At 45.4% G+C, this 126,004-nt stretch overlaps 1 protein-coding gene across 5 annotated transcripts; it reads right to left on the bottom strand.

The window, feature by feature from the left end:
• Positions 1 to 11,656: 11,656 nt before the first annotated feature.
• On the bottom strand, positions 11,657 to 115,539 carry NET1 (neuroepithelial cell transforming 1). 5 transcript variants are annotated; one of them, XM_058191840.1, is made up of 12 exons: positions 115,358 to 115,539; positions 74,234 to 74,300; positions 67,932 to 67,991; positions 30,870 to 30,977; positions 28,986 to 29,156; positions 26,467 to 26,529; positions 23,865 to 23,961; positions 21,909 to 21,985; positions 19,621 to 19,878; positions 18,475 to 18,645; positions 15,338 to 15,524; positions 11,657 to 13,937 (listed from the first exon to the last, which is right to left on the bottom strand). In XM_058191840.1, the coding sequence occupies exons 1-12, from the start codon at positions 115,522 to 115,524 to the stop codon at positions 13,543 to 13,545; spliced, it is 1,821 nt and encodes a 606-aa protein (XP_058047823.1). In that variant the 5' UTR covers positions 115,525 to 115,539; the 3' UTR covers positions 11,657 to 13,542. The 5 variants fall into 5 exon arrangements, with proteins under 5 accessions (XP_058047823.1, XP_058047825.1, XP_058047824.1 ...); XM_058191842.1 differs by lacking the exon at positions 115,358 to 115,539 and adding an exon at positions 75,078 to 75,148; XM_058191841.1 differs by lacking the exons at positions 74,234 to 74,300; positions 115,358 to 115,539 and adding an exon at positions 70,479 to 70,649.
• Between the last annotated feature and the right edge of the window lie 10,465 nt (positions 115,540 to 126,004).

Consider the following 126,004-nt stretch of genomic DNA (forward strand, 5'->3'; position numbering starts at 1 on the left):
CAAATATCCAGAGCAGGGGTGAAATGCTCCCGGTTTGGACCGGATCGCCCGATCCGGTAGTGATGGCGGCGGGTGGGTCGGAGAACCTGCACCGCCACAACCCCCACCCCAGCTGAGCCGTGGGATCATCAGAGGTTTTTTGGTTTGGTTTTTTTTTCTTTTAAAAGCATTTTTTCTACAACCTCCTCTGCTGAAGAGCTTGTAGAAAACATGCTCTTAAAGGGTTCTGATGATCAGGCAACTCAGCTGGGATTGCCAGAGGGAAAAAAAGCTTTTAAAAGGTTCTGACGATCGCCAGAACCTTTTAAAAACATTTTTTCTACAACCTCTTCGGCCGAATTTTTAATTTTTTTTTTAAAAAGTTGTCCACACTCACCCAGTCACATTAGCCCCCCCAACCAAGCCACGTCCACAGAGCTGGTAGTAACAAATTTTACATTTCACCCCTGCTCCAGATATATTACACGAGAAGAGTCCTCCACTCCTCTGCTCGCAATAAAATACCTGAATGTATCTTTTCTTTTATGTACACTGAGAGCGTATGCACCAAGACAAATTCCTTGTGTGTCCAATCACACTTGGCCAATTAAAAAAAAAATCTATTCTATTATGCCACCGGGCTCCAAATTTTGGGCTTAGACAATTTAGAACTAAGCAGACTTCAGTCTGATCTACGCATAGTACATAAAATTATCTAGCACAATGTCCTACTTGTCAATGACTACTTCAGCTTCAACCACAACAATACAGAAGCAAGTAATAGATACAACCCCTTCCAATGGTATAAAAATGCCTGCAAATGCCAGGAAAAGCAGAGACTACAGTACTTTGAGTAAAGCTTCCATTTTTGGCTCGTTTGCTAAATAAAGAGATGAGGAATCCGAGGGCCAGGCCACCTGGCGCCTATAGACGCGGCTTCCAGTCTGGTTCCCTAGAAGGAGCAAGGAGGATGAGGACAACACGCAATTCTCCGGGGGAGCAAAATTCCAGATCTTTTCTGGTAAAAAGGGTTGGGAATGTTTTGGGAACTGCCGAGGGGAGAGGCTCTTATCTGCCTGCCTCTCCTCTGAGTAAGATTTCCCAGGGTGTCCGAAATTCTCTACGGCCAAAATAGACACTTTGAGGCCATTGGGTTCAATTATTGCAGTTCCAAGCTATGATGGGGTTTATTTCCTTTCGGTTTAGCCCAGTGTTTCTCAATTTTGGCAAGTTTAAGACAGATGGACTTCAATTCCCAGAATTCCCTGTGCTGGCTGGGGAATTCTGGGAGTTGAAGTCCACCCATCTCAAAGCTTGCTGGTTGGGGAATTCTGGAAGTTGAAGTCCGCCCATCTTAAAGCTTGCTGGTTGGGGAATTCTGGGAGTTGAAGCCCACCCATCTCAAAGCTTGCTGGTTGGGGAATTCTGGGAGTTGAAGTCCATCCAATTTAAAGCATACTGGTTGGGGAATTCTGGGAGTTGAAGTCCGCCCATCTTAAAGCATGCTGGTTGGGGAATTCTGGAAGTTGAAGTCCGCCCATCTTAAAGCTTGCTGGTTGGGGAATTCTGGGAGTTGAAGTCCATCCAATTTAAAGCATACCGGTTGGGGAATTCTGGGAGTTGAAGTCCATCTAATTTAAAGGATATTGGTTGGGGAATTCTGGGAGTTGAAATCCACCCATCTTAAAGCATGCTGTCTGGGGAATTCTGGGAGCTGAAGTCCATGGCCAATTAGCAGGCCCATTGCCTCATTTCAGCATCTTTTTTGTATCATGGTAACCAGGATTCAGTATTCCAAATGTGGTCTTACCAAGGTCTTACAAAACGGTAAAGGCATCACCTCAACACTTCGTGTGACTTGGATCCTATCCCTCTGCTGATACAACCTAGGACAGCATCCGTCAAGGTCTACCTGTGTATCAAGACTCTTCTGGGGCCCCCAGAATTCCCTTTCATCTGCCATTTTGGAAAAGGAGCAATTGAGTGGCAAACAAGATCCTGAGCACTAACCACACCACCTCTCTACCTTCTAGAACAGGGGTCTCCAACCTTGGCAACTTTAAGCCTGGTGGGGTTCAACTCCCAGAATCCCCCAGCCAGCAAAGCTGGCTGGGGAATTCTGGGAGTTGAAGCCCACCAGGCTTAAAGTTGCCAAGGTTGGAGACCCCTGTTCTAGGAAAAGAGTGTTTTGTAACTTGCCAACTCCCCCCCACCGCCCTCAAAGGGTGGTATTTTGTAAACAGGGCAGCCCCCCCACATCTGGGGACCATTTCACGTGCTTTCCAAAGTCCAAAAGTTTCCATTGGCCTTAAAAAGTGCCTTTTCCAGAGAGCCGCAAAACTCGTGTGCAAAAATAAAATGTGTTTTGGTCACCAGGAAAGGTCCTTCGCTCTTAAAGATGACACTTCTTGGAAATTTGGGGAAAAAAAGGGGTTTGTGGTTTTCTGGTCTTTTGTGAGGGGGAGAGTAGCGGTGATGGAAATCTTATTAATTCTGGTTTTTTCACCTGAATTATTTTATTGAGTTTTCCTCTCTGGTTCTCGAGCAATTTCCTAAGCTCTGTAACAAATAAAAGTTACCCTCAGCTTATGGCCTCCGTTGAACCCGAAATCTCTATTGCTAAGTGAGGCAGTCGTTAAGTGAGATTTGCTCCATGTTACGACCTTTCTTGCCAAAGCTGTTACGTGAATCAATGCCGTTGTTAAGTTAGTCACACGGTTCTTAAGCGAATCTGATTTCCCCTTTGACTTTGTTTGTCAGAAGGTCGCAAAAGGGGAACTCCCGACGCCCGGGACACTGCAACCCGTCATAAATATGAATCAGTTGCAAAGTCTTACGGGACCGCCTGCTGCTACCGAATACCTCTCACCGACCTGTGCGCTCTCACAGGGAGGGACTCCTCGGGGTGCCGTCGGCCAGGCAGTGCCGGCTGGCGACACCCAGGGGAAGGGCCTTTTCTGTGGGGGCTCCCACCCTCTGGAACGAACTCCCCCCAGGACTCCGCCAACTTCCTGACCTTCGAACCTTTCGCCGCGAGCTTAAGACACATCTATTTATTTGCGCAGGACTGGACTAGATTTTAAATTCGAATTGGTTTTAATGGGGATTTTATTATTTATATTGTCATTTTTAATTATTCGGCCATTTGTAATAAGTTTTTTAATGGATGTTTTATGTTGTATTTATATGTATATTTTTATCTGGCTGTGAACCGCCCTGAGTCCTTAGGGAGATAGGGCGGTATAAAAATACGAAAAATAAATAAATAAATAAATAAGTGTCCGAATTTTAATCATGTGACCACGGGGATGTTGCAACAGTCATAAGGGTGAGAAACGGTCACAAGTACTTTTTTGAGTGCCCTTGTAACTTTGAAAGGCCCCTATATGATTTGTTGTAAATCGAGGACTACCTGTAATACAGTTACAGGAAGTTCTCGACTTACGTCAGGACACATAGTGGCCGGTCAAAGTCACAATGTACCTGGAGAAAAGGGGAGTTACGAGCTGCTTTTACAACTGGCTACAGCGTCCTGCAATTACACGACTGTGATTAATTAATTAATTAATTAATCCAATTTATTTATTGGATTTGCAACAGTTTATTTCCTTGAATTAGCAACACTTTTTGCCAAAAACAGTCACTCCTCATTTTCTGGCAAAACGGCACCCTTAATGAACCCAATGGTTCACTTAATGACCCCCTGCAAAAAAAAGGTCGTAAAAGTGTATCTGTTATAGGACCGGTCCATTTTAGGACTGTCATGATTTACAACCCCAATGGGCAAGCTCCATTACGGTTGTAACTTGAGGATTAACTGTATATCTGTTATTGAGAGGAATAGTCCGTGGTCTCTCCCGCTTCTTGATTTTGCCGCTTGGATGTCACGGCTGTGGCCGCCATCTTGACTTTTTTGACCTGTCTGACTGCCGTGAGGCGGGGAAGTATGATCGTTCCAAGATCAAAGATGGAAGCCAACGATTTTACATGTGTTTTTCAAACTTGGCAACTTTAAGACGAGTGGACTTCAACTCCCAGAATTCCCCAGCCGGCTGGGGAATTCTGGGAGTTGAAGTCCACTCGTCTTAAAGTTGCCAAGTTTGAAAAACATTGAAATAAGCTACAAACAAATAACTTCCCACTTAATAGCCGTATGGAATGCATCCCCGTCCAGATTTAAGCGAGTCAAAATAGCAACCAAACCCTCAATTTAAAGTTCATTAACAAATTAACAACAGTCACAAAGCAGGAATTTAAATAATCGGTGCAATTACAGATTGTTTATGCGACTGGCATCTGGAACATCACAAGCTGAGGGCTACACAACTGGAAGGTAAGGTTTGTAAACCATACCTCGCTGCTGACATGCAATTTATACATTAAATAAACGAATAAAGACGTGCCAGAAAATTAAATAACTATGTCATAAGATCGTGTCCGAGGCTGGTTTGTTAATTGATGCGTGTCAGAAGCCTCGCAATTCAAATAAGGCACACTATAGGGTATAAAATTTGAAATATAAAATACAAGATTAAAATATGTGCAAGTTAAAGAGGTCTTTGCCCAGAAATTAGTAAACATTAATTGCGTTCTGTCACGCTGCCATGAAGTCAGGACACAAGAAGCAAGTATACGTATGTGTTGTTGTCGGCTTGGCACCACAATCGCAAAGAGCACCGGATAGCCCCATTGGTTCAGAGTGTTTCTGGGTCTTGTTGAACCCGTGCACAATCTATTCAACGCCTATGGAGATTCTCAGTCATCCAGATTCACGGTTGTCCCAAAGATTGATTTTTTTTCCAAGAAGCAACTGGACTTTCTGGGTTTTTTTTTCTTTTGAAGACGTTTCGCTTCTCATCCGAGAAGCTTCCTCAGTTCTGACTGGATGGTGGGGAATGGAAGGATTGATACTCCTCGCGGACGGCTGGTCATTTGCATCCTTTTAGAGAGTCGTTGAGGCCACTTGGGAATTTATCTGTGTCATCTGAGGTGTGCAAATGGGTGTGGAGCCTTCTTGGAACTGCTGAAAGGACCGGGTTGTATACTGGAGATAGATGATGTATCCCCCCACACACACTCTTGAGGGAGGGTCGTTCAATTTTAACCTAGATAGCCTCTCTGACCCCTCTTTCAAACCAGCCGTCCTTTCTGTCCAAAATGTGGACTTTGCTGTCCTCCAAAGAGCGGCCTTTGTCTTTTAAATGCAGATGGAATGCTGAATCTTATCCTGATGGGTTTGTTCTCCTACATTGTGCCATGAGTTTGGGAAATGGCCGTTGTGCCTCGCCCGCCCTCCTCTCCTCAGCCGGGCCCCTCCCATCTCCTGCTATCTGAGCCAGAGTCTGATAATGAAGAGGAACGGCCTGGCATGCCTCCAGCCACCAGCCCTGGCACCATGCCCGGACAGAATTATTATTATTATTATTATTATTTTATTATTTATTCGATTTTTATACCGCCCTTCTCCCGAAGGACTCAGGGCGGTGTATAGCCAAGGTAAAACAAACAGTACAATATACAATTAAAATGCAGATTAAAAAACTTATTATATAGTTGGCCTAAAAACTTTAAAATATATAAAACTAAAAAACCCCTTAAAATTAATAATAGAAATTTAAAACCAATAAAATTTAAGCCAGCCCCGCGCGAATAAATAGATGTGTTTTCAATTCGCAGCGAAAGGTCCGAAGGTCAGGTATTTGGCGTAAACCCGGGGGAAGTTCGTTCCAGAGGGTGGGAGCCCCCACAGAGAAGGACCTTCCCCTGGGGGCCGCCAGCCGACATTGCTTGGCGGATGGCACCCTGAGAAGTCCCTCTCTGTGAGAGCGTACGGGTCGGTGGGAGGCATGAGGTAACAGCAGGCGGTCCCATAAGTACCCAGGCCCTAAGCCATGGAGCGCTTTAAAGGTAGTGACCAAAACCTTAAAGTGGACCCGAAAGGCCACAGGTAGCCAACAAACAGAATGAGCAAACAAACCTCCCTCCTACAGCATGTGAGCATGAAGCCAGCCACGTGCTAGAAGTGCCGGCAGCAGAGCAGGAGGACAGAAAGACACAGTGGACGGATCCCCGCTTCTAGAGAATGGAGAGGCGACGTCAGCAAAAGGGATGGGGAGGCAGGCCTGGATAAGTGCTGAGTCACGGAGCCACACCCCATGGCCTATATAAAGGATCTTCTTTTTGGCATTCCTTGAGTCAGGCAAAGTCTCATCTGGTTGCTGAAGTCACACCTTGGATTCCTGCCTGCCCTGAGAACTCTGACAGGAATTTGGCAAAGCTGCAGAGGCTTCGTGGCCACGCTGGATACAGACTTCCCAGACCCGGCCATCAGAGGAGGAGTGGGACACGACAATGGCTGTTTTGTTTCCCCAATGTGCAGATCTGCCCACGGCTCACTGCATTGTACTGCATCGGCCACGTTAGTCAAGTTTGTGACGAAAAAAACGAAACCAAGATTAACAAGAAAGTCCAGTTGCCTTTTGAACAAACACCTTTGGGACAACCACGACCTAGGTGACTGCACATTTCCGTAGAGTCGTAGATGTAGCTTTGCTGGCTGAGGAACTCTGGGAGTTGATGTCCACAAGTCTTAAAAGAGCCAAGTTTGCAGACCCCTGACCTCAAGGGTTCTCCCCAAGGTGCTTTTTCAAGAGGCAACTGGACTCTCTTGTTTTTTCTTTTGAAGAAGTTTCCCTTCTCATCCAAGAAGCTTTCTCGCAGGGGTGAAATGTAAAATAGGTTACTACCGATTCTGTGGGCGTAGCTTGGTGGTGGTGTGGTGATATGACTGGGTGGGCGTGGCCAACTTTTTTTTTTCCTTTACTTTGAAAAGCATTTTTTCTACAACCCCTTCAGCCGAAGTGGTTGTAAAAAATGCTTTTAAAAGCCTCGGATGATCAGGCAACTCCGCTGGGATCGCCAGAGGAGCCTTTTAAAAGCATTTTTTTTTACAATCTCTTCTCCGAACCACCCGCCGCCGTTGCTACCGGATCAGGCGATCCGGTCCGAACCAGGAGCACTTCACCCCTGCTTTCTCGATTCTGACCAGATGGTGGAGAATGGAAGGATTGATACTCCTTGCAGAAAACATTTAGTCATCTGCATCTTTTTTAGAGAGCCGTTCAGGCCACTTGGATGAAATATCTGCAGGAAAACAACCGAATTCAGATTTTCCCACTCGGCCAATTTCAACCCCAAGTTACGAATATTCTCCTTTACAGATTAGTTCTTGCATGGAAGGAGCTACGGACAAGATTGCTAAAAGTTGAAAAAGTCTAGAAACTGACCGCAAATTTCTCTCTGAGAAAGCTGCCCTGGTCCATAAGAATTTGGAGATACAGCTTTCTATTGAACATCTAGGCTAAGATTTATTTCTCCTGCCGGCAGAACCAAGTTTAGTCATGGTTTCACGAAAAGCAAAAATCTCTCGTTTTTGGCAGCAACCAAGCACCCTCACGTAGGGGTCCTTTCTCATTTTATGTTCTGTCTGACATGCAGTGTAGCAGCTGCAAACAGTTAAGTTTTGGACTGTTTCGATTTCATTTCTTTTTTCCCAACCAGACGGGTCTGCGCCAGATGTTTTCCAAATGCAACGTCACGCACAGCCAGGCACAGAAAACCAGACGTTGCTTTGAATGGCGTTTCTGAATCCGGCTCGGGTCGAAGAAAATAATTTTGCGCGGATTCGGCGAGCTTTTGATGAAAGGACGTTTGAAAACAGAACTCTGAGTTTCGACATCATCTTTAAAAGGAAAAAAAAAAGGATATGGAGCAGGGGTGAAATCCAGTAGGTTCTGGCAGGTTCTGGAGAACTGGTAGCGGAAATTTTGAGCAGTTCGGAGAACCGGTAGCAGAAATTTTGAGCAGTTCGGAGAACCGGCAAATACAATTTCTGGCTGGCCCCAGAGTGGGGTGGGAATAGAGATTTTGCAATATCCTTTCCCCAGGAGTGGGGAGGGAATGGAGATTTTGCGGTAAGTCCTGACGGCCCTTCCCCCTCACTTTCCAAGTCACTTTCTGGCAGGAGGCCTGGCTCGGGGGGTGCAGAAACAACACCTATTCACCTATTGGTTCGGCTCTGCACAACAGTCCCAGAATGACAAAATGGCTCTCATGTTCCTTCTTCTCACACTCTTTTCACATCCTGGAAGATGATCCAAAAATGGGATGAACTGAGATGAAAAAAGACTAGCAGGAAGTCTACTGAAGGCAGAGAAAGACTGCAATACACTTGGGCGTTAAAAAAAAAGGGGGGGATCGTTGACTATTGTGTTTCCCTGAAAATAAGACCTATTGTTGTGGTCCACCAGCAGCCTCAGCGATGAGGCTGAGGAAGAGCATGGGCCAGTCCTGGAGGCTGGGGAAGGGCCGGATGAGGGCTCTGCATTGGAGGCAGAGATGAAGCTAGGGCCATCGGGGAGTGAAGTGCGGACTCCAGACCCTGACAATAGTGAGGCAGAGGAACAGGAGGAGCCTGTTCCCAATGCACGCATGCAAAGAGCTGCCAGAAGGCACGAGTAGATCAAGCAAAGAGGACAATTCGGGAGTAGGGCCAAGAGATGATTGGCCCCTCCCAGAAGGCTTAAAAGACCAGCAACGGCTCTTGGGCTCTTTGTCGGAAAACAATGTTGATAGACTTGTTGCTTGTCTTGCTGCATTTATTTCCTGTCGGCGTCTTCTGCTTCTGAACTTTTGCCAAGAAAAGCCTTTGGCAGTTTGCCTAATTAGACCAAGGTTGGTGATAAGACTGAAGAATTGTGTTAGGAAGAATTTGCTTCGATTTAGTTTGGACTATGCTGAGAATGAGTTTAATTCTCAGCTGTTCTAATAAAGTCTGTTTGTTTTCGAACTGATTGCCTCTAATAATACCTAATTGGGCCTGGATCACCAAACACCTATCCCAAAAATAAGCCCTAACCTGATTTTACACATGCACCCAAAATAAACCCTACCCCCCTCCCAAAATAAGCCCTCGTTAGGTGCATAGTTAAAAATTAAGCTAGGGTGGGGATGGGGGGTATGTGGAACTGCCCTACTACTTATCTTCGGACAGTTGCAGCCAGGCCTCAATCCGGAGCTCTGTTATCAGCTGCAGAGGCCTTTCCTGAAGGCTTCTGGCAGCGAAACGGAGGTCGGGAGGGGGGTTTTGCAAAGTGGACCGCTGGTGGCCTCCTGCTGGGCAGGGCTGTTGGCGCTGCCACTCCCAGGTGTCACTGGAAGATATCAGTGGTGGGTTTCTACCAGTTCACCCCAGTTTGGGTGAATTGATGGGTTCTTGAGTGGCGCAGACTGCTAAAACAGTCTGTTATTAACAACAGCTGCCTGCAATTATTGCAGGTTCAAGTCCCACCAGGCCCAAGGTTGACTCAGCCTTCCATCCTTTATAAGGTAGGTAAAATGAGGACCCAGATTGTTGGGGGCAATAAGTTGACTTTGTATATAAATATACAAATAGGATGAAGACTATTGCTTAACATACTGTAAGCCACCCTGAGTCTTCGGAGAAGGGCGGGGTATAAATGTAAATAAATAAATAAATAAAATTGGTAGCGACGGCGGGAGGCTCCGCCCACCTGCCTGGATGTCATCACGGAAGCTCTGCGCATGCGCAGAAATGCCGTGTGCGAAGTGAGCTCACCGTTCTGAATCGGTAGTGAAGTTCAGTGAACCCCACTACTGGAAGCCATCCCCTGAAAATAAGACCCGTTGCCTTTTTCAGTGGCATAATAATGATAATAATAACGATAATGATAATAATAATAATGATGATGAAGATGTAAGACCGGGTCTTATTTTCAGGGAAACATGGTTAAAAGAGAATGTAAACAAACCTCACCCTTGAAAGTTCAAAAGGAAAAAAATAGAAAAAACGGACCGGATAAAAATCTAGTAATCTCAGCTCGAGATCCAGAAAGGGGATTGCACAACGCATTGAGCAATTGGGCTTAGCGGTTATTTGCCTAGATTTCTTATCAAGATGGACGTATAATAAAAGTTTTCCAGGAGGCTGATTGTCCGCGTGTTTGGATGACGCCACAGACTTAACCCTAAATCCGAGTTAATGAATCACAGCAACGTTTTATAGAACAGGGGTCTCCAACCTTGGTCCCTTTAAGACTTGTGGACTTCAACTCCCAGAGTCCCTCAGCCAGCAAAGCTGGCTGAGGAACTCTGGGAGTTGAAGTCCACAAGTCTTAAAGGGACCAAGGTTGGAGACCCGTTATAGAACATGCCCTACCTACCCAGAGAAATAAACCGTATCCTAATAAATGACCAGTTTTTTTTTTCTCATTTGCAAACTGCCCAGTCCTTTTTAATTCTGTGTCTTGTACAAATCCGTCCAGATTTCAGATCTGCCTTCTTCATTGATGGCCTTCAACCAACCAAAATCCATACTAAATCCATATTAACAGCAGCTGCCTGCAATTACTGCAGGTTCAAGTCCCACCAGGCCCAAGGTTGACTCAGCCTTCCATCCTTTATAAGGTAGGTAAAATGAGGACCCAGATTGTTGGGGGCAATAAGTTGACTTTGTATATAATATACAAATGGATGAAGACTATTGCTTAACACAGTGTAAGCCACCCTGAGTTTTCGGAGAAGGGCGGGATATAAATGCAAATTAAAAAAAAATACAGGTAATCCTCGACTTATGATTCGTTAAGCAGCTTTTCGAAGTTACGACGGCACTGAGGAAAAGGCACTTCAGAGCAGTCCTCGTACTTACGACCGTTGTAGCGTTCCTGACAGCCAAGGGATCAAAATTTGAGCTCTTGGCCACCGGCATGCATTGAAGCAGCATGGGACGTTCCTGGCCAGCTTCGGAGAAGCAAAATTTAATGGATTTGCTAAACGCCAGCATACAGGGAGCCCTTGACTTACGACCACAACTTTTTGTTGCAAAGTGAAACATTTGTTCGGTGAATTTGGGGCTTTTTGTGCCGTGTTTGTTAAGTGAATCCCTGCAGTTAAATTAGTCGTACGGTTGTTAAGTGAATCTAGCTTCCCCGTTGACTTTAAGTCAGGTCGCAAAAGAGGATCATGTGACCCCGGGATGCTGCGACCGTCATAAGTACGAGTCAGTTGCCAAACATCTGAATGGCGATCCCATGATTACGGGGGAAGCTGCCAAGGTCGTTCACCGTGAAAAACGGCCATAAGTCCATTTATTCAAGTGCCGTAACGTTGAACGGTCACTATGCGAGGTTTAATGTCGTTAAGTTGAGGACTACCTGTACCGACGTTAGGGAAAGCTGTACGGCTGCCCAATAAAACCTGAATAGAAGTGAGGGATCCACTTGGCTGCCTTTCCCACATTTATCTAGGAGGCTAAAAGCCACTTGAGCTTGTCGGTCAGAAAGGTCGGCAGTTCGAATCCCTAGTACAGGTCTCCGCGTGAGAAGGGGGTTGGGCTAGATGGCCTCCAAGGTCCCTTCCAACTCTTGGTACTGTTACTTAGCTGTGTTTTTGCTCCTCGAACCAAACGAATCCCCCCCCCGCCCCCAAAGGCTGGGCGCCAGGTGTGGACTCAGTGACCCTAAAAATTAAAACATGCGTCTCAGTGACCCAAAAAATTAAAACATGCGTCACTTTGAAGAGCTTTGGACCATCTCAGCCACAAAACAACAGCCCCTTCCTCCCACTCATTCCTCCGAATCAAGAGAGGCCCACGCGAGGATGGATGCAATATGAGCTTTTAATCGTTATTTTCCATTTCATGTTACTGTACAAGGAGACATTTACAGACCTTTGGTAATTCTATTTACATTTGCTCGCAGGGGCTTCACCCCCTTACCCTCAATGCTGGCCCAGAATTATTATATAAAAAGGAAAAAAAATAAAAAGCAGAAAACCCCACACTGTTGTTGAGTTTTTTTTTAAATTTCTTACTGGGCCAATTTTGGGGAGGTCGTTTTTTCCCCAAGTGGGCTGGTTTGAATAACTTGTGGTGGCTTTTTTATTTATTTTATTCATTCATTCTTTGGGCAGCTCTTATGTTTTTTTCCCCACCTGGAGGATCAATCCTCGGAGAGAGCTGCCGGTAAACCAACATCCGTATTTAGCCTTCCCCGTTCCCAACGCAGTAACAAACCCCTCGCTAACCCTCTTTGAACCGACTTACGACGCGCCTTTTTCTCTGCTTCCCGCAACCGCTGCAACTTTTGATGCCTTTCAAAAAGACCTTGTCCCCTGATCCCCATCTTCGGTAACCCCTTCTTTTCCTTCACTTTCTTCCAGCAGTTCCAATTGCTGGGGTCCACCTTCCCCCACTGCTACATTCCTAACCAATTTCACTCTCCTTCCTTTATTTAAGATAGCCAATTCCTGACCACCGGAGCTCCACTTTGGACACGGAAATTTTCTCTCCTCTGACCTGATTGGAAAAATGGGAACTGTTCCGCCCCCCCCATTCCCCGCCACTCCAATGTCTCAAGTTATCTATGGCTTGGTTTCAACCGATCTGAATTGGCTTTTCGGTTTGAATCACAAATAGTATATTTATACATATATATATATATATTTTCCAGCACTCATGCATCAAGAAATGGGGAGGAGGGGGGTGAAGAAAAGGGTCAGTTTTGAGAAAGAAACGACAAAGGAATCAAAGTACAAAAAAGGAAAGGGTCTACAAAAGTATTCAAATAGTATTTTAAAAAAAAACACAACAAAGATTAAATATGGGGCGTAGCAGTTCCCAGGAAGGAAAGCACACCACCAAGTGTAGAATTCCAGTCATTCAAATGGAAACGTGTTGAACCTGGGGGTCTTTTTGTGAGGAAGGGTCGAGCACCTTAGACCGTGTCAATCTAGAGCAGTGTTTCTCAACCGTGGTGACTTTAAGACGGGTGGACTTCAAGTCCCAGAATTCCCCAGCCAGGCTGGCTGGGGAATTGTGGGATTTGAAGTCCACCCGTCTTAAAAGTCACCACGGTTGAGAAACACTGTCCTAGAAGAGAAGTTGATAATCAGAGAATCAAAATCATTGAGAGCCACAAAACCTCTCCAAAATTCCAATGTTTTTTTCCCTCCAATGAATCGTTTTTCTTTTTTCTTTTTTTTTAGATGAGCCGATTTGTATTCGGAAGGCAATTTTAACACCTTTACGGTTCCTTAGGAGAGCGCTTTTCCTTCCCGATATTACAGTATTTACAGAAGGGATTGTGACCGCTGGAGTCTGCTGTTGCAATCCAGAAATCCGAGCTCTTCATTTCGACCCACCCATCCTTCCCCCCCTCCCCCTCCAAGGGATTAGACACCGGTTCAACAACGTTTGCGGGGGGGGGGGGGGGAACCAGTAGCTGCCTTTAAAAAAAAAAAGAAAGACAAAGAATGAAAGGAAGGGAAGGGAAGGAAAATAAAGGAGAACAAGGAAAGGAGAAGAGAGGGGAGAAAGGAAAAAAGGAAGGGAAGGGAAGGAAAGGAAAAGAAACCAAGACTCACAAGTAACACAAAAAGACCAACAAAGAGAGAAGGAGAGTCCCTTCACCATTCTCACATTACAGGAAAGAAAATGTACACTTTATTTATAAATTAAAGAGCGAGGAAGCCACTCGCTCCCGCTATTTAAACCAGAGTCTCTTTCCGTTTGATGCTGCTCTGACTTTTGTCCCTACTTCTCCTGAGCGCCGAATGCATCCGGTAGGTTTTGACGTTCTTCATCTCTCCCGCCACGTCGGCTTCGGAGCCGTTCTCGCCCAGCTCCATGCGGAAACTGCCCGAGGCGGAAGGCTGCCTCCTTTGGATCTTGGCGTTGGAGCCGAAGGGCTGGTTCTCTTCGCCTTCCTCGCTCAGCTCGGGCAGGTCCTTCGTCTCGAAGGGCAGAGGGCTCGGCTGGAAGGGCGCGATGGCCGCCTGGATGCAGTTGAACCACTGTTGCTTGTGGAAGATGTCGTTGGCCTGCAGCGTGTGAGACTGGCCCGAGGAGGAGTCCCGGAAACGGACGCGGAAAATGTTCTTGGCTGGAAAAGGAGGCAAGGAGAAGTCAAGGTTATGGAGATGCTCCATCATCCAGGTCAGGGGTGTCCCAGGGGGGGTTTCTCCCCACCCCCACCCACCCCCAGGCCCCAAAAGGCAACTGGGCTTTCTTGGGATGTTCTTGGAAAAGGTTTTGCTTCTCGTCCAAGGAGCTTCTTCCGTTCTGACCGAAGAAATTCTAGAATGGATGCTAGTTCCGGAAATGATTTCTAGAACCAAAGAAGCTTCTTGGGGGAGAAGCGGAACGTTCTGAAAGAAAAGCCGCCGCCACCCACCAAGAAATCCCAGTTTCAAAATGTTTCACTTCTCATCCAAGAAGTTTCTTCAGTTCTACCTGATGTTAGAGCAGGAGACCTTCTAGAACGGAGGTTAGAAGGGAAGCGGCTCTAGAACTGAAGAAACCCTAGAACTTAGAACTGAAGGGGCTCTAGAAATGAAGACATTCTAGAACTGATGTTAGAACTGAGGCCGCTCTAGAATGGAAGACATTCCAGAACTGACGTTAGAACTGACAGAGCTCTAGAACGGAAGAAACTCCAAAACTGATGTTAGAACTGATGGCGCTCTAGAACGGAAGACATTCTAAAACCGACGTTAGAACTGAAAAACCTTCTGGGATGTGAAACCAAGAGAACAAACACCAAGATGGTCCAGTTGGAAACTTTCAAGACAAGGTGAGAAGGATGTTCTGGTCAACTCTTGAAGGCTCCTAGTTGGGAATCTATGAGGGAGATGGGCTTTCAGGCATAGGAATCTAGATCAGGGGTCTCCAACCTTGGCAACTTTAAGCCTGGCGGACTTCAACTCCCAGAATGCTGGGAGTTGAAGTCCTCCAGGCTTAAAGTTGTCAAGGTTGGAGACCCCTGATCTAGAGGGTGGTTGGTCGGTCTGTCTGCTGCTTTCAGGGACCCAGGAAAGAATAATGTGCCAAGTAGAGGAAAAAGTGGGATCGGGATATCTGGGGAAACTCGGAGAGGGCCCAACTTCGTAAAGAACATTGCACGATTCAGAAGCTTCCTTCTTCAAAACAACCTCTTGATTAACGGCAGGCTAAAGAGGAAGGGGGTTGTTTTTCTTAGAATCACAGAGCTGGAAGGGACCTTGGAGATCATCTAGTCCAACCCCCTGCTCAAAAACAGTAGATCCTATTCCATTTCAGACAAATGGCTCTCCAATCTCTTTTTGAAAACCTCCAGCGATGGAGCATCCACAACTTCTGGAGGCCAGGAGTTCCAGTGGTTAATTGTTCGTACTTTTCTCCTTTAATTCTAGGTTGCTTCTCTCTCTGACAAGCTTCCATCCCGTCCTGCCCTCAGGTTGACCCCCCTCTTCTCTGGCCTAGCCCCTCCCCCATTTCCCCAAATACTAGAACCTTCCTACCAACCTTTATCCGAATTGCCGAATGCACCTCGGAACGACCCGCCCATTTTAACGTCTCCATCCTGCAAGTCTTCCAGCACCAGGTCTTGTACGGGGATCGGCTGCCGATACACTTGGTAAGAATGGCGCTCATTCCGCGTCACGGGCCGGCTGAGGACCAAGATTTCTTGGAAAAGGAAGATGTAAAGTTTCTGGAAAGAGGAAGGAGGAGGAGAGAGGAAGTTTTAAGCGAAATCCAGCCACCACGTATATTTCTATATCAACGGAAAGGTTTTGGAACAGTCTGCTGTCAGCCCTTTAAACAACAAACAAACAAACAAACAAACCATCTTTTAACCACATTAGGGCTGTCCAACCTTGGCAGCTGGTGGACTTCCAATTCCCAGAATTCTGCAGCCAGCATGCACACAGCCACGCTGCCAAAGGCAACGTATGGATTGGGAATTCTGGGAGTTGAAATCCAAAGCATGCTGGCTGGGGAATTCTGGGAGTTGAAGTCCACCCATCTTAAAAGCATTGCTGGCTGAGGGATTCTGGGAGTTGAAGTCCACCCATCTTAAAAGCATTGCTGGCTGAGGGATTCTGGGAGTTGAAGTCTACCCATCTTAAAAGCATTGCTGGCTGAGGGATTCTGGGAGTTGAAGTCCACCCATCTTAAAAGCATTGCTGGCTGGGGAATTCTGGGAGTTGAAATCCAAAGCATGCTGGCTGGGGAATTCTGGGAGTTGAAGTCCACCCATCTTAAAAGCATGCCAAGCTGAGGAATTCTGGATGTTAGACGTTATAATCCTGGATGTTCGAATTCTGGAGTTCAGAAGACATCTTAAAAATATTTGAGAAACATCGCTCTAGCTGGCCCGCAAAGCTAGATGTAGATGTAGATGTAGATTTTGTGCATAAGAGCACAAAAGTGCCTACCGTTCCTGTCCTATTGTTCCCTTCATTATATCAAATTGATATAGCTGGTGCATATTTTTTTACATATATATATATATATTTTCTTCAAGATATGTTGTTTTATCTATGACAATTGTTTGTGTATACTGTTGTGACAAAAAGAAATTAAAAAAATAAAAAATAAAATGTGACCCATGCGTTCTCCTACTAGCCTTCAGTTGCCAGTTCTTGCTAAACAATTTGTCTAAATAATTTTGTTATGATAAAGACCTAACGGAAAGATTAAAAAAAAAATCTATAATGGAAGAGATGAAAGTGACCGACGAGAACATGTAACCGTTTATAGCCGAGACAAAATATTTTTTAAAAATGACCCTCTGAACTTCATCTTCTATTTCTGCAAAGCAACCCTAAGTAAATATTGATGGAACAGTCCTTAATTTTCCTCCCACCTGACGCAGCAGGCCGGGAAGGTCACTTAATAAAATGTATTATGCCCCCCTCCCCAGGAATGTATCTCCTCCCCACCACTCTGCAAAATCCAAATGGTGAATTACATCTCAGCCATCTGGAAACTGGAGAGCTACCAGCTCTGCTCTCTGTCTCCCAGTGCAGGCTGGTGCCTTTAAATGGACTTCTTAAGATCCAACCTCAATTCCGACTCAAGTGGCGCCAACGCTGACACGGGGAGATAAGTGTTTTCTTGAGCTGTTATATAAGAGAAGAAATAAAAGGGCACCAGGCAGGAGGCACGGAATCCTTACTTTTGTTGGATTACAGATCATTGACAAGAAATTGAGGAAGAGAGACTAGCCCAGGGGTCTGCAAACTTGGCTCTTTTAAGACTAGTGGACTTCAACTCCCAGAATCCCTCAGCCAGCAAAGCTGGCTGAGGAACTCTGGGAGTTGAAGTCCACTAGTCTTAAAAGAACAAAGCTGGCTGAGGAATTCTGGGATTGAAGTCCACTAGTCTTAAAAGAACAAAGCTGGCTTAGGAATTCTGGGATTGAAGTCCACTAGTCTTCAAAGAGCAAAGCTGGCTGAGGAACTCTGGGATTGAAGTCCACAAGTCTTAAAAGAACAAAGCTGGCTGAGGAACTCTGGGAGTTGAAGTCCACTAGTCTTAAAAGAACAAAGCTGGCTGAGGAACTCTGGGATTGAAGTCCACAAGTCTTAAAAGAACAAAGCTGGCTGAGGAACTCTGGGAGTTGAAGTCCACAAGTCTTAAAAGAACAAAGCTGGCTGAGGAACTCTGGGAGTTGAAGTCCACTAGTCTTAAAAGAACAAAGCTGGCTGAGGAACTCTGGGAGTTGAAGTCCACAAGTCTTAAAAGAACAAAGCTGGCTGAGGAACTCTGGGAGTTGAAGTCCACTAGTCTTAAAAGAACAAAGCTGGCTGAGGAACTCTGGGAGTTGAAGTCCACTAGTCTTAAAAGAACAAAGCTGGCTGAGGAACTCTGGGAGTTGAAGTCCACAAGTCTTAAAAGAACAAAGCTGGCTGAGGAACTCTGGGAGTTGAAGTCCACAAGTCTTAAAAGAACAAAGCTGGCTGAGGAACTCTGGGAGTTGAAGTCCACTAGTCTTAAAAGAACAAAGCTGGCTGAGGAATTCTGGGATTGAAGTCCACCAGTCTTAAAAGAACAAAGCTGGCTGAGGAATTCTGGGATTGAAGTCCACAAGTCTTAAAAGAACAAAGCTGGCTGAGGAATTCTGGGATTGAAGTCCACAAGTCTTAAAAGAGAAAAGCTGGCTGAGGAACCCTGGGAGTTGAAGTCCACAAGTCTTAAAAGAGCCAAGTTTGCAGATCCCTGGACTGGCTGGCCTTGTTTTCCGGGCCCTTCCTCAAGAATTTATTCTGGGGTTTTTTAATCCCATCTTTATTACTAATATGTAATTCAGGGTAGTTATTGCTGATTGATCCAAGGTCGCCCAGCCAGCTTTCATACCTAAGGTTAGAACTAGAACTCAGCATCTCCTGGCGATTAGCTCAAAGGCACCCAGCTGGCTTTCATGCCTAAAATGGGACTAGAACTCACCATCACCTGGTGATTGGCCCAAAGTCACCCAGCTTCTTTCATGCCTAAGGGAGAACTAGAACTCACCATCACCTGGTGATTGGCCCAAAGTCATCCTGCTGGTTTTTATGCCTGAAGTGGGACTAGAACTCACTGTCTCCTAGTTTCTAGGCCACCCTCTTAGGCACTCTTAGCTCCCAGGAGTCTGCAGTTCCCCCATTTCGACTTACATGCCCGTTTTTGTTCTTCAGCTCCCCGTGGCAAAGCAAAACTTTGCTGGCTTCAATCCTCGGATCCCGCTGCTTCTCATCCAGGTATTCCAGCTTATCGATGTAGTATTGGCATTCCGACTCTCCTTTCTTCAGGTTGATGTCCGAGAGGACCCCTTGGATGAGGCCGATCTAGGAGGAAAGCATCCGTCGATAAGGATGGGGGAGATGCAGGAAAGGAAGCGCTGCCGGACTAAACACTGAACGCTAGCACTGATGACGTTACCTAGTTTGGTAGTGAAATGTCTACAAGAGAATAACCAAGCGCAAGGGGCAAATCAAGGACCCCCCAGTCCTCTTCCTCCTCTCCTTCCTTCTTCCTCCTTTTCTTCCTCTTTCTCCACTCCACAAACCCCCCTCCCTTCTAGCACTGATGATGTTCCCTAGTTGGGTCATGAAACGTCTGCAAGAAGACAACCAAGCTCAGAAGAGCATCGTAGACCCCACAGTTCTCCACCTCCTCTCTTTCAAACCCCACTCCCTACTACTGGTGGCACTGATGATGTTCCCTAGTTGGGTCATGAAATGTCTGCAAGAAAACCACCAAGCTGTGAAGAGCACCAAGGAGTCCAGAATCCCCTCTCCTCCTCTCCTTCCTTCTTCCTCCCCTTCATTCCTTTCTCCTTTTCTTCCTCCTCCTCTCCACAAACCCCAATCCCTTCTAGCACTGAGGGTGTTCCCTAGTGGGGTCATGAAACGCCTGCAAGAAAACCACCAAGCTGTAAAGAGCACCAAGGAGCCCACAGTCCCCCACTCCTCCTCTCCCTTCCTTCTTAAACATAACATCAGAGTTGGAAGGGACCTTGGAGGCCTTCTAGTCCAACCCCCTGCCCAGGCAGGAAACCCTACACCATCTCAGTCAGATGGTTATCCAACATTTTCTTAAAAATTTCCAGTGTTGGAGCATTCACAACTTCTTCCTCCCCTTCATTCCTTCTCCTTTTCTTCCTCCTCCTCTCCACAAACCCCACCCCCTTCCAGCACTGAGGGTGTTCCCTAGTGGGGTCATGAAACGCCTGCAAGAAAACCCCCAAGCTCAGAGAGCACCCAGGACCCCACTTTCCCCCTGTATCTGAAACCCAGAGGGAGCAAAACGTAGCCCCTTACTGCTTCTTCCAGACTCTGGACATCGGGGTGATCGTTGGGCGTGTGCCGGAGGATCTCCTTCAAAAGGAGCGGGTACTTGACCAGGCGACTGCGAGGAATATCCAGGAAGCTCCAGAGGTCCAGCTTGCGGCTGAAAGGGGACTCCAGGCACCGCTGCAGGAAGTCCTGGACTCGCGCGTCCTGCTTCTTCTGGTCCAGGAGGGCTTTGGCCGCCAGCTGGTTGCTGCAGTAGGCCTTGTAGGCATTAAGCCCGGGCAGCTGGGGAGGAAGAGAAGGCCACGCTTGTCAGCAGGGCAGGCTTGGCTGCAGAGGTGGGGACGCTGGCTCTTTCCGTCACTGGGCGCCTTGCAGATGGAAACTGAGCGGCTGCCCAAATTTAGACGGGAGAGGAGGGGAAGAGGAAGGAGGAAAAGGGGGAAGGAGGAGGAGAAAAAGAGGAAGAGAAAAAGTGGAAGAGGGAGGAGGAGGAGGAAGAATACAATAGAATAGAATAGAATAGAATAGAATAGAATAGAATAGAATAGAATGAGTGGAGTGGAGTGGAGTGGAGTAGAATAGAATATATGGAATGGAGTGGAGTGGAGTGGAGTGGAGTGGAGTAGAGTAGAGTAGAGTAGAATAGAATAGAATAGAATAGAATAGAATAGAATAGAATAGAATAGAATAGAATAGAATGGGTGGGTGGGTGGAGTGGGTGGGTGGAGTGGGTGGAGTGGAGTGGAGTAGAGAGTAGAATAGAATAGGTGGAATGAAGATAGAATAGAATAGAATAGAATAGAATAGAATAGAATAGAATGGGTGGGTGGAGTGGAGTGGAGTGGAGTGGGTGGAGTGGAGTGGAGTGGAGAGGAGTGGAGTAGGGTAGGGTAGGGTAGGGTAGAGTAGAGTAGAGTAGAGTAGAGTAGAGTAGGGTAGAGTAGGGTAGAGTAGAGTAGAGTAGAGTAGAATAGCAGAGTTGGAAGGGACCTTGAAGGTCTTCTAATCCAACCGCCTGCTTAGGCAGGAAACCCTACACCACTTCAGACAAAGGGTTATCCAACATCATCTTAAAAATTTCCAGGAAGTAGAAGCAGAAAGAAGAAGAAGAAAAGGAGGAGGAGGGGGAGGAGGAGGAACAGGGAGGGGGAGGGGGAGCTACTTAATGAACAGGGTGAGGTCAGGGATTTAACTATTCTGCATTTATTTATTTTTTACCAACAGGAATAGGGCCGGGAAAGGGAGACCCAGCTGGAAGACACATTCTGTGGTGTGGACTGCAGTCTGGATTCCCAGGAGGGAGGGGCCGCATTCCAGAGGACCGAGAGATGGCAAAAGTTATTTTATACGCGGCCCGGGACAGTTCCTCTTCACTCAGTGTCGTCCAGGCGAGCCGAAAGGGTTCGACACGCCTGGTTCAGATAGCTTGGCTGGGAGGAAGAGAGTTCCTTCCTAGTTCTCAAGAGTATTATGCTTAATGATGCAAGTACTTTGCCTTAGTTTGGCAAGATTCTGTCTATCGGCGAGAAACAAATAAAGGAAGCTGCCCAGAAGTGATTTAGGGCAGGGGTCTCCAACCTCTGGGAGTTGAAGTCCACAAGTCTTAAAGTTGCCAAGGTTGGAGACCCCTGATTTAGGGTGTCTTTCTCGGTTCTGGGACCCTAAAAGATCAGCAGCCATCAAGAGGAAAATCTGCAAGGGTTGGAGAGTGGGTGGGTTACTGTTTTTTATTCCTTTATATTATACAGGTAGTCCTCGACTTACAACTTTTCGTTTAGGGACCGTTCAGAGTTACAACGGCACTGAAAAAAAGTGGCTTAGGACCGTTTTTCACACTTATGATCCTCGTAGCATTCCCCACAGACACTTGAGAAATGACTCACAATTATGACGGTTGCAGTGTCCCGGGGTCAGGCGATCCCCTTTTGTGACCGTCTGACAAGCAAAGTCAATGGGATTCACTTGACAACCAGGTTACTCGTTTAAGAACCCGCAGTGATTCACTTAACAAATGTGAGAAAAGTTGAAAAACAGGGCGAAAGTCACTCAACGCATGTCTCGCTCAGCAACATAAATTGGGGGCTCAATTGCGGTCGTTAAGTCGAAGAATACCTGTATATATTTTTTTTAGCTGTAAGCCGCCCAGAGTCAACGAGGGTGAGCAGGCAGATAGGTCAAACTTCTTAATAAATGAATAACTAAACCGAGCGGAAAGCTCAGCGAGATCCGGAAAACGAATAAAGCTGCGAATAAAATAAGGACTGGCAGGCGATAAGCGGAGGGGAGGGGAGAGGTTGGGAGGATTCACTCACCCATTCTACAAGAATGGGTCCGATCTGCTCCACCGTCCCATCCGGCCGGGTCACCTGCCCGAGTTTTTCCAGGAAGTCTGTAAGGGAAAAGGAGAATTGGGAAAAAGACAAACACACAGGAAGAGATCCATCAAGCCCCCTCAGGAGGAATGGAACTTGTAAAATTTGAATGCAAGTATTAAGGACCCTCAAAACGACGCTATAGAGCCCTGCACACCAGAACAACTAGACACAAGAACAGTTTTTTCCCGAAGGCCATCACTCTGCTAAACAAATAATTCCCTCAACACTGTCAGACTATTTACTGAATCTGCACTACTATTAATCGTTTCATAGTTCCCATCACCCATCTCTTTCCACTTATGACTGTATGACTATAACTTGTTGCTGGCAATCCTTATGATTTATATTGATATATTGATCATCAATTGTGTTGTAAATGTTGTACCTTGATGAACGTATCTTTTCTTTTATGTACATTGAGAGCATATGCACCAAGACAAATTCCTTGTGTGTCCAATCACACTTGGCCAATAAAAAATTCTATTCTATTCTATTCTATTCTATTCTATTCTATTCTATTCTATTCTATATTCTATATATATGATTGCTTATTTGTGTCAAGGTTCCAGAAATACCTCTTCTGCGTAAAAGAGACTCAGAGGCATTTTTCCTTTTTCTCAGAGTCCTTTACTAGCATGAGGAGACTGGCACACGATGAGTGCAATTCCCAAAACTGAAGTTCCGGATTCGTTTCCCCAGTTATACAAACCCCAATAGTCCCACCCCCCTGACCCCTCTGACGATCACACGGTCCCACGTTCTTCCAGTTCATTCGAGTAACTTCTTGCCACTCTTCCTGCAGACGTGAACGCCATCCGACCTTGACCGCTCGAAGAATGTTACCATACCCCTCAACCCCCCCTCCTCCCCTCAAGATAAAAATGTGGCAGCGTCTGGAAACCTAAAGTTTAATATGGTTTCCAGGCCTGACAATTTGTACCCTATGACTATCATTAAGTGTTGTACCTTAGAATTCTTGATGAAGGTATCTTTTCTTTTATGTACACTGAGAGCAGATGCACCAAGACAAATTCCTTGTGTGTCCAATCACACTTGGCCAATAAAAAATTCTATTCTATTCTATTCTAAATACAGGCAAGTCCTTCGGGTATAACCGTCACAGAGCCTGCCCATTGCGGTCATTCAGTCATCACAACCGTAAAACGAGTCGAGCGTGTGGCCGACCCGATGTTATGTTTCTTGCAGTGCTCTTTTAAGAAAACGTGACGGCTGTTAAATGCAAACGCAACGGACGCGTGAATCCACTGTTCGCTGTGGGAGCGGTTTGGTCACAAACCGGAAGCACAGGCGTCGTAAAATGCAATGACAGGTTAGCACCTCAACTTAACAACTGTTTATTGAACGGCCATTCGAAGTTACGGCTCTGAAAAAAAAGGCGAAGTGCCCCTTTTTCACACTTACGACCACTGCAGCAGTCCCGTGATTTACATTCGGATGTTAGACAACTTGGCTTGTATTTAGTGTTTTGGGATCACGGAATCCCCTTTTGTGACCTTCCGACTGGCAAAGTCAATGGGAAGCCAGATTCACTTAACAACCGCGTGGCTCACTTAATAACGGCACTGATTCAGTTAACAGATGTGCCGAGAAAAATTGATGGTTGGTTGCCAGGTTCAAAACCCCTCCCCACTCCTCCCGAGCTCTTGTAGGTAGCTTTTCCTTACAGGTATAGCTTTATCTATAAATATTCTGAGGTGTTTTTTTTTTGGTTTTTGTTTTATAAGAACATTTCAATGGAGCGTGAAACTATTTGTACAGGGATACATGTTCCTGGGTCCATTTTTTCTTTCTGAGTCACACCCTGGGTGGGTCTGGCCTCCAGCCATTTGGGAGGTTGAAGAAATCCTGACTCTGCTAGGAAGGCGTTTTTACCTTCGTGCAAGGGGATGTAGGAATCCAGGTCTCCAAAGATGTGGCTCAGTTCCTCTTCGGACATGATGGACAGCTTCAACATGGGGTCGTGGTAAGCCTGGAGATAAGAGAAGGAGAGACTTAGCCAACAAGTTGGATCTCCAGCCGGGAGAATTCTGATAAAAATGGTAGAGCCGTGCCAGCTTCAAGATCGGTGGACTTCAATTCCAAAAATTCCCCAGCCAGCATCGCATGTGTTTCACTTAGCAACAGAAATTTGGACTCAATAAATCGAGGATTCTCCGTATGACTTAATCCTCTGAATTCCTTCACAGCCACATCTGCTTTGGGGATAGAAGTATTCCCCACCAGTTTAGATCAAGGGTACCCAATCTTGGTAACTTTTAAGACTTGTGGATTTCAACCCCAAGAATTCCCCAGCCAGCTTTGGCTGGCTGGGGAATTCTGGGAGTTGAAGTCCACTCATCTTGAAGCTGCCGAAGTTGAGAAACACGGCTTTTGAAGAATCGCCCATCTTCAATAAGCTGAATCAAATCAAGTTTATTACAGTCAAAGGCCCAGAACAAAATTAAAACAATGAATACCCAGTTAAATATTCGAGAATAAAATAATACACAACAGATAAAACGGGTATTCAAATCACAATTTGGCATCCAGTCTGTCAGCTACGCATGGCCTAACTATACTTAATATAATTATCAATCCATAAAAGTTGAGGCCCGTAGTCATTAAATACTAACATGCAGAAACAATAATCATAATATTGTCAAAGGGTTCGCTATGTTAGTTGTGTGAAATAGCCTTGATGGATGAATTATATGTTTCCGACGAATCTGCGCCGCAACGCTGAATCGAAAGAAGGACCAAGTCATTACTATTATGCTGATTTCTGGAGAAACTTTTACGCGCAACAGGCGCTACAAAAGGAACACTAAAGTATTAAAGTGAAGCATTTGTGCCGCTTACAAAACCCTAGTAAGGCCACATCCGGAATACTGCAACCGATTTTGGTCACTGTAAACACTATAAAAAAGATGTGGAGACTTTGAAACAAGTACAGAGAAGAGCAACTAAGAAGATCAAAGGCTTGGAGACCAAAACATAGGAAGAACGGTTGCAGGATTTGGGTTTGGTCAGTCTAGAGAAAAGGACTAAGGGGGAGTCTTCCAGTGTTTGAGGGGCTGCCCCAAAGAAGAGGGGGTCAAGTTATTTTCCAAAGCCCCAGAAGGCAGGATAAAAAGCAGCGGATGGAAACTCATCAAGGACAGAAGCAACCTGGAATTAAGGAGGAACTCCCTGACAGTGAGGACAACTAACCAGGGGAACAGCTTGCCACTAGATGTTACGGTTGCTCCATCCTGGAGGTTTTTAAGAAGAGACTGGACAGTCCCTTGTCTGAGATGGTATAGGTTCTCCTGCTTGAGCAGGGGGTTGGACTAGAAGACCTCCAAGGTCCCTTCCAGCTCTATTCCTGTTCCATTCCATTCATAATCCTATTCTATTCAGAATCCTATCCTATCATATATTCCCTTCTCTTCTATATTGTTTTACTCTGTCTTCTCTTTCTTATTCTTATTCTATTCCAATTCCATTCTATTCTAAAAGAGGGGGTGGGGGGAAGACCCCCAAGGTTGACTCAGCCTTCCATCCTTTATAAGGTAGGTAAAATGAGGATCCAGATTGTTGGGGGCAATAAAAGTTGACTTTGTATATAATATACAAATGGATGAAGACTATTGCTTGACACAGTGTAAAGCCGCCCTGAGTCTTCGGAGAAGGGCGGGTTATAAATTCAAATTTTTAAAAAACCTCTTATCAGACTCCTATTGCTTGCTTTTTCCTGCTCCAATCCTGTTCTGAATTCTGCCAGGTGGAGGGTGTAAGGCTGGACTTTCCTTCAGCCCCCTGGACCCCGAAACAGAGACCCTGAGGGTCTCATCTGAATCTGCCAAGCCAACAGGGGCAAAACATTTTCCCTTGTGTCGTTCAGCCAGATTTCTTTTTAAGACCGTACAGATAGTCCGCGAGTTACAACTGTTCGGTTAGCAAGAGTTTTGAGGTTACAACCGCCCGGGGTAAAAAAAAACGCGACTTATGACTGGTTCTCACACTTACGGCTGTTAAGAATTCCCACGTGATCAAAAAAATCCAGGTGCTTGGCAACCGATGGTTGCCGCAACCCATACGGGACTTCTGACAAGGGGGGGGGGGAGCCGGATTCACTTAATGACCGTGTGATTTACTTAACAAATGCCGGGATTGGCTTTGCAATTAAAAAAAAAAAGCAGCAAAAATGAAATCGGATTTGCTTTAACAACTGCAGCAGGGAAAAAAAAAACGTAATAAAATCAGCTGTGAATCATTTCATCGCTCTGTTTAGCAGCAGAATTTCTGGTCTCCGTTGTGGTCGTAAGTCAAGGACTGCCTGTATACTCAACAGACTCTTCTTGTCCTGCTATTTGGAAGAGGAGGAGGAGGAGGAGGAAGGCCGGCCCGTAGGAAAAAAACACACCATTTTAATCGGAGGCTTGGGATCTCTTTGAAGAAACTGAGTCACCTGCAGGGCTATCAATCAAAGTCAACAGAGCAGGGAGAAGCCTACCTTTCTGGCGAGCTTCAAGTCTTCGATCAAATCCTGCTCGCCCCGAGAAAGCTCGTAGATCGCCTGCAAGCACAAGACAAAATGGAAAGGCCAGATTATAACAAGCGCCTTCGCCTCTGGAAGACTGAACCATCGGCGCGATTTGTTTACTTTGTGATTTGTCAGATTGCTAAACTGCTTTCTGACGAGGAACAAGAACCACAAATGGGGTTAAGAAACAGAATCACAAGAGCTGGAAGGGACCTTGGAGGTCTTCTAGTCCAGCCCCCTGCTCAGGCAGGAGACCCTATACCAGGGGTGTCCAAACTACGGCCCGCGGGCCAACTGCGGCCCGCGGGTCAGTTTTTATTGGCCCTCAGCAAATTCTAAAAGTATAATGAATATGGCCCTTTTGGGCCACCTCCCGGTGCTTGCCCAGTGGTTCGCTGCGAGGCTCGCGGCTCCTCCCCATGGGCGGGGAATAATGAAGGGAGGGGGCGGAGGAGGCGGCGAGCGGGAAAGAGGCTGCTGGCCGTTCCCGACCCCAGGAGTTGTACTCTCGCCTTCCCCGGGCCGCCTGGTGAGCTCCTCGTGCCTCCACCCCTTGGGCAGGGAATAACGAAGGGAGGGGGCGGAGGAGGCGGCGAGCGGGAAAGAGGCTGCTGGCCGTGCCCGACCCCAGGAGTTGTACTCTCGCCTTCCTCGGGCAGGGAATAACGAAGGGAGGGGGCGGAGGAGGCGGCGGCAAGCGCGAAAGAGGCTGCTGGCCGTGCCCGACCCCAGGAGTTGTACTCTCGCCTTCCTCGGGCAGGGAATAACGAAGGGAGGGGGCGGAGGAGGCGGCGGCAAGCGCGAAAGAGGCTGCTGGCCGTGCCCAGCCCAGCAGTTCTACCCTCGCCTTCCTCGGGCCGCCTGGTGAGGCTCCTCGCGCCTCCACCCCTTGGGCAGGGAATAACGAAGGGAGTTTCAAGTTCATACCAAATACAAAACAAAAGCCAAGATCAGGGGTGTCCAAACTTGGTCTCTTTAAGACTTATGGACTTCAGTTCCCAGAGTTCCTCAGCCAGCTTTGCTGGCTGAGGGACTCTGGGAGTTGAAGTCCACAAGTCTTAAGGGACCAAGTTTGACACCCCTGGCCAAGATGAATGAATATGAAACATTTTCCCCCCTTAAATGAAGATGATATCCACATATTGTTGCTTTTTAGTAGACTGACTGTATCCATCTGTATTGTAATGTCCCAGGTTTTCAGGCCGCATGCCTTTCTGAATAATTATATTTAAAAATATTACATTAAAATCAACATAACACAAACACACACGTACACAAACATAGAGATACACATGCACATATATATAACTCACACACATATAGTATACTTAAGCCTAAACTGTGCATAGGGACTACCCAGACGGCTGAAAAAAGTGATTTCTGACAGGTTCTCACACTTTTGACTGGTCCTCACACCTACAACTATCTTTACATTTTGCACCCTATCTTGTAACCGTGGTGAAGAGAAGCAGTTGTGAAATGAGTGATATGGTTGTTAAAAATGCTGCAATGGGCATAAATGTGAGGATGGTCATAAGTGTGAGGACTGGTCAAAAATTACTTTTTTTAGCCCTCTGAGTAGTTTCTATGCCCATAGCCACATCCACTCAGTCACATGAGCAGTTAGCCACGCCCACCAGTCACATGACCACCAAGCCACACCCCAAAATAAGCCACGCCCATTCCCCGGTGGCCCGGGCCTTTGCTTATTTTTCTGTATTTGGCCCTCACTCAAAAAAGTTTGGACACCCCTGCCCTATACCATTTCGGACAAACGGCTGTCCAATCTCTTCTTGAAAATCTCCGCTGACAACTTCTGGAGGCAGGCAGTGCCGGTGGTTAATTGTTCTGTCAAGAAATTTCTTCTTATTTCTTTCATATTTCTCTCCTTGGTTCCATGCACTGACTCTTATTCTGCCTTTGGGTGCTTTGGAGAATAGGTTGACCCTTTCTTCTTTGTGGCAGCCCCTCAAATATTACTTTTATGCCTAAGGCAGGACTAGAACTCACCATCTCCTGGGGATTGGCTCAAAGTCACCCAGCTGGCTTTCATGCCTAAGGCAGAAGTAGAACTCACCATCTCCTGGTGATTGGCTCAAAGTCACCCAGCTGGCTTTCGTATCTAATGTGGGACTAGAACTCACAACTCCTGGTTTCTAACCTGATTCCTTCACACTAGAGCAAACTGGCTCTCCGAATTACTTAGCAGCACAAAATTACTATCCTCTGCAGATGAGGACACGCTCATCAAGGCAGAGGATATGATGTCGTGCCTTGGGGGCGGGTGTGTGTGTGTGGGGGGAAAGAGGTGGAAGGATATGCAGAAATACCACCGCTTACTCACTGGAGCCTCCTTCTTAAGCCACCTTCTCATCCTCCAATAAAAATGGAGAAACTTCACTTTTTTCCCCCTTCATTTTCAGGATTTCATCTTCCTCAAAGTGTCGTCCGTGAACCAGAGGTCCCTGCTGCTCAGAGCCCAGCCTTACCTCTTGGCGTTTGATTTCCTTGGTGCTCAACGTCTCCTTCATCGTGATATCCAATGTCTCGGACCAGAGGACGCTGTTCCTTCTTTTCGGAGGGGTGGGGGCCGTTAGCCGGCTCCACGGCTTCTGACCACTCGCTGGGGATTTGTCGCCGCCACCGCGAAGGGAGAACGACTGGAGGGAACAAATGGGGAGGGAAGGGACAAAAAACGGTCCGTCAGCAGGGATGGGCCTTGAGAAATTGCGTTTGTTCTCAAGCTTTTGCGTTCTGGGCCACCCACAGAGGCGGTTCGGTTCCTGTCCAAATGGTCCCCGCCTGAGCAGGTTAAGGACAGACGGTATAGGACAGGTGGAAACATCAGCCATGTCCGATTCTCAGATGCCTTTGAAAAGACTGGCAGAGTTTTTCGAACCAAACATAATCCATCCAGGTGTACTGAATTGGATCCTGGTTCAAGAAACTGTGCAAGTAGTTCTCAACGTAGAACTGGACACTTTAGAGCAGGGATCTCCAACCTTGGTCCTTTTAAGACTTGTGGACTTCAACTCCCAGAGTTCCTCAGCCAGCAGCCCCTCCCTCCTGGGAGTCTAGAACAGGGGTCTCCAACCTTGGTCCCTTTAAGACTTGTGGACTTCAACTCCCAGAGTTCCTCAGCCAGCAGCCCCTCCCTCCTGGGAGTCTAGAACAGGGGTCTCCAACCTTGGTCCCTTTAAGACTTGTGGACTTCAACTCCCAGAGTTCCTCAGCCAGCTTTCCACAAGTCTTAAAAGAGCCAAGTTTGCAGACCCCTGCCCTAGAGAAAGCAGGCGGAACATTTTACACAAAAGGTTCCGCTGAGGACACATCCCCATGGTGGACAACCAAGTTTCAACCCCTGCTACAATATGTCCCAGGTGGCTTTCCAGTCTCCACGCCGGTGGCAACCAAATGCCCCACTTTCTCACTCTGGGCCTGGCCGAACGTGAAGTTGGCCTGGGCTTTTGATGCGTTGAGGCCTACAAAACGACGCAGCTGAAGGGGAAATGTCATTCTTCAACTCCCATCTAAGGTAAAGGTAAAGGTTCCCCTCGCACATACGTGCTAGTCGTTCCCGACTCTGGGGGGCGGTGCTCATCTCCGTCTCAAAGCCAAAGAGCCAGCACTGTCCGAAGACGTCTCCGTGGTCATGTGGTCGGCATGACTCAACGCCAAAGGTGCACGGAACACTGTTGCCTTCCCACCAAAGGTGGTCCCTATTTTTTCTACTTGCATTTTTTACCTGCTTTCGAAACTGCTAGGTTGACAGAAGCTGGGACAAGGAACAGGAGCTCACCCTGTTAGGCAGCCCTAGGGATTCGAACCGCTGAACTGCCGACCTTTCGATCGATTTTTACAGGAAGGTGGAAATTCCCGTTTGCTTCTCTGAAGCCCCCAACCCTATTCTTCTAAAACAGAAGCAAAAGCTTAAAAGGATGTCTTCCAAAGAGACTTGACGATATTCCGGAAATCTTTCCCAAAAATCTGGCCGTTCTCCCAGGTTTCGGAGCACAGGGCAGCCCGTGATGCTACAAAGCAGTTGTTTGTGGTGCACTTTGTTCCAACACATTGGGTGGTTGGGAGTTTTTTTTTGCATTGTTCTTCTATTTTAAGTGCAAGCCAGTAGAGTCGGACAGGCGGCTTCGAAGCCAATAAACAAACTCACATCCTCAACTTGGCTTCGTTCCTCCTCGCCTCTTAAAAAGATTCGCCAGGATTAGGAAGTATCCTGGCACGTTTGTCTCTGTGTGTGTGTGTCTGTGTGTCTGTGTGAGAGATTGGCAGCCAAGTCCTGCCTGGATCAGAAGATCCTTGAACACACACATACACACCATCCCTGTCTCAGGCCCATCCCCCGCCCATACACCTACCTGTATGGTCTGTCCGAAGCGACGCACTGCACCATTTCGTACAGGCGAAATCAGGTTTGCCAAGGAGGTGACCCGGGCCAGAGATCGGACACGTTTATTGCTAGGCTCCTGCAAAGAGATAAAAGGAGAGAACAAGTTGTACAACTGCTTTACTCAGGACTTAAAGAGCACTGGACGGACAGAGTCTTGCGGTGGGGTTGTGTGTGTACAACATCAAACATCATTGGTCATTATTTCAAGTCACCCTGCTCCAAAGCACAGGGGCCCCTTTGAAAGAAATTATATTATCCTTTCCTTTCCTCCCCTTTCCCTCCTTCCTATATATACACATATATACATACACACACAATTTAACTTGCCTCTCTTAGTTATGGGTGATTCATCACTGGAGGTTTTTAAGAAAAGACAGGACAGCCATCTTGGTAAAGTTATCTCCTGATTGAGCAAGGGGTTGGACTAGAACAGGGGTCTCCAACCTTGGCAACTTGAAGCCTGGCGGACTTCAACTTTGCTGGCTGGGAAATTCTGGGAGTTGAAGTCCGCCAGGCTTCAAGTTGCCAAGGTTGGAGACCCCTGGACTAGAAGACCTCCAAGGTCCCTTCCAAAACTCTGTTATTCTGTTATACACACAGCTACCATTCATGGCTCTATCTCTATCTGTCCACATCTCTCTCTCTCTCCCCCTCCCTCCTCTATACACCCACACAAGCACCCACACCCCATCCATCCATGTTTCTCTCTCTCTCTATCCACCTCTCTCTCTTTCTCGTCCATCTCTCTCTCTCTCTGCCTATGTTTAAGCAATGACCTTAGAAGCAAGCAACAAGCAAGGTTTCTCGCTCTGTTAGCCAGAATAACCACCTCCATAGGAGTCAGGAAGAACCAGGAGGATTTTAGCCTGCAGGTTTCCAACTGCTTTGTGACCCATGTTAAGTTTTCAAACTACCCTGCCCTTTAGGTAAATATTAGAAGCGTTGATAAAAATCCATCATCTGCGATATACTTTTAGGTACGCGGCAAATGGCTAAAACAAAACAGGTTGCAGGAAATAATTGAAAGTAAAGTCCATTAACTTGATGGAGATGGGAGAAACAGCAGAAAATATCTTTTTTCTCTCTTGGGAAAAAAACGCTCTGCGTAAAAAACTGAAAGAATACAGGCAATCCTTGACTTCGTTCGTTTAGCGACCATTCGAAGTTACAATGGCACTATAAAAAAGTGACTTATGACCTCTTTTCTGCGGTCACATGCTCAAACTTCAGATGTTTTAGCAACTGGCATGTACTTATGATGGTTGCCGTGTCTCCGGGTTCACACATGATCTCCTTTTGCGACCTGCCGACGAGCAACATCAAATGGGGAAGCTGGATTCACTTAAAAACCAGGTGACTAACTTAACAATGCAGCGATTCACTTAGCAACCATGGTGAGGAGAGTGAGAAAAAACAAACCCCTCACTGTCTTCGCTTAGCAACAGATATTTAGTGCCCGTAAGTCGAGGACTACTCGTAACGTGTCGGTCTCCCTTCGGTTTCCTATGCCAAACGCAGGTAAGAGATGGAAAGATAGGAAGCGGGTAAACCAAGTGGCACAACCAAAACTTAAAACGCACAAGAATTTAATAATCGGATTCCAAGCAAAGAAATGAACTTAAACGACCAATTATGTATTTGGAGGGAGAAGTTTTTTTTTTTTTCAAAAGGGAAAATAAGAGATAAGAGGCACCAAATAATACCTTAGCTCTGGATGAGTGGAAAACATGGTCAGGCTAGAACCAGGGTAAGCCACATCTCAACACCAGCTTTCTCCAACCGGTTGAAGAAGTCTGGAGAATGGCAGCCCAGAAAGTATCAGATCTCAGGGTAAGTGTTTTCTTTCTCCGTGCCCTTGAGAATAATCTGTTTTTTTCCTCCCTCCTTTTGATCTGGTTTTCCTTTTGATTAGATTTCCTGGTCCAGCTCCAAAACTGCCTTCTTCCCCATTTCGATTACAAAACCTTGCTAATCGACGGGTAACATTTGAGTTTCTGCTTGCACAGATGTGGAAAGGGAATAAGAGGCAGCCGGTCCCTGCCACCGAGTTCGCTTCGAGAACAACAGCCCCGAGAGGTAGGCCGGGGCTAAACGCACGCGTCTGGGCCAAGGTTAGCACGCGAACCTGGTTGGGAATAGACCCCGTCCTTGGTTCTCCTTCTTCTTGCTCTGTACAGGTAGTCCTCAACATACGACCATAATTAAGCCCGATATTTATGTTGCTTTGAATAGAATAGAATAGAATAGAATAGAATTTTTATTGGCCAAGTGTGATTGGACACACAAGGAATTTGTCTTGGTGCAGATGCTCTCAGTGTACATAAAAGAAAAGATACCTTCATCAAGGTACAACATTTACAACACAATTGATGATCTATATATCAATATAAATCATAACAGTTTAACACTAAACAAACTGTTGTAAGTCGGGGTCGCCCTGTAATCCTTCCCTGCGTTGACAAGACGGACCTCTGAGCAGCTTAAGGAATATTGTGTACTTTTGTGTTGCTCAGAGTGGGTGTGGGTTGCGTTAACTTTTATTTCCAGTGGGGGGGGGGGGGGGGGGAACTGCCGCTATCTTTGTCTGACTTCGTCACAAGACCAGGGGCGACACGAGAAAGAGCTCAAAAGAAGCCAAAACCTTCTTGAATCGACATGGGTTTTCCTCCTGGGCTACAAGCATTGTTGCCAATGCGGTTTGCAAACCATAGTTTACGACTGAGGATGTCGTAGGAAGGTGGCCAATTACAGGTTGTTCAATCAGGGGATGCTAAACAAAATCTCTTGGCTGAGCAGACTGGGCGAAACACCAGAGCGTGGTTGTGCTGTTGTCTGGTTTTCCTTCAAGGCCAAGCACGACCGAGTGGTCTCCCAAACTTTTTGACTTCGAGAAATCGCCCAAATTTCTCTCCTGCAAAGCTCAGAAGGGCCCATGTGGGATCGGATGTCACCCACGGTTCATGGTGGAGCATGGGTTTCCTTCCTTCCTTATTCCCTCTCTCCTTCCTTCCATCACTCCCTCCCTTCTCTCCCTCTCCTTGCTTTTTTCTCCCCTTCCTTCTCTCTCTCCCCTCTCTCCTTTCTTCCTTCTCTCTCTCCCTTGTTTCCTTTTCCCTCTTCTTCCGTCCTTCTCTCTCCTTCCTTCCCTTCTCTCCCTCTCCTTCTTTCCGTCTCTCCTTGCTTTCTTTTCCCTCTTCTTCCTTCTCTCTCTTCCCTTCCCTTCTTCTTTTTCTCCTCCCCTCTCTCCTTGCTTCCTTTTCCCTCTCCTTCCTTCCTTCCTCCCTCTTTCTTCCTTCTCTCTCTTCTTCCTTCCCTTCTCCTTCCTTCCTTTCTTCCTCCTCTCTCTCCTTCTTTGTCTCTCCCTCTCTCCTTCCTTCTCTCCCTCCCTTCCCCCTCTCCCTCCCTCAAAGGGGGTCTTTATTTTTTTAGTCTGGAGAAGCCCAGCCCATTAGGGACAATGGAAGTGGGATGAATAAACTGGGGGTCTTCAGAACTTTTCTTCTTCAGCACTTTTCGGGGAGGAGGGTGGGTGGGGAGCCCCGAATTTGCAGACAGGATGGTTTTTTCCACGCTTTCTAAATCCCTTGCAGGAAAAAGGAAGTGGACCAAAAGAGGAAAGTCCGGCTGAAAAAGGCTGAGCGATGCAAGAGTTCAAGACTCAGAAATTAGCGAACAAAGAACAGAGCCTTTTGCTGGGGGATCGAGATGCCGAAGAATATTAAGGAATGAGGTCATGCATTCCACTTAACTGGGGGGGGGGGGAAGAGAGAGAGGAGAGAGCCCCAACCAGGATCGATTCTTGTTGCTGGAAGATAAAGGAACCACAGGCGCCTACACCAAAGTAACATGCCTAAAAGAGCAAAGGGCCACCCGGATTTCTTTATAATTCTGTAATTCAGAACAGGGGCATCCAACTTTGGCAACTTTTAAGACCTGTGGACTTCAACTCCCAGAATTCCCCAGCCAAGCAGAATAAGGTTTTTTTTAAAAAAAATTCCTAACCAGGGTTGTCCAGTCTTGGCAAACCCTGATTTAGAATTTATTAAGTTTATTCTGTATCTTAGAGGGCTGAAAAATGCCCTTTCTATAGAGATAGGGGCTGGGGGGGGGGATTCAGATATTAAACCCCCATATCCCTAAAATTCAGTGTTTTTGTTTTTAACCTGCTCTTTCTTTATAGGTTGTTCTCAGCTACCTGTCTCACAAACTAGTCTTATAAGCACAAGAACCATACAGGTAGTCCTCGACTTACGACCATAATTGAGCCCAAGGTTAGAGTTGTAAGTGGTGCTGGTCAGTAAGTGGACCATGCCCGATTTTGCAATTTGGGGTGTGTGTGTTGATGGTCATTAAGTGAACCACCGCAACCGCTAAGCGAATCCATTGTCCACAATGGGTATTTTTTTGGCAGAAAACTGGAAGTCAATCTGTGTTTCTGGCCACAAAATGTCACAAGTCACCGTTGGATGCCCACGAGACACCGGAAACAGCTGTAAGTGTGAGGCAGTTGCCAGGTGCCTAAAATGTCATGTGACATGTGACGTAGGTGTGTGTGTGTGAGAGAGAGAGAACTTCAGATTTGGGTTCTAAACAGGCCCTAGAAAGTCCATATTAACGGTTGCTAAATGATGGTCGTAACTCAAGAACTACTGGTGTAAGTTCTGCAAATAAATAATATTCTTGTTTAATGGCAGAACTGGATGGAAGAGAAGATGATACCTAAGAGCTAGAATTTTTCAGAAACGGAAGATTCACATAGTCCTCGTTTAGTGAGGACTGTGTGAATAACAGTTCGTTTAGTGACCGTCTGAAGTTACAGCGGCACTGAACAAAGTGACTTATGGCCGTTTTTCACAATTACGACCATCGGAGCAACCCCGTGGTCACGTGATCAAAATTCAGACGCTCAGTCACTGGCTCATACTTATGACGGGTTGCAGCGTTCCAGGTCACGTGATCTCCTTTTGCGACCTTCTGACAAGCAATGTCAATGAGGAGTCAGAGTCACTTAATGACCGGGCCAAGAAAGGTCGCAAAACGGGGCAAACCTCACTCTCTCTGTGCCATTGAGAGAACTATAACCCAGCTGTCCATCACACCCAAGATAAGACGGCATCAAAACCACACAATGTCAATACCACAATGGACTATTGTAACTATTTTTTTTTATTTATTTTTTTACTTTGAAGAGATTTATTCAACATTTCCTGCTAGCAAAAAAAAAAAGAAAGAAAAAAAAGGTAAAAAGAAAAAGAACAGCAAACTTTTGGACTTTCGACAGCTATCGGCCCAACCATTTACACTTAAATTAGTTTTTTAAGTTAAGTTTCAGGCAAAAACAAGGAGGGAGGGAGGGAGATCTCTGTGAAATCTTTGCCAGTTTTTCAGTAAACCAACTTTCACTTTCCAATAAAGAAGAAAAAAACAGAACAATGGGGAAGGAGGGGGAAACCACACGGGAGGTTTCAAAATATATTTTTTCCCCAGAATTTCAGCGCTAGGGAGAGCACGCCCACCTCGCGTTCGAAAGAGGCTTGAAGCTGACACATTATGCGCGGAAACAAACAAAGGTTGAAAACACCTGACCATGACGTAAATAACAAACACGCCAACGAGCCAGAGGCAGAATTCGACGCTCGGCAACATACCTGGGAGCCAAACCTCAATCCCACAAGGGTTAGGCGAAGGCTGGCACAGACTGCACACTTTGAATTGATGCCAAGGTGTTTACTTGGCGTTACGACTAAAAAGTGTGCTTCGCCATGGGGTGTGTGTGTGTGGGGGGGGGTCCTTGGTGTTCTCTGAACTTGGTTTATTTTCTCGCAGACGTTTCATGACCCAACCCGGTAACATCATCAGTGCTAGAAGGCAGTGGGGTTTGTTCTCTGGTTACATACGAGCACCTTCTAGCACTGAGGATGTTCCCTAGTTGGGTCATGAAACGTTTGCAAGAAAACCACCAAGCTCAGAGAGCACCAAGGACCCCACAGTCATCGTCCTCCTCCTCCTCCTCCTCCCCCTCCTCCCTGCAAACCCCCCTCCCTTCTAGCACTGATTATGTTACCTAGTTGGGTCATGAAACGTCTTCAAGAAAACCACCAAGCTCAGAGAGCATCAAGGACCCCATGGTCGTCGTCGTCGTCCTCCTCCTCCTCGCAAACCCCCCTCCCTTCTAGCACTGATGATGTTACCAAGTTGGGTCATGAAACGTCTTCAAAAATACCCATCAAACTCAAGAGAGCACTCATCCTCCTCTACTCCTCCCAACAAACCTCACTCCCTTCTAGCACTGATGATGTTACCTAGTTGGGTCATGAAACGTCTGCAAGGAAACCGACCTCAGAGAGCAGCAAGGACCCCAGTCCCTTTCTTCCTCCTCCTCCTCCTTTCTCCCCTTCTTCCTCTTCCACTCTGCAAATCCCAACTCCCTTCTAGCACTGACAATGTTACCTAGTTGGGTCATGAAACGTCTTCAAGAAAAACACCAAACTCAAGAGAGTACCAAAGACCCCACAGTCCTCCTCCTCTCAAGAAAATCCACTGCCTTCTGGCACTGATGGTGTTACCTAGTTGGGTCATGAAACGTCTTCAAAAAAAGCCACCAAGCTCAAAGGACCCCTCAGTCCTCCTCCTCCTCTCAACAAACCCTCCTCCCTTCTAGCAGTGATGATGATGTTACCTAGTTGGGCCATTAAAGGTCTCCAAGAAAAGCCACCCAGCAAAAAGAGCACCAAGAACCCTGAGGTACAAATCTTCTCTTTTACCGGTAACCTGTCTAACTTGAGGATCAACTCTTGCCTGAAGCCCAGAAAGAAAGAAAAAACCCAGAACAAACAAAGGCAGAAACTTACTGAGAGAAATCCTGAGCTTTGTTTTCTCTTCATCAGCGTCCAAAAAAACACTGAGAGGGGAGCCCGGAGAAGTTCCACCTTTCTAAAGAAGAACCGTGAATCACAGGGAAACCAAAACGTCTCCGGAAAGGATGTCTCATGTCACAAGCTGTCATTGGTGTGAGATTTCTTTCTTTCTTTTTTTCTTTTTGACTCCGGCATTCTTATGACTATGACTTCAGATAATATCTCCGGGCGATGCATTTTGTGGGATTCAAATGATTACATCACATGTTGTTATCGGACCGGGGCACGTGAGCACACCCACAACTTCCAAAAAGGTTTTACCGTGTGTGTGTGATCATGAAATGGAGGCAAAAATATACTTCTATTTTTTTTGCGCATTTCTATTTTTCTACATTTTTAAAATTTGTACTTTCTTTTTTTTTTTAATGTTGTAAGCCACCCTGTGGTAAGAAGGGCGGCCAATAAATGTATTTAAATAATGGAATAAACAAATAAAAATGAGGCGGCTTTTTAGGGGTAGCTCTCATTCATTCATATAAATCAGGGGTCTCCAACCTTGTCAACTTTTAAGACTTGTGGACTTTAACTCCCAGAATCCCTCAGCCAGCAAAGCTGGCTGAGGAATTCTGGGAGTTGAAGTCCACAAGTCTTAAAGTTGACAAGGTTGGAGACCCCTGATATAAATAAACCAACTTACAAGAAATCAAAGCCATCAATGCCTGCATTTTTAAGTGAGAAGTACACTCTCTTCACATGAATTGGTTCATTTTGTGGAGGAAGTCCAAGAAACAAAGGGTTGTGGGTTTTTTTGCCTCCCTTCCATTTGATGATACACGACCGAGCAGAACAAAACCCACAACTTTAAAAAAAAAAAGTTTTAGAGGGGTCACATCATAAAGAGAAGACAAAAATAGATTTCTATTTTTGTCATATTTTATTTCATCTTCTTAAATATTGAAAGCCGCCTAGAGTTAGCCCGTGGTAAGATGGGCAGCCAATAAAAGGCACCTTAATTTTTTTTTATTAAAGGTGCCTTTTTGGAGCCTGTGAAAGGGACAGCTCTCATGCACCTGTATAAATAAACCAACTTAAAAGAAGTGAAGCCAGCACTGATTGAATTGACATAAGAAGCACCTGAATTGCATGAATTGGTTCCTTTGCAAAAGGGAAACCCAAGAAACAAAAATTCTCTCCCTCCCCCCAAACTCCTTCCATTTTAATTGCACGGAATGATACACGATGAGCAGAAACAGAGAAAGGGGAAAAAGTCAGACCCTCCACTGACTAAGCCTCACTTGCTTCAAAGTTCCTTAAACGGCAAACTAACCCTCACACCCTGGACATAAACTGTTTCAACTCCTACCCTCAAAACGACGCTATAGAGCACCGCACACCAGAACAACTAGACACAAGAACAGTTTTTCCCCGAAGGCCATCACTCTGCTAAACAAATAATTCCCTCAACACTGTCAAACTATTTACTGAATCTGCACTACTATTAATCTTCTCATCGTTCCCATCACCCATCTCTTTCCACTTATGACTGTAACTTTTTGTTGCTATCATTAAGGGTTAAATTGCAACCTATGACCATCATTTGTGTTGTAAATGTTGTGCCTTTGATGAAGGTATTTTTTTTTCTTTTTCTTTTATGTACACTGAGAGCATATGCACCAAAACAAATTTCTTGTGTGTCCAATCACACTTGGCCAATAAATTCTATTCTATTCTATTCTAAAAACAATGTAAGAAAATTGTCCTTTTCAGATACCCCCCCCCACCTTTTCCAATGCAGCTGCACCTAATAACACCTTTAAAAAAAAAAAAGTCCGTTTAGAAACTTTGAAAAAGAAAAAGTAAACGGAGAGAGGAGAGAAACCCAGGTGTTTTAAAAATTCTCCTTTTTAACCAGGGGAAAAAAAGGTTTAGCAAAAATCCCGCAATGCAACTTCCAGCCGCCCAGAGAATATAGAATATCGAAACTGGATTCTCAACTTTAAATGTCCGCTCATCGGGATACGTTCAAATGAAACTTCGTCGCGTGCAGGAGAGAAGGGGCGGCGCGGAAAATTCATAAAATATAAAATCAAATCAAAAACTCGTTCCGACAACCTTTTTTTTTTTTTGCACCCGCGTTCGCACGGCAGTCTGAAAGGCGGCCGGCTTTCCTCCCCGCGCCCGAAACTTCCCACGCGTCCGGCACAGCCCCGGGCGAGCTGAGTCAGCACCGACCAGCCGCTCTTAGAAGGCGGCGGCGGCAGAAGCCATGAGCCGCAACGGCAGACGGGCAACCAAGCGGGCTGGGACTGGAGAAGCATCGTGGGTGCAACCCCCGGGAAGCGGGCGAAGGGGGTCCCGGCCGCCCCGCTTTGCTAATAGGGCTCCCCCCGCGTTTACCTCCTGCTCGCGGAAGGTCTGGTTCTGCGCGTCGATCACCCGGATAGTCCGCTTAATGGGCAGCAGCCCCCCGGCGTCATCGTGCGCTACCATGTCCTCCGGCTGCCCTGCGCTGTCCTGTCCTCCACCCCAGCCCGCCTTAAATCCACCGGACGGAAAGGAAGGACGGCTACTGGTCCGAGCCCATGCCCGGCGCTTCCCGGCGGCCGGAGCCCGGCTGGCCAAACGGGAGCGGCATGACTTCGCCTTCTGGGATTCTCTCGCCGACTGAGCGCCGCCGCGCCGCGCCGCGCAATCCAAGCGGAGGGGGCGTGGCCACGAGGCGCGGGAGGGGGCGCGGCTTCGGAGGCCGGGCGGCCATTGGCTGTGGGGGGGAAAAGGGCTCCGCCCCCCCAGGCTCAGGTTGCCCGCGCACCTTGGCTGGGAGGGAGGGGGGAGGGAATGGAAACCGCGCTCTCGGCTGGAGTTGCAACCTGGCGCCCGCGCATCGGCCGCTTTGGCGTCCCCGGCAATCCGGCTCCTGGGTCCCGCAAGGGGCGGAGGAGAGCTTGTAAGCACCTGTATTGCAACTGTGGGGAACTGGCCTTTGCAAGACACGTGCTCGGTGGCTAAGACACTTGAGCTGGTCGATCAGAAAGGTCGGCAGTTCGCAGGTTCGAATCCCTAGGGCGGATCTCCCGTGTGAGCAATGGGTTGGACTGGATGACCTCCAAGGTCCCTTTCAACTCTGTTATACTGTTATTGACCTGCTCCTGCACTGATGGTTGTGACCTAGTTTGGAGCGTGGAACGTCTTGCAAGCAAAGAGCCAAACTCAAGACAGCATCAAGGACCCCCCAGTCGTCCTCTCCTTCCTTCCTTCTTCCTTCCTTCCTTCCTTCCTTCCTTCCTTCCCTCCTGTCCTCAAACCCCACTTCCTTCTGACAATGATTACGTTACCTAGTTGGGTCATGAGACGCCTGCAAGCAAACCACCAAGCTCAGAGAGCCCCCAAGGACCCCACAGTCGTCGTTGTCCTCCCCGCTCCGCCTCCTTTTCTCCACAACATCCCCTCCCTTTTAGCACTGATGATGTTACCTAGTTGGGTCATGAAACGTCTTCAACAAAACAAGCAAGCTCAGCCAACACCAAGCACCCCACAGGCATCGCAGCCCTCCTCTCCCCACACCCTTTTAAGCACTGATGGTGTTACCTAATTGGGGAATTAAACATCTGCAAGAAAACCACCGAGTGCACCAAAAGACCCCACAATCCTTTTCCTCCTCCTCTTCTCACAAACTCCCCCCATCTTCTAGCACTGATGACGTTACCTAGTTGGGTCATGAAACGTCTGAAAGAAAACCACCAAGCTCAGAGAGCATCAAGGAGCCCACAGTCCCTTTCTTTCTCCTTTCTCCTCTTCCTCCTCCTCTCTGCAAACCTAGCACTGATGACGTTACCTAGTTGGGTCCTGAAACGTCTGCAAGAAACCCACCCAGCTCAGAGAACACCAAGACCCCACAGTTCAACCCTGAGCTACAAATATTTTCCTGTATTGACCATCTGCTCCTAGACTGGTGTGTGTGTCCCTTCTCTGCAAGAACCCAGGGCAGTCGGTCCTACCGGGTTTCCTGGCGCTACTCAAGAACACAAGGATACGCAAACTGACTTGGCCACACAAACTGCTCTTGTAACTGGCCGAAGGAGGAGCCCCTTTAATCAGACTATGGGCTCTGAACCCCCTCTAGATGGGAGACAGACACCTGTGGACACACAAACACACACACACACACCCCGAGGGATTAACACACACGGCAGCAGGAGTTTCTCTATTTGAGGACTGTTTAGCAATGGACCCTGCGATTTGAAGCCTGGTGGCTATTTCTAATGAAAGTCTAGCAAAGGCCTGGAAGCGCTAGGCAACATCAAATAAACCGACTTCCCCCCTCCCCCAGATGTTCAACAGCTGGAGGAGCCTGGGTTTGCTTTGTAGAGAGGCAGGGAAGGTACACTACTGGCTCTTATTTAGACAAAACCAGCAAATATTCAAGAACCAGAGTGTTTTTTTTTCTCATTTCCACAAGGTTCCAGATGTTTGGAATCCTTATGGAATCCTGGCAATCCTTATGATTTATATTGATATATTGACCATCAATTGTGTTGTAAATGTTGTACCTTGATGAACGTATCTTTTCTTTTATGTACACTGAGAGCATCTGCACCAAGACAAATTCCTTGTGTGTCCAATCACACTTGGCCGATAAAAATTCTATTCTATGTTGGGGGCTACTCTGAAGCACACGTTGGGCTCATTAACTGGAAATTACTTGAATGTGGAATAGGTTTCTAATACCAAGAACTTTGTTTGGCCTTTTAGGGATTTCTCCATTTTCCAGGGAAAAGTTGGTGTGTGACACATGAGGGGATGGGGGAGGGAGTGTTGTGTGACTGACAATTTATGCTATGGCATGTCACAAAAATGCAGCCAATGAATCTTACTTGAGTAAGTTCTGGGGGAATGTATTTTTTTAATTTTTTTAAATTTTTTTGCATTTATATCCTGCCCTTCTCCGAAGACTAAGGGCGGCTTACACTATGTTAAGCAATAGTCTTCATCCATTTGTATATTATATACAAAGTCAACTTATTGCCCCCAACAATCTGGGTCCTCGTTTTACCTACCTTATAAAGGATGGAAGGCTGAGTCAACCTTGGGCCTGGTGGGGCTTGAACCTGCAGTAATTGCAAGCAGCTGTGTTAATAATAACAGACTGTCTTAGCAGTCTGAGCCACCAGAGGCCCTTCAATTCTATGAATATAGCTATAGAGCAGGGGACTCCAACCTTGATCCCTTTAAGACTTGCGGACTTCAACTCCCAGAGTCCCTCAGCCAGCAAAGCTGGCTGAGGAACTCTGGGAGTTGAAGTCCGCAAGTCTTAAAGGGACCAAGGTTGGAGACCCCTGCTATAGAGTTACCTTAGTTCTCAACTTGAACTATTCACTGAGTGACCAAGGTTGCAACAGCACTGAAAAAAAGTGACTTATGACTATTTTTTCCACACTTAACGACCGTTGCAGCATCCCTTTGGTCACATGATCAAAATTCAGGTGCTTGGCGACAGGTTTGTAATGTATGACGGTTGCCGGGGTCACGTGATCCCCCCTTGGAGACCTTCGGACAAGCAAAGTCAACGGGGGAAAGCAGGATTCGCTTAACAACCGTGGGACTAACGTAACAGCTGCCGTGATTCACTTAACCGCTGTGGCGGAAGGTCGTAAAACAGGGCAAAGCCTACTTAACCGCTGGCTTGCTCAGCAAACGCTGGGACTCGACTGCGGTCGTAGGTCGAGGACTGTCTGTGTTTGAGCCGCCAGCTGGGTTCACACGATTGACTCAGTGAAAATGTAATTGGCAGATTTATAGCCGAGGGTATTGTGCAAATCCAGCTCTCCAAAGAGTTGATAAGGACTAAGGTTGGCCCTTATCCAAAAATTAAGAAGAGCTCAGCCTTCTGGCAAGGCTGTGTTTGCACAACGTAATTTAATCCACTTCAATTTATGGATTCCTCCCCTCCCCCTCCCCCCCAGCACAGAGAGTTAACCTAAACTCTGCTTAGGTAAAAAAGATGCTGAGACTCTAGAAAGAGTGCAGAGAAGAGCAACAAAGATGATGAGGGGACTGGAGGCTAAGACATATGAAGAACGGTTGCAGGAACTGGGTATGTCTAGTTTAATGAAAAGAAGGACCAGGGGAGACATGATAGCAGTGTTCCAATATCTCAGGGGTTGCCACAAAGAAGAGGGAGTCAAACTATTCTCCAAAGCACCTGAGGGTAGAACAAGAAGCAATGGGTGGAAACTGATCAAGGAGAGAAGCAACTTAGAACTAAGGAGAAATTTCCTGACAGTTAGAACAAATAATAAGTGGAACAACTTGCCTGCAGAAGTTGTAAATGCCCCAACACTGGAAATTTTTAAGAAAATGTTGGATAGCCATCTGTCTGAGATGGTGTAGGGTTTCCTGCCTGGGCAGGGGGTTGGACTAGAAGGCCTCCAAGGTCCCTTCCAACTCTGTTGTTATATTATTATATTATTATTATATAGGTTAGTTCAATTTAGTTAGTGCCATTTAAAGATAGCCAAACGGAAGGGTCAGATGTATAGACAGAACTAAATCATGAAAGCTTGCTGCTTTCAGATAACACAACAGTTGGCAAACAGGCACGGGAATGATTTGTAACAGGTGGGCTTCAAAAATTTTAGCAAGGGGTTCTCTGCCTGGTTGCTGGGTGGGCATGGCCTAGTCAGCCTCCTGCACCACGGGAGGTGTGTTTTTTTTTGCCCTCTCTGGAATAGAATAGAATAGAATAGAATAGAATAGAATAGAATAGAATAGAATAGAATAGAATAGAATAGAATTTATTGGCCAAGTGTGATTGGACACACAAGGAATTTGTCTTGGTGCATATGCTCTCAGTGTACATAAAAGAAAAGATACCTTCATCAAGGTACAACGTTTACAACACAATTGATGGTCAATATATGGAGGCTTTCCTTGAGTCTCTGGTAGGGCAAAAATGGCCTCCTCAGGCTCTGGAGGCCTGAAACGGCCCTGTTTCTGGCCTTCCCGAACTTGCGGGAGGCCTGTTTTTCACCCTCCTCGGGCTCCAGAGGCTTTCCTTGAGCCTCCAGGAGGGCGAAAACAGCTTCCCCAGGCTCTGGAGGCCCTCTTCCCGAACTTCCAGTAGGCCTGTTTTTCGCCCTACCTGAGCCTCCGCGCGCCCCCTCCACTTACCTGCATCCAAAACATCCTGCATGGAGATTCCTGGGGCAGGGGGGCAGCCAGGACTGGGATATGGGGGTTCTCAGAACTACACAGAATCTTAGCTAGAGGTTCTCCTGAATCCAAAGCCAAAACAAACCACCTACGGCTTCTAATCTTTGCGGCTTGCAAAAAGCGAGCCGGAAAGGAGACCACCAAGCAATGCTAACTTTGCAAGCTGTAGAGGTAGTCCTGAGCAGGCTTCGCTATCAAACTGCTGTTACCACGAGGAGGTTATGGATAGTTCTCACTCTATTTAGTGAGCGTTCGAAATTGCAACGGCACTGAAAAAGTGATTTATAACCAGTCCTCACACTTAAAACGACTGTCGAGCAAAATCATAAACTGGGTCCCAGCTCACTTAACAGCATGGAAATGTCGGGCTGTCTTCTTGTCGCAAGTCGAGGACTAGCTGTACGGTGACAATTCCAGGCCAAGGATTTCTGGCGCCCCGGTGCTTTAACCCTGAATTCAGCTCCGTTTCAGAGTCGGATATAAAAAAAAAAGTCTACACAGCCCTGTTAAAATGGCAGGTTTCTGAGATGTTAAAAAAAAACAAAACCTAGATAAGTCACTTCGGAATTTTCCCACTTTTAATATAAGCTGTAAGTGTGAAAAAACAGTCCTAAATTAAGTTTTTTCAGGGGCGCTGTAACTCTGAACCGTTACTAAACGAATGGCTGTAACTTGAGGAGTACTGATACCTGCACAAACCCTTTGCTTTTCCTGTTATCTCTCCATCAGGCCTAATGAGGAAGACCAGGTAATTCATCCGAGCAATCAAGGAAGTTGGATCTCCGTAAACTAACTTCCTCTTCCCTATTCCCACGTATTCAATTTTTCCCCCCTCCTTCCGCCAGCCTTATCAGCAGGGCTGCCCTATATTTAGAAGCAGCTCCATTAAGGAAACCAATGAATGAATGAATGAAAGGAACGGCTTTTAAGGAAGGTTATGGGTGGGTACAGGAAACACCCCCCACCTCCCAAGTTCAGATAGGTACTTAGTGGGGTTTCCCAAAACTGTCAGGCTTTCTTATGAAAATATAATCTGAGCGGCACTCAAGCTATAAAAACAAAGACGCACTAAATAAAAGTGTTCAGGATGCAACAGGAAAAAAGGAAAAAGAAAGAAACCCACGTCTAAGTATAAAAATGTAAATCTCCCTGAGTACCAAATCACCAGGAGACGGTGAGTTCTAGTCCCGCCTTAGGCATCAAAGCTGTCTGGATGTCTTTGGGCCAATCACCAGGAGACGGTGAGTTCTAGTCTCGTGCTTGGGAATCAAAACTGACTGGGTGATTTTGGGCCAAATTACCAGGGGATGGTGAGTTCTAGTCCTGGCTTAGGCATCAAATTTGTCTGGTTATCTTTGGGCCAATCACCAGATGTTGAGTTCTAGTCCTGCCTCAGGCACAAAAGCCAGCTAAGTGACTTTGGGCCAATCACCAGAAGATAGTGAGTTCTAGTCCCGCCTTAGGCATGGAAGCCAACTGGTTGACTTTGGGCCAAGCACCAGGAGACAGTGAGTTCTAGTCCCGCCTTAGGCATGAAAGCCAGCTGGCTGATTTTGAACCAATCACCAGGAGAATGTGAGTTCTAGTCCCACCTTAGGCATGAAAGCCCATTGGGTGACTTTGGCCCAATCACCAGGAGACGGTGAGTTCTAGTCCTGCCTTAGGCATGGAAGCCAACTGGGTGACTTTGGGCCAATCACCAGGAGACAGGGAAATCTAGTCCTGCTTTAGGCATAAAAGCCAGCTGGGTGATTTTGATCCCGTCCCTCTCTCTCTCAGCCCAATCTACCTCACAGGATTGTTGTTTATGGGGTAAACAGGAGGGGGAAGAAGTATTATGAACGTTCGCCACCTTGAGTGACTTATAATATGAAAAAGGCAGGATAAAAATCTAAGAAATAAAATTCTTAAGTAGGAAATATGAAGACAGATGTTCAGATCGCGCTTGGAGGTGGGGAGGCTGATCCTGGCTGCATCATTTTATCTGTAATATCTATACATCAAAATCCATAATTTTGCACCTTGAAAAAAATGGACAGTTCCGTTCTTCTGCAAGTACTTCTCTTGGTTTTTGTTTGTTTTTTGGGGGGGAATTTCCTATGGGTTTTGATCGTACCTCACACGATCAACTGGAGAGAGGGAGAAAAAAAGGAGGAAGGGAATTTAAAAAGTTTAGATAATAACTGCCAAGCAGTGCCCAAGGCCATGAAAACAATCCCGCAGGAAAGGAATATATAGCAGTGTGTCTGAGTGCTTTCGGTGAGCCTGGCCGGGCTGTTCTTCCCTTGATCTTTAAGAATTGACGTAAAAAAGTAAACATTTCGGCTTCAAGGCTTTGGGTTTGCCAAAATCCAGGAGGGAGGACAATTATTTGTTCTGCTTAGGTTCCCTTTTGAAGTTCTTTGCTTTTAACATTCTTCCCTATTACAGTCATGGCAAACCAAAGAGGACGAAACATTAATTTTTAAAAAAGAAAAAAAACCCCCAGCATCCTTGAGAAAAGATTGTTTTTTTTAATTGTATTATCATATTTTCTTTTTTTTAAAATTAATTTTCTCTTGTTTACATTTACCAGTGCTTAGTATTATTAGCATGTTCTATTAAGCAGTAATAAAGGTAAACAATAAAAAGTTAATAAAAGTTTCTTAAAAAAAGAAGAAGAAAAGAGAATACGATAATACATTTTTTTTCAAAAAAAAAAGAATCTTTTCTCAATTTTCAGTACAGGTCGTCCACGCCTTAGGATTGCAACGGAGCCCTCAAATTTCCATGGCTAAAAAGCGAGGCGGTGGTGAAGTGAGGTTGGCCCCGTTTAGCGACCGTCCTCGCCAAAGGGACGTTGGTTATCAGGCCCCAAAAGGGGATCACGTGACCTCATAAATGATTTACCTCATAAATGATTTACCTCATCAATTCAGGTAGTCCTCGACTTACAACAGTTCGTTTAGCGATGGGTTCAAAGTAACAATGGTACTGAAAAAATGTGACTTATGACGGTTTTGCAGTTATTGACCATTGGAGCACCCCTATGGCCGTGTGATTTACATTCAGAGGCTTGGCAACTGCCTCGTATTTATGACGGTCGCAGTGTCCCTGGGGGGTCACACGATCCCCTTTTGCGACCTTCTGACAAACCAAATCAACGGGGAAGCCAGATTCACTGAACAACCGTGTGACTGACTTAACAAGTGCAGGGATTCGTTTAACAACGGTGGCAAGAAAGGTGGTGAAATAAATCACTGAACAAATGTCTCGCTTAGCAACAGAAATGTTGGGCTCAATCGTGGCCGTTAAGTTGAGGACTACCTGTACAGTAGTCTTCCTCAGCAACCTGAAGACAGGTGGACTTCAGTTCCCAGAATTCCCCAGCCAGCCATAAGCATACATGAGAAATGAAACAAGGCATCTGAAATTAAAAGCTCTGAAAAGATGCTACCAGACAGCTCCTGATTTATTCATTTTTTCCTTTTATCTATTCAGCAGCTTTCTTTCATCATCCTGTCTTTGATTTGCTCTGCTGCTCTTCCACCCACAGAAACTTCCTTTTTAGGTTATCTCCTTTGTGGCCGGTAAACCGATAAGAGAGAACAACGCCAGCAAACATCTGGCTCCTGCAAATCGGGAATTAGTATCAAACTGCATTTTCTCCGTTACTCCTGACCTCCTTCCTCCTTGTTTTCATTGGAAAGAAGAGATTAAGAAGAGACTGGATAGCATTTGTCTGGAATGATGTATGGTCTCCTGCCTGAGTAGGGGGTTGGACTAGAAGACCTCCAAGGTCCCTTCCAACTCTTGTGATTCTGTTATTCAACCCTTCCAAATCTAGTCTTAATCTAGCAGCAAATTCTCCACCCCAGTGTGGGAAAATCACAGTTTCCCATGTTTGTTGCAAACAACCTTTCATGGTTTGCACACTACAAAATGGAGGATGGGAATATATCCCTTGCGTGGTAAGGAAGGAGTGAAGGACATGTGTAGCTCCAAGGTTTTCAACGGATCATAATTGGCTCCGATGAATGGAGTTCTGTCACTTTATGTATATCGGGAACATCCAACCTCGGCAACTTTAAGACTTATGGAGTTCAACTCCCAGAATTCAGAAGGAAGGAAGGAAGGAAGGAAGGAAGGAAGGAAGGAAGATCTGTAGTGGCACAGTGGTGAGACTGCAGTATTGCAGGCAAACTCTGTCCATTGCCAGCAGTTTGATCCTGACTGGCTCAAGGTAGGTAGGAAGGAAGGAAGGGGGAGGGGACGGGAAGGAAGGGGAGGGAGGGCGAAGGAAGGAAGGAAGGGGAGGGGTGAGAAGGGAAAGGAAGAGCCGTGGTGGCACAGTGGTTGGAATGCAGTATTGCAGGCTAACTCCACCCACTGCCAGGAGTTTGATCCTGACCGGGTCAAAGAAGGAAGGAAGGAAGGAAGGGCTGTAGTGGCACAGTGGTGAGACTGTAGTATTGCAGGCAAACTCTGCCCATTGCCAGCGGTTCGATCCTGGCTGGCTCAAGGTAAGTAGGTAGGTAGGTAGGAAGAAAGGAAGGAAGGGGGAGGAGGGGGAGGGGAGGGGAAGGAAGGGGAGGGGAAGGAAGGATGGGAGGTGAGGTGAGGGGAAGGATTCTCACAGTGGTGAGAATGCAGTATTGCAAGCTAACTCCACCCACTGCCAGCAGTTCGATCCTGATGGGCTCCAGGTTGACTCAGCCTTCCCATACTTCTGAGGTTGGTTAAACGAGGACCCAGATTGTTGGGGGCAAGAGGCTGACTCTGTAAACCGCTTAAGAGAGGGCTGGGAACCCCTGTGAAGCGCTATATAACTCTACGTGGTATTGCTAGTGCTATGTTCCCACTGCTGTGGGTTCCCAGAACCTGCCTTGGTCTGGTCCACCACAGCTTGTCTTGGGATTCTCAGCGCACATCTGCTAAAAATGTCGTCCATTTACGAGAATACGTTTTTTTTTGCTTTTTTGGGGGGACACGAATATAAATAGCTCTCGCAGGAATGTCGAAGCTAGATGGCATGCAGCAAGAAATGTGGCCAGACTAGTTCTAAGGGAACCAGTTCAATCTTAGTTGCAAAATTCAGACCAAGTGGTGGATTTTCTCCAAGTGTTATTATACCTGGTTATAATCTTCTTCAATTAGATGCGTGTTCGTCATGGGTATTAATAAGATGGCTTTGCACAAGCTACTAGGCAAAACCAGTTAAGGATTCCCCAAATCTGACTACAGAGAAAGGCAAATATTTTAAAGCAGGGGTCTCCAACCTTGGCAACTTTAAGCCTGGTGGACTTCAACTCCCAGAATCCCCCAGCCAGCTTTGCTGGCTGGGGAATTCTGGGAGTTGAAGTCCACCAGGCTTAAAGTTGCCAAGGTTGGAGACCCCCTGTTTTAAAGCATCTTTCCTGAGTCTATAATAGGACTCCCATTTTGGTCCTTACGTTGCTTTTTTGCAGGTTTCCCAAAAGTCCTTACCGGAGGAATTTTCCCATTTAAACAAAAACACCAGACTGTGGAAGAAACAGAACGATTGTAGTTTTTGCTCGCTAGCGTGTGCTATTTTTCAAATTTAGAGTGGGACTAAATTACAACAGGAACTTCTAAATGCACCTGGAAACAAATCCAAGGATTCGCTTAACAACTGTGAGAAGTCATCGAAGGGGACAAACATCACTTAACAAATGTTGCCCTTAGCAACATAAATTTTGGGCTCAGTGGTGGTCGTAACTCGAGGACTACCTGTAGAGCAGGGGTCCCCAACCTTTTGGACCTCAGGGACCACTAAATTCATAATTTTAAATCATGTGGACCACTAATACGATCTGCCTAATGATCGGCTGGGTGGGCATGGCTAGGTGGTCATGTGGCTGGGCGGGAGGGGCCATCTCAATGTCACTCACGTCGAGGGTTGCCTTGATGGCCTCTACTTGCCCCTCCCCTCCCAGCCACTCCTTGCCTGCTCACCCGGGCTCCTTAGGGCCCCAACAGGAAGCAGTTGTTGGAGCTAAGCAGCCACCACGAGAAAGAGTTGGCAAAATAGCTGGCTCAGTTCAAATTGGCTCTGACTGAGAAGGAGGCTCAACAGAAGCACCTCACTGAGGACTAGGAGCATAGGCTTTCCAAGCAGAGGGAAGACCTGCCAGAGTGCAAGGTCAGGTACTGGTTCCTGGAGGCTCAGCGGGCTGAGGTGGTCAGCCAGTTCCAGGCCATATGCAGCCCCTCCAGCTCTTTGCCATCAGCGGCACTTCCCTCTAACCTTCACCCAAAGCCCCAGCACACCAGGAGGCTGAAGCAGACCCTAAGTCGCAGTTTCTGCCCCCCTCCGACCCACACAAGAAGACCCCAAAGGGGGAGACTCTCCACGGCAACACAAACGTTCATTGCACGTATCCGTCCCAGGGACCGTAGTTTGAGGATCCCTGATTTAGTGCAATATAAAAAATGCAAATCATTTTTCTGTGAACCACCAAAATTTTCTCATGGACCACCAGTTGGTGACCACTGCTGTAGCGTAAAGCAAAACGAGGGAGAATCTATGGCCGGGTGGCACCGAACAAGGCAAAAGTGGGAGCGAAGGGGCAAACCTGACACTGATTTCCTTTAACACATGGAGGGATTTTTAAAATTCATTTACAGAAGGCAGCATTTCTTATTGTCTACTACCACTGGGTCAATGCACTAAACAATCCTTCTCCATCGCCCTCAACCAAAAAAATATTTGCAGACCCCTCGCATCCTGGACATAAACTGTTTCAACGCCTACCCTCAAAACGACGCTATAGAGCACTGCACATCAGAACAACTAGACACAAGAACAGTTTTTTCCCGAAGGCCATCACTCTGCTAAACAAATAATTCCCTCAACACTGTCAGACTATTTACTGAATCTGCACTACTATTAATCGTTTCATAGTTCCCATCACCAATCTCTTTCCACTTATGACTGTATGACTATAACTTGTTGCTGGCAATCCTTATGATTTATATTGATATATTGACCATCAATTGTGTTGTAAATGTCGTACCTTGATGAAGGTATCTTTTCTTTTATGTACACTGAGAGCCTATGCACCAAGACAAATTCCTTGTGTGTCCAATCACAATTGGCCAATAAAGTTCTATTCTATTCTATTCTACCAGCAGCCATCCAGCTGCTGCAGAACCAGCTGCAAAATGAATGAGGCCGGATCAGCCAGCAACTGCACCTGGCTTAGTGAATTTGCTAAAAGTTTCCTGTAGCCGCCTAACAATCTGTGAGCAATTTTTATGAAAACTTTGAACACAAGACGCTAAAACCTAATAGGAAGTAAATAATATAAAGTGAGGCAGAAAATAGAAAAGGAAAGAAATCAAAGCGAAGGGCGGGAGAGAAGAGAAGAGAAGAGAAGAGAAGAGAAGAGAAGAGAAGAGAAGAGAAGAGAAGGAGAGAGAGATGAAGAAGAATGGAAGGAAAGGAGAGGAAGAGGAGGAGGAGGAGAAGAGAAGGAGATAGATATGGAAGGAAGAAGAATGGAAGGAGAGAGGAGAGGAGAGGAGAGAGAAGGAGAGAGATGAAGAAGAAGGGAAGGAAAGGAGAGGAAGAGGAGGAGGAGGAGAAGAGAAGGAGATAGATATGGAAGGAAGAAGAATGGAAGGAGAGAGGAGAGGAGAGGAGAGAAGAGAAGGAGAGAGGAGAGGCGATGAAGACAAATAGAAAGGAAAAAAATGATATCCGATATTATTCTCAGAGCTTATAAATACTCATATATCTTAACTTCACTCTCTAATGTAACATATTGCTTTTCTTTCTATAATCCATCCTGTCTAATAATCCAAACTATAAATTACATGAAGATGGCTAACATCTGAAGGTAGATTTTTTAAAAACCGTTCACAGGCCTGGTGTATCAGGTTCTTTTTTTTTTCTTTTTTTTGCAATTTTTTTTTTAATTATTTTTCCATAATAATTCCCACAATTTGACCAGTGTACAATACAATCACTTATCCAACAATCAGTCCTATACTCAAATTATACTCAATCAGGACTGCTCGACTGCCACTCCCCCCTTTAATCCTTTCTTCCCTTCTCATCCCTCTTAAACTTCCCCCACCACCTTCTCCTCGCTTTCCTACTTCCCCTCCTCTTTCCCACTTCCCACTACCATCCTTTCTAACCCTCTATCTTCTCCTTCTTCTCCTCCTCCTATCCTTTCTTCTCCTCCTTCTTTCCTCCCTACCCACCTACCTCCCTACTTTCTTCCTTCTTTACTCCTCTTTCCTTACCCGTTCGCTGCGGGAGTGTTTGCCGAGCAGTCCCGACATTACACCATTCCAACTTGTTTAATTCTACCATTATTCCTGTTCAATGGCAACCAATCAATTTATAGTCTTCCCTTCCCGCCTCCTTCCCCGAGACTTCCCAGAACAGAATACAGGGTATTGTAACTAACAAACATAATCTAAAATATAACATAAAACATATTCCATTTCACACCATCACACTATCAATTCCCTTCTTTCTTAAACTAATACATAATAATTCCTAACTTCACTCAAAAACTAATTGATATTTTTTAATCTGATACTTATTTTGAATATAATCAATCCACTTCCTCCATTCCAAAATATATTTTTCTTGTGTACAGTCTTTCAAGTAGGCAGAAATTTTTGCCATTTCTGCTAAATTTGATACTTTACTAATCCATTCTCCAATTGTAGGTAAGTCTTCTTTCTTCCAATATTGTGCAATCAATAATCTTGCAGCAGTTATTAAATTCAGAATCAGTTTTGTCTCTATAACAGTGCAATCTGAGATTATTCCTAATAAAAAGAACTGTGGAACAAACTTGATCTTCTTTTTCAAAATGTTCTGCATAATCCACCATATTTTAATCCAAAAGGCTAACTTTTTTGCAAGTCCACCATATATGATAATAGGTAGCATCCTCACAATCACATCTCCAACATTTTGCTTTCACATTTGGATACATACATGACAGTTTTTTAGGATCTAAATGCCATCTATAAAACGTTTTATAAAAATTTTCTCTTAAATTTTGTGCTTGCGTGAATTTAACATTCCTCACCCAAATTTTTTCCCATGTTTCTAACATTATAGGTGTATCAGGTTCTTGAAGCAACAGAGACAATCAAATCCATTTTAAGTTTCCACGACACAAAATTCATCGTGAATCCTTTGCAAAAAGAATACTAGAGCCTTGATGAAAAGATGGCACATACTTTAAAGGGTTTGCCCGTAGATAAAAGCACTGATTTATTATCTGTGCTTCAAACTAAGAAAAAAAAAGGATATCCCTTACTACAGGTAGTAGTAATCACAATGGGGACTGACACGTCCGCTGCAAAGCGAGAAGCGAGTTGCACTAATTTGACGTGCTGTTTTGCAATGGCCGTCCAGTGAACTGCCAGTCATTAAGTGAAGCACACGGTCATTAAGCAGATCCGACTTCCCCGATTGACTTTGCTTGTTGGAAGGTGGCTAGGAAGGTTACGAATTGTGACCCTCGGATGCGGCAACCGTCGTAAATTCAGGCGCTTGGCAACCGGTATGTATTTACGGCGGTGGCAGCATCCCAAGGTCATGTGACCTGCCTTTTGGGACCATCTGGCAAAAGGGCAGGATTCACTTAGTGACCATCTTGCTTAGCAACGGAAACGCTGGTCGCAATTGCGATTGGAGTTTTAGGACTATCCTGTACCGCTTTTCATTTTTTTTATTCTTTGGTTTTTCTCTTCTTTTTTTCCTAGCTCCATCCAACCACAAATTTCTCATTCCTTCCCGCCTTCTCGACCCTTTTCCTCTTGTTTTTTCTGCGCTTCGGTGTTTTATTCATTTTCTCTAAATAACCAAACCACGGTGTACATTTTTCATGCCGGTTACTCCAAGTCTCAGCCCCACTCAGCTCTTTGTGTTACTACGTACGCTTCTGGAGGATCTACTCATTTCCTTTCTGGTGCTCCTGATGTGTACCCATCTTCCACTTCCCTATAACCGAGAAACCACAAGGACAATCTTTCCACTTCTCGCAACAAAAAATGCATTCTCAACCTAACCACATCCTTTCTACCGGTATTCGCACCTTAAAATTTCTTAAATCAATTGGCCCATCTTTAGTAAACATTCCGAAGAATGGGCGGTCCTTGACTTATGACCACAATACAGCCCAAAATTTATGTTGCATAGTGAGAAATTAGCAAAGTGACTTTTGCCCTATTTTAGGGCTTTTCTTGCCGCGTTTGTTAAGCGAATCGCTATAATTGTTAAGTTAATAACACGGTTGTTAAGTGAATCTGGCTTACTGGTTGACTTGGCTTGTCAGAAGGTCGCAAAAGGGGATCGATCGCCTGACCCCGGGACACTGCAACCGTCATATATATATCTGAACCGGTTGTGAAGCATCTGAGTTTTGATCATGTGACCGTGGAGATGCTACGATGGTCGTAAGTGTCATAAATGGCCATAAATCCCTTTTTTCAGTCCTGTTAACTTCGAACAGTCACTAAACAAACTGTTGTAAGTCAAGGACTATCTGTACACAAATTCATCTTGTTTTTTTCACCCTACTCAATCATTTTTCCCATTAGTCTTTAGTCTGGCATTAGACCTTAGTCTGGAAAATCTAGACAGCGTACTAAAAAGCAGAGACATCATCCTGCCAACAAAAGTGCATATAGTCAAGGAGATGGTGTTCCCAGTTGCAATGGATGGCTGTGAAAGTTGGACCATAAGGAAGGCTGAGCGCCAAAGAATGGAGGCCTTTGAACTCTGGTGCTGGAGAAGACTCCTGTGAGTCCCTTGGACTGCAAGGCGATCCAACCGGTCAGTTCTAGAGGAGATCAACCCTGACTGCTCTTTAGAAGGTCAGATCCTGAAGATGAAACTCAAATCCTTTGGCCACCTAATGAGAAGAAAGGACTCACTGGAGAAGAGCCGAATGCTGGGAACGATGGAGGGCAAAAGAAGAAGGGGACGGCAGAGAATGAGGTGGCTGGATGGAGTCACTGAAGAATAGAATAGAATAGAATTCTTTATTGGTCAAGTGTTATTGGACACACGAGGAATTTGTCTTGGTGCATATGCTCTCACTGTACATGAAAGAAAGAAGGAAGGAAGGAAGGAAGGAAGGAAGGAAGGAAGGAAGGAAGGAAGGAAGGAAGAAAGAAAGAAAGAAAGAAAGAAAGAAAGAAAGAAAGAAAGAAAGAAAGAAAGAAAGAAAGAAAGAAAGAAGAAACAATAGGCGGGAGCTTAAATGGACTCCAGAGCTGGGGTCTCCAACCTTGGTCACTTTAAGACTTGTGGACTTCAACTCTGGGAGTTGAAGTCCACAAGTCTTAAAGTGACCAGGGTTGGAGACCTCTGCTCCAGAGGATGGTAGAGGACAAGAAGGCCTGGAGAAACGTCCATGGGATCGCGACTTTGCAACTAACAGCAACTACCTTAGTCTGGGATATGTTAATTTTCAGACAAACACCCTTAACTTCCTGCAATATATCTTAACATTTACTGCAGATTGTTGGGTTCTCAGCCAACCCCTGCCTCCATACAAAAGCAACACAAACATTCATACCCCAGACATTATTACAAGCTTTTCTTATCCGTAACAAATGGCACCTCAAAAATGTACAGGTTGCCCTTGACTTACAACTGCGACAGTTTGAAAATTATAAAATAAAATAAAATATGACTTAACGGCCGAACATCATCTAGAAAGGTTACCAGACTGAGAAAGTTGCTTTTAGCTAATACCTTCCTTGTTTATGCTGTCTCAGCACTAATCCTGCTATCGTATATATATATAAATAAACATATAAGGGAATTCATTGTCAAGCTGTCAAGAGTGCATTCAACAAAAGGGTGGGTCTGGTGTGTGTTAGCAACCAAATTGTGGTGGCTTGTGTATCCAGTGACAGGTGGGGGCAGAGCACTGTGTAGCTTGGCAGGGCCGGGAGGATGCTGGGTGAGTAATTGTCAGGTACCTGGGCTCACCCAAACTTTCCTTTCTTGTCAGCCAAGCACAGGCTCTGAAAATACTTGATTCTAAAAAGAAGAATTTTGTGTCAAGAATGTCTGGTTTTTTTAAAAAAAGAAAATGTGTTTATATAGGTTAAAAATTAATCACTACCGACAGATAGCAGAGTTAGGATATATAATGGAGCCTCCCGTACAACTGTCGTAACTTGTGACGGTTGTAAATCAGATCAGCCCCCCCCCCCGCCAAACTTGATTTTAATTTTTTTTTGCAGTGGTCTTTAAGCCAATCAGTGGTCGTTAAGCAAACTCCTGGTTTGCTGTGGGCTGGTTTGGGCAAAACCCAGAAGTAAGTGATGGTTTTCGGCAAAGTTATCTTAGGACACAGCAACAGTCGTAAGTACAAGTCGGTTGCCAAGCATCTGAAATCTGATCACACAAGATCATGGGGTCATAACTGAAAAATGGTCATAAGTCACTGCTCTTCCTTTCCAGCTAGTGACCCCTTTTCAAAGCTTCCATGCGCTTCCAAGGCTGAACCCTGGTTCACACTACTGATGACAACCAACACTACTGTTGAAATAACAACTCTGTAGGTATTAGCTAATTTCCCTACTCAAAGAATGGTCAGCAGTTAAGTAGAAACAGAAAAGCCTCAAAATCCCCAGCAAATTCAGAAATCTTCAGAGTTTAGGGTGACACCAGCCACTGAGGTATCTCGAAAAAGCCATGACTGGATCCCTAAGACTTAAGGCAAAATTATTTCTCTCTTTCTCTCTCTCCATCCATCCAAATTATCCATTTATCTACTCAACCTATCTACTGATGTACCTACCTATCCCCATCCATCTGCTCTTTCTTTCTCTCTCTCTCACACACACATCCATCCAAACTATCCATTTATCTACTCAAGCAACCAACCTACCTATCCATCCATCCAGCATACCTATCTATCCATTTATGTATCCATCCATTCTATCCATCCTACCTATCCATTTTATAGCTAGCTGAATTATATATCCACCCATCCGCTCAACCTATCTATCCATCTGTCCCCTTAATCAACTATCGACTTGCCTATCTACCTATCTATTTAACCAGTATACCTACCTACCTGTCTATCCACCTTACCTATCCATCCATTTACCTATCATCTTCTACGGCCACCCATCTTGTAAAACGGAACTCCGAGTAGCTCACAACAGTCCCTGACACTCAGCCTTGACTCTACCCTCACCTGATCCCAATGCCTGGAGGAACAGCCAGCCCTAGAAAACTTTCTGGGAGGGTGGGATCTTCCAGATCCTAGTGAAAAAGGACAAGAGGGTTGAGAGTTGGAACATGCAACCATTGCAGCTTCTCTGCAGGGAGAAGAGACCCCCATGATAACCTGGTTTTCTGCCACATAGGGCTTTAAAGGTAATAAGTACCACCTTGAAGTGTGCCTGGAAGAAGCTGGGACCCTAGGGAGCTCATGCAGCAATAGTTTACCTGGGCAAACAGGTGAGGGGGCAGCCCTCGCAAGCTCTTACATTCTGGCCTAGTTAAGGCTTTAAATGGTCTTTAAGTAGTCTTGAGGACATGAAAAGGGACATTTTGGACCAAACATGGGATCTATATTGAATCTGCCTCTCCATTTAATCTAGCTTGGTGGCTGGGGAATTCTGGGAGTTGAAGTCCTCCAGGCTTAAAGTTGCCAAGGTTGGAGACCCCTGATCTCATCCATCTGAAGATATTCCCTCCATCTCAATTCCACTGAAAGCTAAAACTATGTACACCCCATAGACTGCAGCCAGATCTACGCTATCAACTAGAAAATAAGTGGCAGGGAGCTTGAGTTTACACATTTAATGAGGTTACACAAAGCGTTAATCTCCAGTTGAGCTGTTAGAAAGAAAGGAAGGAAGGAAGGAAGGAAGGAAGGAAGGAAGGAAGGAAGGAAGGAAGGAAGGAAGGAAGGAAGGAAGGAAGATAGGTAGGAAGGAAGGAAGGAAGGAAGGAAGGAGGGAAGGAAGGAAGGAAGAAAGAAAGAAAGAAAGAAAGAAAGAAAGAAAGAAAGAAAGAAAGAAAGAAAGAAAGAAAGAAAGAAAGAAAGAAAGAAAGAAAGAAAGAAAGAAAGAAAGAAAGAGGGAGGGCCGGGAGAAAACAGCTGCTAATTAGTCCCTTAAATTTCTAACAAAAACATCTGTGGAGAAGGCAGGACTTCAAAGACCCCCCAAAAGGCTAACGGGGTTAGGGCCAGCCATAGCTCCAGAGGAATTCCCCTCCACCGGCCACTTAATTGAGTAAGCCAGGGTTAAGTGAACTGGGAGAAAACACGCCACATGCAACCAATTTATTTCACAGTGGATCAGATCTGCTGGATAAAGAGAGAGGAAGGGAGAACACTAATAAAAGACATCATTCTTATTTCTCTTATTTTATGAGAGTTGATGAGCGGGCCGGTTTGATCTGGTTGGGAAGGCACTAGGCTAGATGGTGAGTTCTAGTTTCGCCATAGGATGAAAGTCAGCTGGCTGACTTTGGGCCAATCACCAGGAGATGGTGAGTTCTAGCTCCATCTTAGGCAGGAAAGCTGACCGGGTGACTTTGGACCAATCACTAGGAGAATGTGAGTTCTAGTTTTCCTTAGGAAAGCCAGCTGGGTGACTTTGGGCCAATCACCAGGAGACAGTGAGTTGTAGTTCCGCCACAGGATGAAAGCCAGTTCGGTGACTTTGGGCCAATCACTAGGAAAATGTGAGTTCTAGCTCCGCCTTAGAAAAGCAAGCTGGGTGACTTTGGATCAATCACTAGGAGAATATGAGTTCTAGTTTTACTTAAGAAAGTGAACCCGGTGACTTTGGGCCAATCACCAGGAGATGATGAGTTCTAGTTCCTCCATAGGATGAAAGCCAGTTGGGTGACTTTGGGCCAATCACTAGGAAAATGTGAATTCTAGTTCCGCTTTAGGAAAGCAACCTGGGTGACTAGGCCAAGTCACTAGGAGAGGGTGAACTCTGTGTTAGGCTTGGAAGCTGGCTGAGCGACTTTGAGCCAGCCCTACCCACCTCACAGGGTTGTTGTTATGGGGAAACTAAAAGAAGTAAGGAGCAATCTTCGCTGCCTTGAGTTGTTTATAAAAATAATAAAGGTGGGATTTAAAAGCATCTAAAATGAAAAATAAAATCCATAAATCCAGTTAGAGGGAAATGCAAATAGTTTTACCGGAGGACTGGCAGGACTTGAAATGCTACCAGTGAAGGCCTAACCTTCCCCCAACTTGACTTCTGAGTGCTAAAGAGTGGGTTTGCTCAGCTATTAAAGCTGTTCAGGGGGTTGGGACTGTTTTAATCTGATTTCCTTAAACACAAGTGTGGCATTTATCAGTAACTCTGTTTACACCGAGTTCCTGCTGTTCAAAGTACACATTATTTGATCTCCTTTACAGCCGGTACAGACTGCCCCAAGACACCGTAAATATGTTTATCTCAGTACATTTTTCTGGAGAGCTGTTTAAAAAAGTAATCTTCTGTGCAAACCCATTTTCGTGGACTTAAGCCCTCTTAAGTTAGGAAGAGAAATTAATTGCTGCTTTTTTCTTTCTTTTTGTAAGATGGTAGCTGTGCTAAAACTTTGACCTTGGCCCGGTCTCTCTCTCTCTCTCTCTCTCTCTAAGTGTTAATACCACTTTATAAGGCCTTGGTAAGGCCACACTTGGAATATTGCATCCAGTTTTGGTCGCCACGATGTAAAAAAGATGTTAAGGCTCTAGAAAGAGTGCAGAGAAGAGCAACAAAGATGATTAGGGGACTGGAGGCTAAAACATATGAAGAACCGTTGCAGGAACTCGGTATGTCTAGTTTAATGAAAAGAAGGACTAGGGGAGACATGATAGCAGTCTTCCAATATCTCAGGGGTTGCCACAAAGAAGAGGGAGTCAAACTATTCTCCAAAGCAGCTGAAGGCAGGACAAGAAGCAATAGTTGGAAACTAATCAAGGAGAGAAGCAACTTAGAACTAAGGAGAAATTTCCTGACACTTAGAACAATCAATAAGTGGAACGACTTGCCTGCAGAAGTTGTAAATGCTCCAACACTGGAAATTTTTTTTAAAATGTTGGATAACCATCTGACTGAAGTGGTGTAGGGTTTCCTGCATGGGCAGGGGGTTGGACTAGAAGGCCTCCAAGGTCCCTTCCAACTCTGATATTATTATTATTATTATTATTGCCCCACCTCACAGGGTTGTTTTGGGGAAAAGAGGAGGAGGAAGTGTGTTAGATATATTCACTGCCTTGAGTTATTTGTAATAAAAGTGGGATACTGGTAATCCTTGACTTACAACCATCCATTTAGTGACTGTTCAAAGTTACAATGGCACAGGAAAGAAAAAAGACGTACGACCGTTCTTCACACTTACGACCGTTGCGCCGTTCCCCTGGTGGATCAAAATTTGGAGGCTTGGCAACTGGTTCATATTTACGACGGCTGCGCTGTCCCCTTTCAGAAAAGCAACGTCAACAGGGAAGCCAGATTCGCTTAAGAACCGTGTTACTACCATAACAAAGGCAAGGATTCACTTAACAGCCGTGGCAAGAAAGGTCGTAAAAACGGACCAAAGCTCACTGGTCTCGCTTAGCAGTGGAAGCACGGGGCTGAATTGCGGTCGTAGGTCGAGGACCGCCTGTACAAATAAATAAAAATTTTTAAAAAAGGAGAAATGGCTTCAGGCAGCTGGGACAAGACAAAAAACAAAACAAAACACCAAAACCGAATCATTTGAAAAGGGCTCATTGGCGAAGTTGGGGCAGGCCCAGGAAAGGGCAGGTAAGGTGAGAGACAAGGTGTTGATTTAGGAGAGGTGGAGATGGGAATAAAGGTTTGGCGCGGAAAAGGGACATTTTAGGGAGTGCCACAGCAGCAGAGCTTGGAGACAGCCATGGCTTGAGAGAGGAAAAGGTTGCTTTGGCTGGCACTGATAAGCAGCATCAATTCGCCAAGACGGGTTATCTCCCCCGAGTGATCAATAAATAAATGAACCATGTCGTCTTCCGATCAAGGAGAATATTTGTAGCTCGGGGGTGAAATAAGGGGCTCTCTTGAGTTGGTGGATGTTTCATTACCCAAGTAGGTAACATCATCAGTGCTAGGAGGGAGTGGGATTTGCAGAGAGGAGGAGGAGGAAGAGGGGGAGAAGGACTGTGGGGTCCTTGATGCCCTCTGAGCTTGGTGGTTTTCTAGCACGTTTCACAACCCTACTAGGTAACATCATCAGTGCTAGAAGGGAGTGGGATTTGCGGAGAGGAGGAGGAGGAGGAGGAGGAGGAGGAGGAGGAGGAGGAGGAAGAGGGACTGTGGGGTCCTTGGTGCTCTCTGAGCTTGGTGGTTTTCTTGCAGACGTTTCGTGACCCAACTAGGTAACATCATCAGTGCTAGAAGGGAGTGGGGTTTGCAGAGAGGAAGAGGAGGAGGAGGAGGAGGAGGAAGAGGGACTGTGGGGTCCTTGATGCCCTCTGAGCTTGGTGGTTTTCTTGCAGATGTTTCATGACCCAACTAGGTAACATCATCAGGGCTCAAGGGAGTGGGTTTGTGGAGGGGAAAAGGGGGAGAGGAGGAGGAGGAGGAGGAGGAGGAGGAGGAGGAGGAGGACAACGACTATATGGTCCTTGATGCTCTGAGCTTGGCTACTTGCTTGCAGATGTTTCATGACCCAACTAGGGGACATCATCAAAGCTAGAAGGGAGTGGGGTTTGTGAGGAGGAGGAGTGTTGGGGTCCTTTGGTGCTCTCTGAACTTGGTGGTTTTCTTGCAGATGTTTCATGACCCAACTAGGTAACATCATCAGGGCTCAAGGGAGTGGGTTTGTGGAGGGGAAAAGGGGGAGAGGAGGAGGAGGAGGAGGAGGAGGAGGAGGAGGAGGAGGAGGAGGAGGAGGAGGAGGAGGAGGAGGACAACGACTATATGGTCCTTGATGCTCTGAGCTTGGCTACTTGCTTGCAGATGTTTCATGACCCAACTAGGGGACATCATCAAAGCTAGAAGGGAGTGGGGTTTGTGAGGAGGAGGAGTGTTGGGGTCCTTTGGTGCTCTCTGAACTTGGTGGTTTTCTTGCAGATGTTTCATGACCCAACTAGGTAACATCATCAGGGCTCAAGGGAGTGGGTTTGTGGAGGGGAAAAGGGGGAGAGGAGAAGGAGGTGGAGGAGATGGAGGAGGAGGAGGAGGAGGAGGACAATGACTATATGGTCCTTGATGCTCTGAGCTTGGCTACTTGCTTGCAGATGTTTCATGACCCAACTAGGGGACATCATCAAAGCTAGAAGGGAGTGGGGTTTGTGAGGAGGAGGAGTGTTGGGGTCCTTTGGTGCTCTCTGAACTTGGTGGTTTTCTTGCAGATGTTTCATGACCCAACTAGGTAACATCATCAGGGCTCAAGGGAGTGGGTTTGTGGAGGGGAAAAGGGGGAGAGGAGGAGGAGGAGGAGGAGGAGGAGGAGGAGGAGGAGGAGGAGGAGGAGGAGGAGGACAACGACTATATGGTCCTTGATGCTCTGAGCTTGGCTACTTGCTTGCAGATGTTTCATGACCCAACTAGGGGACATCATCAAAGCTAGAAGGAGTGGGGTTTGTGAGGAGGAGTGTTGGGGTCCTTTGGTGCTCTCTGAACTTGGTGGTTTTCTTGCAGATGTTTCATGACCCAACTAGGTAACATCATCAGGGCTCAAGGGAGTGGATTTGTGGAGGGGAAAAGGGGGAGAGGAGAAGGAGGTGGAGGAGATGGAGGAGGAGGAGGAGGAGGAGGAGGACAACGACTATATGGTCCTTGATGCTCTGAGCTTGGCTACTTGCTTGCAGATGTTTCATGACCCAACTAGGGGACATCATCAAAGCTAGAAGGGAGTGGGGTTTGTGAGGAGGAGGAGTGTTGGGGTCCTTTGGTGCTCTCTGAACTTGGTGGTTTTCTTGCAGATGTTTCATGACCCAACTAGGTAACATCATCAGGGCTCAAGGGAGTGGGTTTGTGGAGGGGAAAAGGGGGAGAGGAGGAGGAGGAGGAGGAGGAGGAGGAGGAGGAGGAGGAGGAGGAGGAGGAGGACAACGACTATATGGTCCTTGATGCTCTGAGCTTGGCTACTTGCTTGCAGATGTTTCATGACCCAACTAGGGGACATCATCAAAGCTAGAAGGGAGTGGGGTTTGTGAGGAGGAGGAGTGTTGGGGTCCTTTGGTGCTCTCTGAACTTGGTGGTTTTTTTGCAGATGTTTCATGACCCAACTAGGTAACATCATCAGGGCTCAAGGGAGTGGATTTGTGGAGGGGAAAAGGGGGAGAGGAGAAGGAGGTGGAGGAGATGGAGGAGGAGGACTATATGGTCCTTGATGCTCTGAGTTTGGCTGCTTGCTTGCAGACGTTTCATGACCCAACTAGGTAACATCATCATAGCTAGGGTTTGGGAGAGGAGGAGGAGGAAGAGGACAATAACAACAACAACAACCGGGTCCTTGGTGCTCTGTAAGCTTGGTTTTCTGCCAGACGTTTCGTGACCCAACTAGAGAACATCATCAGTGCTGGAAGAGAGTGGGGTTTGTGGAGAGGAGGAGGAGGAGGAGAACAACAACTGTGGGGCTTGGTTTTCTGGCAGACGTTTCATGAGCCAAACTAGGTAACATCCTCAGTGCTAGGAGAGAGGGGGGTTTTGCAGGGAAGGGGTAGAAGGAGGAGGACAACTACTCTGGAGTCCCTGGCACTGTCTGAGCTGGGTGGTTTTCTTGCAGGCATTTCATGAGCCAACTAGTTAACATCATCAGTGCTGGGGTGGGGGGCGGTTTGAGGAGGAGGATTGCCTGGGGCCCTTAGTACTCTCTGAGCTTATTTTCTTGCAGGCATTTTATGACCCAAACTACGTGGCGTCATGACTGCGAGTCAACGGGTAGATCAGAACTGCTGATGTTACCTAATTTGGGTAATGAAATGTCTGGAAGAAAACCACCGAGCTCAGAGAGCACCAAAATACCCCTCATTTATTCTTCAAAGGAGGGTAAAGATGATAGTGGAACGCATACAATTCCAGGAGAGAAGCACAATTATGCTCCCTCTCAAACCTCAAACTCTTCCTTCAGATTTTCACTTCCTGTGATCTGAAACCATCTTAACCCAAAATCCTAAGACCAGGAAAGCAGAAGGGAATTAAATTCCTAGGAAATTAAAAAAATTTTGAAAGCACGGATGAAATCGTCGGTGGCCAGATGATTCGATAAGAACTGGGAACCGACTTTCTAAGAAATAGACTGTGCTCTAAAACGACAGCAGCAGCAACAACAAACTTTTTAGGTTTTAGTCATACAATTTCCCAGTAGAACTGTGTCTCGTTTTCAGGGTTTATTTTCTTAGAAGGTCTTGAAAGAAGTAGAAGCAATATAATTTTTTTTTTTTTTTAAAAATGGAAGAACCCCAATCTTTTTCAAAGCCAGACAGAAGGCTGTCCCTGACCTAAATCCCTCTTAAGAACCAAGCGCTCAGTGGATTCAAAGCTCACAATATTTACTTTTTTTGAGTATCGCCAAAGATAGGCAGACTTACGTACAGGGAAAAAGACGAGGGCTCTGCACAGATAACAGAAGAACAGACTTGGAAGGGACCTTGGAGGTCTTCTAGTCCAACCCCCTGCTGAGGCAGGAAACCTTATATACCATTTCAGACAAATGGTTGTCCAATCTCTTCTTAAAAACCTGCAGTGTTGGGAGCAGCCACAACTTCTGGAGACAAGCTGTTAATTGTGCTCACTGTCAGAAAAAAAAATTCTCCTCCGTTCCAGGTTGCTTCTCTTCTTGATGAGCTTCCCTCCGTTGCTTCTTGTCCTGCCTTCGGGTGGTTTGGATAACAAGTTGACCCCCGTCACCCCTTCTTTGGGGCAGCCCCTCAAGTACTTGAATACTGCTATCATATTATCATATGATCTCTAGTCCTTCTCTTCATTAGACTAATCATACTGAATTCCCTTACTTGTTTTTTTTTCTTTAATTTATTTATTTTATTTATTCGTCTTATTTATTTTAGCAGCCATCACTCTGCTAAACAAATAATTCCATCAACACTGTCAAACTATTTACTGAATCTGCACTACTATTAATCTTTATTTATTTATTTATTTTATTTACATTTATATCCCCCCCTTCTCCGAAGACTCAGGGCGGCTTACAGTGTATAAGGCAATAGTCTCATTCTATTTGTATATTTACAAAGTCAACTTATTGCCCCCCCCCAACAATCTGGGTCCTCATTTTACCTACCTTATAAAGGATGGAAGGCTGAGTCAACCTTGGGCCGGGCTTGAACCTGCAGTAATTGCAGGCTGCTGTGTTCTAATAACAGGCTTCTTACAGCCTGAGCTACCACAGCCTATCTTCTCATAGTTCCCATCACCAATCTCTTTCCACTTATGACTGTATGACTATAATTTGTTGCTGGCAATCCTTATGATTTATATTGATATATTGACCATCAATTGTGTTGTAAATGTTGTACCTTGATGAACGTATCTTTTCTTTTATGTACACTGAGAGCAGATGCACCAAGACAAATTCCTTGTGTGTCCAATCACACTTGGCCAATAAAAATTCTATTCTATTCTATTCTATTCTATTAAATACAAGTAATACAAACAATATGAACATATACATACACATCTAAATATGAAAAAAAAAGAAAAGAAAAAATATACATATAATACAGTGCACCCCCACCCTGGAGCATATGAAGAACGGTTGCAGGAATTGGGTATATCTAGTCCAGGGGTCTGCAAACTTGACTCTTTTAAGACTTGTGGACTTCAACTGCCAGAGTTCCTCAGCCAGCTTTGCTGGCTGAGGTACTCTGGGAGTTGAAGTCCACAAGTCTTAAAAGAGCCAAGTTTGCAGACCCCTGGTCTAGTCTAGTCTAGTCTGGTGAAAAGAAGGACCAGGGAAGACACGATAGCATCTTCCAATATTTGAGGGGCTGCCAGAAAAGGAGAGGGGGTCAACCTATTCTCCAAAGCCCCAGAAGGCAGGAGAAGCAGCAATGGATGGAAACTAATCAAGGAGAGAAGCAGCCTAGAATTAAGGAGGAATTTCCTGACAGTTAGAACAATTAACCAGCGGAACAGCTTGCCACCAGATTAGAAAGGGGGGGGTGTCAACTAGTTATCCAAACCACACATGAGAAGAGCTGCCAGAAGGCAAGAGCAGCTCAAGCAAAGAGGACAACTCGGGAGTAGGGCCAAGAGATGATTGGCCCCTCCCATAAGGCTTAAAAGACCAGCAACGGCGTTTGGGCTCTTTGCTGGAAAGCAACATTGATAGCTTCGTCTTGTTGCATTTGTTTTATATCGGTGTCTTCTGAACTTTTGCCAAGAAAGGCCTTTGGCAGTTTGCCTAATTGGACCAAGGTTGGTGATAGGACTGAGGAATTTGTATGCGGAGGAATTTGCTTTAATTTAGTTGGACTATGCTGGGAATCAATTAATTGCTCTAATAAAGTTTGTTTGTTTTTACACTGACTGAGTTTCCTACTACCTACTGGGGCCTGGGTCTCAACAGGTTGCAGGAGGCCGTGGCAGCCGAAAACGGAGCTCGGGAGCCTGTTTTCGCTGGCAGAGCGCTCGGGCTGCCATAGGCGCCCCCATCAGGAGTGATGTCAAGCTGTCCAGGCCCCCACCCGTCCCCACAAGGTCAAACACAACCCTGATGCGGCCCTCAATGAAATCAAGGTCGAACCCCCTGGACCAGGCAGTCACTTCTCTGAAATGGTATAGGTTCTCCTGCTTGAGCAGGGGGCTGGACTAGAAGACCTCAAAGGCCCCTTCCCAGCTCTGTTCTTCTTATTCCAGTTCAGTTTGCATTCAGGTGTCGACTAGAGATTAAGGTGACAGATTAAAACAATCCTGGCTTTTCTCTTGTCAGGAGCAAGACGAAAACGAGCCCGCGAACCTCTTCCCACTTGGACTCAACGGGCAGTATATTCAGGGTAAAATATTTTAATTACCTTCAGATCGAAGCTACAAATACTGACTGCGTCATCGTCTTTCTCCCTCCGCTTCCTTTTCTGCAAGAAGAGGGAAAAAAAACAAAAAACAGCCGTTATGCAAGACGCTTCAATATCTACGGATGGGATCTGGTTTGCTACGTGTGCCACTTCGTCGTAAAGAGAAAAACCCAACCTCAAAACTCTCATTTAAAAAAAAAAAAAAAAAAGATAGTTATAAACCTGCGGGATGAATGTCATTCTGGCCACGAACGTCATTCTGACTTGACATGTAAATGATAGGTTTCAAAAATGTCCTCGACTCCCTTTGACTAGTATAAGTGATGAAAAGGGTTTATGAAAAGAAAAAGAAAGAAAATGAAGGCAAGAGGCATATATATAAGGCTGACACCTGGAATTATTTCAAGAATGTACTTAATGCAATAAGATATCTGCTGGGGCTCCTGAACTCACAATTAACGTTTATTATTATTATTAAAGAAAAAGAACTTTTTTTCCGTGGGTAATGGGTTAGTCCCTACATACCAATAAAACTTCTAATTATCTTTTCATCCTATCACTTCTTGCCAGTGAAGCTGCCCTCCGGGAGAGCAAGTTTCCACTGTCCAGAAGGATATAATTTTCTGTCCTACCTTTCTCCATCAAGTTCTTACAATACAAAGAGGTTCCGTCTAATTTATTTATTTATTTGCATCCCGCCTTTATTATTTTTACAAATAACTCAAAGCGGGGAGCGTGTCTAATGTAACTTCTCCTCCGTTTTCCGCATAACAACAGCCCTGTGAGGTAGGCTGGGCTGAGAGAGAAAGAGAGAGCGAGGAAGGGAGGGAGGGACTGGCCCAAAGTCTTCCTGAATTCCATGCAAGGGCTCTGTAGCACTGCAAAGGTAGTCCTCGATTTATGGCTGTAATTGAGCCCCAGAATTTCTGTTAAGTGAGTTTTTTAAAAGTAATGCAATGATATGACCTTAGCTACTACCCTGCTTTGATCCTGTGATCAAAGAATTTATTCCTAATCTGCTGCCATACCCTGGAAAAAGAAGAAATTTAGAAATTATTCTTTTTTTCTTCTTTCCGGAGGTTTTTAAGAAAAAAAAAATGGACACCCATTTGTCCTTTGAAAGTCTTCCGCTCCAGCAGAGGGGTTGGACTGGAAGACCTCTAAAGTCCCTTCCAGCTCTGCTGTTCAGAATCTCTCTCGTCCTATTTTTCAGGAAGAAGAAGCAGAAAAGCACAGAGAGGGAAAAAAATACAGGTACTCCTCGACTTACATCAATTCACTTAGTGACAGTTTGAATTTACAGCGGCACTGGAAAAAGTGACTTATGACCATTTTTCACGCTTACGTCTAAAATATGTTATATATAAAATTAAATGATGCTTGCTCCTGGGCAGGGGTGAAATCTACTTACCTTCCATACCGGTTCGGAAGTGCATGCGCCACGCGCTCGCGCATGACATGCGCACGCAGACCTTCTGCACACGCACAGAAGGTTAAAAAACACATTGCTTCCTGGTTAAAAATCAGGAAGTAATGACACCTGGGAAGGTGGGTGGAGCTTCACTCCGTCATCGCTACCAGATCGCCAAACTCCTGGCTGCGATCGCTACTGGATCGCGTGATCCAGTCCAATCTGGGAGCATTTCACCCCTGCTCCTGGGGAGGAAAGCCATGGCAAATCTAGGCAGCGTACTAAAATGCAGAGACATCACCCTGCCAACAAAAGTGCGTATAGCCAAGGCTCTGGTTTTCCCAGTTGCAATGGATGGCTGTGAAAGCTGGACCGTAAGGAAGGCTGAGCGCCAAAGAATGGAGGCCTTTGAACTCTGGTGCTGGAGAAGACTCCTGCGAGTCCCTTGGACTGCAAGGCAATCCAACCGGTCAGTCCTAGAGGAGATCCACCCTGACTGACTGCTCTTTAGAAGGCCAGATCCTGAAGAGGAAACTAAAATACTTTGGCCACCTAATGAGAAGGAAGGACTCCCTGGAGAAGAGCCGAATGCTGGGAATGATTGAGGGCAAAAGAAGAAGAAGAAGGGGACGACAGAGAACAAGGTGGCTGGATGGAGTCACTGAAGCAGTAGGCATGAGTTTAAATGGACTCCGGAGGATGGTAGAGGACAGGAAGGCCTGGAGGAACGTTGTCCATGGGGTGACAATGGGTTGGACACGACTTTACGACTAACAACAACATATACACACACACAAAGATATATACGGTACATATATACATATACAGAGATGGTATTCAGCCAGTTCGGGAAAACTAGTAGCGGTGACTGCGACCTTCTAGCTATCTTCCCACCGTAGGTGAATATGTTCTGCCTATATACATACATACATATACACACACGCACACCGACACACACACACACGGTCTTCTAGCTGTTTTCCCACCGTAGCCAACAATGTTCTGCATGATATAAAATTCCTGCCACTGAGCTTTACGCTCCGACGACGGGCTCTCCCCGGTTCCAATTCCAGACTTGAAAGGAAGTTCAAGAGTTTGTTTTGTAAGACTGGCTAGACTGGTTTCACGGGACTTGCCTCGACAGGATCCTTCATTCTTTTCGGCACGGCTGAGGTTCCTACCAACAAGCCAACGCTGGAGACGGCCAAGCCAGCTGGCTTCTCCCTCCTCTGCGCTAAATCGGATACAGAAAATGAGAAAACCACCGACACGCGAAGTAACAGGAGGCCCATCCGTCCAATTCTCCCAAGATCCACTCGCATGGAAAAATGTTTTGAATACAGAATACAGGAAAAAAGGAAAGGGGGAAAAAAAAACACGAAGAAGCCGTCGGTATTATGGAGAGCTCAGTAAAACTGACGAAAAGCAGTAACTTGTTATTTATAGGGGGGGAAAAAAATACAGATTTTTTTTCTTTCTTTCTCTAAAATGTCTCTCCGCAAAGATGAGGTCAGCTAGTATCTTCTATAAAGCATGAAATGTCTTTGGCAGAAGTTCAGAGTAGGGTTTTTTTTTTTTTTAACTTCATATTATTTCTAACAATATATCTGTCGTTCCTCTTTTTTTCTTTTCTTTTTTTCTTTTTAAAAAAAAAGGCCCTTTGAAATTGCAGACGTTATTAATGAATGGATGTTTTTCTGGCCCACCCACTCGGGCAGATTCTGGGTGGTTTGCGATGGATCCAAATACACAATTAAAATAGTTGCAGACACAACAGCCGGGCAAGACGGCAAACGAGGCGCAACAGTCAAGGGAACCCCCTGCAGGTAGTCCATGATGTACGACCACAATTCAGACCAAACTTCCTGTCGCTAAGCGAGACACTTGCCCAGTTTTGCCCGCTTTCTGGCCACAGTCGTTGAGTGAATTGCTGCAGTCATTAAGTGAGTTAACCCAGCTGTAAAGTGAATCTGGCTTTTTTTTTATTATTTGCATTTATATCCCGCCCTTCTCCGAAGACTCAGGGCGGCTTACACTGTGTTAAGCAATAGTCTTCATCCATTTGTATATTATATACAAAGTCAACTTTTATTGCCCTCCCAACAATCTGGGTCCTCATTTTACCTACCTTATAAAGGATGGAAGGCTGAGTCAACCTTGGGCCTGGTGGGACTCGAACCTGCAGTAATCGCAGGCAGCTGCTGTTAATAACAGACTGTCTTACCAACCTGAGCCACCAGAGACTTGGGTATTCTGGGAGTTGAAGTCCACAAGTCTTGAACTTTGGGCCCCTAGCATGGATGACTAGGGAATTCTGGGAGTTGAAGTCCACAAGTCTTGAACTTTGGGCCCCTAGCATGGATGACTAGGGAATTCTGGGAGTTGAAGTCTACAAGTCTTGAACTTTGGGCCCCTAGCATGGATGACTAGGGAATTCTGGGAGTTGAAGTCCACAAGTCTTGAACTTTGGGCCCCTAGCATGGATGACTTTTTTTTATTTGCATTTATATCCCGCCCTTCTCCGAAGACTCAGGGCGGCTTACACTATGTCAAGCAATAGTCTTCATCCATTTGTATATTATATACAAAGTCAATTTATTGCCCCCAACAATCTGGGTCCTCATTTTACCTACCTTATAAAGGATGGAAGGCTGAGTCAACCTTGGGCCTGGTGGGGCTTGAACCTGCAGTAATTGCAAGCAGCTGCTGTTAATAACAGACTGTCTTACCAGGCTGAGCCACCAGAGACTTGGGTATTCTGGGAGTTGAAGTCCACAAGTCTTGAACTTTGGGCCCCTAGCATGGATGACTAGGGAATTCTGGGAGTTGAAGTCCACAAGTCTTGAACTTTGGGCCCCTAGCATGGATGACTAGGGAATTCTGGGAGTTGAAGCCTACAAGTCTTGAACTTTGGGCCCCTAGCATGGATGACTAGGGAATTCTGGGAGTTGAAGTCCACAAGTCTTGAACTTTGGGCCCCTAGCATGGATGACTTTTTTTTATTTGCATTTATATCCCGCCCTTCTCCGAAGACTCAGGGCGGCTTACACTATGTCAAGCAATAGTCTTCATCCATTTGTATATTATATACAAAGTCAATTTATTGCCCCCAACAATCTGGGTCCTCATTTTACCTACCTTACAAAAGATGGAAGGCTGAGTCAACCTTGGGCCTGGTGGGGCTTGAACCTGCAGTAATTGCAGGCAGCTGCTGTTAATAACAGACTGTCTTACCAGGCTGAGCCACCAGAGGCTTGCTGGTTAGAAGGTTGCAAAAGGGGGTCACGTGACCCCAGGACACTGCAACCGTCGTAAGTATGAGTCAGTTGTCAAGCATCTGAATTTGGATCATGTCACCATGGGGATTGCTGCAAATGGTCGTAAGTGAGAAAAACGGCCGTAAGTCACTTTTTTTAGTGCCGTCGTAACTTCAAACGAATGAATGAATGGTTGTAAGTTGAGGACTACTGTAGGGGTGATAAGACAGGCAAAGCATTCACATTTCTCCTATTGAGTCTGTGGGTCAATGCCTGGTGGGGGGGCTTTTGGAGACACCCCGGGATGGGGAGCTGGACTGCAGGCTTCCTTGCAACCCACGGCTCCCTCTGGGCCTTCTGTTCTCACCAGCCAAGTGGCAGGCAGTTCCATGAGTCCAGCAAGGCGGAGGAGTGATTGCCGATGCTCCCTGTTAGCTTCCGGCAAGCAAAATCATTGGGGAAGCTGGAAGGAAGTCAGAAATTGCTCTTGCTCCCCATGGGCTGGCAGTGTCAGGTGCGAAAGACCAGGCCCCACCCGTGAAGGTCCAATTAAATTGATTTATGGCCAAATAGCCTATGCACCGGAATATTCTCAAGTAACGGTCAGCACCTGTTTAGCGGAATTCAAGGGAGGTTGGACTTTAATCTGCTTGTGGCTAGTACGTGGCGATTCTAGGCTGGTCCCTCTTTTAACTCCTCCCCCGGGTTCTGCCACTCTTTCCCCTGCAGACAGCAAGGCAGAATGGGGGAGCGACCATTGGCTGCTTGGGAACCTAAGGTCGAAATTTGAAATCTCTTAACGATGCAGGAGGTGAAGGAAGGAAGACGGAATGCAGGAGGTGGAGGAGGCTTTGATGTTTTCTGCTGAAGTGGGGGTGGCTGGGGAGGGGAGCATGCCAGCGGTGAGCTCTCTCCCACCCTGGAGACAGGAGGGCCATGGGAGAATGCTGGGATGGGGTGCAGAGGGTTTTCCTTATGATCCATGGCTCCCTTTCCCCCACCGCCCTTGGCAAAGTGATGGGCAGTTCTGGGCCCGGGGTTGGGGGGAGGAGAAGGAGGAGGAGGAGGAATGATTTCTGAGTTCCTGCTAGCCTCCCACAAGCAAAGCCAATGGGGAAGCCAGCAGGAAATCAGAAATTTACAACTCCATGGCTCCCTTTGTCCTCCCTCCCCTTAGCAAAGTGGTGGGCAGTTCCAGGGGGTCAGAGGAGAAGAGGAGGAAGAAGAGAGGAGGAGGAGGAGGTAGAATGATTTTCCAGCTCCTGTTAGCCTCCCACAAGCAATGCCAATGGGGAAGCCAGCATACTACTATCATGTCACCCATAGTTCTTCTCTTCCTTATATTAGACGTGCCCAATTCCTGCAACCATTCTTTGTAGGTTTTAGCTTCCCGTCCCCTAATCACCCACCCCTTAAATTGGGTGGACTTCAACTCCTAGAATTCATCACCCAGCATGCTTTAAGGTGGGTGGACTTCCACTCCCAGAATCCCCCAGCCATACTTACCCATTTTAAAAATTGCCAGGATTGAGAAACATTGCTATAATTTCACTTCTGCCTGCAATGTTGCATGAAAACCATACGTAGCACAAACATGGGGCAAACAAATGGAAGCAGAAAATCCGTTGACTTACCAAACTAAAATCCCAGTGCGATCCAGGAGTTAGAAACGTGAACGAACTTCCTCGCCGCAAAGGGTACCTGCGGGCAGAAAAGGGTTTTTTTCCTTGTTTATTTACATATAGTTGATGCCAGCAGGAGGCTTGTGTCACGGATAGATAGATAGATAGATAGATAGATAGATAGATAGATAGATAGACAGACAGACAGACAGACGAAGGAAGGAAGGAAGGAAGGAAGGAAGGAAGGAAGGAAGGAAGGAAGGAAGGAAGGAAGGAAGGAAGGAAGGAAGGAAAGATATATAGAGATAGAGAGAGGGGGATAGATAGATAGATAGATAGATAGATAGATAGATAGATAGATAGATAGACAGACAGACAGACAGACAGACAGACAGATAAAGGAAGGAAGGAAGGAAGGAAGGAAGGAAGGAAGGAAGGAAGGAAGGAAGGAAGGAAGGAAGGAAGGAAGGAAATAAATAAATAAATAAATAAATATAGAGATAGATAAAGAAAGAGGGGGACAGACAGACAGACAGACAGATAGACCGACAGGCAGGCAGACAGTTAATGGAAGGAAGGAAGGAAGGAAGGAAGGAAGGAAGGAAGGAAGGAAGGAAGGAAGGAAGGAAGGAAAGATTATATAAAAGAAAGATAGATAAAGAGAGGAGGGATAGATAGATAGAGACAGACAGACATGGATGGATAGGTAGGTAGGTAGACAGAGATGATAGATATATAGATAGATATATAGATAGATAGATAGATAGATAGATAGATAGATAGATAGATAGATAGATAGATAGATAGATAGATAGATAGATAGATAGATAGATAGATAGATAGATAAACAACTTGCCTCCAGAAGTTGTGAATACTCCAACACTGGAGGTTTTTAAGATGTTGGATAACCATTTGTCTGAAATGGTGTAGGGTTTCCTGCCTAAGCAGAGGGTTGGACTAGAAGACCTCCAAGGTCCCTTCCAGCCTATTCCAGGGGTCTGCAAACTTGGCTCTTTTAAGACTTGTGGACTGTTCTATTCTATCATCATCATCCTCATCAGGTCCAAAGTGCAGCAGCGATGACATTTCTATACACCTTCACAGATTGCACTGGTTACACCGGGAGGGTTCTGGGAACAATTCAAGGGGCTAGCTTAGGGGTCAGCTACCCACGGCTCTAGAGCCGCATGTGGCTCTTTCACCCCTCTGCTGCGGCTCCCTGTCGCTCAAAATAGGCGTCACAACCGCCAATGTCCGACACCTGTCGGCACACGATTTATTGAGCTATTCGACCCCCGGTAGGCCAACCATGGATAAATCCAAGGAATGAAAAGTTTCAGAAGAAAACAGAACGTTTAATTCAACTACTGCTGATCTGTGGACCACCGGTGGTCCGTGAGAACATTTTGGTGGTCCGCAGAAAAATTATTTGCATTTTTTTATATTGCACTAAATTAGGAGTCCTCAAACTATGCCCCCTGGACCGGATACATGCAATGAACGCTTGTGTTGCTGCAGAGAGTCTCCCCCTTCGGGGTCTTTTTGTGTGGGTCGGAGGGGGACAGAAATTCCGACTTGGGGTCTGCTTCAGCCTCCTGGTGCAGGGCTTTGGGCAAAGGCTGGAGGGAAGTACAGCTGATGGTAGAGCACCAGAGGGCCTCGTTTTTGTTTTTTTTTATTTGCATTTATATCCCGCCCTTCTCCGAAGACTCAGGGCGGCTTACACTATGTCAAGCAAAAGTCTTCATCCTATTTGTATATTATATACAAAGTCAACTTTTATAGCCCCCAACAATCTGGATCCTCATTTTACCTACCTTATAAAGGATGGAAGGCTGAGTCAACCTTGGGCCTGGTGGGACTCAAACCTGCAGTAATTGCAAGCAGCTGCTGTTAATAACAGACTGTCTTAGCAGTCTGAGCCACCAGAGGCCCCTCGTTCTAGTGGAACTGCATCATGGCCTGAAACCGTCTGACCATCTCAAGCACTTGCACTCCCGCAGGTCTTCCCTCTGCTTGGAAAGCCTATGCTCCTAGTCCTCAGTGAGGTGCTTCTGCCGAGCCTCCTCCTCGGCCAGATCCAATTTGAACTGAGCTTCTTTTGCCAACTCTTTCTCGTGGCGGCTGCTTAGCTCCAACAACTGCTTCCTGTCGGAGGCCTAAGGAGCCCAGACGGGCAGGCGAGGAGTGGCTGAGAGGGGAGGGGCAAGTAGAGGCCATCAAGTCACCCCTCAATATGACATCGAGTTTGGCCACCCCCAGCCAGTCACATGACCACCTACCCACCCACCCCCAACCCAGCTGGTCATTAGGCAGATCATATTAGCGGTCCACGGGATTTAAAATTATGAATTCAGTGGTCCCTGTGTTCCGAAAGGTTGGGGACCCCTGTGCTAGTTTTGTGGCCGCTCAAGAAATAGTCAGGCACGGGGAAGGGTTTTTGTGGCTCCCGGTGTTTTCTTTTCTGTGGGAAACGGGTCCAAATGGCTCTTTTGAGTGTTTAAGGTTGCTGAGCCCTGGGCTAGCTAGTGGCTGAGATTGGACCTGGCCAGTTGGCAGGGCTGCCTCCTCCCTATGCTTTCCATCCATTTAATAAAATCTAAACGGGTTAGTAGCAGGCTCTGAGCGCCACTGATTCAACAATGCTCTTGTTGTGTCCTCCTCACCTCCGTCCAAACAATGGCTTAATTAGCCGGCTCTTATCAGCTCTGGCAGCAAAAGAGCCAGCGTCTGCCAAGAGCCCTCGATAGCTGGTGAGTCACAACCTTCAGCTCTAGTCAATCCGTGGATTTGCCTGATACGAAGAGACACAGCAGCTCTGGCTGCCTTTATATCCTGTGGGGTGTGGCTCCATGACTCAGCACTTCCTAGGCCTGCCCCACCCCTGCTTCTGTTGTTCCCGCCTCTCCTGCCTACGAAACCTAGGGTCCAGCCAGGCCTGACTGCCATCAGTTGGGCCTGGAAGCGTGGCCTGGGGGGGGGGAGAGTCAGGAGAAGGAGGCCTCATTATTTCTTCCACCTGGCCTGCTTCTGGCTCCTGGAGCTGAGCCAGGGAAGCCGGTGCTCCCGAGGTAAGTCCCGATGGCCCTTCCCCCTCACTTTCCAAGTCACTTTCTGGCAGCAGGCCCGGCTCCAAGGCACTTTCGGGCATGGGGCCAGGTTCGGGGACGGGAGCCACAACAGCTCTGTTGTGGTGCACGGAAGGTGTGTCAGTCCCGGGGCCATGATCCTATTTTAGTTCCGGAAGGAACCAGGCCTGGTTCTTCCAGCAGGCTCTGGGTAAGGTTTACATGTGGTCCCACTTAAGTGCCTGCCATGGTGGGAGGCAACTAATTTATCCCGCCCAGAAGCTTTTAAAATGGTTCCAATTCTTTGCAAGCCACCCGGAGTCACTTGTGAGTGGGTGGCGTTAAAGATCAAATAATTAAACGGATGAATGCTGTCAATTCCATCCGTCTTAATAATGAAGGCGGCTGCTGAGGAAGCAACCTCAAATGACTTTGAAGTAGCTATACCTACAAAGTGCCCGGAATTTATTGCGCATCGCTGGAAGGTTTGATTCAGAAAGTCCTCGACTTACAACCACAATTGAGCCCAGAATTTCGTGGGGCATTTGTCAAGTGAGTTTTGCCCCATTTTACGACTTTTCATGCCGCTTGGGTTGAGTGAATCACGGCCGTTGTCAAATGAGCCACACGGTCGTTAAGTGAATCTGGCTTCCCTGTGGATTTTGCTGGTCGGAAGGTCGCAACAGGGCGTCATAAATATGAAACAGCTGTCAAACAGCTCCATTGCATAGGGCCGGGTTACTTATGGGACCGTCTGCTGCCTCCGAATGCCTCCCACCGGCCCGTGCGCTCTCACAGGGAGGGACTCCTCAGGGTGCCGTCGGCCAGGCAGTGCCGACTGGCGACACCCAGGGGAAGGGCCTTCTCTGTGGGGGCTCCCACCCTCTGGAACGAACTTCCCCCAGGACTCCGTCAACTTCCTGACCTTCGGACCTTCCGCCGCGAGCTTAAGACACATCTATTTATTTGCGCAGGACTGGACTAGATTTTTAAATTTTAAATGTCTAAATTTTAGATTTGGTTTTAAATCGGGTTTTATTATTTATATGTCTATTTTAAATATTTGGCCTATTTAATAAGTTTTTTAGATTAATGTTTTACTTTGTATATTTATGTGTTTTTTATATGGCTGTACACCGCCCTGAGTCCCTAGGGAGATAGGGCGGTATAAAAGTATGAATAAATAAAAATAAAATAATAATAATAATAATAATAATAATAATAATAATAATAATAATAATAAATAATAATAATAATAATAATAATAATAATAATAATAATAATAATAATAATAATAATAATAATAATAATAATAATAAACATCCAAATGTAAATCACGTGACCCTTGGGGATGCTGCAACGGCCATAAGTGTGAAAAATGGTCTTAAGTCACTGTTTTTCAGCAATGTTGAGACTTTGAATGGTCACTAAAGGGATTGTTTTAAGTCAAAGACTGCCTGTATTTTAATTTTGTAGCACTTGCCCTTTGCAAGCTGCTCAGAATCTCTGGAAAAGGAGCAAATGGAAAAAAAATCAATAAACCATTTCCCTCCCCTTCTGTTCGGAACACGCCTGACTGAGAAGATCCTACATAAAGGTAGACCTCGACATACGACCAATTGCTTAACAACAGTTCAAAGTTCTGACAGACCTACCTCAGGGGTAATTACAGCCATTAACTCACAAATCTTTGTTCTGATCTCTCCAACCAAGGCCTTGAGCTTAGTTGCCTTACGCTGCAAATGCAGAGTAAAACTGAGACAGCTAATGCTCCAGCAACAGTCAATCAGAATAGAGCTGGGAGGGACCTTGGAGGTCTTCTAGTCCAACCCCCAGCTCAAGCAGGAGACCCTAAGCCATTTCAGGACAAGCGGCTCTCCAGTCTCTTCTTGAAAACCTCCAGTGTTGGAGCACCCAGAACTTCTGGTGGCAGGCTGTTCCACTGATTAATTAATTCAATTGTTAATACTTCTCCCCTTGGATTAGTTTCCATCCGTTGCTTCTTGTGCTGCCTTTTAATGCTTTGGAAAATAAGTGGACCCCCTCTTCTTTGTGGCAGCCCCTCAAATGCTGGAAGACTGCTATCATGACCCCCCCACCCCCCAAAAAAAAAATCCTTCTTTTCTCTAGACTGGCCATAAGCCTCTTAGGAAAATTAGAAATTCCAAAATATTTACTGGAGGAAGATTGAACAATGGCTCAACTTCCTTTAGGGGAGAAACTGAAACCAGTCTGGGATTTAACAGGAAGATCCCGAGCGCCTCTGGGGGACCCCCATCAGTAAGTGTCTATTATGGGTTGTCTTTCTACAACCCAGCTGTCCAAGCCATCAATCTCCACAGTTGCCTACTTCAAAGACTAGATAGAAAACTGGATCCTTTTAGAACTTTTTTTTTTTTTTTCCTTCAGCCTTCAGTTCATGGGTTGAAAGGTCCAGCTGTGGAGCAGGCAGAGATTATTCCGCCACTGATCCAAGTCCAGCTGCAGGGAAGTCGCTCTCTGAACAAAATTTGCTCATTTCGGAACGATTGTCAATCTAATCAGAAAGGCACAGTTCTCTGCCAGGTTCAAAGGACAGGTGGCTGCATTCGCAGAACCTAATAAATCACGCTTAACCAAAATGGATGTATTCACATGACACGTACATATAGAGTAACTGAGCAGTTAAACTGTATTATAGCTTAAGCATCACATAACAGGCTAAAAAAAAAAAAAAAAGATCCGAGCAGTTACAACGGGCTAAATCACAAACCAACCAGCCTCATTTGAGTTAAGAGTAAAATACTTTGCAAGCCCGGTGAATTTTTTTTTTTTTAATTTACATTTATATCCCGCCCTTCTCCGAAGACTCAGGGCGGCTTACAGTGTGTAAGGCAATAGTCTCATTCTATTTGTATATTTACAAAGTCAACTTATTGCCCCCCCAACAATCTGGGTCCTCATTTTACCTACCTTATAAAGGATGGAAGGCTGAGTCAACCTTGGGCCTGGTGGGGCTTGAACCTGCAGTAATTGCAGGCAGCTGTGTTTTAATAACAGGCTTCTTACAGCCTGAGCCACACCCCGGAATCTGAGAGTTACGGCAAAAATTTCTGACTGCTTTCTCAGTACATGAAAACGGATGATTAAGAATATCTCGACTTAACAACGGTTCGCATAGTGACCGTTCAAAGTTACAACGGTGCTGAGAAAGGCGGACTTAGGACCGTTTCTCAGAGTTATGACCTTTGCGGCATCCCCGTGATCAAAATGCAGTATGTTTGGCAACAGGTTCATACTTACGACCGTTGCTGTGTCCCAAGGTCACGTGATCGATCCTCTTTTGCAACCTTCTGACAAGAAAGGTTAAGGGGGAAGCCAGATTCGTTTAACAACCAGGTTTCTAACTTATCAACTGCAGGGATTCACTTAACAAATGAAAGGTCAGGAAAGGTCATAAACTCACTCCACAAATGTCTCACTTAACCACAGAAAAGTTTGGGCTCCATTGTGGTCGTAAGTCGAGGGCTACCTATATGGCCAATCAAGCTGAAGATATACAGAGCTACTTTCCGTTAAACTCCTAAGCTTTTCGCCTAACTCTTCCACGTTTGGACGGTCGGACGACAAGTTCTTCATTCCACCCACAAATTTACTGCAGATAGTCCTCGACTTACAACCCCAAAAATCTCCATTGCTAAGCAGCTGTTAAGTGAGGTTTGCGACATTTTACTAGCTTTCTTGCCACAGTTCTTAAATGAGTGAATGAATTAATTAAATTAATCAATCAGTTAATTCAATTAACTGATTAACTGTTCTCCCTTTAAGGAAATTTCTCCTTAATTCCAGGTTGCTTCTCTCCTTGATTAGTTTCCATCCATTGTTTCTCGTCTTGCCCTCTGGTGCTTTGGAACAGGGGTCTCCAAACTTGGTCCCTTTAAGACTTGTGGACTTCAACTCCCAGAGTTTTTGTATTCCGTTGTTTTATTCTGGCTGTAAACCGCCCTGAGTCCTTCGGGAGAAGGGCGGTATAGAAATTAAATAAACTTTACTTAACTTAACTTAAACCCACTTTCCAATCAGTCCGGATCTTAAAAGCAAATAATTAAAACAGAAATATAAAAATATAAATGGGGTAGATTTAAAAAAAGAAAGAAAGAAAGACGGTTTTGCAAATCTAGAAAAATCCGCAGCCTCGACGCAAACTACGCTTGGCTGTGATTCTTTTCCTTTCAGCTTCTCTACCTTCCCATTTTTCGCTTCCGTAATTTCTTTTTTTCTGCAATTTGCATGATACTGCTTACCCTGGAAAAGTGGGGTGAGTGGGGGGAACATGGGCGTGGGCTTGCACGCAGAACATCTGTGAATTATTTCGTCCCGTTTTGAGAGTTGGCCAGGATAGATTTGAAAAGAATGTTTTACCCTGCGGAGGGCCAGGCTGACTCCTCAACTTTTAAATCCCAGGTTTTCTAGCAATCATTATTACATTTTTTGTGTCGAAGAACTTGGCATAATGGCGAAGAGGTTCTTCGGATTTCGAAGAACAACGTTCAGCAGATAAAATCCTCGACTTCTGTCGCTAAACAAGTTGGTTATTAAGTGGGTCATTCTTTATATATTTTAGCTTCTAGTCCCCTAATCTTCTTTGTTGCTCTTCTTTGCACTCTTTCAACATCTTTTCTACACTTCTTCAGTTCTTCTTCAGAACTGAACGAAAGAAGCTTCTTGGATGAGAAGCGAAACGTTTTCAAAGACCAAAACAAAAAAACAAAAAAAAACACAAGAAAGCCCAGTTGCTTTTTGGAAAAAAAAACAAAAAACCCACCTTTGTGATAACCTTGACCTGGATATCCCAAAAGTTCTTTTTTTTCCCCAAGAAGCCACTGGGCTTTCTGCTTTTTCTTTGAAGATGTTTCGCTTCTCATTTGAGAAGCTTCTTCAGCTCTTTTTTTTTTTTTTTAATAGAAGCTTCTGGGATGAGAAGCGAAACGTCTTCAAAGACCAAAACAAAAAAACAAAAAAACACAAGAAAGCCCAGTTGCTTTTTGGGGGGGGGGGGGGGAAACCACCTCTGGGATAACCTTGACCTGGATATCCCAAAAGTTCTTTTTTTTCTGCCCAAGAAGCCACTGGGATTTCTGCTTTTTCTTTGAAGACGTTTCGCTTCTCATTTGAGAAGCTTCTTCAGTTCTTTTTTTTTTCCGTTCTTTTTTTTTTTAAATAGAAGCTTCTGGGATGAGAAGCGAAACGTCTTCAAAGAAAAACCAGAAAGTCCAGTTGCCTCTGGGGGCGGGGGCGGGGAGGGGGGGGAAAGGCACCTTTGGGACAACCACAACCTGGAGGACTTGAGAATCTCCACAGACATTGAACGATACACCTGAGCTGGATAAACTTCCACCTTTTCATGGTTTCTGCTTCTATCGTTTCTTTCTTCGTCACCCGGCAAAGATCAGGTTTGAAAAAAACGCAATGCTGCTGAGCCAGACATCAGGAAATCCCTCTCGGGGATTGGAAAAAAATGGCGCATTCCGTGCCTTTGAATTAAGCAGAGAATATTTGCCCCTTGAGATTGGAGGCTGCCCGGTCTGGCCAGAGCATCTCCACGTGATGGTTCTGCCATCTGGTTATTCTTTTCTTTTCTTTTTTTTTTCTTCTCTCCCCCTAATTTCTGCTTTGCCTCTCTTAAAGATGCTTTGACAGCAAGTTCCTTTGAGCTGGCTGGCATCCCGGTTTGTTTGTTTAACTTCTCCACTCTCTCCCCTTCGGAGTTAATCTGCACCAAGGGAGCCGAGCCGAGCAGGAAAAACCGGAATGCTTGCCATTAGACAAATTTATCGGAGTCGGGCCAGTATGTCTGCTCAAAGTCACTCACGCCCTCGTCACTTCTCCTCTGGACTATTGCAATGCTCTCTACGTGGGGCTCCCCTTGAAGGGCACCCGGAGGCTCCAGTTGGTCCAGAATGCGGGTGATAGAGGGAGCTGCTCGTGGCTCCCATATAACACCTCTCCTGCGTAGGCTGCACTGGCTTCCGGTGCAATTCAAGGTGTTAGTTACCACCTTCAAAGCGCTCCATGGCATAGAACCGGGTTACTTACGGGACTGCCTGCTTCTACTGGCGATCTCCCATCAACCAGTGCGCTCCCATAGGGAGGGTCTCCTCAGGGTGCCGTCGGCCAGTCAATGTTGGCTGGCAGGGCCCAGGGGGAGGGCCTTCCCTGTGGGGGCACCAACCCTCTGGAACACGCTACCACCAGGTATCCGCCAACTCCCTGATCTCCGGACCTTTCCTCGCGAACTGAAAACATTTCTGTTTCACCGTGCAGGGCTGGCCTAGTGGGGTTTTAATGAGGGGTTTTATTGGTTGTAAGTTCTTCAACCAACTCTAAATTTTCCTTTTAAACTGGTCTTAAAAATTGTACTAACTGTCTTTACTTTGGCTGTAAACCGCCCTGAGTCCTTTGGGAGAAGGGCGGTATAGAAATTGAAACAATAAATAAATAAATAAATAAATAAATAAATAAATAAATAAATAAATAAATAAATAAATAGAAGTTTTGCTGCTCGATATAAGGAGTCCTTGGTTTACGACCGTTCGGTTAGTGACTGTGGGAAGTTACAAGGGCACCGAAGAAAGCGACTTAATATGACCCTTTCTCGCATTTACAATCGTTGCAGCTTCCCTGTGGGTTCCCTGATCAAAATTCAAAGGATCGGCAAGTGGCCAGTTCTTTGAATTTTATTTATGACGGTTGCGGTGTTGCCAGCGTCCCCTTCTGCGACCTTCTGACAGGCAGAAGTATTTTAGACAGTTTTGTCTTTGTTTATAAGATCGCGTGCAAAGAAAATATAAAAGTAAATAGTAGGGAAAATAGGGAAGGGAAAGAAAAGGGGAGAAAGAAAAAAAAAAAGGCATTGACTTCTGACTCCTAGACTAAGTAGACTAAGGCCTCTGGTGGCTCAGACTGCTAAGACAGTCTGTTATTAACAGCAGCTGCTTGCAATTACTGCAGGTTCGAGTCCCACCAGGCCCAAGGTTGACTCAGCCTTCCATCCTTTATAAGGTAGGTAAAATGAGGACCCAGATTGTTAGGGGCTATAAAAGTTGACTTTGTATATAATATACAAATGGATGAAGACTATTGCTTGACACAGTGTAAGCCGCCCTGAAGGGCGGGATATAAATGCAAACAAACAAACAAACAAAAAATTTTTTTTTTAATTTACATTTATACCCCGCCCTTCTCCGAAGACTCAGGGCGGCTTACAGTGTATAAGGCAATAGTCTCATTCTATTTGTATATTTACAAAGTCAACTTATTGCCCCCCCAACAATCTGGGTCCTCATTTTACCTACCTTATAAAGGATGGAAGGCTGAGTCAAGCTCGGGCCGGGCTTGAACCTGCAGTAATTGCAGGCTACTGTGTTCTAATAACAGGCTTTACCAGCCTGAGCTATTACAAACAAACAAATAAATAAACAAATAAATAAATAAATAAATAAACTAAGTAGACTAAGTAGACTAAGGCAGTAACATCAACACTTTTTACTTTTCCATAATAGTATAAACGAGCCATTTCTATAACAACGAGTCTATCTAATCGGTAAAACCCAAAATCCAAGTTTCATTTTTTTCTCCACCTAAAGCACAAAAGTCCAGAAGTGGTTTCCAAGTAGAAACTGACAAGCGAAGACAATGGGGGGAAAGCCAGATTCACTTAACAACTGTGGTCACCAACAGCTGCAATGATTCACTTCATGACCGCGGCAAGAAAGCTCGTAAAATGAAGGCACGTTTAGTTACTCATCCTTTTGACGGATGATGTTTAAGAATCACTATTTCCTTTATCGTGTCGGGACTTATAAATCGTTTTTTCTATTTTTCTTTTTACGGTTCGCAAGCGTCCCAGAGCTGCCTTATCGGGGAGAGATGGGGCGGCATAAAAATTTAATAAACAATTGTAGCTTTTATACTCCATCAAACATCCATACCCTCCTTGAGCACTCAGCCCAGGGGATCAAAACGCCAAATCCGGTCTAAAATTTTTGGCTGACTACACGACAAATTATGTAAGAACCAAAGCTGCAGATTAAAGTGGTCTTTTGTTACTGATCTCTTCCTGATCCTTTACCCGGTTAGGATCTGTCTGGTTGTGCAGAATTCGATTTGGCTGGGCCACTTTGGTGGGTTGCTTTTGTTTCAGTGATGCTATTTCTTCTCCCAAGAATTCAGAATGCTATTTAAGTTACAGCAGCTGTCTGAAATCGTTAGCAGATGCTTTTACTGAGTAGTTGGTTAAATTAGACCAGGGGGGTCCCCAACCTTGGCAACTTTAAGCCTGGAGGACTTCAACTCCCAGAATACCCCAGCCAGCAAAGCTGGCTGGGGAATTCTGGGAGTTGAAGTCCTCCAGGCTTAAAGTTGCCAAGGTTGGGGACCCCAGAATTAGACGACCTCTTTTTTTTTTTTTAAGTCTATAATGATTTAGCTTAAACAATGGAGGGCTAATTCACAGGCCAAGGGTGGGTTTAAATATCGCTCTTAGCTAAAGTGTGTTTTAGATTTTGCCCGGGTGGGTTGTGTAAATCTAGCCCTTGCAATTTGTAAAACACGGCTTACGGTTTTAGTAGGATCTGCGAATTCAGCCGCTTGCCTTTATTCGCCACCGGCCACCACTGCAGCCATAAAAAAAAATTGAGTTGGTGTGGTTTACCATTTCTAAAGGTCGCACGCTCGGAAGAAGCAGACCAGGGGATCTCCTGCGGGATTGCACGCCATGCTTTAGTTGTGAAAGATGTGTACTTGTAAAACACGGAGGGAGAAGAAAAGGGAGATTAACTGCGGAACCTGCCCCCCCCAAAATGCAGAATCATCTCCAAATGTCCCCTCAGTTACAGATTAACAGTTGGAAGGAACCTTACAGGTCATCTAGTCCAACAACCCCACCCGCCTGGCCAAGCAGGAGACCCTATGCCCGTGATGGTAAACCTGTGACACGCAGAGCCATATCTGTCGGCACGTGAGCTTTGCCCTAGGTCAGCTCCAGTGTGCATCCATGTGCCGGCCAGCTGATTTTTGGAAGTTGGGAAACGGGCTGTTTCCAGCCTCCGGGGGTGTGTGTGTGTGTGAGGAAGGCCATTTTTGCCCTCCCCAGGCTCCAAGAAAGTCTCTGGAGCCTGGGGAGGGTGAAAAATGGGCCTACTGGGTCCACCCTGCCATTGCATGCCAAAAGAGGGGGGGGGAGAATGTGTGGGGGGTCGTGCACACATGCGTGGGGCACATTGAATTAATTATGGGTGTGGGCACACACGCACACAACTCCCCCGCACTGCCCCCACTCTTGGCACGCGGCAGCAAAAAGGTGAGCCATAACTGCCCTGCACCATTTCTGACCGATGGCAGTCCAGTCTCTTCTTTAAAGCCTCCAGTGATGAAGCTCCCACAACTTCTTCCATCCTTTATTCCTTGTCTGGCCTTCAGGTGCTTTGGAAAATAGCTTGACCCCCAATCTCCTCTCTGTGGCAGCCCCTCAAATATTGGAAGGCTGCTATCCTGTCTCCCCTGGTCCTTCTCTTCACTAGATCAGCCATGCCCAGTTCCTCGTTATCGTTATGTTTTAGCCTCCAGATTCCTCATCATCCTGGTTGCTCTTCTCTGCACTTTTTCCTAGAGTCTCAACATCTTTTTTATAGTGTGGTGACCAAAACTGGATTCAGGACTCTAGGTGTGACCTTACTAGGGCTTTGTAGAGTGGTATTAGTACCTCCCTTGATCTTGATCGTATCATTTAACTGTGCAAGGAAAGTTGTGAAATGCATCTAATTTTTGATCACATGACTGCAGGGGACACTGTGATGTCATAAGTGTGAGGACTGGTCCTAAGTCACTTTATTTCAATTCTGGTATACAATTGACTTACGACCACAACTGAGCTCAGAATTTCCATTGCTAAACAAAGACAGTTATTGAGTTTTGCCCGTTTTATGAACTGGTCTTGCCACGGTTGTTAAGTGAATCGCTGCCATTTGACCGATGAGTAAACCTGGCTGTTAAGTGAATCCTGCTTCCACCATTGTCAGACAGTCGCAAAAGGGGATCACGTCACCCCGGGGAGGGACGCTACCACCGTCATAACTATGAATCAGTTGCCAAGCGTCTGAATTTGGATCCCGTGACCCCTTGGGATGTTCCAATGGCCGTGAGTGTGAAAAACCCTCATAGGTCACCTTTTATTCTAACACACATATAAATAAATATCTTATATGAAGATATTTATATAATAAATATCTCCTAAGCGGTCTCCCAAGAACGGAAGGTGTCCCGAAACGACCACCCTGCAAGGATTCCAAAGAAGTTGAATAGCTAACGGGGGCCTTTATTCAGAATATAAAGCCGGGTTTATTTCAAAGATGATTTGTTGAACAAACCGTAAGGCTCGGTTCATAGAACACTACTAAGCTAAAAAGAAGCAATCCAGCCGGCTGTCTGAATACACCGCGCTATTAATCTAGAGACGCTGTGTTTTTCCCATCATAACCGGGAAAAAAAAACTTTACGGTAATCTCATGAGTTATGGCGGGTCTCAAACCCAAATCTTCGCCTGCTAATAGTTTATCCAGAGAGTTGCAGAGTTTCATGCGACAGCCGTCTTAACTTCGCATCCCTCATTATCCAAAATAAATGTTTCAGAGCGGACAGGAATTCTCCAGTTCCTTCCTCTTCGCCGGCCGGCCGACCGACCGATGTTGTTCTCTCCAGTTTAAAAGGCTAGAGTTTCCAATAATGTCGGCTGTTATGTTAAAGAGATTTGGAATAATGCTTTTCGCAGGCGGCAAGACAAAACGGCTGCCAATTTTTAAAGTTAAGACAAGGAAATAACCTTGACATGATGTAAATATGGAATAGACACGGAATTGAGACTGTTTTTATACAGCTCCCTGCTATTTGAGTGTTAAAAAATTAACCGCAAGACAAGTAAGCCCTTGTCTTGCAACCACAATTGAGGCCCAAATTTCTGCTGCTAAGTGAGACGTTGGTTAAGTGAACTTTGTCCCGTTTTACAACCTTCCTGGCCACAGTTAAGCAAACCTCTTAAGGACCTCTGGTGGCTCAGACTGCTAAGACAGTCTGTTATTAACGCAGCTGCTTCTAGTCCCACCAGGCCCAAGGTTGACTCAGCCTTCCATCCTTTATAAGGTAGGTAAAATGAGGACCCAGATTGTTGGGGGCGATAAAAGTTGACTTTGTATATAATATACAAATGGATGAAGACTATTGCTAACCTAGTGCAAGCCGCCCTGAGTCTTCGGAGAAGGGCGGGATATAAATGCAAATTAAAAAATAAAAAAAAAACGTTGCCGTTCTTAAGTTAGTAACACCGTTGTTAAGTGAATCCGGCTTGCTCGTTGAGCTGGCTTGTTAGAAGGTCGCAAAAAGGGATCACGTGACCCTGGGAACACCAACCGTCATAAATACGAGTTAGTTGCCAAGCGTCTGAATTTTGATTGATGGGGATGCTGCAATGGTCGTAAGAGGGAAAAATGGTCGTAAGTCACTTTTTTATTGCTGTTCTAACTTTGAACAGTCACTAAATGAACGGTTGCAAGCACCTTTTTAAAGTAATCAAAAGCAAAACAAAAATACAATAAATAAAAATATAGCCAAAATTACACAGTATAGAATGGAATAACAAGGGTTGGAAAGGGACCTTGGAGGTCTTCTAGTCCAACCCCCTGCTTAGGCAGGAAACCCTACACCACTTCAGACAAGCGGTTATCCAACCTCTTCTTAAAAACGTCGAGCGTTGGAGCATTTGCAACTTCTGGAAGCAAATGGTCAGGTTCGTACAACAAAGATTAATTAAAGACACAGTGGTTGTATTCATACAACATGCCAAGCTTGCTTTCGGGAGAAGCAGGTGGATTAGCATGTTTGCAAATGCAGGCAGTCCTTGACTTACAACCGTTCATTTAGTGACCGTTCAAAGTTACGACGACACTGGAAAAAAAAGGGACTTATGATCGCCACGACCGACTGAATTATGATCACGTGATCATAATTCAGACTGTTGGCAACTGGTTCACACTTTTTTTTTTTTTTTGACAGTAAGAACAATGATTTTTTTTATTGGAAGAGTTTTAAAAAACAAAAACATTTTCCCCCTTTTTTTCCCCCCTCCCTCCCAAACAACCCCCTTCCCCCCTCCCTCCCCCTCCCCCCGGCTTCCCGGGTCAATCACAAGGTAAAGTTATACATAAACCAAACATAGAATAAAATTTTCCCTTCCAATCCAAATAACCACATCCAAAGCTTTTCATCTCCCAACCCCCTCCCCATTACATAAAATAACTTTCTAATTATTCAAAGGCAATCTGATATTTCTTAATCTGATATCTGTTTTGTAGATAATCAATCCATTTTTTCCCATTCAATTAAATATCTTTCCTGCGTATTGTCTTTTAAAAAAGCTGAGATTTTAGCCATCTCAGCCAAATTAATAACTTTCAGTATCCATTCTTCTATTGTAGGTATCTCTTCTTTCTTCCAGTATTGTCCAATCAACAGTCTTGCTGCTGTTATTAAATTCAGAATCAATTTAGTCTCAATCCCTGTACAATCCGTTATAATTCCCAAAAGGAAAAATTGTGGCAGGAACTTTATCTTCTTCTTCAGTACATTTTGAATAATCCACCAAATTCTTATCCAAAAGACCTTAATTTTCTTGCAAGTCCACCAAATATGAAAATATGTAGTGTCATCACAATCACACCTCCAACATTTCGCTTGGATATTAGGATACATACATGATAATTTTTTGGGATCTAAGTGCCATCTATAAAACATCTTATAAAAATTTTCCCTTAAATTCACACTTCTGACCGTTGCTGTGTCCCAGGGTCATGTGATCAACCTTCTGACTACACAAGTGAAGGGGGAAACCAGATTCACTTAACAACTGTGTGAGTAACTGACTTATCCACTGCAGGGATTCACTTAACCAGAGTGGTGAGAAAGGCCATAGCTCACTTAACTCGCAATGTCTCACTTAACAACGGACGTTTTGGGCTCAGTTGTGGGTCGTAAGTCAAGGACTGCCTGTATCTCTCATGAGTAAAAGTGGATAGGATCGCAGTGCCTGCTTGAGAACAGCATTAAGCTTGTCAACAAGTGAAAAATAGGGCCAGAAATCCAAAGGGCGAGGATTTCAAAGACAGAAGCCGCTCCTATAATATCCTGGCAGCGATGCTGTTTTGTCCATTTTCAGCTCAGCGGCAATTAGTAATTCTAGCCGCTTCCTTCAGTTCTTGAAGACAGGCGAATGACAAAGAGTTTGGACTCAACAACCTTAACCCAAACAATTCCAGAGGTGGGGAGGGACACAACCTTAGTTCACCACCGCTATCTTTTTTTGCTAAAGGAGGAGAGAGAGAGAGAGAGGGAGGGAGGGAGGAGATGGATGGCTGGAAGGAAGGAAGGAAGGAAGGAAGGAAGGAAGGAAGGAAGGAAGGAAGGAAGGAAGGAAGGAAGGAAGGAAGGAAATATAGAGATAAATAAAGAGAGAGGGGGATAGGTAGCTAGATAGAGATAGAGAAGGAAGGAAGGAAGGAAGGAAGGAAGGAAATATTTTATAGAGAGAGAGAGAGAGAGAGAGAGAGAGAGAGTTAGATAAATAGATAATGGAAGGATAGAGATAGATAGATAGATAGATAGATAGATAGATAGATAGATAGATAGATAGATAGATAGATAGATAGACTGACAGACAGAGATGTAAGATAGATAGAGGATAAATAGATAGATAGATAGATAGATAGATAGATAGATAGATAGATAGATAGATAGATAGAGACAGACAGACAGACAGATAGATGTAAGATAGATAGATATGATAGACAGACAGACAGACAGACAGACAGATTTATTTATTTATTTATTTATTTATTTATTTATTTATTTATTTATTCATTCATTCATTCATTCATTCATTCATTCATTCATTCATTCATTCATTCATTCCTATTTTTATACCGCTCTTCTCCAAAGACTCAGGGCGGTGTACAGCAAATAAAACAACAAAAAATCCAAAACAAATTAAAATACTATAACAAGTTTAAAAATCTAATTCGACCACTGTATACTTAAAATATCAGCTAATTTTTTTTTCAAAAGCTAAAACCCTGTTAAAACCCCGCTAAAACCCCCCATATTAAAATCGATCAGGCCAGCCCCGCTTGGTGAAAAAAGAAAGTCTTGAGCTCGCGTTTAAAGGTCCGGAGATCAGGGAGAAGACGGAGTCCCACCGGCAGCTCGTTCCATAGAGCCGGGGCCCCCACAGAGCACGCCCTTCCCCTGGGGGCCGCCAGCCGACATTGACTAGCCGACGGCACCCTAAGAAGGCCCTCCCTGTGAGAGCGCACTGGACGTACCGGACAATGGGAGGTAACTGGCGGCAGCAGGCGGTCTCGTAAATAGATGAAAGATAGATAGGGGATAGATAGATAGATAGATAGATAGATAGATAGATAGATAGATAGATAGATCGATAGATATAAGATAGATAGATAGATAGATAGATAGATAGATAGATAGATAGATAGATAGATAGATAGATCGATAGATGAGAGAGAGAGAGAGAAATAGAGACATGGATGGATGGATGGAGAGATGAAATGATATGAGAATAGATAGATAGATGGATGAATGGATGGATGGATGTAAGAGAGAGAGACAGTCAGACAGAGACTCATTTTGGTGGCTGGGCATTGAGGTTGTCTTGCCAACAGCATCTTCACTAGGAGCCAAAGACTATCCTATCCAAATTTCCCAATTTAGAGTGGAGAATGGCAATGGAGTTCTTTGGAATTGTAGAAAAGTCAGCACCCACCCTCCTAGAAGAATGAAATATTTTGAGGAATATTTTTTTAAAAAAAAAAGGCAGAATATTACATTTCCCTAAATGGGGTAACATGGGTTTTTTTCTTTAGAGGCAGACCTTTGAACATACAAGCCCCTTCACTGCATCAGCACAGAGCAGTCCAAACGTCAACCAAACCTCGGAGCTCAGACAAACACCTAGGATTGGCATTTTCACTTTTGCCTATAGAGCCAGCTATGACCCCTACGTGACCCCATGGGAATCTGACAACAGCCAATAAAATATTAAAGGACACGTTCTCGCACAGCAACAGGGAGCTCAACTACAAAGCCCAGAGAAGGTATAAAAAAAACCCCCACCCGCTCCCAACTCCATTTTGTCAGCCGCGCCCGGTTCACATATGGCTCTGCGCCGCCAATCAACCGTCTTTCCAATTAGCCTCCACGGTTCCAGTGTCTTTCTCCTCGGCTGGGAACTGAACTTGGATGGACATTTCTTCCTCGCGGACGACGGCGTAAGAAAATATTTCTCAATATTTTCAGGTTGGATTCTGGATGGAATTTTTTTTTTTTTGTCCCGCTGGAAGGCGTCCGAGTTGTGATTTGCCGTGCTTTTCGCACTTTGTTACGCCCTCCCCCGGACCGCAAAATGTCCCCTTGGATTCTCCATTATCACCCGGCATCAGATTTCCTCTGTTGGAAAAGGCCCTTCCTCTGCCATTGTCTCTCCAATTTTCCTCCCCGTAGGAGACTTCTGGTCCGAGCCGAGCTCCCTAGCAACCTTTCGTCTTTCTGATCCTAGCTCGGCTGAAAAGGAAATTATTTCGGATCGTATCAGAATCTTGCCAATATCTATGGAAACTTTACTAGCTTTGTAAAGCAGTCCTCCACTTACAACAGTTCGTTTAGTGACCGTTCCAGGTTACCACGGCACTGAAAACAAATGGCTCAGGATCGTTTTTCACATATATGACCATCACGGCGTCCCCCCCCCATGGGTCACATGACTTACATTCGGATGCTCGACAACTGATTCACATTTATGACGGCTGCAGCGTCCCGGGGTCACGTGATCCCCTTTTGCGACCTTCTGACAAACAAAGTCCACGGGGAAGCCAGATTCACTTAACAACCGTGCAACTAACTTCACACTTGCAGGGATTCCCCTACCAACCGTGGCAAGGAACGTCATAAAAGGGAGGCAGAATTCACTTAACAACTGCCTCGCTTAGCCATGGAGATTTGGGCCTCGATTGTGATCGTAAGTCGAGGACTACCTGTGGTCTCAGGGGATGGAGAAAGCGGGATTCAGGACTTCAGATAGTCCACCTTTCTACTATAGAAAAATATTATGTATTATATATCAGGGGTATCAAACTCAATTTCATTGAGGGCCGCATCAGAGTTGTGTTTGACCTCAGGCGGGCCAGAGTGGACATGGCCAGTTTAATGTCCATTTTCGGCTGCGATGGCCTTCTGCAGCCCTCTGCCAGCCACAAGGGAGCTGGGGGGGGGGGCGCTCCATTTTTGTCTGGCAGAGGCACTCCAGGCCAGTCCTTGGCTGTTTCCAGTCTAAGCACCCTGTGGGTCAGAGCCGGCCCATGGGCCTTAAGTTTGACACCCCTGTTATAGATGTTCATGCTCTTTTATCTTTTTTATCTTTTGCACATCTTATGCTGGTGCTGGCTTGATTGTTAAATTTTTGAATTTTTAATCATTTTAATGGGGGTATTTTAGTATGGGTCAATTCGACGGTTTTAATTCTCGGCCACTTATAGAATATGTATTTTAACTGTTGTTTTAATTTTGTATATAGAATTGTTTTAATCTGGCTGTACACCGCCCTGAGTCCTTCGGGAGAAGGGCGGTATAAAAATCTAAATAATAAATAAATAAATAAATAAATAAGAGCACCAGCGTGCCTTCCGTCCCTGTCCTAATGTTCCCTTTAATTGTATTCATTTTATGTATTCAATTCATGCTTATGCTTATATATATTATCTAATACAGGGGTCTCCAACCTTGGCAACTTTAAGACTTGTGGACTTCAACTCCCAGAATTTGCTGGCTGAGGAATTCTGGGAGTTGAAGTCCAGAAGTCTTGAAGTTGGATTGATCCCTAAGCTTATAACATCTGAATATATAGACATTAAATGGTAAAGGGGTATAATTTTTGCCGAACAGATATTACTGAACTTTGTAATTGAAGATGATATTTTATCCCAAAGAGTGCTTTTTTTTTCCCAAGAGGTAACTGGACTTTCTGGTTTTTCTTTGAAGACGTTTCGCTTCTCATCCAAGAAGCTTCCTTAGCTCTGGCTGGATGGTGGGGAATGGAAGGATTCTAATCCTTCTAATACTATAATGCACTATAATACTATATATATATATAATAATACTATAATGCACCTCTCTAACTGTCTGGTTCGGTTCTGCAACCCAACAAGAAAAACACAGACTTCAGAGGATCATTAGAACTGCAGAAAAAATAATTGCTACCAACCTCCCTTCCATTGAGGACCTGTATACTGCACGAATCAAGAAGAGGGCCGTGAAAATATTTACAGACCCCTCGCATCCTGGACATAAACTGTTTCAACTCCTACCCTCAAAACTACGCTATAGAGCCCTGCACACCAGAACAACTAGACACAAGGACAGTTTTTTCCCGAAGGCCATCACTCTGCTAAACAAATAATTCCCTCAACACTGTCAGACTATTTACTGAATCTGCACTACTATTAATCTTCTCATAGTTCCCATCACCAATCTCTTTTCATTTATGACTGTATGACTATAACTTTTGTTGCTGGCAATCCTTATGATTTATATTGATATATTGACCATCATTTGTGTTGTAAATGTTGTACCTTGATGAACGTATCTTTTCTTTTATGTACACTGAGAGCATCTGCACCAAGACAAATTCCTTGTGTGTCCAATCACACTTGGCCAATAAAAAATTCTATTCTATTCTATTCTATTCTATTCTATTCTATTCTATTCTATTCTATTCTATTCTTTCCATTCCCTCCACATCCAAGTCAGAGCCAAAGAAGCTTCTGGGATGAGAAGCAAAACGTCTTCAAAAGAAAAACCAGAAAGTCCAGTTACCTCTTGGGGAAAAAACCAAGCTCTTTTGGGACAACCATCCAAAGGTCCAGCTCTTTCTAATCTGTACTTTACAACCTAAATCAGCACACTGAAAGAACATCAGTTGCAGCACACAACATCAAGTTGCAACACATGTGTACACACACACGGCTTCTATGAAGTCCATCACGACGCTCAACCTGAGATTTCTCGTAGGTCCAAGTCCAACATGCACCCTATGGTCACTGTCTTATCAGGCAGGGCAGCTTATCTCTCTCTGGCTCCTTGAGCGAAGCGAGCCAGCCAAGCCACCATGGTGAAAAGGAAGGTGGGAGAGGAGCTGCAAGAAAAACCCAGACCTCTTGTGCAAAACGTGGCCGATAAAACCGGCTTAATATGTGGCCGGCCTTCAAGATAAAAAGCGAACTTTAATTCCAAAGCGGGAGAGGAAAAAATGGGAACGGTCTGGCTGGGGAAAGTGCAGATTGTGCTGTACTCACTTCAGTTCTACAGAGGAATTATTGAGTCTGTCATTTGCACCTCTATAACTGTCTGGTTCGGTTCTGCAACCCAACAAGACAAGCACAGACTTCAGAGGGTCATTAGAACTGCAAAAAAAATAATTGCTACCAACCTGCCTTCCATTGAGGACCTGTATACGGCACGAGTCAAAAAGAGGGCTGTGAAAATATTTGCAGATCCCTCGCATCCTGGACATAAACTGTTTCAACTCCTACCCTCAAAACGACGCTATAGAGCACTGCACACCAGAACAACTAGACACAAGGACAGTTTTTCCCCGAATGCCATCACTCTGCTAAACAAATAATTCCCTCAACACTGTCAGACTATTTACTGAATCTGCACTACTATTAATCGTTTCATAGTTCCCATCACCAATCTCTTTCCACTTATGACTGTATGACTATAACTTGTTGCTGGCAATCCTTATGATTTATATTGATATATTGACCATCAATTGTGTTGTAAATGTTGTACCTTGATGAACGTATCTTTTCTTTTATGTACTCTGAGAGCAGATGCAACAAGACAAATTCCTTGTGTGTCCAATCACACTTGGCCAATAAAAAATTCTATTCTATTCTGCTCTGTTCTATTCTATTCAGCAGCCCGACGCACAGCAGATTCTTTCCACTGCTTTTTACTACCAACCCTACAGCCTGATGGGTTTGATTCGGAAGCCCCCCCCCCTTTTTTTTTTAAGGATGCTCTCTTGGTACGTAAAATGAATTCCAGACTTAAGTTTCCGGCCAGAGGAATGGGACAACTCACCACGGTCAGTTGGCCGCAGCCAACTCGCCATAGCCGGCTTGCCCTAGCCAACTTGCTGGCGGACAGAAAAACTCAGTAATTCAGTTTCGTATGGTGTACGACCACAACGGAGCCCGACATTTCTGTGGCTAAGCGAGACATTGGTTACGCGCGTTTTTTGGACCCGTTTTATGACCTTCCTTGCCACGGTTGTTTAAGTGAATCGCTGCGGTTGACAAGTTCGTTAGCAAGATGGTGAAGTGAAAATCGGGCCTCCCCATTGAGTTTGCTGGCCAGAAGGTCGCAAAAGGGGATGACCGTCACCGTGGGACACAGCAGCGGTCATTAAGTATGAACCCGGGTTGCCAAGCGCCTGAATTTTGATCCCATGGATGCTTCAAAGGTTGTTAACTGGAAAAAAATCCGGTCACCTTTAGGGGACAGGAGGGGAAGGAAGAGAGGGAGAGAAGAAGGAGAAAGGGGAGGGAAGAAGGAGGAGACGAGCGGGAGGGGAGAGAGACAGGGACGGGAAAAAGGAGATGAGAGGAAAATGGGGGGAAGAGAAGGGAAAGGAGAGGAGAGGGAGGGAAGGGACAGGAAGTGTTGTGTCTTGCCCGCTCTCACAGCAGCCGGGGCCTTCTTATCTGCTCCCGAACACGGAGGAATGTATGCCTCCCGGCCCCAGTCCTGGCTCCATGCCCAGACAAGCTGAAGAGGAGGAGGCACCTCCCGGTCCCAGCCTGGCTCCATGCCCAAGCAGGCTGCAGGAGGAGCACCCCGGCCCCAGCCCTGGCTCCATGCCCAGGCAAACGGAGCAGCTAGACCCTCCCCTCCTCCACAGCATGTGAGCCTGAGGAAAGTTTATTTCAACAGCTGCTGATTGGAGTGACCCTCGCATCAGAAGACTGGATCGGAGGCAACAGAAGGAAGGAGGCAGGCCTTAATGAGTGCTGAGTCATGGAGCCACGCCCCATGGCCTATATAAAGGATCTGCTTTCTGGCATTCTCTGAGTCAGGCAAGTCGAACTTATCTTGCTGAAGTCACTTATTGGTCTCCTGCCTGTTCTGAGGACTTTGCTGGGACTTTGGGCAGGCTGCAGAGGCACACCTGATTGGTTCCCTGACCCGGCGCGGAGGTGGGACACAACAGGAAGGGAGAGGAGAGAGGGAAGAGGAAGGTGAAGGGAGGGGAGAAGAGGGAGGAGGAGGAGGAGAGCGAGGAGGAGGAGGAGGAGGAGAAGGAGGAGGAGAGGGAGGAGAGCGAAGAGGAGGAGGAGGAGGAGGAGGAGGAGGAGGGGGCCTGCACATATCCATGAAGTGATCAGGAGCGAAAGAAAGCTTTATCTCTAAGCCTGAGATCCAAAGAAAGATGGTGTCCTACTTAGCAAGGCTTCATTTATGAAAAAAAAGTGGACATTCAATTTCTCATAACTACTGCATCTCAGTTTTAGAGCAAACTTTTACAGCAGGCTATGCTCTCTGAAAGCGATACAGACTTGAAAAATACAGATCTGATTTAAGCCTGATTTGGAATCAGAAACCATCTTCCTTGACCGGTTGACCAACATCTGTATAAACCAGAGGTATTCAAACCTTGGGAACTTCAAGACTTTGCTGGATGGGGAATTCTGGGACTAAGTCCACAGGTCTTAAAGTTGCCAAGGCTGGATAGCCCTGGTGTAAACATCTTATTAGAATAGAATAACATAGTTGGAAGGGACCTTGGAGGTCTTCTAGTCCAACCCCTTGCTTAGGCAGGAAACCCTACACCACTTCAGACAAAGGATTATCTAGCATCTTCTTAAAAATTTCCAGCGTTGGAGAATTCACAACTTCTGGAGGCAAGTTGTTCCACTGATTAATTGTTCTCACGTCAGGAAATTTTTCCTTAGTTCTAAGTTGCTTCTTTCCTTGATCAGTTTCCACCCATTGCTTCTTGTTCTACCCTCAGGTGCTTTGGAGAATAGTTTGACTCCCTCTTCTTTGTGACAACCCCTGAGATATTGGAAGACTGCTATCATGTCTCCCCTAGTCCTTCTTTTTATTAAACTAGACATACCCAGTTCCTGCAACCGTTCTTCATATGTTTTAGCCTCCAGTCCCCTAATCATCTTGGTTGCTCTTCTCTGCACTCTTTGTGAAGTCTCAATATCTTTTTTACATCGTGGTGACCAAAACTGAATGCAATATTCCAAGTGTGGCCTTAAAGGTAAAGGTAAAGATTCCCCTCGCACATATGTGCTAGTCATTCCTGACTCTAGGGGGCGGTGCTCATCTCTGTTTCAAAGCCAAAGAGCCAGCGCTGTCTGAAGACGTCTCCGTGGTCATGTGGCCGGCATGACTCAACACCAAAGGTGCACAGAACGCTGTTATCGTCCCACCAAAGGTGGTCCCTATTTTTCTACTTGCAATTTTTTTACGTGGTTTCGAATTGCTAGATTGACAGAAGCTGGGACGAGGAACGGGAGCTCACCCCGTTACGCGGCACTAGGAATTCGAACTGCTTGAAAAAAAAAAAAGTGTAGCCTTATCAAAGGCCTTATAAAGTGGTATTAACACTTCACGCGATTCATGTTATTCTCTGAGACCTCTCAATTGCCATCTGGCATCACTGGTATTCCTTTGGATTCCCCGCCCGAGATAGAATGCAATCATCAATAAGAATAAATGTGATAAATAAGGAAGGTCTTCTCACTTTCAGGGGATCTTCCAGGTATTTGTCATTCTTATCGCCTTGCCACCCACTTAGAAGGTGGGCAGGGAACATTGGCAGGGTTGGGTCTACTAAGAAAGGAAAACCGTTTGCAACTGAAGATAGTGTTACTTTAAAGGACACTCCTTGAATGTGTGTGGCCAAGCTGCAGGACTGGAGTGAGTCTTTGGTTTTTACATCTTGCAGGTTAGGCGGAATTAAAGGTTTGCCCTGCTCATAAAACAGACGATATCTCTGGTTCCTTGGCAGCTGCCTTCCTGGGTCATGAATATGTCTCCAAGCTTTCTTTGCGATTATTTACATATTGAGTTGGAGAAACGAAGCTGAACTTAATTGCAGGCCTGCAGAGAGATCTGGAGTCAGTAAACAGATGTGTTGAAATACAAGTTATTAAATTTCATACCAGCTCTAATATTTATGAAGAGGAGGTCCTCGGTCCAATGTCGGCCCTGAAATCTGGCACCTGGACATTTCTATGGACGTACAGGGAAGTCCTTGATTTATAAATATTCGTTTAAGTGACCGTTTGGAGTTCGGAGTACTGAAAAAGGTGGCTTACGACCGTTTTCCACATTTTGGACCGTCGCTGAATCCCTGTGTCATGGGATCAAAATTCAGACACTTGGCAACCGGTCCGTACTTATGACGGTTGCAGTGTCCTGGGGGTCGGGTGATCCCCTTTTGCGACCTTCCGACAAGCAAAATCAATGGGGAAGCCAGATTCACTTTACAACGGTGTTATTAACTTCAGTGATTCACTTAGCAATGGTGGGAAGGAAGGACATTTGTTAAGGACTTAACAAATGTCTCACTTAGCGACAGAAATACTGAACTCCATTGGGGTCGTTAGTCGAGGACTACCTGCAATGAGGGAATGATACCGAGGCTCTGAATTGCTGAAGTCTCCGGTGACATTTGCTGGAGGTTTTTCAAGAAGAGACTGGACGGCCATTTGTGTCAAATGGTACAGGGTGGCCTGCTTGAACAGGGGGTCGGACTAGAAGACCTCCAAGGTCCCTTCCCACTCTGTCATTCTGTTATTTTGCTAAAATACTCTCCATGTCTTGGCCCAGGTTCTGGAAGCTATGAAGATCGGCAGAGGAGAACATAAATCGAAGTGGAATTTAAGCAGAATTCCTGTATGAGGTTCCTAGAGATATCCGGTGTTCTCTTGCAGGGTGACACTGTCCTGAAGATGCAGATGTGCAAAGTGAGGCTCCCCCGGGACACCTGGAAACTCCTGGATGGGCAGGTGGGGGCTGTGGCCTCAAGGATCCTCCCCAGAATCAGGATTCAGAGTGCCAGTTGTGGGAGACGACTTCCGGTGTCCAGGGGCAACGGTCGTCTGGAGGCTTCTCCTGCCCCCAGTGCCCGAATCCGGCCGCCGCCGAGGCCCCCAGGGGCCAGGTGTTCCGAAAAGGACACCTGCCGCACGGACGGCTCGCCAGGGGTCTCCCAGCCGACATACAGGACTGGGGGGACCGATGCTGGCGCGTCCTAGGCTCGGCGGGGTTTGGAGGCCACGGGCCACGGCCATTACTTTGGTCGTCGCCTGGGCCGCTGTGCCCGGTGACACCGGGGCTTTGGATTTATAACTGCAGCAGCCTGGTGGTGAACAGGGGCGGAGAAGAATTGAGGAATGGAGAAGGAAGGGATATCGGTGGCAGGTGGAGTGCTCCGGTGCGGGGGTTTTCTCCCCTGCGGCTGGAAGAACACGAGTCATTCTGGAGAGGAGAACTTAAAATAAGAAGATTACGGTTTTGTGGAGCTCTGGAGAGAGGTGATGGAGAAATTTAGGAGGGAGGTTTGAGGCCCCTCCTCTGGGGAACAGTGGTGGCGTCCAGCTTCCGCCTTCACTATGAGAATCTTGATGACATCACTTCCCTTGACTTCCTGGTTGACTAACTGTACTCTGGACTCGTTGCTCCTGTGAGTGCCCCTGGTGGATCGGAGGAAATTACAAGGATACTGTGCTTGCCTGAGGATTTTGAATTTTTTTTTTTAAATGGCAAGGTCAGAGACCAACTGCTGGAGAGATGGAAGAATTCTGGAAAAGTTATCAATATGGACAAGAAACTGGATGAAATAAGAGCAGAAATTGTGACTATCAAAAGGATTTAAAGGATACTCAACAAGTCTCAGCAGAAAACAAGCAGAAAGTGGAAGGTCTGGAGGGTGAGATCACAGTGCAGAAAAGAGGAGGCGACAGGCAATGCTGTGCTTGGACTACAGATGGATAAAATGTCTTATTTCCTTAGGTTTCAAAATTTGGAAGAAGTGGACCAAGAAGATTTGAGAGATGTTGTGACTAAATTGTTGGGAGAATTTCTTGGGAGAGGTGTTGATTTCATGAATTGGGATGTGGATCGAGTTTATAGAGTTAATTCACAATATGCACGCATGCAGTTCCCAGAGAGGTTCATGTCAAATTTGTGAGAAGAGGCGAGATGAAATTCTTAGAAAACATAGGAGTGGGGCACTGACTTATAGGGGCAGGAGATAGCCATTCTGAGGCAGATTCCCAGACAGGTGCGTGAAATGAGAAAGAAATATTACTTTTGTCAAGCAAATTGTACCAGAAGGGTAGGCTTCAGATGGCTGATGCCAGAGGATTGATGATTTTCCGGGAGGGCATTACGAAAAAATTAGTACAATTGGAGGCTACGGCCTCGTGGAGGAACACAAAGCCCTCCTGGAATCAGATGACCCAGGAATTGAAGAAGGGAGGTTATAGACCATGGGGGCGGCTGCCGCTGTTGCGGCCCTGGAGTTGGGTCAGGCTGAACCCAGAGTTCTGAGATCCAAAACTAGGAAGTGATAAAGATATTTGGTATTGTGTTGGTTTTCCTTATTCTCTTTTGTATGATATTCTGTTTATTCTTGACCCTTCTTTATTGCGTATGTAAGATTTGTAAACTTAGCTACTTCGTGTCACCTGCTTGCCATATGGCTGTTGTATGTGTTAAAAATTTGAGCAAAATTCTTATCTTGCATAAGAAAAATGAAAATTTACCATACCTGATATGTATTTGTATAAACCTTTTTTGACCAATAAAAACTTTTTGAACAAAAAAAAAAAAAAAAAAAAAAAAAAAAGAGTGCCAGTTGTGGTCCTGCACGAAGCCCCATCCAGGTTCATTTGGTCTCCTGCAATGTGGCTTTTGAAGGCTACTCGGAAGTTTCAATCCATCCAAAATGCGTCGGACTGGTTGTTGATGGTTATTTGTCAACACAGGCACTGTTAGGTAACCATTCGGGGGCTGTGCAAAGGCTTTCCTGTTGGGTCCGGAACAACAACTCGAACTCCGGCTCTTGATCTGTCAATCTCCACCGGAGTCCTTGCAGGATTGTCTTCTCGGCCCAGTTCCGACCCACCCAACTTTTGTGTCCTGAGAGAGTCTGTTTGTGGGTTCGCCACTCCTGTGGGGTAAAGCAGGTGGGAGGCTCACCAGAGGTATCTCTGCTTGTGTATCTGATCTTTGGAAAAGCCTAACCTCTGAAATGTGATCAGCCCTGACATCTTCCTTAAGTTATGAAAAAACATTGTTTTGAAGAACCTTTGCAGCTGGAATTGATGCCACCGGTTGTTTAATGCGCGCTCTCTCTCCCTCCCTCTCTCTCCCTCTCATATGTTCATACGTATGTGTGTATATATATATATATAGGTCTTTGGTTGTTCGGGTTTTCTCCCGTGTAAAATTGGAAGTGTCTTGGCGACGTTTCGACGAAGTCTCATTCGTCATCTTCAGGCTTCAGCTTCGTGCTTCTGGGGGCAATGTGTGATCACAGCTGTTTCTTCCTTTTAACTGCTAGTGGGGGTTTGAACTGATTGGGTGGGAGCTTGGCTGTGCTCTGATTGGATGGGGGTTTTATATATATATAAATATATATATATATATATACATATATATGTAGGTCTTTGGTTAGGGCGGTATACAAATATGAATAATAAATAAATAAATAAAATAAATTCGGGTTTTCTCCCGCGTAAAATTGGAAGTGTCTTGGCGACGTTTCGACGAAGTCTCAATCGTCATCTTCAGGCTTCAGCTTCGTGCTTCTGGGAGCAAGCTGAAGCCTGAAGATGACGAATGAGACTTCGTCGAAACGTCACCAAGACACTTTCAATTTTACGCGGGAGAAAACCCGAATAACCAAAGACCTACATAAAAACTGAAACCTCAGAAAACAAATATATATATATATATATACATATATTGTTTTCAGGGTTTGAACTGGCTGAAGCCTGAAGATGACGAATGAGACTTAGTGAACGCGCAAGACACTTCCAATTGTACACGGGAGAAAACCGAACAAGCAAGACCTATATATATATATATATATATATATATATACATATATATATATATATATATGTGGGTCTATGGCTAGTCGGGTTTTCTCCCGGGTAAAATTGGAAGTGTCTTGGCGACCTTTCGTGAGTCTCATTCGTCATCTTCAGGCTTCAACCGTGCTTCTGGGAGCAATGTGTGATTGCAGCTGTTTCTTCCTTTTAACTGCTAGTGGGGTTTGAACTGATTGGGTGGGAGCTTGGCTGTGCTCTGATTGGATGTGGGTTTTTGTGCTCTGATTGGCTGGGGTGTGTCCTGTTTGGGTGGGGGCTTGGTTGTGCTCAAATTAGTCTGAGTTGCAGGGGATTTGAGCTGGTGAGCTGCACTGCTGCTGTTTGGCTTCGTGTTCGTGGTGCTACATCTTCATAGTGGGTGTCAGTCTGCTGCATGTATGGATTGGAGGGTTTGAAATGGCTAATGTTGCAGCTGCGGTCTGGCTTCTGGTCCTTGGTCGTGCTTCCTGATCAGTGTGGGTTTGGGTGTGCTTTCTGGGTGGATGTGGTGGTGACATCCTGTGTGGACCTCGTGAGTGTGGGTCTGGTGTCATTCCTCGTGTTAGGGACACGTTTGTCAATAAGGCAGGTTTCAAATGGCTGGTAGGCGGGAGGTATCATCTCGTTTGTTCATGCTGTGTGGGCGTTTTCTATCTCGATGGCTTCTCTGATTATTCTGTTGTTAAAGTGTTCAGTTTTGGCGATAGTTCTGGTCTTTTAAAGTCAATATCGTGTCCTGTGACTTTAAAGTGTTGGACCAGGAAGAAGTTGGTTCCTCTTTTTGAATGAGTTCTTGTGTTCTTCAATCGTGCACTTATTCTTCTGTTGGTTTGTCCAATGTATGTGGTGGGGCAGGCGGTGCATGGGATTTCATATACTCCTTGATTTTCTAACTCAATTTTGTCTTTGGGGTTTCTTAGGATGGTGGATATTTTTTGGTTTGTGCAGAATGTTGTCTTGATGTTATGTTTGTGGAGGATCTTGCTGATTCTGTCTGTGGTGCCTTTTATATATGGGAGGAGGGCTGTGCCATTTTCTTGCTCTCTGTCTTGGGTTTTAGTGGGGGGTTCTTTTTGGATTAGTTTGGTAATCTTATTTCTCTGGAATCCATTGGATGTTAGTACACTTGTGAGAGTGTGTAGTTCGGTTTTTAGGTGTTGTTCGTCAGCTAAGCATTTTGTTCTAGAGATGAGTGTCTTGGCTACGGAGTTTATCTGTGCTGAAGCACGACCAAGGACCAGAAGCCAGACCGCAGCTGCAACATTAGCCATTTCAAACCCCTCCAATCCATACATGCAGCAGACTGACACCCACTACGAAGATGTAGCACGACCACGAACACGAAGCCAAACAGCAGCAGTGCAGCTCACCAGCTCAGATCCCCCTGCAACTCAGTCTAATTTGAGCACAACCAAGCCCCCACCCAAACAGGACACACCCCCAGCCAATCAGAGCACAAAAAAAACCCACATCCAATCAGAGCACAGCCAAGCTCCCACCCAATCAGTTCAAACCCCCACTAGCAGTTAAAAAGGAAGAAACAGCTGCAATCACATTGCTCCCAGAAGCACTGAAGCCTGAAGATGACGAATGAGACTTCAAACGTCGCCAAGACACTTCCAATTTTACTGGGAGAAAACCGAATAACCAAAGACCTACATACAAACACCATGAAAACCTCAGAAAACAAATATATATATATATATATATATATAGAGAGAGAAAGAGAGAGAGAGAGAGAGAGAGGGAGAGGGAGAGAGAGAGAGACCGAAAGACACAGAGAAATAAAGACATATAGAGAGAGAGAGAGAGAGAAAGAGAGGGACAGAGAGAAAGACATAGAGAAACAAAGAGACAGAGAGACAGAGAGAGACAGAGACAGAGAGACATAGAGAGAGACAGAGAAAGATAGAGACAAAGGGAGAGAGAGAGAGAGAGAGAGAGAGAGAGACAAAGGCACAGCGAGAGACAGAGTGAGAGACACAGAGAAAGAGAGAGAGAGAGAGAGAGAGAGAGGGAGGGAGAGAGAGAGAGACCGAAAGACACAGAGAAATAAAGACATATAGAGAGAGAGAGAGAGAAAGGACAGAGAAAGACAGAGAAACAAAGAGACAGAGAGACAGAGAGAGACAGAGACACAGAGAGACAGAGGCAGAGAGAGAGAGAGAGAGAGAGAGAGAGACAAAGGCACAGCGAGAGACAGAGTGAGAGACACAGAGAAAGAGAGAGAGAGAGAGAGAGAGACCGAAAGACACAGAGAAATAAAGACATATATAGAGAGAGAGAGAGAGAAAGAGAGGGACAGAGAGAAAGACATAGAGAAACAAAGAGACAGAGAGACAGAGAGAGACAGAGACAGAGAGACATAGAGAGAGACAGAGAAAGATAGAGACAAAGGGAGAGAGAGAGAGAGAGAGAGAGAGAGAGAGAGAGACACAGAGAAAGAGAGAGAGAGAGAGAGAGAGAGAGGGAGGGAGAGAGAGAGAGACCGAAAGACACAGAGAAATAAAGACATATATAGAGAGAGAGAGAGAGAAAGAGAATAGGTAGTCCTTGACTTACAAGAGTTCATTTAGTGACTGTTCGAATTTACAATAGCACTTAAGACTCTTCTTCACACTTATGACCGTTGCAATATAACCAAGGTCACGTGATCAAAATTTGGACACTCGGCAACTGGTTCCTATTTATGACGGTCGCAGTGTCCTGGGGTCCTGTGATCCGCATTTGCGACCTCCAGCCAAGCAGAGGAAGCCAGGTTCACTTAACAACTGTGTTACTGAATTAACAGCTGCAGTGATTCGCTTAACAGCAGCGGCAAGAGAAGGTCGTAAAATGGGGGGGATGGGGAATTCGCTTCACTACCGTCTCGCTTAGCAACAGAAATATCGGGCTCAGTTGTGGTCGTAAGTCGAGGGCTACCTGTAAATAAATCGTCTGCTACTTTCTACTGTTTCTTGTTCTTTACCTAGTGTTTTTACTCAAGGCTACTCAGTTACTCAAGGGCCTTCCTTAGGGGCTCCATCAAAGAATTTTTGGGATATCAATTGATCAAATGTCTGTTTGGACAATCTGCCGTCATGTCTGGGACCTTCAAAAGGCTCCAAGATTAATAATATCCCCAAGGCCCCCATATACTATCTCTTGTTACCTTTCAAGTTTTTCAAGCTTCAAGGTCTGGTTATCTGCAGGACTGTTTTCCCCTTGTAAAATCTGCGTTTCCAATAAAATTGAATAAGCCCAGGCTTCTTTTAATCAGAAATTAACTCTTTCTCCCCTCACTCAGCGGATGGGCCATGGAAGCATGTTTTTTCTGTCGTTGTCCCTCCTGTGGAAAATTCAGAATTTTCCCGAATTACTCTATTCGGGAAGTTGTTAGGAAAATTTCTCTGCACAACAAGCGGTTTCCTTTGGTTTGAAGTGCTTAAATTCCCAATTTATGTATGACTGCCTTGCGACTGATGGATTTTTAGTTCTGATTTTGCTTATGCTATGGTTCCATTTATCCTGCTTATTTCTCTCGTCAACTCAAGTTATTGATATTGATTGGTTCCTGATTGCTTATTTGTACCCTCTGACTATCATTAAGTGTTGTACTTTAGAATTCTTGATGATCTTTTCTTTTATGTACACTGAGAGCGTATGCACCAAGACAAATTCCTTGTCTGTCCAATCACACTTGTCAATAAAAAATTCTATTCCATTCTAAAGTTACAGATTTGCCTAATTGCATGTTGCTCAGAGTCAGTTTGACTGCAATGACTTAACCAGCCCAGTAGACAAATAAGTTCGGTGTCACATTTTCTCTCTTTATGGGTGGCTTCTGACTTAGATATAAGCATTTGGCATGAAGACCTGGTTTAGCAATGGCTACTGAGTGAAGCAGGAGGAGCTGGTTTCATGTAACATGCTAAGCCAAACTAAACAGTCTACCTTCTTGAAATACATTTAGAGAAGTGTATGAACCTGGTGCATAGCTGTCTGGCGTAGCCGAAGCCAAGAGTAAGAGACTAGCACATAACGTAAAGGTAATCCTGAGTTTACGAGCACAGCTGAGCCCAAAATTTCTGTTGTCAAGTGAGACATTTGTTAAATGACCTTGCGTAAAAAAGTTCAGAAATTTGGGTCAGTCTCCCGATTGACCCGTTTTATGATTGTCACGACTTGCGACCGTGATGAGCAGGCTCCGTTACAGTCGTAAGTCGAGGCCTGCCTATGCAGTCTTGCAAAAATCAATGGGGCATTAAGTCTGAAGGATTATAAATATTTTCGATGTACTTGTTTCATCCGTTTTATTTTCTTGGGACGGAGTGGGGAGGAAAGCATACCTTTCTATTTAAGGGGACAAACCGCTTGCGGTTTGCAAGAAAGCTATTTTATTACCAAGCACAGAACAGAGTTTGCAACGGGTCAGTGTTCTAGCTGCTGAAGATCGGAAAAACGTTCCATTCCCAAGAAGTTTCCATCCCTCGGTCCAAATCTCTTTCAGCCAAGCATCAGGATGCCGAAACTACTTCCTTTCTGCCATGGTGGATTTGAGTACTGACACTGCGAGTTGAATTTTAATTAGAAAAACAAGGAACAGGTTAGCATGTACAGGAACGAAGTTTTGGTCATTGTTTTGAATGGAGAGAACGATTATTTGCCTTCAAAACCAAGGACCATTTGTTGGCTGCTTTTAAGATGCAGATATTTTAAGCTTTTAAGCTTTCAAGCAGTGGTGTCCAACTGTTGTACACAAGGCTGGATATCCACGGTCTAGAACACTGTTTCTCAACTTTTAAGACTTGTGGACTTCAACTCCCAGAATTCCCCAGCCAGCCAGGGCTAGGGAATTCTGGGAGTTGAAGTCTACAAGTCTTAAAGTGACCAAGGCTGGATATCCACGGTCTAGAACACTGTTTCTCAACTTTTAAGATATGGAGACTTCAACTCCCAGAATCCATCTATCTTAAAGCATGCTGGCTGGGGGATTCTGGGAGTTGAAGTCCACAAGTCTCAAGTGGCCAAGGTTGGATATCCTTCTTATTCTGCTTAGAGTCTGAACTCCATTTATACTTGCCGATGAATAAGATCTAGTGTCCCCAATGTATCAAGTTGAGATTTGGAGAAGAAAGTGTAGTTCCAGCCATAGAAGCAATAGGAGGTATTTAAAGGTTACAAATAACCTATGGATTGCTAAAGAGTCGGGAAAAAACTACTTTACCCAAAGAAGAAATAAATAAATATATATTTATGGGTATCACTGCAGAACGCTATAGGTAGTCCTCAACTTAGAACCACATGCTTAGTGACTGTTCTAAGATACTGAAAAAAATGCCTTACAAAGGATCCTCACACTTAATAATAATAATAATAATAATTTAATTTTTATACCGCCCTTCTCCCGAAGGACTCAGGGCGGTGAACAGGCAGATAAAATAATACAATACATTTCAATAAAAATACTATTTAAAAAACTTATTCAATAAAGCCTAAATTTAAAATACAATACAAAATATAAAATAAACCCCAATAAAATCCATGTTTAAAAACCCTATTAAGCCAGTCCTGCTCGGAAGAATAGATATGTTTTAAGCTCGCGGCGAAAGGTAATGCCTCTTGCAGCATCCCCAAGGTCACATGATTGAAATGTGGGTGTTTGGCAACAAACATACGTTTGCAACAGTGGTAAAGTCCCAGGATCATCTGATCACCATTTCAATAGCTGACAAGAAAAGTCAATGGGGCAAGCCAGATTTGCTAAACAAGTGGGATTCACTCAACAACTTCAGTGATTTGTTTAACAGCTGTGGCAAAAGAAAAGATAAAAAAGTCACAGAATTGGGTGTAACTCGTTGAACAACTGCGCTGCTTTAGCCATGGAAATTCAGATCCAAATTATGGTCATAAATTGAGGACTGTTTGTACCAGAATCCAAAGCCAGGATTAAATGATTGGAAAACTTGGAAAGTCACTTTTCTCCTGTTTTTCCCCCCTCACATTTTATTTATACAACCAGAGGCGTCTTCTTAATGCCTCGCTCTAGCCTATTCTATTTTTCTATCCATTTTCTTGCTCTTTGGGCCTCAGCATGTAATTCTGTAACACACACACACAAAATTATCTGTGGGGTGGGGTAATTCCTTCTCACAATTCATGCCTGCCACTTAATGTTGTACACAGGATAAGGACTTATGCCACTTATGACTGTATGACTATAACTTGTTGCTGGCAATCCTTATGATTTACATTGATATGTTGATCATCAATTGTGTTGTAAATGTTGTACCTTGATGAACATATCTTTTCTTTTATGTACGCTGAGAGCATATGCACCAAGACAAATTCCTTGTGTGTCCAATCACACTTGGCCAATAAAAAATTCTATTCTATTCTATTCTAGGCTATATAGCTTTTAAAGCATTTTAAAAGGAAATATCCCCATCTTCTACTGACATCTTGTGGTTAGAAATGGACATAGAGCTCTGTCTCCATTTGGGAGGCAGTTGAAGAATTGTGTTTATACAGACGCAACTTAGACCTAGACCTAACGTTAGTGTCATTTTGAATGTACACTAATTGGCATACATTAAAATGAAATTTCATTGCAGACAGCTCTCAGAGGGTCACCACCTCCAATATACAGTATATAAGCATGACAAAATAAATAAATAAATAAAAATAGAATAGAATAGAAAAAAATAGAATAAGGGTATGGTATGGAATGGAATGGAATGGAATGGAATAGAATAGAATAGAATAGAATAGAATAGAATAGAATAGAATAGAATAGAATAGAATAGAATAGAATATGGAATAGAATAGAATAGAATATGGAATGGAATGGAATGGAATGGAATGGAATGGAATAGAATAGAATAGAATAGAATAGAATAGAATAGAATAGAATAGAATAGAATAGAATAGAATATGGAATGGAATGGAATGGAATGGAATGGAATGGAATGGAATGGAATAGAATGGAATAGAATAGAATATGGAATGGAATAGAATAGAATAGAATAGAATAGAATAGAATAGAATAGAATAGAATAGAATAGAATATGGAATGGAATGGAATGGAATGGAATGGAATGGAATGGAATAGAATAGAATAGAATAGAATAGAATAGAATAGAATAGAATAGAATAGAATATGGAATGGAATGGAATGGAATAGAATAGAACTTTATTGTCACTTTGAATGTACACCAATCGGCATACATTAAAATGAAATTTCGTTGCATACAGCTCTTCAAAAGGTCACCCCCTCCAATATACACTACATGAACATGACAAGATAAATACATACATACATACATACATAATTATGTATATATCCACATATATTGTATGACACAGAGAAACAATCCAGTCTATACTTGCAGTTCATCTTATGGTAGAGGGTCTTTAAAAACCCAACTGCTAAATTGAGTGCTTTCCAACCTGTATGGTAAACTTTGCACTTCCAGTAAATATTATCCCAATATTCTCCATCCAATTTCCTAACTTATTCTCACTGTCAGCATTCTTTTTGTCTCTTAAAGCGATGGTTGCTCTTCTCAATCTTGCTACGATGCAAATCAAAACAGTATACAGGTAGTCCTTGACTTACAACAGTACCTATAAGCCAGGGGTCTCCAACCTTGTCAACTTTAAGACTTGAGGATTTCAACACCCAGAGTTGAAGTCCACAAGTCTTAAAGTTGACCAAGGTTGGAGACTCCTGCTTTAAGCGATCGTTCAAAGTCACAACGGCACTTTACAAAGTGACTTTTGGCCGTTTTTCACATGACCCTTGCAGCATCCCCGTGGTGGTCACAGGATCAAAATTCAGACGCTTGGCAACTGACTCATATTTATGACGGTCGGAGCGTCCCGGGGTCATGTGATCCCTTTTTCCGACCTTCTGACCAGCGAAGTCAACAGGGAAGGTGGATTCACTTCACAACCATGTGACTCATGGTTTCACTTAACAACCGTGGCAAGAAAGGTGGTAAAACAGGGCAAAATTCACTTAACAAATTTCTCATGTAACAACAGAAACGCAGGGCTCCATTGCGGTCGTAAGTCAAGGATTCCCCCATTTCATCCTCCAAACCATTAAATAAAATTATTTTAAGAGCACAAGGCCCAAAACCAAACCCCACTTGATTTCTCTAATCCGGTGTTTTTCAACCGTAGCAACTTTAAGGCGGTGTGGACTTCAACTCCCAGAATTCTTCAGCCAGCAATAATAACTAACTCAGGGTCAATATAAAGAAAGAGGCCACATAGCGACAATCTGGGTTAAGGTCCCAGCCAAAAACCCATCCATGCCATAATTAAGGCGTCAGCCAAACTGCCCAAGAGAACCTCACGGACAACCACAAAAGCCCCTCCAGACCTGGGGTCTCCAAACTTGGTGACTTCAAGACATGTGGACTTCAACTCCCAGAATTCCCCAGCCAGCCATGTCCTCCTACCTGTATTAACTGCTAATCCCCATCTTGGCATTTTTCACCTTTTGAAATTTTATTTTTATAATTTTAAAATTAATCATAAACGAATTCTGATTTTAAGATTCATTTTAGTGATTATATTGTACACAGCCCAGAGTCCCTCTCTGAGGGAAATGAGCAGTTCAGAAATAGGAAATGTAAATAAATAGTCTGCCCTTTTTATAGTTCTGTTTTTATTTTTAAACTGTTGCTAAATTTCTTGGATAACCACCGACATTTCACTAAACTCAATTTTTGCTATAGGTATCAAGAATTCTAACACCACATGGCCACTTTCACCTAAACTATCTGCTTTTCTCCTTATCAGTTAATTAGTCCCTATCAATCAGAACCAAAATTAAAAACTGCTAATCTAATCTTTTCTTCTATCTTCCAAAAGGAAAGACTGCCAGCAAATGAAATTGGCGATTTCCTGGAAAGATAACATCTCATGTAATTTGTCTCCCAGCTCCTATCAAGTTCCCTCAACACTGTCAAACTATTCACTAAATCTGCACTACTATTAATCTCATCGTTCCTATCACCCATCTCCTCACACTTATGACTGTACGACTGTAAACTTGTTGCTGGTATCCTTATTCCTTGTGTGTACAATCACACTTGGCCAATAAAAAATTCTATTCTATTCAATAATATTTTATTCTTTTTTAATGCCCTTCTAAGACACTGCCAAGAAGTAACTGCAGCATTGGTAATTTACAAAAGACTAATGTATTTAAATATTTTTGCTGAAGTGTAAACTAACATTCATGTCAAGTGTCGTGCTATGTTTATCATTAATAATCATCACTTTTACAAACCTGGCACACCCTGTTTGTTAAAAAAGATCAATATGTAAAATGTGCCAGAGAGTAAGGGGGATGACCTTAAGCAGAAATATACAAGAACGATTAGTTATTGCATTTGAACGCCGCCCATCTCTCTCCCAAGTGGCTCAGGGCAGCAAAAAATTTGTTGTTATTTGACCAGGATAAAAGGGACCAAACCATCCTTCAAGCCCTAAAAAGCAAAACAATATTCAGAAGAAACTCGGGCAGCAACCTCTGTGACCAACTGGCATCCTAAGGAGGAGCAGAGTTCCCGCAACAAGCCGGCTTGCAAAATTCTGCTATAACAGCCTCTCTCAATAAAGTTGAGGCTGGTTTTCTGGTCTGGGCTACCTAAGGGAAGGAAGGAAGGAGAAAGAGGGAGGGAGGAGAAAAAGAAAGGTGAGAAGGAAGGGAGGAAGGGAGGGAGGTTGGCAGGGAGAAAGGGGTAAGGGAGGAGGGAAAACCGGGAGGAATAGAGAGAGAAAGAAGGAAGGAAGGAGAAAGTCTGAAGCAAGGAGAGAAAAAGAGGGAGGGAGAAAGGAGGAAGGAGGAATGAGAGAAAGAGGGAGGGAAGGAAGCGAGGGAGGGAGGGAAAACAGGGAGGATAGAGAGGGAAAGAAGGAAGGAAGGAGAGAGAAAGTTTGAAGCAAGGAGAGAGAAACAGGAAGAGAGGAATGAGAGAAAGAGGAGGGAGGAAAGAAGGAAGGAGAGAAGGAGGGAGAAAGGGGTAAGGAGGAGGGAAAATAGGGAGGAGGGATGGAGGAGGAGGAGAGAGAAAGTTTGAAGCAAGGAGAGAAAAGGGAGGAAGGGAGGAATGAGAAAGAGGAGGGAGGAGAGAGAAAGAGGAGGGAGAAAAGGAGGAAGGAGAGAGAGAAAAGGGAGGAGGAGAGAGGAGGAGGAAGGAGAGAGAAAGTTTGAAGCACGGAGAGAGAAAAGGGAGGAAGGAGGAATGAGAGAAAGAGGAGGAGGAAAGAAGGAAGGAGGAAGGAGGGAGAAAGGGGTAAGGAGGAGGGAAAAACAGGGAGGAATAGAGAGAGAAAAAGGGAGGAAGGAGAGAGAAAGTTTGAAGCAAGGAGAGAGAAACAGGGAGAAAGGGAGGAATGAGGGAAAAGGGAGGGAGGAAAGAAGGAAGGGAGAGAGGGAAGGAGGGAGAAAGGGGTAAGGAGGAGGGAAAAACAGGGAGGAATAGAGAGGGAAAGAAGGGAGGAAGGAGAGAGAAAGTTTGAACCAAGGAGAGAGAAACAGGGAGAAAGGGAGGAATGAGAGAAAGAGGGAGGGAGGTTGGCAGGGAGAAAGGGGTAAGGGAGGAGGGAAAACCGGGAGGAATAGAGAGAGAAAGAAGGAAGGAAGGAGAGAGAAAGTCTGAAGCAAGGAGAGAGAAACAGGGAGGAATGAGAGAAAGAGGGAGGAGGAAGAAGGAAGGAGAGAAGGAGGGAGAAAGGGGTAAGGAGGAGGAAGGAGAAAGAGGAGGAGGAGGGATGGAGGAGGGAGGAAGGAGAGAGAAAGTTTGAAGCACGGAGAGAGAAAAAGGGAGGAAGGGAGGAATGAGAGAAAGAGGGAGGGAGGAAAGAAGGAAGGGAGAGAAGGAGGGAGAAAGGGGTAAGGAGGAGGGGAAAATAGGGAGGGAGGGATGGAGGAGGAGGAAGGAGAGAAAGTTTGAAGCAAGGAGAGAGAAACAGGGAGGAATGAGAGAAAGAGGGAGGGAGGAAAGAAGGAAGGGAGAGAAGGAGGGAGAAAGGGGTAAGGAGGAGGGGAAAATAGGGAGGGAGGGATGGAGGAGGGAGGAAGGAGAGAGAAAGTTTGAAGCAAGAAGAGAGAAAAAGGGAGGAAGGGAGGAATGAGAGAAAGAGGGAGGGAGAGAGAGAGGGAGGGAGAAAGGGGTAAGGAGGAGGAAAAACGGAGGAGGGAGGAGAAAGGAGAGAGAATGTTTGAAGCACGGAGAGAGAAAAGGGAGGAAGGGAGGAATGAGACAAAGAGGGAGGAGGGAGAAAGAAGGAAGGAGAGAGGAAGGAGGGAGAAAGGGGTAAGGAAGAGGGAAAAACAGGGAGGAATAGAGAGGAAAGAAGGAGGAAGGAGAGAAAGTTTGAAGCAAGTAGAGAGAAACAGGGAGGAGGAAGGAGAGAGAAAGAGAGAGGGAGGGAGGAAAGAACAAAGGGAGAGAGGGAAGGAGAAAGGGGTAAGGGAGGAGGGAAAAACAGGGAGGGAGGGAGGGAGAAAGAAGGAAGGAGAGAGGGAAGGAGGGAGAAAAAGGGGGGAATGAGAGAAACGGGGAGGGGGGAGAAGAAAGAGTGGGAGGAAGGGAAGTGAGAGAAAGAAGGAGGGAGGGAGGAAAGAAAGAAAGAAAGGAAAGGAAAGGAGGGATGGAGGGAGAGAGAGAAACTCTGAAGGAAGGAAAGAAAGGAAGGCGTGGCCCACCCCCTTCCTTCCCCCTCCCCCTCCTCGGGGGGGCCCCCTTCCCTTTGGGGTGGGGGAGGGGGAGGGGCTGAACCGGCCCACTTACCGCCCACAGGAGGCGGGGGCGGCCTCCCCTCTCCGGGCCCCGCCGGGGGTTTCCTCCAGCGCGGAGCCTCCCGGGAGGCTGGGCCGCCCGCCGGGCTCCTTCTCCTGCCTCCGCGGCCTTCCCTTCCTCCTCACGGGGGGCTTGGCGGCCAGAGGGGCGCCTTCCATGCCGAGCGAGGCCCAACCGGAGCCGGGCCAAGAGCCCGAATGGCGACGCGGCCGTTTGAAAATGGCGGCGGGACGGCGCGGCCAATCAGCGGCGCCCGCCCGTTGCTAGGAGACGCCCCGGAGCGAGGCCTAGCGCCCGGCCCGAAGCCTGACCTTTCGCCGGGGTTGTTGTTTGTTTTTTTTCGGCCGGAGGATGCCGGCTGAGGGAGCGACCGGGCGCGCGTTGTACCTTCCGCCCTCGAGAAGGTAACGCCGGCCGGGCGAGGGGAGCGCGGAAGAGGTCGCCGTCCCCCATCACAAAGGCGGGGAGCGGAGATGGGGGAGGTGGAGGCTTTTGGGGTCGGCCGCTTCGTCGCACACGATCGTTAAGCGATCCCCGCAGTTGTTAATGGAGTCACGGTTGTCCCAAAGATGCTTTTTTCAAAAGGCAGCTGGAGTTTCTTGGGTGTTTTTTTTTTTTGTTGTTGTTGAAGACGTTTCGCTTCTCATCTACAAGAAGCTTCTTCTGTTCTGACTGAAGGACCTCATACAGTCAGAACTGAAGAAGCTTCTGGGAGGAGAAGAGAAACATCTTCAAGCACAGAAACAAAGGCAGGTGAGACCAGATAACCTTCATTGTCATTTTTGTACTGTGAACACAGTGGCACACATTAAAAATGAAATTCTGTTGCCTGCTCTTGAAAGAAGGTATGTAATAAATAATAATAATAATTATTATTATTATTATTACACATGCATACAACACATAAACACATGCAATATACATACATGCATACATACATACTATCTATCTATCCCTATCTATCTATCTTATCTATCTATCTATCTATCTCCAAAAGGTATGTATCCATACACATGCAATATACATGCATACATACATACATACATATGTCTATCTATCTATCTATCCCCAAAAGGTATGTATCCATACACATGTGTACAACACAAATACACATGCAATATACATGCATATCAGGTCTTGTGGCTCCCAGTGTTTTCTTTTCTGTGGGAAATGGGTCCAAATGGCTCCTGACCCAGACCTAACTTGGCTCTTTACCGTACCAATGATTTTTATACATGTAGTTCTCAACTTATGACAACTGAGCTCAACGTTTCTGTTGCTAAGCAAAATATTCGTTAAGTGAATTTTGCCCCATTTTATTACCTTTCTTATTTATTTATTTATCAAATTTTTATACCGCCCTTCTCCCGAAGGACTCAGGGCGGTGTACAGCCAGAGATAAAACACAGAATATGTACAATTAAAACCAAATTAAAAAATAGCAAATTACAAAAAAGGCTGATAATCAAAATTTAAATTTAAAATTTTTTTAAAAAAATATTAATAAAACCCCAATTTAAAATCAAACTATTATGCCAGTCCCGCTTGAATAAATAAGTATGTTTTTAGCTCACGACGGAAGGTCCGAAGATCAGGCACTTGGCGTAGGCAAGGGGGAAGTTCATTCCAGAGCGTCACTGCTCCCACAGAGAAGGCCCTACTCCTGGGGGCCGCCAGCCGACACTGTTTGGCGGACGGTACCCTGAGGAGACCCTCTCTGTGAGAGTGTACGGGTCGGTGGGAGGCATAGGGTAACAGCAGGCGGTCTCGTAAGTACCCGGGTCCTAAGCCATGGAGCGCTTTAAAGGTGGTAACCAAAATCTTGAAGCGCACCCGAAAGACCACAGGAAGCCAGTGCAGGCTACGGAGCAGTGGTGTTACATGGGAGCTACGAGTGGCTCCCATTACTATTCGCGCAGCCGCATTCTGGACTAACTGCAGCCTCCGGGTGCACCTCAAGGGCAGCCCCATGTAGAGAGCATTGCAGTAATCCAACCGAGATGTAATCAGAGCGTGAGTGACTGTGCATAAGGCATCCCGGTCAAGGAAGGGACGCAACTGGCGCACCGCGAACTTGGTAAAAGGCCCTCCTGGAGACGGCCGCCAGATGTTCATCAAAGGACAGCCGACCATCCAGGAGGACGCCCAAGTTGTGAACCACCTCCTTTGGGGCCACTAACTCGCCCCCAACAGTCAGCTGCGGATGCCGGCAACCACAGCATGGTTGTTCCTCTTGCCACAGCTGTTAACTGAACCAGTGCAGTTGTTAAGTTAGTAACACTTTTCTTAAGTGAATCCTGCTTTTTTTTTTTTTTTTGCATTTATATCCCGCCCTTCTCTGAAGACTCAGGGCGGCTTACAATATGTCAAGCAATAGTCTTCATCCATTTGTATATTATATACAAAGTCAACTTATTGCCCCCCAACAATCTGGGTCCTCATTTTACCTACTTTATAAAGGATGGAAGGCTGAGTCAGCCTTGGGCCTGGTGGGACTTGAACCTGCAGTAATTGCAAGCAGCTGCTGTTAATAATAGGCTGCATTAGCCTGTTGTGCCAATATGCAAAAGTTGTATGACCGTGTAGAAAGTAAAGGTGATGTTGACTTTAACGTTGCTTGTCAGAAGATGGCAAAAGCTGTGATCACATGACCCCAGGACTCTGCAGCCGTCATAAGTACGAGTCAAGTTTGCCAAGCGTTCGAATTTTGATCGCTTGATCACTGGGGTTGTTGCAATGGTCGTAAGTGTGAAAAGCAGTCATAAGTCACTTTTTTTTCAGTCCCGTTGCGACTTTGAACGGTCACTAAGTGAACTGCTGGAAGGCAAGGACCACCTGTATCTCCTTTGGAACCATTTATTTTCAGTTTTCAGAAAACATGTGCAATGGGGATTTAAAAAAATTGCAGCCATTGTGTCTTTGGGGCTTATAATGCTGGATGTTTAAGAAGCATCTTCACAGAGCCAGATTGGTCGACTGCAGAGGTCTTCAAATTTGGCAGCTTTAAGACTTGTGGACTTCAACTCCCAGAATTCAGCATAGCTGGCTGGAGAATTCTGGGAGTTGAAGTCCACAAGTCTTAAAGCTGCCAAATTTGAAGACCTCTAATTAAGGCACCAGGATGAAAACTGGGAGATGGTGAGTTCTAGTTCTGCCTTAGGCGTGAAAAATGACCGGGTGACTTTGGACGATCACCAGGAGATGGCGAATTCTAGTCCCGTCTTAGGCACGAAACCCAGCTGGATGACTGGGCTAACTTTGGGGTTGGACTAGAAGGCCTCCGAGGTCCCTCCCAACCCTGTTATTCTGTCAAGGACTGCCTGTATTTTAATTTTGCGAGCTGCTCAGAGCCTCTGGAAAAGAAGCAAATGGAAAAAACGAATAAACCGTTTTTTTTCCCCCTCCTGTTCGGAATCTTGCACTAAATTACACGCCTGACTTAGAAGATCCTATAACAAATCTCATTCCCTGGAAAGCCTTGGCCAAGAATCTTCCGTATCAGATTTCATTTTTCCAACGAAGAGGGGAGGAGGGAAAAAGAATTTAGAAAGTATTAAATGACTGTCAAAGCAGTTTTGTCTGGTTGAGTTTTTTTGGGTTTTTTTAAACTTGAAAGCCAAAATGTATGGTTAGGACCCAAAAGTGCCTTTTTCAGGAGGCAACTGGGCTTTCTGGTTTTTCTTTGAAGGCGTTTCGCTTCTCATCCAAGAAGCTTCTTCAGCTCTGACTGGATGCTGGGGAATGGAAGGATTGATATTCCTTGCAGACAGCTGGCCATTTGCATCCTTTTAGGGAATCTCTGAGGCCACTTGGAGGTTTTTCTGTGTCCTCAGGGTCACACCTGAGTGGTGCAAAGGGTTCCTGTAGTCTGCAATTTTGTTGAAAACCCGTTCATACTTCCATACCCTGTTCAACATCTACATGAAGCCGCTGGGTGAGGTCATCAGTGGTTTCGGGGTGAGTTATCATCTGTACGCTGATGATACTCAGCTGTATTTTTCCACCCCGGACCACCCCAACGAAGCGGTCGAAGTGCTGTCCCGGTGCCTGGAAGCCGTACGGGTCTGGATGGGGAGAAACAGACTCAAGCTCAATCCCTCCAAGACGGAGTGGCTGTGGATGCCGGCACCCCGGTTCAGTCAGCTGCAGCCGCAGCTGACTGTTGGGGGCGAGTTAGTGGCCCCAAAGGAGGTGGTTCGCAACTTGGGTGTCCTCCTGGATGGTCGGCTGTCCTTTGATGAACATCTGGCAGCTGTCACCAGGAGGGCCTTTTACCAAGTTCGCTTGGTTCGCCAGTTGCGTCCCTTCCTTGACCGGGATGCCTTATGCACGGTCACTCACGCTCTGGTTACGTCTCGGCTGGATTATTGCAATGCTCTCTACATGGGGCTGCCCTTGAGGTGCACCCGGAGGCTGCAGTTAGTCCAGAATGCAGCTGCGCGAGTGGTAATGGGAGCCGCTCGTGGCTCCCACGTAACACCACTGCTCCGTAGTCTGCACTGGCTTCCTGTGGTCTTTCGGGTGCGCTTCAAGATCCTGGTTACCACCTTTAAAGCGCTCCATGGCTTAGGACCCGGGTACTTACGAGACCGCCTGCTGTTACCTTATGCCTCCCATCGACCCGTACGCTCTCACAGAGAGGGCCTTCTCAGGGTGCCGTCCGCCAAACAATGTCGGCTGGCGGCCCCCAGGAGTAGGGCCTTCTCTGTGGGAGCACCAACACTCTGGAACGAACTCCCCCCTGGCTTACGTCAAGTGCCTGATCTTCGGACCTTTCGTCGTGAGCTTAAAACATATTTATTCATTCAAGCAGGACTGGCATAAATAGTTGATTTTAAATTGGGGTTTTAATAATATTTTAAATTTTTAAATGTTTTAATTATCGGCCGTATAGTAATAGTTCATTTTAATTTCTTTTAATTGTATATATTCTGTGTTTTTATTCTGGCTGTACACCGCCCTGAGTCCTTCGGGAGAAGGGCGGTATAGAAATTTAATAAAATAAATAAATAAATAAATAAATACCATTCCAAGGGTATTCATCCCAAATGCATAATTATTAAGTCTGTCATCTGCACCTCTATAACTGTCTGGTTTGATTCTGCAACCCAACAAAAAAGACACAGACTTCAGAGGATCATTAGAATTGCAGAAAAAATAATTGCTACCAACCTGCCTTCCATTGAGGACCTGTATACTGCACGAATCAAGAAGAGGGCCGTGAAAATATTTACAGACCCCTCGCATCCTGGACAACTCCTACCTTCAAAACGATGCTACAGAGGATTACACACTAGGAACAACTAGACACAAGGACATTTTTTTCCTGAAGGCCATCACTCTGCTAAACAAATAATTCCCTCAACACTGTCAAACTATTTACTATGCACTACAATTAATCTTCTCATTGTTCCCACCACCCATCTCCTCCCACTTATGACTGTATGACTAACTTTGTTGCTGGTATCCTTACGATTTACACTGATATTGTTTCCTGATTGCTTATTTGTAGCCTATGACTATCATTAAGTATTACCTTGAATAAAGTATCTTTTCTTTTATGTACACTGAGAGCATATGCACCAAGTCACATTCCTTGTGTGTCCAATCACACTTGGCCAATAATAAATTCTATTCTATTCTATAACTAAATCTATGAAGATTCTCAGTCATCCAGGTCATGGTTGTCCCAAAGGTGCATTTTCGGGAGGCAACTGGACTTTCTGGGGGGTGAGGGAGCGGGTTGCGACCTTCTGACAAGCGAAGTCAATAGGGAAGCCAGATTCACTTTAACCGTGTGACTAACTTAACCGCACGATTCGTTTAACAGCTGCGTCATGAAATATTGCAAAATGGGGCAAACCTCTCTTTATAACTGCCTGGGGAATTTGGGGCTCCGGTTATGGTCGTAGGTCGAGGACGACATATATCCCATTAAAAAGGCATAAAACTGGAAACAGAGGATCTGTTTCTTATCTGCGCTGGCAGTTACTGGAAGGAGGGAGGGAGAGAATATTTTGAGAAAGTTTTCCCACAGACATAACACTCATCCCTCAGATATTTTAACTTCTGAGCCAAGGACGTTAGAAGGAGCAGACCGATTCCCCACCCCGCTTTTATATATATATAACATATATAACAACAGAGTTGGAAGGGACCTTGGAGGCCTTCTAGTCCAACCCCCTGCCCAGGCAGGAAACCCTACACCATCTCAGTCAGATGGTTATCCAACATTTTCTTAAAAATTTCCAGTGTTGGAGCATTCACAACTTCTGCAGGCAAGTCGTTCCACTGATTAATTTTTCTAACTGTCAGGAAATTTCTCCTTAGTTCTAAGTTGCTTCTTTCCTTGATCAGTTTCCACCCGTTGCTTCTTGTTCTACCCTCAGATGCTTTAGAGAACAGCCCGACTCCCTCTTTGTGGCAGCCCCTGAGATATTGGAACACTGCTATCATGTCTCCCCTAGTCCTTCTTTTCATTAAACTAGACATACCCAGTTCCTGCAACCGTTCTTCATATGTTTTAGCCTCCAGTCCCCTAATCCTCTTTGTTGCTCTTCTCTGCACTCTTTCTAGAGTCTCAACATCTTTTTTACATCGTGGCGACCAAAACTGGATGCAATATTCCAAGTGTGGCCTTACCAAGGCATTATAAAGTGGTACTAGCACTTCACGTGATCTTGATTCTATCCCTCTGTTTATGCAGCCCAGAACTGTGTTGGCTTTTTTGGCAGCTGCTGCACACTGCTGGCTCATATCTAGATGGTTATCCACTAGGACTCCAAGATCCCTCTCACAGGTACTACTATTGAGCAAGGTGCCAAATATACAGTACCGGTGCATTTTGGGTTTTTTGCCTAAATGCAGAACCTTACTTTTTTCACTGTTGAATTTCATTTTGTTAGATAGCGCCCAATGTTCAAGTCTGTCAAGGTCTTTCTGTAACTTGAGCCTATCTTCTGGAGTGTTGGCTATTCCTGCCAGCTTGGTGTCATCTGCAAATTTGATGAGTTCCCCATCTATCCCCTTTTCTTAAGTAGGTGGGTATAAAAGTTTTACCCATGTGTGTATCTGTGTAAAAATGAATTAAAGCCCAGTTTATAGCCTTCTGTAACTTGTTTTTATGGGTAGCCCCTGACTTACGACAACAATTTAGCCCAACAGCTTTGTTGCTAAGTGAAACATTTGTGAAGTGAATTTTGCCCCATTTTTCCAGCTTTTGTGTCACAGTTGTTAAGGGAATCGCTTAGTCAGTAACCCTGTTGTTAAGGGAATCTGGCGTCCCCATTGATATTTGCTTGTCAGAAGGTCGCAAAAGGAGATCACTTGTCCCCGGCACGCTGCAGCCGTCATAAATATAAGTCAGTTGCCAGTGTCCGAATTTTGATCATGGGGAATGCTGCAACGGTCATAAGTGTGAAAAATGGTCCCACGTCGCTTTTTTCAGGGCGGTTGTAACTTCGAACCGTCACTGAACGAACTGTCGTAATTCGAGGACTACCTGCCGCCTGTTTTGCAGTCCAGCTCCCTTTGCTGGTGGAAGAACAAAGCTGTAGGGAGGGATGGCTAAGGTGGGGAGATAAAAATGTTAACTTCATACATTAGGAATAATTTTAACATGATAAAATAAATTAGAAGACACTAATTTAATAAAGAAATTAGAGATTAGGATTGAACCGTGGTGTCTTTGGTGCTCTCTGGGAGATGGGGAGTTCTAGTTCTGCCTTAGGCGTGAAAACTGGCTGGGTAATTTTGGGCCAATCACCAGGAGACAGTGACTTCTAGTCCACCTTATGCATAAAAGCCAATTGAGTGACTTTGGGCTAATCACCAGGAGACGGTGAGTTCTAGTCTCGCCTGCGCAGGATAGGTGTTATGTGGGAGCTCCGAGCCGCTCCCTCAATAACCCGCGCAGCCGCGTTCTGAACTAGCTGAAGTCTCCGGGTGCTCTTCAAGGGGAGCCCCATGTAGAGAGCATTGCAGTAGTCATGATCAGCTTCCTCCCCTACAAAGACAACCTGTCGCTTTTTCTTCCAAAGGCAGAGTCTTAGGATACCACAGGTATGACCAAATTGTGGGCTAGAAGCCATGCAAACAAAAAAAAAGGGGGAGGCTTTCTTAGTTGGGGGAGTAGTAGACTCCTGAATTGCGGCCTCCCCTATTTTCTTTGCCTGATTTTGAGAGTGTTATTAACTAAAGGTAAAGGTAAAGGTTCCCCTTGCACAATGTGCTAGTCGTTCCTGACTCTAGGGGGCGGTGCTCATCTCCGTTTCAAAGCCGAAAAGCCAGCGCTGTCCGAAGACGTCTCCGTGGTCATGTGGCCGGCATGACACAACGCCAAAGGCGCACGGAACGCTGTTCCCTTCCCACCAAAGGTGGTCCCTATTTTTTCTACTTGCATTTTTACTTGTTATTAACTATTTACTATTTACTTATTTACTTATTTATTATTTACTATTTATTTATTGAATTATTTATTTTTTATTATTTATTTACTTATTATTTATTTACTTACTTATTTATTATTTACTTATTTATTATTTACTATTTACTTGTTATTAACTATTCTTGTTCCAAAAAAAATGACGCTCCCGCTACCTCTCAGCAGAGGGCGCTGTGGGTTAGCGTACATTAAAAAAGATTCTGCCTGCCTCCTTCCCCATCCACAGAGTTGGCGAGGGAAGAAAAGTTGACATTCCGTAAAAGACGTTTTTTCCTACTTTCATTGAAGTAAAGCAGGGACGAAGTAGAGCCACGTTTTGTTGTAGTGAAGATGAGGGCCTAGAAACCAGGAAACTGGGTGACTTTGGGGCATTATCCAGGAGATGGTGAGTTCTAGTCCCGCCTTGGGCATGAAAACCAGCTGGGGGACTTTAGCCCAATCACCAGCAGACAGGGAGTTCTAGTCCCGCCTTAGCCATGAAAGCCGGTTAGGGAACTTTGGCCCAATCACCAGGAGACTGGGAGTTCTAGTCCCGCCTTAGCCATGAAAGCCGGTTAGAGGACTTTCACCCAATTACCAGGAGACGGGGAGTTCTAGTCCCGCCTTAGGCACAAAACCCAGCTGGGTTACTTTGGGCCAATCATCAGGAGACGGGGAGTTCTAGTCCCGCCTTAGGCATGAAAGCCGGTTTGGGGACTTTGGCCCAATCATCAGGAGACGGGGAGTTCTAGTCCCCCCTTAGGCATGAAAGCAAGCTGGGTGACTTTGGCCCAATCACTAGGAGACGGGAAGTTCTAGTCCTCCCTTAGGCACAAAACCCAGCTGGGTTACTTTGGGCCAATCATCAGGAGACGGGGAGTTCTAGTCCCGCCTTAGCCATGAAAGCTGGTTAGGGGACTTTCACCCAATTACCAGGAGACGGGGAGTTCTAGTCCCGCCTTAGGCACAAAACCCAGCCGGGTTACTTTGGCCCAATCATCAGGAGACGGGGAGTTCTAATCCCGCCTTAGTCATGAAAGCCGGTTTGGGGACTTTGGCCCAATCATCAGGAGACGGGGAGTTCTAGTCCCCCCTTAGGCATGAAAGCAAGCTGGGTGACTTTGGCCCAATCACTAGGAGACAGGGAGTTCTAGTCCTCCCTTAGGCACAAAACCCAGCTGGGTTACTTTGGGCCAATCATCAGGAGACGGGGAGTTCTAGTCCCGCCTTAGCCATGAAAGCTGGTTAGGGGACTTTCACCCAATTACCAGGAGACGGGGAGTTCTAGTCCCGCCTTAGGCACAAAACCCAGCCGGGTTACTTTGGCCCAATCATCAGGAGACGGGGAGTTCTAATCCCGCCTTAGTCATGAAAGCCGGTTTGGGGACTTTGGCCCAATCATCAGGAGACGGGGAGTTCTAGTCCCGCCTTAGGCATGAGAACCAGCAGAGTGACTTTGGGCCAGGCGCTCTATCTCGGCCCAGCCCACCTCACAGGGTTGTTGTTAGGAAAAGGGAGTTGTGTGAGGTCTGTTCATCGCCTGGAGTTATTTATTAAAAAAATAATAAAGGTGGGATTAAAAATCTCTTTAAAAAAGCAAAACAAGAGAAAGTTGGGGAATGGGCAGAGAGAAGGACGGGGTCGAGGGAAAGCGTTAAAATAAGGAGGGGAGTTAAAAGCACTAATCCAGCTTAATTCCCGGCGATTTCATGAAGTTCAGAGGTCAAAGCTGTGTCATGTGGACCAACCCAGAGTGTGCATTTTTCATACGCGACGTTGAAATCTCTCCCCGAGCGTGCCAAGTTTCCCGTTAAATCATTTTCAATCTGGAAGATAACTTATTGCTATTCCCACTTCGGAAACAGGAGAGAGGCCCAGACGCAATTCCGACAAGCCGTGGTTTGCCGAAGTCAGCAAGTGAAATCGTATCTTTTCTTTTTTTCTTTTTTTAAAAAAAGTCCACACTGGGCCTGAGATCTTCAAAACAGATGCTTCGAACCAAATCCTCAAGACGTTTTGCGGCGAGATGCATTTTAAACGAAGAACGGCGGGTTCAGCGCTTTTGGTCTGTACGGAGGAATTGTTGAGAAATCCCTGTATTTTTTTTTTTTTCTGTGCAGGTAGTCCTCGACTTGCGACCACAGTTGAGCCCCCCAAATTTTTGTTCCTGAGTGAGACATTGGTTTAAGTGAGTTTTGCCCCATTTTACGACTTTT

The sequence above is a fragment of the Ahaetulla prasina genome, chromosome 7, assembly GCF_028640845.1.
Source record: "Ahaetulla prasina isolate Xishuangbanna chromosome 7, ASM2864084v1, whole genome shotgun sequence".
In the NCBI taxonomy this organism is placed as follows: domain Eukaryota; kingdom Metazoa; phylum Chordata; class Lepidosauria; order Squamata; family Colubridae; genus Ahaetulla; species Ahaetulla prasina.

Coding starts and splice junctions, on each gene's coding strand:
- NET1 (XM_058191840.1), bottom strand. CDS start 115,524: ATGGAAGGCGCCCCTCTGGCCGCCAAGCCCCCCGTGAGGAGGAAGGGA. Junction 67,992..74,233: donor CGCACTGGGATTTTAGTTTG/GTAAGTCAACGG, acceptor CTCTTCTTGCAG/AAAAGGAAGCGGAGGGAGAA. Junction 26,530..28,985: donor AGGAAATCAAACGCCAAGAG/GTAAGGCTGGGC, acceptor TTGTGCTTGCAG/GCGATCTACGAGCTTTCTCG.